At 42.6% G+C, this 144179-nt stretch overlaps 2 protein-coding genes and 1 long non-coding RNA gene across 5 annotated transcripts; 2 read left to right on the top strand and 1 right to left on the bottom strand.

Moving 5' to 3' along the window:
* Nucleotides 1-23937: 23937 nt before the first annotated feature.
* LOC107308814 lies at nt 23938-89855 on the top strand. 3 transcript variants are annotated; one of them, XR_004306326.1, is made up of 4 exons: nt 23938-24294; nt 30450-30593; nt 80529-80634; nt 81239-89855. It is a non-coding gene; the product is annotated as an uncharacterized LOC107308814 (long non-coding RNA). The 3 variants fall into 3 exon arrangements; XR_004306325.1 differs by having other exon boundaries at nt 80529-81354; nt 81841-89855; XR_004306324.1 differs by having other exon boundaries at nt 80529-89855.
* A 1687-nt stretch (nt 89856-91542) lies between these two features.
* On the bottom strand, nt 91543-94712 carry HTR5A (5-hydroxytryptamine receptor 5A). The gene is made up of 2 exons (XM_015852808.2): nt 93860-94712; nt 91543-93332 (listed from the first exon to the last, which is right to left on the bottom strand). Exons 1-2 carry the CDS (start codon nt 94595-94597, stop codon nt 93000-93002), a joined length of 1071 nt encoding a protein of 356 aa, XP_015708294.1. The 5' UTR covers nt 94598-94712; the 3' UTR covers nt 91543-92999.
* A 12698-nt stretch (nt 94713-107410) lies between these two features.
* PAXIP1 (PAX interacting protein 1) lies at nt 107411-137271 on the top strand. Its single transcript, XM_015852840.2, has 21 exons — nt 107411-107613; nt 110575-110709; nt 112364-112407; nt 117140-117203; nt 118026-118139; nt 120878-121522; nt 123523-124237; nt 124938-125032; nt 125973-126068; nt 126605-126742; nt 127430-127551; nt 128074-128258; nt 128381-128424; nt 129163-129230; nt 129615-129717; nt 131805-131973; nt 133172-133272; nt 133944-134078; nt 134162-134237; nt 134751-134811; nt 135261-137271. The coding sequence occupies exons 1-21, from the start codon at nt 107527-107529 to the stop codon at nt 135274-135276; spliced, it is 3213 nt and encodes a 1070-aa protein (XP_015708326.1). The 5' UTR covers nt 107411-107526; the 3' UTR covers nt 135277-137271.
* Nucleotides 137272-144179: the final 6908 nt, after the last annotated feature.

The following is a 144179-nucleotide window of genomic DNA, read 5'->3' as shown; positions in this document are numbered from 1 at the left end:
CTAGAAAACATCTGCGTAGCTGCACGGTTTCTTTTTTAAGATGTCATTTCTCTGGGACACATTGGGACGAGTGTGTTGGTACAGTAAGAATAACCGTGTTTCTTGTTTCTTTAGCTGGGCTCACTGGAGCCAGCAAGGCTTCTTTTTCACACGAGGCATGCCCTGCTTGCAGTTGGAAGGAGCACAGGACCCAGTGCCTTCCTGAGTGATGACACTGAGGATTTAAGAATATCTTCGCAGTTGCTCCATGGTCTGTGTTCAACCTGGTTATATTTCACCAGTGTGTTTAGTGTAACAAATGCCAATAAAACACATGGAAAGAAACAGGTCTTTTGTGTATGGTAAAGTGAAAAAATCAACCTGGGATGTAGTTATTCCTTCTAATCTCGTCAGTTCCTGCTGGTGTGCAAAGAGTTGGGATAGCTGAGCGTACTGCATAGGGCCCCTTTGGACTAGACACTTGGCTCTGTGGTGGATGAAGTCTTAATGCCGCTGTTGGATGGGGCAGAAGAGCCAAATATTTTCCTGTTAATGTTAACGTTAGTGACCAGCTTTGGATGAGCCCAGGTCTGCCTCTTGTAAGTTACTCACACTGCAATTGTGTTTTGCATTGTACCACTCATTTCCTTTTCTTCTTCTTCTTCTTTTTTTTTTTTCTTTTTTTTTTTTTTTTTTTTTCTCCTTTTCCTTTGCAGAAACACTTGATTTGTTCCAGGAGATCACATGCAGATACAACTCTTCCCTTCACAGAAACCAGGTACACCTTTTGAACTGACACAGGCAGTTTATCCCTTTTCCTGGACTGCTAAGTGCTACTTTCAGCAACTCCGAGGGCGAGAATTCATTGCCTGGGAAGTTTTCCTTGCTGATGAATCTTCAGGATTTACCAGCAGGACTGCAGATCTGAGATAAAACAACCCATCTTTGTAAGAAATCTCTTTCTGGAGCTAACCTCAGGGAAACAAACACTAATTCATCCTTGCTTGTGCTACATCTCTCCTTTATTTGGAAATATAACTATATCTTACCTATACCCTCAGTGCCTGTGCAGAGTTCAAATTCCCTTGTGGTGCGTCTGCTGGTTTTCTCTCCTGAAAGAGCCTGTTAAGCATTTTTTTAATGCTGTGTTTTCCTTTCCTTGTGGGTACGTCTCCCTTCCTCCTTCTTACATCAGGCTTCTCTCAGATGGCAGAGACCAACTTGTGATATGGTAAAACCAATGGCAGCAATGTGAATGTGCAAAAAGTGAGAAATTGGCCTGAGCTGTGTTTCCTGAAATCATCTGCTTAGAATAAAGGTTAAATGCCCCATCATATTTATGTTGTTTTACACTCATTATGGTTTGTGTTTCCTTTTAGTATCCTAAAAAGGGTTTGGCCTCAGAAAGCTTTGATTACTGCCTGAAATTTTATGCTGAACGGTTATTTCTGGAAAGAAGTTCTCATGTGTCTCTGTGAGATTAATGACAGTTATTTTTATCTCATTCCTGAGCAAAGAGAGCAGAATCTGCAAGTGCTCAGCATCACTACTCATTACATAAATAATTTCACCTGTTCCTTCCTGCCTTCTGCATTAAACTTTGACATTCTGAAACGTGGCAAAATGAGTTTCGCAAAGGTTGTTTCCTGGGCCTCTTAGGAAGGAAACCTTGAGTGGGATACTGAGGCATTTTGCATTCCTTCCTATTCATACTGAGTCAAAAACTGAGCTGGCTGCTGAGAGAAGGCAGAGAACCACAGAAATGATCATTTTCCTTGCTGCTGGACAAGATCTAACACTGCTCTCCCTCTGCTTCACTAAAGACTTTGGAATTTTATTCACCTTTCAGGCTTTTTCCTATTGATACAGAGAAAAGAGACTTTCCCGGTCATAACCTAAACCTTAATCTCCTGTGTCTCCATAAGAGGATTTAGTGACATGCTTTGTTTGATTCCTGATGCCAACTTTATGCACAATAGTTCAAAAAATCTCTTGTCGTGAGTTGCAATATATCAGACTGAATTGTTTGCTTTTGTGTTCAGTGCAGTGGTGTGAATTCTCTGGAACCTTCACTGAAGCCTGAATGTTGCATGATGCTTCTTCAGAGATCACAGTACCTCCATAGCAAGGTGGATGCAGAATCCTGTAGCCTGATTTGGTGAAGTTGTGTAAGTCTGAGTGCGGGATCTCATTAAAAGCTAAAAGGAGAAGTACAGAGAGTGATTACATGGTAGAATAAGCAGTATGCAAAAAGGACAGGCTCCCAACAAAACAAGACCTAGCCAGAACACTTCAGGCATGTAAAACAAAGGGGTTAAAACAGAGTGTGTTGGTGGTTAGTCTGTAATAATGTGAGTCACCCACAGCGAGCAGAACATAAAAATGTTGCTGCTAGTCTATAATCCGAGGGTGACAAACGGAAGTTGGAGTCTTAGCATGGAAATAAAACCCTAACAAAGCTGTTTCTTTCTGCAGTTAATATCATGCAGGGCATATGACAAATGAAGGGGGGTTTTTTGTTGTTTGGTTACAGACCGTTCTCTAGCTGCTTTCCTACCAAAGCAAAACAGAAAGAACAATTATATGGAGGCTGCAGCCTTCAAGTGTCTATAAATTCATGTAGCAGCTATCATATAATTAGCTAATCAGCATCCCACATACAGCTGTGGGGAGTGACTCACTCTCAATGAACCTCTGTCCTGACACAAAGACAGTGTCTTTGTCTCAGCTGCAACTTCATTCATCGCCGTCGTTCTGTGTAGTTCAGTCAATCCAGACTTCATATTCAAGGCGGTGATTTGATCTAAATTTCACTAGGAAAAAGTACTTTTTGTTGTTGTGTTAGCAACAAAATGCTTCTTAGTGAGGTTGGCCAGCTCTTTATAATAGTAGTCCAAGTCATAATAGTCTAAAATATAGGTGACATAAATAACAGATGTGCTGTTAAAAAACTCAGCAAAAGAAACATCGTCTTTTCTATAGATTATTGTTGATGGAAACATTACTTGCCTGGAGAAGAAATTGCAAAAGTACATTCCTATATCTGATGCTTACAAATCATCCTGAAGGGGCTTCTCTGTACGTGGAAGGGCTCTGACATGCAGCCGTGGCTGGTCATCAGCTCAAATATTCTTCACTTTCTTTCTTGGGACTCAGGCAGTCTCATTGAATGAAATGAGAATGTCCACAAAGATTGTAATGTGAAATAAGTTCCCCTGACAGCCTTATTCTTGTGGTATACAATTCCAGCACTTTTTATCCTCTCAGAATGGAAATCTTCCAACCTTGGTTTGGGAAAGATAATTTGTGAATGCGTATGGTAGCTGGTAGGGTTAACCATGAATCTGCCACGAAGGAGCTACTCCCCCACTACATGCTCAAATCCTTAAATTTCCTCATGGTACAGCAGGGGATACATAAAGTGACACTATTTCCTTTAGTTACACACTAGCAACAAGTAGTTAGAGAGGAGAAGAAGGATCCTTGCAGCATCTTCATTTTCCAAACTCATTTCACTGTGTCAGGTAGAAAGACTGTTCCTGTCTGGGAGAACTAGCTGTAGCACTGATGTCTGATGAGACAGGTAGGATTTAAATCCAATGAGCACTTCTCTGCTCTCTCCTTCCTTGCCTGGCCTTACTGTAGCAATAACTATAAATAGCAGGGCTGTAGCTACCAGGAATAGACTCAGTATCACACACCATGGTTACATCTCTCCATCTTTATTTTCCTTAAGCTCCAGAGCGCAGCGATTGGGAGTTCAAGAGCCACGATGGAAAGCACTTTTGTCCAGAGCTCTCTATGTAGTATGGCTCTGCCCAATTCATACTGCTTAAAAAAACATAAATAAAAAGTACATAGGGACATAGGTAGCTCATCTTGTAGGACTCATTAGAACTACCTGAAAGAGGCCAGAGAACTATTTTGAGAACATAAGTAGAGCTAAGCTCACCTTGAAGCACAAGAGATTAAGTTTGATTTGTTCTCCTATCATATTGTAGACTCATATTCAGAGAACAGTCTCAGCTGTGAACAGAGCATTGGGAAAAGCATTGCAGTATTCACTACAATAAGGGTAGTGAAGCACTGGCACAGGTTGCTCAAAGAGGTGGTGGATGCCCCATCCCTGGAGGCACCCAAGGTCAGGTTGGATGGGGCTCTGAGCACCTGATGGAGCTGTAGGTGTCCACATTCACTGCAGGGGAGCTGGACCAGATGGACTTCAACGGTTCCATCCAACACAAATGATTCTATGATACAGCCATGAAGACCAGTGCAGAGCAAAGACATCAGACAGAGAACTTGTGTACACATTACTGCACGATATGACATGGAAATGTGTTGTCTCTCTGCATCATGATTAGCTGTTTAAACATTGCCCCTTTTCAGGTAGAACCTCAAGATTCCCATTTCACAGTGACATCAGCAGTACTCCTCGGTGTAGTTCACTGTACTGAGGTTGTAGGATTTTCAGATTGCCAAACTGAACTTTAAAGAAGCACCGCACGTGAGAGGCCTAAAACTTTACCTGGGGCGATAGCTTAGAAATTGCTGGAGCCAGAATGTGCTGAAAAATGTATTTATTTAGAGCCAAACCTTTCAGCTTTTACTCGTAAAGAAACACACTTTGACTGTAATAATGAGATCAGGCCACTTGCATGTTAAGTCAGAGACACAATTATGAGCTATGTTGTTGGCTATATGCTAATATAGGTCTTGCTATTGTTCTCTGGGTGATCCTTATACAACTGTTTCAAACACGCCATAGTAAATTTTACTTTTTTCTTTTAACAGGTATTGCTAACAGAGTCATCTTAAATCAAATGCTAGGTTAAGATTCTGCAAATTGCAGCTTGTTAATGATCTGAGCTGCACTTTGCCAGCTTTGCTTACTGTGTTCTTCAGGCTTACTGGATTTGAAAATCCAGGAGAACAGCCTGTGGTGTAGGAACATGCACTGCACTCACTCAGCCTTCTCAGAGCAACCCACTTCATAGGGTTGCCTCTGTTCAAGCCCAGGTTCCAGTTGCCTTTGCAGGCAGCAGAGGGAAATAGTTCTTTGACAGATCTTCATCTGGGCTGGCCTGGGAGGTGCCTGCTTCTCTCCTCTGACTGCAGCAAAAGCTTTTGCTTTCTGTATCCAGATGTAAATTCTAAAGTAGGCTGTGTTGAAGCTTTGAGGTCAGAGGGCAGCTGTATGTTTATACCTTGCTATCACACAGTACAGTCAGAAGGTCCAGCAGCCACCCGGGCTTCAGTCTGGTCAGGTTTGTTTGTGAGTTGACTCACACACAGTGTCAGGGATTGGTGGCGTTAGTAACGATGAGATTGATACCTTCATTGCAGAGGTTCAGAAATTGTGATTGCAAAAAGACCTCCTGACAAACAGGCATTAACCTCTGCGGTGTTACTTGTTTCTTACATCATGCGTAGGGTGAGAGAGAAACAAACAAGGAATTAAGAGTGATGCCTCAATCTGGGGAAACAGGAGACATATACATAACATTTCTGAAGATAAAATGCTTTTATATGTCATCCCAGATGCTAAAATGCTTTTGTGTCCATCCTAGAAGTCTTCTAATCCACCAACCATGGCATCTGTTAAACTTCATTACATATTTACTCTTCCCTGATTCACTAGAGGAATCTCAGTTGGAAAAATGAAGCAGGCATCTGTCTCCTGCTTTTGAATGATCAGCACAAAGATTTGTTGTTACAAAGAGAACTTGCCCCTCTTTTTTTACGATTAAAAATTCTGCTGGCTTTGCTGTTTTGTGGTAAGTTAGTTGCTTGTGTTTGCGTGTGGAAATCTTTGTTCTCGTGCTGTGTTGTTTCTCTGGAATGCTATGAGCAGTTGTTTTTGTTTGCTCATACTTGGGTGGAGCTAACTATCTAATTGGGTAAATATTTGCAATGTTATGCTTGCATGCACAGAAGACAAAGAGGGCCTGATTCCTACTGACACAAGTGACCTATGACATTGGCCTGGCAATGTAAAGGTTTATATAAAACTGATAACTATGAGCCCACTTCTTATGGTCCAACCACATGAAGAAGATTTAGTATAAATAATTGTCCTGCTCGTATTTATTTCACATTTCAGATGGACTGGTATTTGTTGGATGGGAGGCCTTGTGGTTACAACCACAAGGGAGGAAACAGTCCCATGCATTGAATCTTTGTTCAGAAGTGCACAACTTCCCCTACCCTTAGTAGGACTTGGTGCTTGGTGCTGCTGAAAAGCAAGGCATGTATTTACCAGCCTGTCTTCCAAAGTGTGAGTTGTCCACAGATGCTTCCTAAGTGAACATTAAGGCCAGATAAATGAATCCAAATACCTGAAGCTGCTTTGAAAATTGCAAGTTGCTTGTGCTTATCAAAGGTGTATTTATATCAGTGATAAATACGGTGTTTAAGCCTTACCAGGTGTCTGCTGCGTGTGTTATTATTAGCAAATCTACAGAGTGCACTGTAAAGATCTAAGATCTACACACTTATGAAGAGATCACAATGAACACTTAGGAACTGATCTACTGTTAACAGATAATTGAGCCTTTCTTTGTACAAGAGTTAATAAAAATGCTTGTGACATGAGGAATAGTGAAACAGAGGTGCTGTATAAACCTGACCCTCGCTCAGCTTCTGCATAGCTGCAGCTATAAAAGCCTGGAGCTTACTGCAAACTGATATATCCTGCCTAGTCTTGAAAGAATTGCATAGTCTCCAGGTGCCATTGCTTCATACATGCCTTATGGGGACAATACAAAATGTACTTAGTGCCTTTCTTTAGATCTAATAAAAAAACTTTAATATACGAGAGTTTCATTTTATTAAAAATTCTTTTTCGTGTTTGAAATTCTTGCTCACTTATTTGCTTCGAGGTTCAGCTATTTATTCTTGTCTTTAAGAAATAAATAGGAATAATTTAGAGTTTCAACTCCACCGAGCCAAACTGTGATGCTTTTACACTAGATGCTATCTTACTGGGGTTCTTTGTGATTACTCTGCAAAGCCCTTCAGGCTAAGGAAACTTTCCAGGCTGCTTTAAGCCTTTTATCATCACAGTGTAGCTGTTCCCCCTCATCCTCTACTGTAGGTCCTCAATTTTTGCCTGTCTTATAAAAAATGTGTTGAACCTCAGATTGTGTAAGCATTTATTGATGGATAGTTCTCCTTACTGGTATCCCTGTAGACTTATTCCTGTTGCCTGCCCTTACCTTGTGCCCAGTCTCTGTGTTTGCATTCTGTGAAGCAGCATGGGGTCTTAGGGACATGATTGAGTGGGCATGGTGGTGGTAACAGGTTGATAGTTGGATTTCATGATCTTAGTGGCCTTTTCCAACCTTGATGATTCTGTGATTCTATGACTTGATCCAGATAAAATAGATTGATTTGCTGCTTTCACATGTATCCTTTCTCTGATCTAGTTCACTTCTCCATACTGTGACATACTTCATCTCTAATGCTGCTTTGGTTGGGATAGGAGCTGTGGAGGCCCACTGAAGTTTATTGTGCCACAGAAGACTCCTCATGGAGCTAGAGCTGCTTTGTCTTCTGTGTTTGCTAAGAATGTCTCACTGTGTTAACCACCAAGCCATGTCACCAATGTGGTGCTGAGTAGTTTCCTATGAGCTCACATCTTTCTATTGATAGGAAACCACCAACTTTTCTAGCTTTTGGGATCTTTCTAAGCTCCTTTGTAGACACTTGTAAGCACGTGCTGAGTCTTTCCCTCAGTCATACATAAGTGGAATTTATAAAAGGGCACATATGATTCTGTCTTTTTCCATTGCTGCCTTAGTCCTGAAAACATCTAGAACCTTACTGAGTTACCTTCATGCAGTTGTAAAACCAGCTTAAGATTAATCAGAATATTTAAAGATGTGAGTAGGGAAGCAAATATCAGACAAGGCAGATACTCTGGTTTCTCTTCAGATCGTATAAATCTGTGAAGGCAGCAATATTTTTTCATTAAGAAAGGAAGCTAAAAATGATAGCAGTTCTCTTCCCCCACTTGATACTTGTTAAAGTACAAATATATCTAAACCGTCTTCCTCGTGACTTTGAGATTAGTATTACTAATCCTATTTCTCTGAAGTGTTTTTTCCTGCTTCTTGTTAGCAAACAGGCTGTAGATATAGGACAGCAGCACCTAATCCTCATCTTTTGGCAGCCACCCACGGAAATGCGTTCCTCCTTCAGGTCTTGCCTTTTCTCTGGGTGCTGTATTTAATCATGTTGGTGAGGTGTGTGTGAGTGGCCAATGACATTTCTCTCTGCCCTTCAAACCCTTATTCCATCATCATTGTGTTTTCTGAATATTTCTGTCTTTTTTTGCCAGAAGATTTGTGCAAGTCTTTCTAACTCCATTTATGTTTGTTTCATTGACACTACTGTGATCTCTCATCTGAGTTGGGTGAGCAGAATTTGCCTTGTTGTTTGCTCTTGGGGTATTACCAAAGACTCATTTAAGTCACAGAGGCGCTTTCAAGATATTGTGAAAAGAGTGTGTCCCTTTCTGCTTCAGCTCTCCTATCTGCACCTCCCTAAGCTGAGTCTTGCCTATTTCCAAGATAAACTTTATCACGAGCACCTGATATTTGAACTGGCAGCCGTCAGAAATGTCTGACTGCCCCATGACTTTCTCCATGAGCAAAAGTTAAATTTATACTTGAATTTTCTAGCACACGTTTAAAGTCCGCGGCCTAATTTGCTGAGGGAGGTCATTAACTTTGTGTTGTATTAGGAAATAACTCTTTACCAATCCATTTCAACGCTAAAGAAAACAAAAAGGATTTGTTCCAAAAGATTCATTCATGAAAAACTGAGTTGAATGAAAAAGGAAATTTACAGTATTAAAAAATTTACAGTATTAAAAAATAATTAAAAAATTATCGGGTATGATTGCTTCAGTCTAGACTGTGCATTTTACAGATAGCTACTAATTACACTGATCATTGAGACGTGTGATAAACACTGTAAGAGTTATTGGCATATCTGTAATGTTCCCTTCTGCATAATGTGTCTGCACTCTCCATAGAAATAGTGCCTACTGCTGTTTCACGTTCAAGATGAAATATGTCCATCAATATATTTCCCAGGGGAAAAGAGAGAACAAGGGCTGGGAGAAGGTTGCTCTGCAAATACACTCCTTATGAGGAGCAGACTTGCAGGGGAGCTTGTCTGTAGCTCTTCCCAAGCAGTGGAGCGTGTCATTGCTTTTGCAATAAACCTTTCTTCAGGAACAGATAGAAAACAACTGAAAAAACAATTAAAAACATAATTTGATGCAATACCGTCTATAAAACAACTTTACTCAAGACTTTTTGAAAGGCTGCTGTTCAGTGTGAAAAAAAAAAGGACTGCCAGAAGTCCAAGGAGAACAGAGAATATTTCTGACTGGAGAAGTACAATTGCACTTTTACCCTGGAGGAATGGCTTGGTGAGATGTAATGCTTAACCCAAGCATGAGGAAAATAATTTGGACCTAGACTCTAGGTAATGGTGTTCAACAAAACTCTTACAAAGGCTTCTTTACTGCCCAGATGATACCCAACAGAATGAATGGCCCAGGAGCCTGTGGTGACCTACCCCACAGCTCTAGAGTTGGTCAATCCTATCCTTGGAAAAGCTTGGATTGGTACCAAGATATGAAATATTTACTTCTCATTTTTTACACAGATTTGTTTCCTTTAGCAAAAATCCTGTTTGAATTGTCTCGTGGTTTTCTTTACCATATTTAGCAACAACAGGAACAACACTTTATACTGCTCTGGACAGCTGTTTAGAACAGATCCACTGACTCATCTAGTCAAAGGAACAAAAGGCAAAGTTTTGTTCTTTATTCCAATCTAATGCATATAAAAATCACCTTTCTAGGCCCACAGTCGTATATTGTAGGTGTCAACACATGACTACAGAACAAGAGAAAATGCAGCAAACCTTAATACATACACCTGGATTAGCTGTCTAGCAGTGCTGCTAGTGACCTCATCTGCTGTTAGCTGCATACCTGATACTAAGACTCTTGGGAAGACTGAACTGGGGTAGATCCAAAACTGGCTGAAATCCACTTTCCTCACAATGTGTCAAGTTATACTGGAGATACTGTTCTTCTGTAACCACCACATAGCATCTCTTTGCTTTCTAAGCCAGCAAACAATAACTCGTGCCTTAAATAAGCTACTTCATTATCTTTTTGTTGTTTTTCTTAAGAAACTGGTTATCACTGATACTCATTAAAACATTTTCCTTGTAGCTCAAAAATTGAATGGGCACTTTGTAGTCTATTGTCTACAGTTCCACTGTGGAAATCAATTCTCTGTTATCTATGCATGGCTTGCCTGGGTTGTGGATTAACCAGGCTGGGATGCGGTGACCTCTGTTTGCGTACTATGGGAAAAATTGACTTCGGACCAGCAGGCTGTATTGATTGAAGTAGAGCAGTGCAAGAACATCTGTCACATCCATGGCTCTGGGCAGCAGGCTGCCTTCATCACAGAGCTTTGAGCTTCCATGTGTTTCTGGCTGGTGGCCCCAGCAAAATGTCCTTCCTTTTCTCCATCAGCAGCAAACATGAGTTGCCTGAGAGTAACTCGTATTTATTTTAAGTTGGTAGGGGATGGGGAGTTTAGGTTGGATATTAGAAAACATTTCCTCTCAGGAGTGGTAATGCATTGGAGGGAGGTGGTGGAATCACCATCCTTGGGAGCTGTTGAAGAGACATGGAGATGTGGCACTGAGGAACATGGTCAGTGGGCATGGTGGGGATGGGCTGATGGTTGGACTAGATGATCTTAGAGGTCTTTTCCAACCTTAATGATTCTGTGATTCTCTGATCTCTTCCTTTTTCAGGAATATTTGCACTAGCAGCTTTTTGAATTTCAGACTCCTCTAAATTCCTGTGATTCTTTAGGAAGTCAGTGATGTCTGCACCATTTGGGAGTGCTCACTGCCTTGCAGAACCAAGTCCCAGGGGTCCAATCCTGTACACTTTATGTCTTCGGCCATTGACCTCAATGTAGCAATGTGAATCCCGAGGTCACAGAATTATTTCTCCCACTGAATTACTGCTCCTGGCTTTTAGGATATTTCCCCATGCTCTTGCATATCCCAAAACTGTTTATGTGCTTCTGGCAACCCATATTCCTAGATGACTTATTTTAGCAGGAGTCAGATGCATACAACAATGTGAGGTTCATACTGGTTCTTGCTGACTTGGAGTGCTGGCACGGCTGTAATGAGTGTGCTGGCAGCAGCAACAGCTCAAGCCCTGGCTGAGCAGGCTCCTGTCCTGCAGGAACCACTCACCAGCAGTGTGTCCCCACAGGGATGGGGTTCCACAGGTGTGTGTCTATCAGCAGAACTGACCCCAAAGTTGGCCAGCAAGCACAGCCAGTGATGGGAGAGGGGAGCTGCTGTGTTTAGCCTGATGGTGGAGGAACAAGGATGCATCTTAGCCTGGTATTGAATCACATTAAGACATGTTTTCCTCTGTCGTTTCATCTTACTCAGCTAAAAGTTGGAAGGGTGTGACAGATCAGCAGAGGTCAGGTGAGACTGCATGGAGAGGGAGGAGTTGCTCTCATTTAGGTCTGTGTTTTTTCCCCCCCCCCCCAAACCAAATAGGCAGCGCCTCTAATAGACTCACCTGTGCTTTTTTAATAATAGGTTGCTGGAGTGCTCAGCTTGTTCAGTAATTACAGCCAGCGCTGAAGTTGTAACATGGAGCGTGGGGTGAGGTCTTAATGAATATCATTGCTTGCCTCCAAGTACAGCTCTGTGCAGCTTCTGAGCACACGGCTTCCTCTGGGACGGGTTGTCATCAGGTAGCATAGGGTGAGTACGTGGCAGCTGGGGACAGTAATTGTTTAGGTGACTCTGTTAGATCATGGCAGCTGTGCAGGTTAAGGAAAGTAGAACTCAGTCTTTATTAGTTACTTTTAATGTCTGAGAGCTCGATGTGTTTTAATATCGAGGCTGATACATCCAGGAACATGCTGAGGCAGTGATTTTTATCACTCACGGGGTAAAAAGCTGCGTACTGACTTAGCAACATCCAAACCTGCAGAACCTAAGTGATTCTTTTTTTCTTTCATCAGATCTGAAGACGGTCTTGTTTTCATTTGGCACAAAATAGACACAGTCGATGAGACTCTACTTATGTAACACACACAAAAGAACGTCTAGTTCCCTTCTTCTAATTCCCTTCTGACCTCTGCAACCAACAACAGTATGTTGTTTTCAAGGATGGAGAAAGGGATAGATCGAATTACTGGAAGGAAACCTATTGCATGTGAAGACATTTCTGCTCATACTATTGCTAAACCTCGAGTTGCCTGAAGTTAGGAAAACATCTGGGAGGGCAAACTGAGACCTCTGCTTGGTCTGAGCTGGCTGTGTCCTGCAATCTGCATGACGCCCGCCTTCTCTGAACACCGTGAGTAGTGTCATGAGATTAAAATCATAGACAGTGGGTGTCCCAGGCTGTCCCACAGTCAAAAACCAACAACATTTAATAGTCAGGTAAATGTTATTTGAGAATATGAACAACAGGAAGGAGAAAAAGGTGGAAATTCAAAGGGAAAAATGACAAGCAGTAGGAAATATGTATTTTCCAAGATCTACAATAGAGTGAGAATGATCCCTGGAGTTGAATGCTATTTAGTTTTAAAAGTAGTCTGAGTAGGAGGCTGGAAAATGCTGTGCTAGAAAGGATCCCACGTTTTCATCTGTTGACCCACTAACCTTTTCTTTACAACATCTGTTATCAGAAGTGCTTTGCAAAGTTTTTTGTTTGTTTTTCTTTTTTGTTTCATCAGAAATTGTTCGACACAGACGCTGACTTGTCTGTTTTCCCAGCAGAGATACGGCAGAACATCCAGAGTCAGAGGGATTACCCAATGTTTGCCTGTGTTGGCAGTAAATGCTGGCAGAAGGGAACTCCCTTTTTGGCTTTGTAGTTTACTCTTGTCATATCTTCCAGTTTGAGAATTGCAGGAGAGGGAGAGAATAGCTACAGAGATCCAGAAAGAAGGACCCTGAGGCATTAAGTTTAAAATCCAGTTCCACTCTTACACCAGTGCTAATCTGAAGTGGATCTCATTACATGGCTCTAATTTTAAAGAAGTCTCCCCAAAATGGAAGAATTAGAGGCACTACAGATGGGCACGGTGTTCTCTGCTTTGCTAAATGGCTTTATTATGTTAATTCTGATGGAATTTCACTTCAGCAGATAATTTGAATTACTGATAGAAGAGTTCAGAGAAGGTGGGAGAAAGTACAGCAATTAATTACAGTGATGTTAAAAATAGATTATGTGGGAATGAGAACACTTTCCAGTAGATGAAGGTGTGAAAGTCAGAGGATGAAGCACAGCTTTTCACCTCCAAGTTGTAAAAGTCACCAAAGAAATGTCCCATTGATGGCAAGCATTGCCATCAGAGTGGCTGCCTTCCAGCTGATGATTCCTTCAGGAGGCAATCCAGTAAAGCTTTGCCTCTATTTGGTGTGTGCATTATGTAACTGGAAGGCTGTGGTCACAGATACTTAGAATCATAAAATGGTTTGGGTTGGAAGGGACCTCAACGATCATCCAGTTCCAACACCCTGCCATGGGCAGAGTTGTCACTCACTGAATTAGATCAGGCTGCCCAGGGCCCCATCCACCACCCTGCCCTTGAGCACCTCCAGGGATGGGGCATCCACAGCTTCTCTAGGCAGTTTGTACCAGCACCTCTCTCTGTAGATGCTGAATGTCTACCTACACAAAAACAAGGAAGGTGAACTCCTTGAAACAGCCTCCTGGTAATCTTTTAGCTGGAGTAACTACATAGCTTGGAAGAGTTGAGAAAGGCCTTGTGCTTTGTACTTCTGACTGTACTTGCAAAGCAGCCAGAAATAAACAGTGGAACGTGAAGGGTTTGTTTAGCTGCAAAGTCTGAAGGCTTCAGTTATGAGTGAAGCTAACCTGATAGCTCTGGTGCTCCTGTGGTTCATGATGAAAGAATGAAGAACCTCCAGAGCCCTGAAACACTGTTCTGTGCCAGTCTCAGAGCTGCCTACAGCTCCGTGCTTGGTAATCTGTTAGTGATTGAAAAGCTGTTCTGCTTCTCTTACTTAACACTTCAAAGGAGTAAGAATTCAGCATTTTCCCATTCTGGGCTATGGCTGTGGCACAGACATATGTCTTGTACCTTGCTACTAATTGGGCACTGCTACAGGGTGCAAGAATGATAAATGCCCACTGATAACCTTCTTTTTTAAACCTCCTAAGTGCTCTCCTAATACAGTCCCACCTTCCACCTGACTGACTGCGAACCCTCAGTTCCCCATGTCCGTGTGCATTGCCCCACCAGCCAGCAGCTGGTCCGGCCCCAGCTACTTTTTGTCTCTCAGTTTTAAATCTCAGTCTGTTTTTGAGGATGAAAAATTATCCTCTGCTTCAGTTTCCTCTTGCTGGTGCTGGAATTAATTGTTAGCTGCATTCCTTGTGGGGAATGTAATGAAAATATGCCTGCAATATACTTAGAATGTGATTTGTGGTTACCAGTGGAAATATTTAATGATCTTTTTGTACACATGGAGTAATTGCTTCTTCTGTATCACAATAATGGGCTGCGATACAATTACACTCTTGTTCTTCTTCATATAAGAAATGAGCACATGAGTGGAACAGAATCTGAAAAGCAGAATGCCCCTCATATCTCTCCAATATCCATCTGCTCACTGGAGATTCTGCACTCTTTTGAATAACACAGACTCTTATAATCAATGTGAGTGTGCAGCCTTAAGATAAACAATTCATAAGATAGCTAAAGTTCATTTTCATAACAAAACTAGGCATTAAGGAGTCATTCCTGAGGCTTTCCCTAAAGGTAAAGGCTCCAAGGAATGCAACACATTGCAGATAAAACCTCCTCATATAAAGCAATATATCCTCAGTTGCACGGAGATGAGCAACACTCACTTTTCTCTAACAAACTTCTACTGTGAGCCGCCTCTGAACAAGGTGTTCCTGCCTTATGAGAGCTCATTGCTCATATGTTAAACCACAAACTTTTCGTATATCCATTTGGCAGGAGAAGGAAGGGGTTAAAAGGCAGGGAACAATCCTGTGCTGGCTTTAGGAAAAAGTAAGTTGTGCAAAAAGTTGATGGAGAAGTGAAAACTGCTGAGGAAGTGGATCTTTTGAGAGCCTCAAAATACGGCTATGGTGTGTGGGTTAGAGCAGTCCCATGGGTGGACCTGGTAGGGCTGGAGATGTCATTCTGTGCCATAGAGATGGAAAAAGGCTCAGAGAAAGGATCTCAGGTGTGGAAAGGAGGATCAGAGTCTGTGCCCCAGTGTTGGATTCCTTGGCGTAACATTTGCTAGTGCAACCCTACTGAGCTGCTAAGCACCATGACTTGCATGCGTGTCACCGTTCTGGCACAGCTACAGCTTTGTGACTCATTCAAAGGCATCCTCAGAGCAAGGATTATAGAGAACACTTCAGTTTGGGGAATGGCTTAATATCAGCCATGAAGATGGAGCGCAGTTAGTACATCAATTTAAAAGTAGCCAGCAACGCACAGGGCAACAAACAGAGAGTAAGTGAAACTGTCACCTTACGGTAAGATAGTTGGAGCTGGGCAAGCAGGCAGTGCTGTGAACCAGGAGCAGCAGTGCTTTGTTCCCATCCCACACTGGTACAAGTGACTATGTAGGTCAGTGAGCAGGGATGAATCATGTCATGTGGCCTGTTCAAATGCAGAACCATGTTCCTTGTACAGAGGCACATGCGGATTCCTAGGGAGAGCAGCTGGGAGCTGGGGCTCACAGAGTGCTCTCCAGCTAAGTGCATAGTATGAAGAGAGTCACAGAATGGTTTGGCTGGATGGGACCTCAAAGCCCATCCACAGTGCCAACCCCTATCATAAGCAAGGCTACCTGCCACCAGAGGATGCTGCCCAAAACACTTTCTGGCCTGGCCTGGACTAATGTGTGGCCCTATGAGTCCCCTGCCAGGGGCAGATAGAAAGCAGGATCTGCTCCCAAACACTATCAGCACTCTTCTTAAGAGCTTTTTCCCTTTTAATTGCTTTATAACCAGTTATGATTACCCAGTAATGATTCCTGGGTCTAATGATAGGAAGTACTCATTAGCACATGGGCAAGGGAGCAGTTCCCCAGAGCATGTGCATTTAGCAGAGGGGAATATTTGAGACTTTCAAGTTTCCAGAACAGGAAACTGAGATTTTAGGATCTAATACAGCAACCTATTCTCCATTACCATCAGCTGCCACAGTCTAGAGGAAGACACAGAGGGAATCAAGTATGCATAATGCAAACTCACATAATTATAACACTATCAACCTGACTTTAGCCACTTGGCTTGGAAACAATTGCCCCCAAATATTGGCCTTTGACTGTGGAAAAGAAATACTCCAGGGAGAAACTTTCATTTAGATAGCAAATTAGAGGCATAAATTAAAAAAGAAAAGCAAATCACTTAGAAAGTAGCTACCCCTGGTGTAATGCAATGAATATCAGCAAACTCTGCTGCAGGGCTGAGAATGCTGTGTGCTAAATCAGCATCAAAATGGAGCGTGGGGGCTACTGTCATGTTGCGTTGGTGGTTTTCCTAGAATGATCTAAGTCTAAAACCTTTGAAATTCACAGTCAAATAAACAAAAAAGGACAAGAAGGTGCTTCCAATCTGTCCTTAAAGCATAAAATCAAAAAGTCATGCCTTTAAACTTGCCCTTCCTCCTATGTGATGCTGGCCAGGCAGATGGCCTTACATTACACTTCCAGATCAATGCGTCTAAGGAGTCCAAAATCAGGAGTGTTTTATTCCTCTACAACTGAGTGTTGTCCAGCTGTTTGTAGCTCAAGCACCGTGAGCACCTTTTCTAGCCCAAGTAACAGGAGGATGATTTGTGGGACTGAAGACAATAATTCCAGTCTTCAATTTCAAGACATTGTTGACTTTTACCTCCGACATACTGGAAAGATTAAAAGTTTCACAATAGCAGGGCCCCAGGAAAACATTCCTCAGTCAGACTGATGGGGACACCCATTCCAAGAGGAGAAGATTTTCCGTCATGTAAAAGGAAAGAAAATGAGGGAAAAAAGGTATTGTCTGCCATTATTATTAACTGAAGGCCCCGAAGAATTTCTGCAGATGGCAGATAGCATTGCCAGTTTTCAGAACCTAGTGGCTTTTCTTTATATTTGTTTTGTCTTCAGGGAAATATGCAACATTCAGCAATTAGATGTTGATCCAACTATGAAACAAGGTCAAGGGAAGATTTTACATTATTACAGTTATTTTTTCCCCTCACATAGCTGATTTTAGAGAATACGCCTATGTGCCTTGTGCTGTGGCAACAGTGGGGGAAGAAGTTTATCATTGCAAAGTTCACAGCTTAAAATGCAGGAAAAGCCTTTGCCAGACCCCAGAGAAATGAGGGATGTGGATAATGGTAGGGCAGTAGGGGAGAGGTGCTGCTCTTGCTTCATGAATTCCTATTAATCTCAGTGTGGTTCTGCAGATAAACTCCCTGCTTGGGCCCACCCTCCCAAAGACAGAGGGCTGGTAGTGGCGATACTCTGCAATTAAGGGATGTTTTAGTTATGCCTTTACCTGCATGGTTCCATAGATCAGGCAGTACAGCCAGTGATTGAGAGCTTTTCTTTTACATTGCTACTTTATTTCTTATAATCTCACTTAGAATCATAGAATCACGAAGTTGGAAAAGACCACTACGATCACTCAGTCCAACCATTGACCCATCCCCACCATACCGCTAAACCACATCCCTCAGTGCCACATCACCATGGTTCTGGAGTACCTCCACGGCTGGGGACTCCACCACCTCCCTTGGCAGCCTGTGACACTGCATCACCCCTCTTTGAGAGAATAAATTGTTCCAAATATCCAGCCTGGACCCCCTGAAGCAACTTGAGGCCGTTAGCTCTTGTCACACTCAACCACTCTTCTTTCCTTTGCACAATTGCTGCAAAGCTTTTCAGCATAAATACTACTAATAGTAGTATAATGATAGTAATGATAATAATAAATCCCATTTCCCTGCTGTCAAGAAGGATGCAAGAATTAAACATATGTCCACCACACTGTAATAAAAATTGATTTGAAGTGAGCTGAAAGCCAATAAGTAATAAGGATTTGTTGACTTGCATCGGTTTTTGTCTGACAGCAGCAGCAGATAACATCAAGCAGCATGTACTGAAATACACTGTTACAAACTGCATTTGGGGCAAAATTAAGTGGTGGTCAGTGAGGGTGCACCCAGGACCCTGCAGGTTGGGATGGGGTTGGGGATGCCTGAAGGGCAGGGATGGAAAGGAAAGATGGAATTATGTCCGCAGCTCCCAGAAACTGAGAGCTGAGGAGAAAGGTGAGCTTCTGCCTACATCTCCAGCCTCCTGCCCATGCGTTGGGAACCCAGCAGATTCACAAGGCATGTTGGCATGGGCAGAGCCCAAGGATGTGAACTGAGGAATCATATTCTGTTCTCAGCAGCTTTTCTTTGGACTCAGGAACTCCAGCCCTGTGGTGATGTTCTGAGCACAGCAGGTATGAGCTCAGTGCACACCTTCCATTCAACTTGTTTTCTCCCCCTTTGCCCACACCATGCCCAAGGTGAATGACTTGGATGAGGTGGCTGAGAATTCTTCTGTCCCATATGTGTGCTGGATAGAGCCACATATGGTCTGTGCAGCTGGATGAGAGCTGCATGTATGGAATCTTCACCATCCTCTTCCCACAGGAAGCAGGGACAACAGCTGTGGTAAAAGGCGCTGGGTAAAGCCATGCTAATCTTGGGTTTATGGCTGCTTTTTATTTTCTGTTCTCTCTGCACACCAAAGCTCATATAAAAGCTACAGGAGTTCCTGTATTATCTTGGAAATGGAGTGTTGGATCAACCCCTGAATTGTCTTATTGTGTTCAAGACCACGGCCAACAAACCAATGGCTTCCTCACCGCTCAGCTGCTGTCATCCTTGTGATCACAGCCTGCCTCATCCCTGCCCTTGGATTTATCCCATTGCTCCCCAGCTGTGCTGTGTGTTTGGCTGTATCCCATCACGCTTGTTCTTTGAGGAGCAACCTCCTGGGAGCCTTATGTACACCTTGGGGAACAACCAGACTACCTCTGCCCAGAGGCAGGCTTTCTGGTGGGAGGAACACAGTATAGACCCATACAATCACTAGATCATTAAGTCTGAAAAAGATCTCTAAGTTTATTTACTCCAACTATCAACCTATCCCCACCATGCCCGCTACCCATTTCCCTCAGCATTACTATAGCCTTTGGCAGCCATTCTAATACATTACTACTCTTCCAGAGAAGAATTTTTTCCTTATAACCAAATGGAGCCTCTTCAGATGCAACTTCAGGTCATTACCTATTACTTTAGTTTGTTGACCCTAACTGTTTTAAAACACTTCTGTGAAGAGCTGAGTTACCTTCTGTGCTCTGTGTCCCCTGGTTGGAGCCCTCTGCCTTGGTTTTGCTCCTTCCCATGTTTGCAGTAAAATATACATCAGTTTATTAATAAACTCACAAGGGCAACTTAGCATTGAGAAAAGGATGTTCCTGATTCTTTCCTAATTTTTACAAAAATAGCCAACGTGGTTTTGTAATCTTAAGAAGCATCTGTTTCAGATGGCTTGGCTAGCTCAGCTAATACTATATTACAAATATACTTAGTGCTTTTCTGATGTACAGAGACTTGATCAACTGGAGTCATGGGAAAAAATCTCAGCACAGGAATACCTTAAGAGCATATTGTCTTTTAAAGCAAATGTAGTATGGAGTAGTATTGATAAGACTGTTCTGCACTGGCAAAGGTGAAGAGAAAGGTTTTATGCTGGCATAAGGGATGTGCTCAGGAAGAAAAGGAAGCTGTCAGATGAGCTGTGTTCCAGAAAGTGCTGGTTACCAAGCAGAATTTCACTAGCTTGGGCAAGTGTTGTGTTGGGCTCCTCCAGGACACAGCCTTGCAGCGAGGCCCAAGTGTTTTCTTTCTGCCTTTCCAGAGTGAAGTGTTTGTTTTTTTTTCCTGGATGAGTTCCCATTTCAGCTCTTAGCAATTTAAAGTAGCACAAAGCAAAGTGTCAAACAAAATCGGAATGTTTCGCCGTGTCACAATCCAACATTTTGAATAACAAACTCCAGCTCAACATCCTCACCCTGTCTCAGAATCCTTGCCCCAGCTCAACATCCTCACCCCACCTCAGCATCCTCATCCAGGCTCAGTATCCTCACCCCAGTGCTCCCATAGCCGTCGCTGCTCCCGCTGGGAGCTGGAAGCTGCTCTGTGCCTCCTGCTCGTTTGTCCTATTCTCTGGGCTTGGCAGGTGGCATTTTTGCTCAGTGATTCATTCCCTGGCACATGCATTTATCTGGGCTGACATTTTAATCATGCAAATAAGGATCTCCTTAATGAAGAAAAAAATTAATTTCACAACTGTTGCTACAAACACAGTGACAGTCCTGCTAATGTCATTACATTCATAATACAATCAGTGGCTTTTCCATAATTACTATAAACTGGTGCACTTAGCAGCAGAGTAAAGGTTACACAAAGAGCTGCACGACTCCTCTTGTTTGCTCTGGTTTTATTGAGAGTGTTTGGCACTCCTCATATGCCCCCTTTGAAATCTTTTGGTTATCACTGCCTCATTGCTTGTACTGCAGATGGCTTTGCCTTTGTCAGAGGCACAGACAAAATAAGTGGCACAGAGACAACTCCTCCGTGACCTTTATGGCTCCTTGTCTTTCAGATCCCAGCGTGTAGAGTAAACAAGGTGACTCATTCTCTTGTAGTAAATAGCTGCCTCCTGAGGTTTTGCTACTGACAGGATTTTTTGTTTTTTAACTGCACCCAAAGAACAGAAGAATGTGAGCTACGAGCCACAGAGGTAGCCTCTGCCTCTGAACCCTTATAGACTCGGTAGCCGTAAGGAGAAAAAGTGTTTAATAGTAAAAAAGCAGCAAGAAGAAATGGCTTCCTAATAGAGAAGTGCTGCCTTCTATTTTCCCTTTTTCCTTACAGATGCTGTGGGTGAGGTACCTGAGACCCTAATCTAAGAGACTGGAGGGATGGGAACCAGTTTCAAGCAACATCCATCAGCCTCAAGTGTTTTAGGGCTGGGATTTCACCTTGTTATCAAGGGAGGATTTAAGGTTGTGTGAAAACTTATCCCAAAGTCAAGCTATTGCTCTTAAGATCAGGGCCACTTTCCACAGATGTTTGAGGTTGTTCCTTGAAGACACAGAATCTAAAAGGGGGCTATAAGAAAGAAGGGGACAGACTCTTTAGCAGGGTCTGTTGTGGTAGGTCAGGGCTCTTCCTGGACCACCGTGGCCATCCCTACACTTACTGAGGACACGGTATATTTAACTGATGTATCTAAAGTAGAGAAGGACTGGTGCAAATCATAGAATCATAGAATCATTGAGGTTGGAATATACCATTGAGATCATCAGGTCTAACCATTGACCCACCACCATGCCTACTAACCATGTCCCTAAAGTTTATCACTGCAGCTGCATGGGACAGGTGGAACCCGCATCCTCAGCAGCATCCCTTGCCATATCTGACCATAGGGTTTGCATGAGCTTGGTAACAGCTCAGTGGAAGAAATATCCCTATGTGTGTCCATGCTGAGCATGTTCCTGGTAGGTGTCCCCTACTGGGAGAAGGAACTGGGGCTGGTTCACAGGGAGGACAGAAAGGGGCTGCCAAGGATGTTCAGAACAGGAGGGAGAGATGTTGGGCACTGAGAGGTGGCACTGGGTCAGTCAGCCAGGTGAGGACATGCAACCAGCAGGCATCTGCAGCCTGATTAGGAGTGCACGTGGGCCAACAGTTGTGCATTCATTGTTCATCTTGCTTGTAATGGATGCACTTCTTTTTGTAAAAGGGAAAGATCTCTAAGACACTGCTGTTCAGCACAGATGGTCAATTTCACTGCCTCGCTGCCCCGAGAAGATGCACAAACCTGCACTTCAAAAGGATTTTTTCAGTGACACTATCAAGCCTCAGAATCAAAGGTAAGGCCACAGTGCTGCCCTGCAAGATCATTTTGTGCCTATCAAAGTGACACCCAAGGCAGCCGGTGAAGCCTGTGTTAGTTCTCAAGGCATTTTCTTTGCCTTCCTACCCAAGGAGCCTGCAGCCCTGGTGGGCTGTCACACGCCATGTGATAGCCAGATGAGTGCTTCATTTGGCTTCCAAGAAGTTTATTAGAACATAGTCTGTATTCGTTAACCACATTCAGACAATCATTTTCCAGGCACTGAAGGCCAAGTTGGATGGGGCCCTGGGCAGCCTGATCTAGTACCAGATCCGGAGGTTGGTGGCCCTCCCTGTGACAGGGGGTTAAAACTTGGTGGTCCTTGAGGTCCTTTCCAACCCAATCCATTCTATGATTCTATGATTCTATGACTCTATGATTCTATGATTCGAATCATGTTCCAAGTACCTAGTAATTTCCATGACAGCAACATGGTCAGTGTCTGGCACGTTCTGGTATCCAGCCTTTGTGTTAGTGTGTTTCCAAACCTTTACTTGGATTGGTCTGAATAAAAGTAAATGTGCTTCCACAGGGCACATTAAAAACGTACAGAAAATGATTATAGCCAAGCTTGAGCTAATGGTCTCAGTTCCACAAACCCTACGAACCCCTTACAAGCCCGGCTGTATGCACATGGCAGAGCTGGTCATATGTGCAACAAGCAGAGGTGAGTGATGCAGAGTTATTAACAGAACATTTGGCCTTAAGAATCAAAATCAGTGTGTGAGCAGTCAGAACAGGGTCTGCTTCTGCCTCCCTCCCTCAGCTCCCTCTGCCTGCAAGGACAAGACGGCTGTTAGCTGGTGCGCTGCCTGCAGCCAATTTCTCGGGCACATCATGCAGGGGAGGCTGAGATGTTTTGATCCATCTTAGGCAAGGCTGATGGCAATTTAAAGATGTTTCTGTCTGTGCTGAGATGGCTGATGGATGGAAAAACTGCCAGTGAAGAAACAGCCTTGTATAGGAGTTCTGCTGCAAGGGGGGCTTTGGAGGCAGAATCTGATTTTTAGTTAACTCAGCCATCAGAATGGAAAACCCAAATGCTTACTTGCAAGAGTTTATCTTTTTTTAACATACAGGATAATATTCAGAATTGATTTGAAACCTAGAGGACCTTCAATCCATCGTCATTCTGACCCATGAGCTTTAAATCCAGATATTTATCACTCGATAAATACATAAATATTGCTAAGACTAGCATTTGATATAATTCAATATTTGAACACATCGATTAAATAAATGAAAATCAATACATATATTCTAGCTACAGACATTCTTGTGCTGTGTCAAACTGCTCGGAAAGCCCAGCCATCCCAGTGCAGGAGTGTGGGTCAGCAGCTGGCTGCAGCTTTCCATTCCCCATCCTCTCTTCTTGGACTATATCACCCCTACCATCCTCCTCTGTGGATGGGAACCCAGCAGTGTGAACCTTAGAACTGGACAACCTCTCCTTTCTGGAGCCCAGGCTGCCCAGGGCGCATTTTGCTTCATTCAGAAACAGTTCTGTGAGACTGCAGTAGCAAAGAGCCAACACTAGATAGCATTTCACATTTGTTTTGAGGAAGAAAAGCCTTTTGTTCTTCTTCTTAGGTAGATTCAGAAAGAACGGTAGCACATTTTAGATGTGATGAATTGTTAATACTTTCTGGTGATCTGTGCAATATCTCCTATCAATTCAAAACAGCAGGCAACAAATCTCATTTTTTCTGTTGTTTTCTATTGTTGTTGACATCACTGCATCTGTACAGAACTGAGCTGAGTTCATGAAGTGCCTCACGCCATTTTGCCTCGAGGTGCTGATGTAAGAGGCTTAAGTTTGATCTTTGCGTAGGCATGTTCCTGATCCTATTAACATTCCATGTGAAATCTCCACCAGGCTGGGATCGAGCCTGTCCTGTGTGTAGGTACTGTGCAAGGAAGTAAACCCACAAGCAGTAACAGATCAGCAATGGGGGTATAGTTCTTGCGACACACAGGACAACAGAAAACAGGAAGCAGGACGGGTCATCCACCGCCTCTGAGGGCAACATGTTCCAGCTCTTTTGTTGCAAAATACTTCTTATATCCAATCAAAATCTCCTCTCTTTTAGTTTGAAACCATTTCCCCTTGTGCTGTCACAATGGATCCTGCTCAGCAGTCTTTTCCAGCTTCTCGTCCACCAGGACCCCCAAGTTCTTCTCTGCAGGGCTGCTCTTTTGGCTGAGGAAATCTCTCACCTATTGGTAAGAGAAGTTTTGTGCTATTTGTGTGAGCTGCAGTTTGCATGGCAGGCAAAATATGCAACCCTGATGGTCACACAGCGCCCTGGTCTATCTGTAGAGTCTTCCCCTTCTGAATGCAAATACAGCCAGTATTACTTCTTGTGTCAAGCCTATTTTACTAACTCTAACAAAAGCCTTTAAATAAGGAGAAAGTGCAAATGGAAGGTCGCTTGGGCTATTTTGACACGTTGTGTTTTTGCAGGATTTTATTTGCTGTAATTAGCTTTTACAGGCTTCTGACTTACCCCTTCCTTTTGCTTCCTTACCACATTTATCAGACATTTCATAGACTCAAGGTAAAATAAGAAGCTCACTTGGTAGCTTACAGTAAAACTCAGAGCTGTACCCAAAGCTAAAGAAAGTGGGAACATACTGCTGAACTGTAGGGGGTAATGTTGCTACACATACTCTGCCTGCCAGCTGCATGAGGTAGATAAAGCTACTGGCTGTGTTGTTACGTGACAAACTGGATCTCTGTGGAAAGAATAAGAGCACACTATTACTCCTACCAGCCTCCTCCCTCCTTCCTGTCAGTGTCTCATTTGCAAACTGTGGCACTTTGTTTGTTCAGATCTTGCACCAATATTTGTGCATGGAAAGCAATGCAGGACTTCCACGTGTGACCCAGGCAATGCACAGAGTGCACTGAACCCTGGCTCTCTTAAGGAGAGTCTTCTCTAGCGGTCTCACAGCCGTGACTGCATTCTAACTACTGCAAAGCAGAGTGCACTGATGGGTGCTGGAGCTCGGATTCTTCTCAGGAACACAAATACAGAAGGCTGTGCACACAGAGAGCTGTATGGGAAATTAATAGCACTTGGCAATGGCAAAATAGTCACAGTGCAGGCTGTCTGATATGTCCTGGATGTCCAGGAATTGGGTTTTCACTGCTTCTTCATGCAGCATCTGCCATCCTGGGGTTCCTGATGTCTGATCACAGCGCAGCTAATGTGGGCAAAATAAAGCTGCTCTTAAGGCAGAGTGACTGACAGACTTGTCATGATGAGAGTACGCATATTTGAAATATTATGGCTGTGTTCTTGGAAACCCTAACTAGAGTAAGCTATTTCCTTGAATTCATGGGGTAAAAATAGAACCTGCTTTGCAGATAGTGGATTTGACAGCTGTGAGGATATAGTGTAGGCATCTCCAAAAGCATGATGCAGTTTTTTTGCTTTGTACACCAAATAATAATAGGATTTGTTATGGAAAGAAGGGAAGACGAGATGTGAACTCCTAGTTACAAGGGGAAGAGTGTGGTGGGGGATTACAGCTCAGTGGAACTAACAAAAACCATCGGCCATGCTTCTCACTTCAAGCTACATCACTAGTTTCTCATGTTCTGCATGGATCCAGTGACTGTCGCTGAGGCTGCTTGAAATTCATAGAATCATAGAATGGCCTGGATTGAAAAGGACCACAATACTCATCTAGTTTAAACCCTGCTGCTATGTGCAGGGAACCACCAGACCAAGCTGCCCAGAGCCACATCCAGCCTGGCCTTGAATGCCTCCAGGGATGTGAAATGCAGTGCTGTTTTGCTGAACCTGAAGTGTTTTGCCTTTCTTTGTGGAGAAGTGTTTGCACGGAATCATAGAATGGTTTATGTTGGAGGATCATAGAAAGATCATGTAGCTCCAGCCCCTCAATGCAAGCTGCAGAAACAGGTGGAGAAATTGCTTCTCACTCCTCATAAAACCATCCAGAAATGACCCCATCCTTGGGTAGTTTGCCTGAGTGTCCAGTCATCTTCCCCAAGGAAAAGCAGTTACGCAGTTTAGTGGAAATGGAACTGTGGAACTTCCTGTCATCGGTTCTGATTTAGTCTGAGGGCTTCCTTCCTTTAAGGGTATTTGTGCTCTGGGTTCACATCAGTTTTAATCTTTTCAATTAGGGGTTATTAGCTAATTTTCGGGCTTTATACGCCTTTGCCCAAGACTGATGAATATATTTATAATAGAGTCACAGAGCAATCATAAATTGAGAAGAAAATAAAAGTTATTGATGAAACGTATCTAGATAACAGAGTGATTGTTGGCATGGTGATAGCCTAGACATATTATCTATAGAGCATGACCTTAATCGCTCTGTATTTGGAACATAATTGAAAAGGCAGCAAAAGAAATCTGTTATTTTAGTGTTGAAGAATGTACATCATGCTGACAAGACAATGGCCTGGATCCTGGAGACGATGGATTCCTGAAAACTGGAGAGAATTCATGAAGCCATTAGTGGATCAGTAGGTAATACAAGTGTTTCAAGTGATACACAGAAGGAATTCAGGTGTCCAGATCCAATACTATGAGTCTGACTGTCCTCCTCAGTATTTAGGTTGAGCTTTTTGGTATCTTCTAAAGCTGTTTACTGTTTCATTTCAAACCTCACTGTCCTGATGTGAGAACAGGAGGATGACTGCTAAGCAAAGCATCACCCAGCCCTGTATCTTATCTCTAATGCTGGCCAACAGCAAATGCCTGAGAGAGCAGGATAAGTGGTGACATTTCCCAAAATACACTTTGCTATGACTCTGAACCTTCCTAAGCTGAAGGAGTGACTTTATATCAAATGACCTATATGGGACTCTTCTGCCACATTTGTGTCTGCTTGCCCTTGGGAATGTCTGGTACCCACCTTGTCCTGTGGCCAACCACAGCTTAATAACCTGCTGCACAAATAACAACCTTCTCATACCCTTCTGTCTGCTCTTGTAGTTCAACAGCTCACAGCTTTTGCATGGGACGAGCCCTTTTTCTCCACATACCACTGATTCAGACCTCTCTCACCTGAGTGTCTTATGCAGTCTCAGGGAAGAAGTTTCTTCACCAGGAGCTCCCTTGCATCATGCTCCCTGAGCACCTAAAGCCCCTGGGAACTGCAGAATGATGCATATTGAGAGGACCTTAAAGACCATCTAATTCCAGCACCCCTGCTGTGGGTTACCACTCATCACTGACCTCTACCTGGACACGAAGCATTGACCACAGCCTTCTGCCTACAACCACCCAACCAATTCTTTGTCTGCCTAGTAATCCAGCCTTCAAATCCATCTCCCTCCAATTTAGAGATAAGTATGTGGTGCGGGATCATATCAAAGGCCTTGCACAAGTCCAGGTAGACAACATCAGCTGCCCTTCCTCTGTCCACCAATGCCATCACTCCATCATAGAAGGTGTGTCAGAAGTGGGAACATCTATCATCAGCAGGATGGGGCTTTCCACAACATCTCTAACCAATTCCTTCTGCAGTGTGTCTGATAAAGGAAGTAGCAGTTGTGCAACGTCTTGCTGATTGATGAGCAGAGCAGAGTATGGAACATATCACATGGGGTGTTGCCTTTCTGTATATTGTTTTATGATAAGGAGCAATCTGCCTGGTTTTATAGAAAGCCAAACGTGCTTATCTTTGGGGTGATGCTCAGAGATGTGCACCTTGAGTAGGGTCCTGTGTCAGGTTCTGGAGCTTGCTGCACAGGTATCTACGTATTCACACACAAAATGCACAGAGTGCAATTAATTTTCTTTTGTTATTTACACGTATCATTGTCAAAGTACCTCAGAACCTTTGTCAAACACATAGACTTTGTAGTTCTTGCTGCTGCATTTACTGAGTTGATAGAATTTGCCAGCAGCTTGTGGCTTCACATTAAGAAGAACTGATATACAGATGAGCAAATACAAAGAAACAGCTTTAGCAAATGGTTAGGTAAAACAGAGCCAGAGACTGCTTACAAATGCTGCCCTCCTCTCCATGCAGAAGAACCCTCCACACCACTTCATTTGCAGAGCCAGCTGAAGTTGCTAAGTAACAGTGCTCTTACCCAGCATGTGCCTTGCTCAGAGCACCATCAGTGAGGACAAGGTGATGACAGCTTTGACATGCAATATTCGCAGCTGTGGTGCAGAAGGAATGCAGTGTTGTCACCCAGGAGAGCCTGTGGCTCACCATGCCGGGATGAATCCTGGCCTGCCCACAGACCTGAAGCACATGGGAAGATGCTGTGCCCCCTTCTGCTTCCTTATCCCTTGCTGCTGCAATGGCCACATCTCCCACTTGTAATGCTAAGACCTTCCCTCAAGGGCAGCACAAAACAACAGGTTCCTTTACATTCATTTCCATTTCCCTCTTGCCTTTCCATTCCTCTGCTTCTCCAAAGAATACTGCAAGTCTTTGAGACATCAGCCACCATGTGGAAGAGCTACTTCATCACTAGGCTTTGTTTTCAAACCCTGCTGCCTCTAATCCAAGGCTACAAGTTGATGTTAGACACATGGGACTATGGTCAGGCAAGGAGCCTGGAGCTGCAGAACCAAAACCAATGAATTTTATGATGGCATGTGACCACTTAGTGGTGGTCACCTCCAGCAAAATCCTGCATTTTTTCCTTTCCCAGCTGTATTTTGGGTTGGTCCTAATGCTATGCTGAAGCCCAAAACCAATAGGTGTTTGTCCTGGAAATGTCAGTGCTCAATGTCTTTGATCTTCAGGATGACCATGACCTGTGCATGGCTCTGAAGTCAGATCTCCTCCCATGGGATGTAGAGAATGGACACTTACACTGCTTCATCCCTTGACAGGGTGCCTAATAGCGGCTATTATAGAGGCTATTTTAAATATATTTATATTTATAATATATAAATATATTATATTAGAACAAGAGTCTTTCCAGTGCTCTTTGTTCTTTCAGTAGTGCTGTTCAGCACAGGGCATGGCCAAAGAGCAGGGCAGGTGGCTGGACCAGACAGCTGGTGTAACACCGCATCTTTCATGGACTGAGAGTATTTTCCCAGCCTTGCTGAAGCTGGAAGGAGATAGTTTGTCATTTCTGTGAGTTTTTCTGGAGCTGGGGAGATTAACCTGTAACAAAGCTTTGTTTTGGTTGACTAATACTGTGGTTAAATGAATCCATTGCAAGTTGCTTTGGCTGATGAAGTTGTCTTGTGACTAGATTAACTGCTGATTACATTTTGATGGGACCTGGAAAGAGTGTGATTTGTAGGGCGCATTTAAAAAACACTGAGCAAGGAATTAATTCTCTGTCCTCACTCTTCTATTCTGTTCTATTCTGGCTCTTAATTCTCTAGTCTTTGCTTTAAAAACCTGCCCTAATGACTCTGCATGGTGAATTGATTAACAGGCTAAAGCTCATTTTTATTCACATAAAGAGTAGTGTTGTGTTGGTTTTCTCGATGTAGAGGAGACAATTGCACTCATGCAGGGTATGTGTACAAGTCTTAAGGCTCACTCTACCTGCCAGGTGAATCTGGAAGTCTCATCTGATAGATAACATCAGCAGCACCAGTGAAAAGGGACAGAATGGCCAAAGTATGAAGAAGTGGTGGGTTGGATGTGGTGCTCAGAGACATGGTTTAGCAGAGGGTTGTTAGAGTTGGGGTACTGTGGCTGTGGTTGGACTTGATGATCTTTGAGGTCTTTTCCAGCCTGGTTAATTCTATGATTCTATGGTAATACTAAGTGATGGGCACAAATGTTCAGTAGCTCTGTGGTCTTGTGTGGGAGGAAATCCTACAGAGGGCTGAAGCTGTGTGAGTGGCAATATACATGACACAAGCAGCCTTAAAATCAGCTTTTCAAGTCCAGAAGACCAGAGTGGCTGTGTTTACTCTCAGGAGGTGTTGCTGCTCTAGAGAAGTGGTTTGATATAGATGTATGGCAAGATGAACTTTGGGGAACACAGAAGCAGAGGCCAGCTGCAGCACTGAAATTTGATGCAAAAGTTAAAAAAGTGATAACTTTCTTCACTAGTGATTAGCACTGAGATGGAGATAGGGACAAGGCAGAGCTTTCCTAATCCCCAGTCTCTGCTGTTTCCCCTGACTACATCAAGGTGGTTTCTCTCCAGCTCAGCCTGGCTCCATCCCTTGCAGCCTTGGCTGCATCCCAGCAGGATGAGCATCCCACTGGCTGCATAAGAACAAGGGCTGGATGGAAGGCACAGGCTGTTCCCTTTCATCAAATGACGAATGGTGGCTGTCACTGTCTCCATCGATTGCAGCCCTCTGTAGTTGTCAGACATGCACCATTTTGTAAATCTGATTGTGTTTACACTAGCAGTGTTTTATGAGCCTCATCACGTTGCAATGTAAATATTTCTGCAGCAGCTGCTCCCTGAGAAGTGACGTGGTGGGTTGGCCATGAACAAACACCAGCTGCAAACAGACTTCAGTTCATGTACATCCTCCAGGAAGGAGCCAGAAAACACAAGTGCACCAGAAATTAGATGAAGAAGGTTGGAGTTTTTGGTAAGAAATTTCAGCCACCAAAGCATCTCAAATGTTAAAATGGGCAGAGGTTTCAAACTAGCCTGTCTTTTCTCTTATGAAAGCAGCATGTCTCTTAGAAAAGGAGGCTGGATATGTGGCTATGAGATTTTGTCTGAGATCCTTCACTTACATGTTGATCATGAAGCACTGAGCTTGTGTCACCTGCTGTACAGGTATGACTATCCTGCTATGACATATTGGACTTGCACTGCAAGTAGTTTTTGCATGCAACTCTCCTTTGGGTGTGACGGTGGGGTGTGTGATGGGGAGCAGCCCTGACACAGACACTGTCTGGTGTCCTCTCCAGCACAACACTGGAACACCAAGGGAAAAATCAAAATGAACCTTCAGAGCAAATCCTAGCTTGGCCATCACAAGAAACAGAGCAAAACTCCAAGCCTAACATACAACATTTTCATTTTCACTTTGTTTAAAGCATGAAAGCATAGCAACGATAGATTTCTGAGTGGCAAAACCTCAGCTGGTATCTGAAACCTAATAGCTGTAATTCAGATGTAAATATTTCTCCTCAGAGATCAGAAAAAATCCTCTCCTAGCCGTATAATAAAGGGAGATGAATGATAATGCTTGATAAGAGTTTGAACCAGGTCCATGGCATTACACTGGGAGAAGATCATGAGGATGTGATGTACCATCCACAGAGACTATCCTACATGATGGTAGCAAATACATCAAATTATTTCCCCGAACTAGACCCCAAACATAGCTGATTTTTTCTTTCTTTTATTTTTGCAAATAAAGAACAAAATGCTACATTAGATATTATATTTCCTCGATTCCAATGAGAAGTGATGTGAACAGCTGCCAGGCATAGGGTAGGTCTTGGTCTCCCTCTAGTGATGGGCCTATCAACAGGAATGATCAACCCAGCTCCAGCCTCACACCTCCATCCTTTGCCTCCAACACTGGCTTCATGATGTGGTTGGTGGCCAAGGGTGGCTCTAACCCTTCTTAAGACCAGCTAAAGCCTCCTCACAGGAATGCTTCCTGATGTCTTTCCACCATGTATCAGTTTCCATGATGATGGCTGATGGTGCAACCCACAACACAAAACTTCCTCTCAATGCATTCTGGCTTACAACCGTGCTTATATTTTGTATGCTGATTGCTAATCTGTGCAGGACTAGGAGATGTGAGCTTGTACTTCCCATTGATGGCAAATGCTTCTTTACAGAAAGGGTTGTTAAGCACTGGTATAGGTTCTCCAGGGAAATGGTTGAGTAACCATCCCTGGATGTGTTTAAAAACCATTTGGGTGTGGTGCTCAGGGACATGAGATAGCAGAAGGTTGCTGGTTAGGGTGGTATGGGTAGGTTATGGTTGGACGTTATTATCTTTGAGGTCTTTTTCAACCTGAGCGATTCTATGATTCTAAGAAACCCACCACTGCAGCCCCATGGCACATTCTATCTCACAGAAAGGCAAAGGTAACCATGACATGTACAGAGGTGTGTGGCCAATCAGCAAAACAGCGGGGCACAGCTAAACTACCAGTGTTCCTCCTCTCTGGGAATATCTGCCTCTGACACTGACTGCTGGAGGAATTAAAGGTCCTGAAGTTGCCATGGAACCACCTGGGGTAGGAGCCTCTGAGCTGATATGGTGCACCCATGAAGCTTGGAGTACCCAGAGCATCTCTGGTGTTGGGTTATGAAGTATCTCAGCACGCACTTACCCCTGTGAAATCCATAAGGATGCAGTTGGAAACATTGGTCCATGCAATTCCTCATCTCTCAGTTTTTATGTACTAATATTTTGACATGTTCAGATCTTTGTCATGGCTCTAAATAGACCTCCAATGCTACGTTTTAAAATCCATTGGAATTGCTAAAGACACTGACTGTACATATGGATAGAAGTTCAGGGTTAAACCTCTCATTCATACAGCCAAAATTATTCCAAGTAAAGACAACACTCTGGATGTATTTTAGGAGCTCATATTTGCTGAACACTCATCTTTGTCTGATGGTGAACCAGGTGAAATTCCGTTTGCTGTCAATTTCTGCTGAAGAGAAGCAGATCAAAGCAGAGTTCCATACCTCATATTACCTGTTTGGTATCCAGTGGGCTGATATATTGAAAGAGGAAAGGGTGATATGGCCAACAGATGGAGGATGATGCCTTCATTTCAAAGCAAACTGCCTTAGCTGTAGTAATTGCAATAAGTTGCATGCATGTGCTTTTAACTGCTCCTGGTTTTTACAGAGAGAGCTGGAAAAGAAGTATTAGGTTTCACGAAGAGGGTCAAGCAGTTCAGAATCAGAATGAAACCAAGGACTTTCTAAACCCTTCATGATGAGGCACATTAAGTACAGAGCAAGTGAAAAGATGGTGAAGAGCAAAAAAGCTCTGTAGTAGGTAGACATAATACAGCAACCTTGAGGTCACAGCTACGGGGACACTGCTGTTGTACATATTGAGATGAGTGACTGATTTGAACATAGGTCATTTGGGTGATAGGAAAATGCCTGGTGTTCTTGGGATGTGGTTTTAAACCTGAGAAACTCCTTTAGCAACCATCTTGTTGAAACAAAGAGTATTTCTCCATACGCAGCTTTGCTTTTGTACTTAAAGACATTATCCTGAAGAACATCTCAACTTTGTATTGGTCTGTTCTCTGCCCAAATCCCCCTGATACAGCAAAAGGGAGAAGAGAACCTGGCTCACGCCTTCTTCTAGTACATCCTTACCAATTTTCAGACAAATATGGGAATGAAAATAGAGAAAACCCCAAAGACACCTCAGGGGGGTTGATTTGGTGCTGAACTAATGGTGCTGAACATGAGTGCTGATGAAAGAGGTCCTGGATCCAACAAACCATTACTTCACCACTGTTAGTACTATAGTATGGAGGTTTGAGTGAAGGCCCATAGAATTCTACTGAGCTATGAATGAAGTGCTGCTCATAAACAGGAACTCAACCTCCAGGTGTTGCAATTGGGACTTTCTGCCAGGAAGTCAGTGTGACTGTGGATGAGCCACTGAATGAAAGGCAGTTTTGGTGTTTGAGTGCTTGTTCAGGCAATATGAATATATGGCAGTAATTCACTGCCATATATGCTCAGCAGAACTTTGAGTTCTAAAGTGGTATGTGAATCCTTTCCTAGCACATTAATTTATTCACATACTTTTTTTTTTCTGAGTTCATTAGAGGAATTAAAGAGAAAGATGATACCATGACCAGAAGGACCAAACGGGAGGATGAAGCAGCTGATAATCCCATCAGGAGCATATTAGACATATTTCATTAATGGTCAGATAATTAAAGAGGAAGATGAGAGACACAAATTCAGTCCATGTTTGATCAGAAGCTATGAAGTTTGCTCTTTGATCATGATAAAAGGTAAAGAAAAACAGTTTAGGAAAAGAATGGAGGAATATCCCTATGAACATCAAATCTGAGACTCCTGTTTTGGTAAAGAAATGAAGTGCAGGTGACAAGGATCAAAGGTGTAGATCTGTAGGAGCAAATGCTGTGTTACATAAACTTTGCTTTTTCACAGTGGGGATTTCATTTTTGCAGAATCCTTTTGAGAATTTAGAGTTTTTATGGGGGTAGAAACTGGTAGAAATAGAGATTAAAAATGCAAGAAGGTGAAGTGAGATGTGCAGCCCTGCAGCCCCACTGCAGCTGGAACATGGGCAAATGGGCATTTGATGCCAACTGCATCTATGTGCCAGAACCTCCAGAACACAAAATAAATGCTGGCTGTTGGTATGGACACCTTCTGCCTCTTATTCAGGACTCCCACAGTTTTCCATTGGCCTATGCTGTCTTTATGTTATGTAAATGCCAGTTCTGGCAGTTAGTCTTTAGCTCAGAGCTACAGCAAACTCACACTGATCTAATAATGAATGACGAGCTTAATAATGTAAGAAACTAAGGGCTTAAGTCAGTCTCCAGCGTTTAATAAGGCTGCTAAATAAGAAAGTGTTATTTATTTATTACAGTGCTAATAGCTTAAAGTGTTGGTGTGAACTAAACAGCAAGAAATTGAACCTGCAAAGGTTTTTTTTTTCTACTGTTATCAAATTGCTGTGAAATTATTTCCTGTACACAGAGGATGAAAGTGTGGAGTATAGATTTCTCTTACGCTTCTGTAGCTCTATGGACTTCACAACTGTTGCTTTGGACTTTGTCATTCGAGCATGTCTGTTGTTCCAGTTTGGTTGGCTGGGGAAGGTGGGGAAGGCTGGGAGTGCTGGCTGCACTCTTGCTAATGCAGCACAGTGTGCAATGTGCACTATCTGCTATAAGGGAGCATTGCTGACTCATGTTAAACTTGGTGTCTGTCACAACAACTATGTAGTGTTCTGCAAGGTTGCTTTCCAGACTGCTGACACCAATGTTTTGTATGGCAGAGTACTGGCTGGAGAAGTGATGAGTGACTATTTCAGATGATGAAGAACATCTGCTCCCATTTTATTTCAAGGTGAACACCTGACTGCCAAGAAGCTCAGCTTGGGAGCTTGAATACTGGCTTCTTACATGTTGCTTTCTTTCTTCTGTAGCTCTAATATTAGTATTTGAAGGGAGCACATAAACAGGAAGGAGAATGGCTGTTTACAAAGGTGGACAGTGATAGGACAAGGGGGAATGGTTTTAAACTGAGACAGGGGAGGTTTAGGTTAGAGAATAGAAGGAAGTGGTGGTGACCTAGAGAGTGGTGACGCACTAGAACAGGTTGTTCAAGGAGGCTGTGGATGCTCCATCCTTGGAGGCATTCAAGGCCAGGCTGAATGTGACTCTGGGCAGCCTGGTCTGGTGGTTGGCAGCCCTGACCACAGCAGGCGGGTTGAAACTGGGTGATCACTGTGGCCTTTTTCAACCCAGGCCATTCTACGATTTCCTTAACATCTATAATTCTGATCTGTAATTCAGCCTTAGCTACAGTAGTCAAAGCTGCTGCTTTTCACAACAAAACTGATAGACAGGCTTTACATAATGTTTGTTTGAGGTGGGAAGTTATGATGTAATATCTAATTTCAAGAACATCTACCAAATAGTCTGAAGTTGCATTGCAATTGATACAACAGGTAATCAACAGATCCTCCATAAAATGACATTAAGCCTCAGAGACAGAATATGCTGCAATTACAAAGCAGACACGCAGGCATCACTTTTCTCATCTGCATCATTAAAATTAAATTAGAAGCAACACATCAGACATAACAGATCGTATTTTCTTTTGAATTATCTTAGTTCCCTGGGGCTTAATCATCTCCAGAGAGAAAATGTCTCAGATCCACCAAGCTTAATCATAGATTCAGTCATAGAATGGCTTACTTGGAGGGGACCTTCAGGCTGCCCAGGGCCCCATCCAGCCTGGCCTTGAGCCCCCATCCAGGGATGGGGCACCTACAGCTCTCTGTGCAGCAGTGTCAGTCCCTCACCACCCTTTGAGTAAAGCATTTATTCCCAACACCTAACCAAAACTTCACCTCTTTTAGTTTAAAGCCTATCTCCCTTATCTTATCACTATCAGACTGTGTAAAATGTTGGTCCCCTTCCTGTTTGTAAGCGCTCTTCAAGTACCAGAAGGTGGCACTCAGGAGATACTTCTGGTCCAGGTCACAGTCTGCACGTTTAGGGTCATAACCCTGTGCTCTTCTCGTTCTACTGCAAAATCAGATATCTGTGATCTTGTAAAAGTAACAAGAATGGACGCACATATTTCCCTTCGAGAACCATAGGGAAATTAAAACGAAAATGGACCTCCAAGGGGCTAGAATAAATATCTGGGAGACCATTAAAGAGACAAAGGAAGGTAGGAGAGGGCGTTTACAAAAGAATTTGGGGATACTGTTGGACCTGGTTGTTCAATGGGGTGTCAAAGCAGAGCCCCAAAAGCATGAGGATATGTTGCACCTCAGCACCAAGCTGTGGATAAACCCCTGCCCTGGTTTATACCTGCTTTGAGCTGAAGATGCACATCCAGGCATATATCTTAAAAACAAACTGATAAACTGAAAACATCCAAGGGCACAAATCATAAAATCATAGAACCATTTGAGTTGGAAGGCACCTTTGTAGGCTGCCTAGTTTAACTCCCCTGCCCTGAACAGGGACATCTGCAGCTTGATCAGGTGCACAGCTGCTACGCAAAGAGGAAACTGCTCAAGTACCTGCACCCCTGTGACCCTCAGCCCCACCATGCAATTGCAGCCACACTTGGTCTGTCTTTAGGTCCCTTTACCTTGGCCAGCAGGGTGTCCAGCTGGGGAGCAGGATGCAGGACATACGAGCATAGAGAGATGGATGCCTGCCCAGGGAAAGGCTGACATGTTTGCAATAAGCTGTTATGATGTTTGCTTTATTCTTTTAATGGCGAGTCATGAGCCAGTACTTTGCAAGCACTCTTGATAACCACGGTGGTTTGACTGCAGTGAGCCCAACTACTTGTCATACCATATCAATTTGTTTTAAAAAATGCTTTCAAAATATTATTTTTTTTTCTTTCAGATTTGAAATTTATCTTTACTGAAAGGCAACCAAAAATTAGAAGTTAAATATGTATATTTTTCATCATTAGAAACTAAAAGATTATGGAATATGGAGGAAAATGAAAAATGAGTGTATAGACTTGATAACGGTGTAGGGCAATACAGGTTTGTTACAGATAAAGCTTGAAAGAAGTTATTTCATTGATAAAGACTTTTTCTGGCTCCAGGTTGTGTTCTTAATAAGGTGTTGTTTTTCAGGCCCCATTTTATTAGTCCCTCTCTGCTCACTTGTGCCAAATTCATGCTCATGTAGCACTGCATTTCTGCTTTCCTTTCCTGCTTTATATCACTCTGAAATTCTCTCCATCATTTTTATTGTATACAGTAGACATAGGTTCTCCAGTTTTGCCCTCCAGGTTCAAAGCATTACTGAGATCAAAGCAATAAAGTGCCTCTTTCTTGCAACAGGAAAATAAGAATGTTTTAGATTTGGGCTGTGTTAAAGAACTATTTGTTCTCTTGGTCCTTCCTTGGAAACAGATGCATGTGACCTCTTGAACTTGATGCCAAGACATTTCCACTGATGATCATGGAAATATTTATGAGCTGGTTGGAATGTCACCTCCATGCCAGTCATCTCCAGGCAGTGTCCATGCTCGTGTGGATGGTGAAGCACATCCAAGCTGTACATTTTCATATCCCTGGCTTTCATTCTCATTGAATCATAGAATGATTTGGGTTAGAAAGGATCTTTAAGATCATCTAGTTCCAACCCTCCTGCTACAGGCAGGAATGCCTCCTTCCAGACCATATTGCACAAAGCCCCATCCAGCTTGGCTTTGAATGCCTCCAGGAAGGGCACATCCTCTCTGGACAACATTTTCAGTGTCTCACCACCCTCACAGTAAATAATGTCTTCTTAATATCTAGTCTAAATCTACCTTCTTCCAGTTTAAAGCCATTTTCCTTTATCCTCTCACTACATGCCCTTATAAAAAGTCCCTCCCCAGCTCTTCTGTAGCCCCTCTTCAGGTACTGGAAGGCCACTAAGAGGTCCCCCTAGAGTTTTCTCTGAAGACAAAGAGAGCCCCAGCTCTCTCAGCCTTTCCCATAGGGAAGGTACTATAGTGTTCTGATCATCTTTGTGGCCCTTCTCTGGACCTGCTCCAACAGCTCCATGTCCTTCTTGTGTCAGGGGCCTCAGAACTGGACACAGTACTCCAAGTAGGGTTTCATGAGAGCAAAGCCATTGACTACAAACAACTCCGCGTGTGACCATCCAGCCAATATCTGGATGCTCCTAGCTGCTGCTGCTCAGTCATGAAGCAGCTCCTTTGTAGTGATTTGTGCTTTCCATTTTCCCTCTACCCAAAGTTCAACTCACCATGCTTCTGTACTTTGTGCTTCACACCAGTCATCAATCAAGCTAGGTCTAATAGGGTTTTAGCAGAGATATTTATGTCTGCTCCAGCTTTCTTAGAGGACAGTGTTTTTTGTTCTCCTTCAGAGCTTTATGAGACTTTCCTACTGGTCTCTTACCACTCTAGTCATATTATTGCACTGGAAGCTCTTCTCTCCATCCTACTGCATGGAGCAGCTGAGTCAAGAGAATTATTTGCACCAATCTTACCACATAAGTTAACTTCTAATTCCCTTTTTTTACAGTCCATCTGATAAATACTGTAATGTTTAAGTATTAATCTACTATTTGGTCTGAACTATTGTATTAACTGAATTTTATTGCTGGAAGTGAGAAGTTTAGCTCATGCACAAAGGCTATTGTATGCAGGGCAAGCAGTCAGGGACGCTGTCCTTCACAGGACAGTCACTGCATCCCCATAGAGGTGCTCAGATATTTCAGGTGCATTTTTAAGGCTTTGCCTCGTTTCAGTAGCTTCAAGGGTCTGGATTCCCCTGGAACCTATAGCCCCTGTCCATCTGCCCTAGCTTTGACACATCTCCTGTTTCTGCATAGTTGTGTTCCTTCTCCTCCATTAACTTTCTTCAGATGGATAGCTCACATATCATTCATTAGGTTTTCTCTTACCTTTCTCCCATCCCACACTGTTCAGGGAACCATCTGCCTTGCTATTCAACCTACATCAATAAATGCAGCTCTGCTGTTTGACCTTTAAGACAACTCCTTTGCTAGTTACCATCGCCCTTTTGCATCCACGTCCTGCTGCACTGATAACAACCGAAGCACCCGCGGAACACAGTTATGGCACGCTTCAGTTCACTGGTGAGGATTAAGCCATAATTTCTATGACGGTGCAAGATACATAGGAATCAACACCTGCTGGAGTTGATTAACCTCTGGCACAAACGTGAAATCAATCACAGAAGCTGTAAGTGTAGACCATTGCTATCATAGCAAGCCCTGTTACCCAGCCTAGGGGGTCTGCCTTGTCATCTCCTGACTATTTTGGAGTGAATGGTGAAAGAACGGCCATCAATGCCATCTAACTATAAATAGTAGAGTTGGGTTCTGTTGCTATTTTCTGCTTTTTCCATTTAGTTTTCAGCAGTCAGATACACAGAGCAATTACTTTGTACATCACTTATTCTGAAGGATTAGGGGCTCACTTGGCTCTCACTGCATCTATCCTGCCACACAACCCTCTTTGCAGGAGGAAATACCACAGATAACACCCAAGCATCTCCAGGGAGGGGTTATCCTAGGCACGAGGTCACTGTCCTGGAGCAATGGTCAGCTACTGCTTCACAGAACAAGGGACATATCGCGTCAACAAACCTGAAGCTATTCCAGAAATGTCAGCTTCTGGATTGCTCTTTTCTGGTCACTTCCCCTGCTATTTTCCTGCACAGGGTGAGAGATGCTTTCATTAAAAGCACAAGTTTCCCCTAAGCCACTTGAGTTTTGGCTTGCTTGTTTGCCTTCAAGCATGAAAATTAAAGCTAAATTAGAGAAGCAACAGCCAGTGTAAATAGTCTCATGTCTCTAATTAAAGTTGTTTTGATCAATCTTCTGCTGAGCACTTATTTTAAAACACTTCTATCTTATTTTTAAAGATTAGAAAACATGACTTTTACAAGCCATGTGCTGCTGCAGACTGTATTTATGCTGTTTCTCTCCTCATGGTTTTGCCCACACTGGTTTCTTGGGTATAATTAATGGAGCTGACTACCATATAAGTGTAACTTAAACTCAGTATCTCATTTCATGCAAAGAAAAGGAAATAATTATACAACAAGGGATGGCTAGCAGCCACAAATCTCATGCAGAGGTTAGAGGAGAGGTAACGATGACCTGACTGTTCAATAGATGGCATTGGGCTGGAGTCATGTCAGCCTGCTTTCAGCCACACAAATACAAACTTTAACACAAGTTCTTGTGCTTCTGTGTTCAAATGAGCACCCACTGTAGCTGCTGCTGATGTTTTGGACTCCCTTATGGGACACTGAGAGATGCTGTGGCCGTGTTGGCCAGCAGGACTGATTCATATCTCATCCCTGCATCCCCCAGAAAGGCTCCTCAGTGGTAACTGTAGACTGAGGGATGGAAAACATTGTGGAAATATTCCTGATATCCAGAGAAGCCACCACATCTGGTGTCACACTTTGACATCCTCGAATTTCCAGAGCTTCCCATCTTCCATGCTCTTCTCCAACACAACTCCACCTCCTCTTCCCTAGGGAGCTGAGGGACTGGATGCCTCTTTTTGTCACCAAACACAGAGTTTTTCTCATCACGTCTCACTCACAGTGTCCATTTGCCCATGGCAGCTGGGCTGCATGGGCTGCACGAGGGCTGGCACCTCTCTGTCATTGCTGGTGCCAGGCATTGCACTGGCTCTGCCAATGTAATCCAGCATCCCTAAACCAGAGCTGTAGGCCAGTTCATTACCACTTAATGCTCTGCCCAGACCTCTTACAATGAGCAGCATCTCTGCCCAGGGTGGAACTAATGTCATTTTTCATCCCTGTGAACACCGTTAGCAGCTGAGCAAAAAATGTCAGTTTTAATTACACCGCTTTTACACGTATCTCTCCCGTTTTAAATTGTAGACCACCATCACATGGGGCTCACGTGTTTCTGCTAAAGAAACAGCCATAATTCTTGCCACCAGGAGTAAATCTCTCAGGAACACCTGCTTATGCCTCTTCTCAGAGCAAATAACGGTGATCAATAGCATTTAAAAAGCGAGATTATTTTTTTTAATGATTTTAATCTTGCTAAATAGATGTTTTACTAAATCTGGCATTTCCCTCTCATACTGTTCTGGTAATCCCCATTTGCTTTTTATTTCCACATGTATTGGTGGAAATACACTGCAGTCACTTTATGGCCTCAATAAACAAAACTGGCGTGAGACTAACAAACATGTCTCTCTGGAGAACGCACTCTGATAAGCATCATTCAAGTTACATTCCTGCTCCTTAAAAGCCAGCTATGACACAAGAGTCCAACTGCTTGTTTTTCCCTTGATCCTTTAGACAGCCATCCATTTACTTCTCAGCACTTGTTTCCACCTATTAGAATATACAATACTTCTTCCTATCCACCTTTTTTGGTACTCCTTTGGGTGCCATCAATTGGCACCAATGGGCCATGGAGGATCTCACCCTGTGCTTCTTTGCTGTATTACTGGAGATGTGTCGCATGGGATGGCTGGTGGTGACATCTGACACATTGGCTGCCCTGTTCACTTGGTTGACTTTATGCATTATCCAGCTTCTTTCTTTTGGACCTCTGACTATTCTGATGGAGAAAATGTAGTTAGATCCATCCTGACTGCTTTTATAGTGTCAGCTTTAACATGGCCAGTTGTATAGGTTAGTAGAAGATGGAAGTGAGCTGTGATTCACCCCTTCACTTCTCATGGCTGGTGGATGGAGGACAAATATGGGATATCATACTCAAACACAGACATTCCCAGTGCTGGGGATCAGGTTATCTATAAATTCTTATACTATACACTAAAAACATCAACATGAATGAAACATCAGTATCCTGTTACAATTGCTTTTAATATATAACTTGTAAAAATACACCACCTTCTTCCAGATTAACATGATTTCTGAGTGTTTTGAAGCAGAAAGGAGCTGAATTTGTCTGTGTAAAACAAATGCACTATTAGCTGGTGTCCTGAGATACCGAGCAGTGATTGCTTCTTTCATCCATCAGAAAACATATGAGGAAAATCTTTGTTAGCCTGTGAAATGGGAAACATCCCGCTAGATACGCTGGGAGACAAAGCACATTGAACCAGCACAAAATGGAGTCCCATTGGCTCAGTCCTGCTGGAGCCTGAGGGAGTAACGTGGGGAGTACTCTATGAAGAGCTGATGGATGGGTTTCCTTTTAAATCAAATGCTCGTGTAGAGCAGAAAACCTGTTAGAATTTGGACACAGCAGGAGTCTGAGAGAAGTGGTCTTCTCTCTTAGCTAATAGTTGCTGGGTCTGAAAATCTCCACCCTACCTGTCTGTTTCCCTTGGAATAAAGTTCAGCTTTACTGGCAGTTAAAGCCTCAGGAATCAGAAGCATCATTGCAGTAGGCTATGGGGACACAGCCAACCTCTGGCAATGCTTATGGAGCCCCAGGAGCCAGCTCACTGCTGGTGGTGGCCATCCATGTCCGAGAGCAAAGTACTGCTTTCCCATTGAGTGAAAGATCTCACCCTGAAACCAAATACACTGTGATGGGGCCCCGCTAACAACTCACAATCATTCCTTCAAGGCAGAAAGTTCTCTTCCAGCATCATTTTCCCCGTTAATTGGATGACCTCTGCGACTCAGCACTGGGCTGAGATTCAGGAAAAGGTCAGGCCTTTTCCACTGCTGCTCTTCCCAATTAACTTTTTGGTGTACTCAGGCACAGGCTTCCTGCCCTTCAAGTGTGGAAGCTTCTCAGCATGCCATCGAGCTCATAGGAGCGCGAGGGCTAAGTGATCCTCCTGGGAGGCACCTGACCTGACTGCTAACTACAGTTTCACTTGGTAGAACAAGAAACATCCTCTCTTTTCTGCCATAGAGATGGGGAAGTGCTGCAGTGGAGCAGCAATAGGAGTTAATAGGGATATTTTTGTTATCAGCTGCAGCTTCATTTTTCCCCAGTCCCACTATCTGCTTGGCTGCATCCACAATGTAGGAGTCGCTGTGTTCTGTGGGACAGAGCCCTGCCTCCAATAATGACAGAATGTGCCAGCAGAGACATATCCATTTAGACTGACACCCTATAAATAACTGGATGCAACTGGTCTGTATCAGTTTCCTATACTGCACATAGGTGCTGCCTATCCCCGCTCCTCCTGAGCCTTGGCCCTGTTTCAGGAAGCTCTGCAGATGAGAAAGAGTTGCAGATAACCGATTTCTTCTGAATGTGGGAAAAACTGATTGCCAGAGAGGAGAAAAATGCATTGTGGACCTGTGCCAAGGTAAGAGTACAATGTGCGCTGAGATCATATCAAGTGCCTGCAGTCACATGGCAAAAAGCCCTTTAAATGCCAACAAGATGCGAATAAAACCCACTGAAGTGCAAAAAGTTTTGATTTAAGCTCACATTTATCTCTTACACCAACAAATCAACTGTGGCACAAAGCTAAAAGGAGCCAGACTCTGTAAGCTCTGGTGCTCCTACAACTACCTCCTCTATAGCTCTCCTGGAGAAGCTCATCCTTACCTTGAGGGAAGGTAATTCTATGCCATGCTCATGGCCGAGTCACTCCCTGCTTTGAAGGTCTGCACGTTCCAAAGTGTTTAATTGATGCTGTAAACCAGGTGAGGTGGAGCATTATCTACAGAGATAAACTATATGCCGCATCTGTAAGGATCTGCTCCATCTGGTTAAGTGTCCAGACTATGGACCCCCCAAGACCAACACATGGTCACTGAATGAGAGTGGGTTCAGACCTAGTTTTATCTTTTACCAAGTTTGCTGTATTTCCCACTGTCACTCCCTGGCCACCCTGAAGTCTCTTTAGTGTAGAAAAGGTGGATCAAAGTCTTTACGTTGAACAACTGGGCAAGAGCACCCAGGGCTGGAAAACCAAAGTAGACATCCACTGTCCTTCAAGTGCTTGAATTTACAGCCATTGGAGCCCTGTTGAGTGTCTTGGTGATGCACTGTCAGCATCATGCCCAGGTTTTATGTAATTCCCTTACTTTTCCTTAGGACTGTGATAGGGAAACGTACCCCTGTACAGATCAGTTTTCATCTGGAGATAAAAACCCAGCAAGGCTTTTGGCACAACAAAAACATTAAGACATAACGCTCTGCTGATCACCTGCTAAAATTCTGACTTCAGAAGCACCTCCTAACATGTGGGAATGTTGTAACCTTAAAGCCAATGGGGGATCCATAGCTAAAGATTGCTGTTATCAGTAGGGCATCTGTCATTGCTTAATTAAGATGCAAATCATAGCTGTCTCTACAGCAACATATTCTGCTTTTTGTGTCAATGAAACACAAACAAAGCTGGACCTGCTCTATTGAACTAGGTAGGCACTGAAGAGAAAATGTTGGTGCTGGCTACAGATGCTGGCGCAACACCCTATGATTTAAACAAACAACAAACTAACACCCAACCAAATGAAACAAAAAACCCATACCCAGAAGTGCTTAAGATGTTGCAGTTAATCAAAGCAAAATCGTACAAGTGGGCTGGGCACCGTGGCTGGCAGTGGTGGGAACATCCCTGTTCTTTGCCCCAGGCACTGCACATGGCTTACCAAGCTTGTAGGAGCCTAATTAATGGGGGAGGTAAATAATTACTTGAACTACAAAGCTTCTTGTGAGACTTGCCTTTAGGAAGGAGGCAAAACCTGCAGCAGGTCAATCCTCAGTCCTTGGAGCTGGGCTTGTGGTAATAGAAATACCAGCACCTGTGGCTGTGGTGCAGAAACCTGCTGGAAGCCAGGCTCTTCCTCACTACCAGCATTCACAATACCAGAGATACCAGTGTTTTTTCTTTCCCTTCACAGCTACATTTTCCAAATGCAGACAGGATTGAACAGCAGACTCAAAGGCAAAGCTTGGTGAGCTGTGCCATTGGGCAGTGTTAGTTACCTCCTGCATCAGCACAGAATTCAGGGAGCAAAATGCACAGGAGGAACCACGTCCATCTCTAGCACAAAAGCCCTTTCCACAGAGCTTCTGGGTCAAACCTTGTGCTCCCAGCCTGGATAAGAGCAATAGAGGAAAGCTCTGAGTTTAGAAGTGCTCTCCCTGAGCTCCCTGCATGTGCCACGCTGCAGAGAGCACGTCCTATCCCACCCAACTGACTGCTCCTTCCCTGGGCTGGAGTTTGGTGATGGAGGCACCCAGGCTCTTAGCAATGACAGCACTCAAGACACAGTGACTTACAGAGCTGATATGGGCAGGACTGGCTTGAAATCCTGTAGCAGCAGGAATCAATCATCCCATCAGCTGCAGCACACAGTGGCCAGCTCCACGCAGAGGGCTGCAGTTCCTCTTATACCTGCGCCTTTCTCACATCTCTTCTCTGATTCCCTTTGCCACTTCCAGCTGTTCCGTACCATCTGTATGATCTCTGTCCAGACTACTAATGAGCGCCTTGTTAGAGCAATAATTGGCTTCTTATTTAGAAGACTCATAATGATTATAGCGGAAGTACATTATCAGCCATAGGGCATCATCTATTTTAAACTGCAGTACACAGGGACCACGGTTTATGCGCCTTGATGTGATTTCTGTTTCTTTTGTCAAAGCAATTATGTGCATTTGACTGTATACTGCTATTGTTGAAGCCTTTTACGCAAGAGTTAGTTGTACACAGAGCGATTTATAAATGGCAATTCAAAGAACAGGCAGCAGCACAATGGGACCAGCAAGTGGGCTTAACCAGAAAGGGAACAGAATAAAGGAATTCAATGTGCTCCCAGGAAATTATCTGCCTTCACTCTCGTGATGGATTACGTTGTCAAGCAGTTGTATAATATTCAAGGAAATATCAATAACTCGCTGAGATTCCGTACTCCAAATGCCAGCAATGTGGCTTCACAGCGTGCTGGTGAAGTGCACAGCTGGGTGATGCTAAGCTGGGGGTTTGAGCAATGCATGGGGTCAGGAATGATTTTCTGCTGCTCCTTGCATGGATCATTGCTCTCTGCAGTTATTTCAGTAGGTAACAGCAGCTCTGGCTTTGTAAACTCATGCAAAGTGTTTGCGTGAACTCATCTCCACCTGAATAGCCCGGATGGTGAATGCACAAGGGACTGTGCCATCAGCTCCCTTCTCTAAGTAAGGTTAACAAAGCATCAAGAGCATTATAAAACACTGACAATTGTATCAAGGTAGAGCCACATCTACTTCTGAAAAGGAGGTGGGAAGGAGAGGATGGACTTTCTCAGCCATATTTCTTCTTTAACTACAGTATGAGTGGATTCCAAAAGCATTATAAGATTGGTATGACTTAAGTTTTGACTACTAAGACAAAAACTTACAGAAGTTATTTGATGGGAAGTGGCAAACATCATATTTTCTGACAAGTCAGCTGTGTGAGTGTCTAAAGAGGAAATGCCCCAAATATGACAATTGCTCCGAAAGTAATGCCTCCTATTTTATGATGTTGACCCACAATGTAGAAGGTAGATGTTGGTGGTATGGCAGTAGAGTCTGAGCCTTCCCACCAATATTCTATTTCATTTTGTTGCTGTGTGACAGATGGCAGCAGAGGAGCAGTCTGACACAATGCTGTCTGGTGCAGGTGTGCAAAGGAGTGCCACTGAATTCCTCTATGCAGAAAAAATGGAACCCACTGACATCCATTGATACTGAATTTTAGAATTCAGTACAAAAATTGCTCGGGGTTAAAGCTTCTGAGAACAGTATCTTTAGCTATTTTTCTTCCAGTCCGCTTGTCTCATCCATGTATATCTTTAGATCAAAATTTAATGGTATTTATAAAACCTGAAATGATTTCTATTCCTACAGAAGAAAAAACAATGAGCAAGGCTGGCCTTTCAGCTAGGTGATGTTTCTTGGGTTTACTGTTATCTCTCTTGCCATGACTTGCTCCTTGTGTTTTCTCTGCAGGACATGAGCTGTTGGGGCTTATTCCCATCACTCCAGACAATCACAGCTGGGTCAAAACAATTGACTTGGGATTCAGGGTTGGATGAGACCATCAGGTAGGGTACTGCTGTGTGACACTCCAATAAAATTAATGTGGGGGATTAATTACTTTACAAAGCTTTGGCTCACCAGTGAATCTCCCACTTGCAGCCCAAAACAAAAACAAGCTTAAGTTTCCTGTTTTCTTTTGTAAAACCTGTTTTAAGCCCCCAGTTCCCTTCTGATTTCTCAGAACCGTCCAAACTTCATTACGTTCCCTATGGTACTGGGAACTGGGATACTGGGATTTCTCCCTGCTTATGCAAAACCGATTGCCAGCACACACCCCCCTAGAAGTACCAACTGCATTCCCCTGAAAGCACCATTACTAGGAGCTACTCATTTTGAATGAAGAAATGCTATATTAAAGGTAATTAAATTAAAATGGAACTTAATGTATAGAACTAGTCATAGGAGAGATGATGAATGGGAGCCTTAATTATATCTGATGGAGCATGTGGCACCACATCCAAACAGCGTGTATATTTTTTCACTTGCTTAATATACTCCTGCCCAGTTTACAGCATAGGAAACAGAATGTTGATTAGTTTCAGTATATTTCGGCAAGTTTGTGAGTGCAATTTGTACGTGTGGTTTTGGTCTTGTTTTTCCCAAGGAAAGAGATTCTGACATAAGAATTGTTTGTGTCCTTCTCTTGAGAGTTAGGTTTGGCTCCTGAGTTCCACACAGACAAGAAAGTATGAGAGGTTATGGCCTTAAGATGCACCAGGAGAGGCACAGGTTGGATATCAGGAAAGAAATCCTTCTCAGAAAGAGTGGTAATGCATTGGCACAGGCTGCACAGGGAGGTGGTGGAATCATCATCACTGCAGGTGTTCAAGAAGGTGGATGTCGTACAGGGTGACATGGCTTAGTAAGTGCAGGGGAACTGCTATCTCATGAGCTGAACTGATGACTGAGCACCTGGTGGCTGGCCCAGGAAGCACAGGTGCAAGCAATTCTTCCACTTGACTGGAAGGAGGGGACACAGTGTCCTCCCCTTCCTGGGCTCACTCAAGGGTTTGCCTTCAGAGAGACAGACAACTTCTCCTGGGTGAGGATCACTTCCTGAGATGGAGTGTTCTATAGCCAGGGACCCTCATCACCAGTTGGGTAAGTCCTTTTTTTTCCTGTATGTGATTATTGGTAATCCTAATGATGCTTTGCTTTGTATTGCAAAGAACGTAATTAGAAGCAGTCTCGCTGCTTCCAAAGGCCAAAAATGGGTATGGTGGGGATGGGTTTGTAGTTCAACTAGATGATCTTAGTGGTCTTTTCCAGTCTTAATGATTCTATGATTCATACAACTTGGCTCTCTTCTTTCCACATGTGTTAATATTCCCCCAGATATCAATTGTATACCTAGAAGAGATAGTCCTACACTAAGACCTGCCTTGGCTGGGGGAGGACTTTCCTAGTCAGAAGGTAAAAAAACTGCAGATGAAGTTACACAGACTGGACTCCTTTTGAGAACTTCCTTCTTGGTCCAACAGCAGATGAAGCTGCTCACCAAGATCTGGAGGAGGTGAAGCAGAAAGGAGCAGTTCTTACTCAATGGGGACGGGCTCCAGGCAGGACCAGAATGTAGGACTTTGGACTAGAGTGCTCAGTATCCAGCTCCAGGGTATCTGGTGACAGCTAGGATTCTGTCCTTAGTGGATCTTTCCAAAAGCAGCCTGATGAGGAGGTGTTTTTAGACCGGTTCTGGCAAAAGGAGCCATGCACACCCTATGTGCCTTGGCAGCATCCAGCCACAAAAGGGTTCAGGAGTTTCCCAGTATTTGTACTACTTGTAACTACTCATAAATCAAAGGCCTTTTTGTAGGAAACAATGTTCTCACCTTTGGTGAGAAAACCTCACCTTTTTTGACACCTTTCAAGTCAAAAAGGTGTCCCTTTGGTGCTATAATACTCCAAGAATTTTCTCTGCTTCCAGTGCTTAGGGGAAGAGATTTTGACTGTGTTTGTGCTCATTCCTCTTCCACCCAGACCTCATGAAAGCTCAAAGCATACAAGATTCCCCTCTACTTCACTGCAAACAGCTTTAAAGCCTCGTGCACATCCCACCCCAGCCAGTCACACAATGGCCAATGCATTTCTGCTGTCTTTGCACACTCCTCAGAGCAGTTTTCTTGCTGAATGTAGTTACAGGGTGCTGCTGTGTAATGAGGTGAAACGCGTTTGGTCACCCATCTCCTTGTTTCTATGCTTTTGGGAAGATGAGGACACAGTCGTTGGACCACAATCACATAATATCCATGTGGGAAAGCATTGATGGTGAAGATAGATACCTTGCAGACCTCTTCATCTGCACGTAGTGCCCACCACCTACCTGAGATTGAGGTGTGTGTGTGTTGTTAATGAGTGCATTTAATTCTTCATTTACTCCATTTACTTGTATTAGAAGACAGAAGAAGTGACCTTTTTGCACCAGCTGTGAAAATTGTTGTGTTACTATCCAGTGACTTAGCAAATAAGACCACTAAGAATGACTTGTCCTCCTGGCATGAATAGTTATCAACTTACTATAAAACACCATTACTGTTGCTGTCTCCTGGGGATGCCCCAGCCTCTGTAGGCATGATAATGACATGTTCCCTTTGCTTGCCTCTGGCACAGCATTGCATCCTCTGAACACCCTATTACTTCAGTGTTCCCTCAGGGAAGGAGGCAGCAGCTGCTCATCTCAGCATGCCTGGGGAGCCTTCGTACTCTCAGGTGAGCTACCAAGGCCTAATAAATAAGATAGCAGCCCCCAGGGTCCTTATTTCCTTTCCTTCCTCTGCTCTATTCTGACTTGGTTCCTTTTTTCTTCTCCAGCCCTTGTAAAATTGTAGAATATCCCAAGTTGGAAGAGATTCATAAGGATTATAAAGTCCTGCTCTTTGCTCTCCACCATCCAAAAATCAGACTACATGATCGGAGAGTTGTCCAAACTCTTTGAACTCTGGCAGCTCAGAGCTGTGCCCTCTGCCCTGGGCAGCCTGTTCTGCACTCACCTGACCTTCTCCTAGGGAGTGAGATGACAGGATTGTAAACTCCTATTCATGGCACAGACTGGTCCCATAGGTGTTGCAGGGTTCCATTTTCTGTAGCAGAGTTCCAGAGAGGACCTCCTAATGTCTTGATGCTCACTTATTTTGGTCATGAGGTAAGGCATGTTGTGCTTTCCCTAAGTGTGATGAGATCCCTCATGGAAGGCGGTAGGCTTCTGCTTACTGATACTCTTCATAAATATAAACTTTTGTACTCCAAATAATAATTCGTGACGGTTTGTGCCTGTTCATTCTCCAGCCAACATGCCCTGGCCAGTTACTCACCTTTCCTCTTTCACATCTGTTTTACACTTGTGCACATACAGGTAGCTATACCAGCAGCCCCTGCTTTTCCAGGCCGATCAAGCCAATCTCCTTCCGTTTCCTTATGATGAATGCCTCCCAGCTTCTCCAGTTATCCTAGTTAGCTTCAGTGATCCCCTCTGGCTGAGCTGGCCTTTTACTTGACCATTTGCCATTACAGCTGGGGCAACTTGGAGATGAAGAATACTAATGACTATGTTTACTACCTGTGCCACAGAGACCTTTCCCAATCCAAGGAATTGCCTCATCCTGGCACTAAAACCATGTCTGTAATTTTCCCATCTGCATTACACTGATCATTGTCCCATCACCTGGAATTTCTCAGTCATTTCCAGGTGATAAGCCATATGTTTATATCACAAGGCTGTGTGGATATTTAGTTCCTGAATAAATTATGCTGCATTTTGTACCAGTGAATTTCTTGTCTTTCCTCATGTAACAGCCCTCAGAATCATGTGCTACTTCTGCTGTTATCTCACTCCGCCTCCATACTGACGCTGCCTCTAAATTATGCCATTAGCAGATTTTGTCAGACACTTTCTGCGCCCAAGTAATTAATAAAAATGTTGGTCTCAAGTCTGATTACTGAGGAAATCTATTAGTAATTTCCCTCCAGCCTGATCCTCACCCTTGCAGTACTATGTGTTTCCATTTCCACACCCCCTCTGCAGTTCATCCGGCTTCTGCTCTCCTCATTTGAGCTGATAGTGTTTAATCAAATACTTTTTTGAAGCCAATATGGATGAGCTCCACTGCACACCTATAAAGCCAATTATGCCTCTTGAAATTTTCATAATGGTTATTTTATCATTTATCACCATTATACTCTTGTTCCAAATCTGATCTGAAATCTCACCTGTTTTTAAGGTCAAGCATAAGAGTGCTGTTTCAATCCTCTATTCCTCTTCCTTTTGCATTTCCTGTTCTCCCATTAAATGCAGGTTTTCAGGGTAAGGGTAGATGTGGTACTGGGGGATGTGGTTAACAGTGGGTCAGTAGTTGGACATGATGATCTCAGTAGTCTTTTCCAACCTTTATTATTCCTGGATGGGCATGTGGAACTCAGGGTAGTGGGTCCTTCCAGCTGTGTGATGTGAAAATGATGCTTTCATTTGAGGAGAACATACAAAATCCAGCCATAAGGAGTTATTTCTTAAAGTCTGACATTTTCAACATTGATTTCCAGTAACCCTATGTAACCACAACAAATTTAGAGATACTCCTATGTCTCTGGATCTTCTTCCTTGGAAGAAGCAAGAAAGAAACGGGTGTTGATTCTTTACATTTTGTTTTGCCTCTTTCTCTTTTAGCATGCTGAGGTATTTGAACAGTACTCCAAATAAATGATACCTCTCTGAGAAAGGAGTGAACTCAGGTCTGTTTCTATTTATCAGGTGGATCCTGTTGCCCATCCAAGCATTGCACTGCTCCAACAGAAACCGTCCTGGTTGCACCTTAGTAGTAATTTACAGTGGTCATCCAGAACTGCCTCCAGCTTTTCCTTTATGATTCCTTAACTCCAGTTTAATGTAGGATTATCCCACTGATGTCATTTTCCTTAGCAGAGGAATTTGAGGAGATAGTGGATTGTATTGGTGCAGTGACTGTTTGTTCAGGAAAATAGTGGTTGTTCAGTCACTGCAAGATGAGATGGGTCTTGGGTCACTAATTAAGACGCCGATATTCAAGTGTCTACGTGTCAGCACTTTGTGAGCACAGTGGCTGAACTCCCATCATAGTCAACAAAGACTGAATCAACAAACCCTGGAAAGTTCTTTGTCTCACATCCAGGTGGGATTCAGGACCCTATCAGAGATGTCTAGAGGTTTTGGCAGTGACAAAGTCCAAGTGGATCTTTCATGTGAATCTGCACCAGTTGAATTTCACAAAAGATGGCACCAGGTGCTTGTATAGAATGGCTGAAATCCTTCTGTACATTTATTCAGCTGAATATCCCCTGAAAACCTCCCAGAAGGTTTTTGATTTGCACTATGAGTGGACCAGCAGCACGTTGCATCTGGAACTTAGTGTGAAGTTTCTGGTGGCACATGTTGATTTTGATGTGCTCTGGCTGAAGCACAGGTGGGAAAGCAACAGCAGTTACTCTGCAGGTGTCCTGGAGATTTCTGGCCTTCCAGCTCTCCACTGCAGGCAATGTTGGCAGGAGAACAAATGGGTATAAAATGACCACAAATGCATTTAACCTGGAAATGAATAGGAAGTTTATAATTATCAAACTGTAATGTTCCCACAACGTTCCCGCAGGACCAGTGCCAAATGCTTTTGAGATAGATTAGTTTATTAAAGCGATCTGAAAGCAAGGTTGCTATGATACTGAGGTAGGATCCTCACGGTGTGGGAAGGCTCTTTCATGTCTCTGCAAAGTGGGATATGCAGGGTTTGCAGGGCACTTTGGGTCAAAGATGTATCTTTGCTTTGTTTCAGAAGGGCAAAAATGGTTCTTGGTTTATTTGGTGAGATTAATTTTGTTTGGTAATTTCTCCTTGGAATTTTGAGAATTTGTCTGCTCTATGAATTAAAAAATAGGACAAAAGACCTTATCATAGAATCATAGAATTATCCAGGTTGGAAAAGATCTTGAAGATCATCAAGTCCAACCACAAGAGGATCTCTTATCTGAGATGACAGCCATTCTATGCCACAGAAATTCAAATAATCAATTCATTTCTAGGTATCACCTCAAAGTAAGAAAAAATGTAGAATCATGGAGTGGCTTGGGTTGGAACAGACCTCTAAGATCATCTGATTCCAGCCATCCTGCTACAGGCAGGGACACTTCCCACTGGACCAGGTTGCTCACAGCTCCATCCAGCCTGGTCTTGAATGCTTCCAGGGAGGGGACATTTACAGCCTCTCTGGGCAACCTGTGTCAGTGTATCATCACCCTCACAGTAAAATTTCTCCCTAATATCTAGTCTAAATCTACCCTCTTCCAGTTTAAAGCCATTTCCCCTCATCCAGTCACTACCTGCCATTATAAAAGGTCCCTCCCCTGCTTTCTGGTATGGAAATGGTGATATTGCAGTTCTTTCTCTGCACAAAGTGTATCTTGCTGAGAAAGCAGTAATTTGACTTATATATGAATTGATACTTCTCTGCTCCACCAAGCAAAGCATGCTGCTATATATTAAGAATGCATAAATTAGGATCAGTTCTTTTTGCTGCTCACAGAACTTGCAAATGTTTCACGATCTCTCAGCAAAACTTGAGAACGCTTTGTTTCAAGTGGCTGCAGTGAAAAGGGCATTTTGAAGGATGCCATCATTGATGCCGCCTTTTATTTTACTGTCTGAAAGTACATCTCATTCAGATGAGAATGGAATTAAAGCTAAAAAGAATGAACGGATATTCTTGAAAAGATCCTAGGGAAATATGAATTTTTCTGCTAACGTAAAGATGTCAATAGAAAATGCTTCACTTGTCTTCACTAGTCTTGTCCTTAAATGGATTTAACTGCAGATTTCAATACTTCTTTCACATCTTGTTCATTGTATAGCTCTGAGAGCCCATTCTTTCCTGGTTTCTGTAGTATCAAAGCCCACATCATCACAACATCAGAGGAACTCACAGATGTAAAAAGCATTAACTTTTGGTAGCCTCTTCTCCTTGCAGAGTTCTTAAGATGTAGCTGGGAATATCCTACCTGATGCTTTTGCAGTACAGTGTACTTGGCATTTCTTTAAAAGTCAGTATCAAAAATGTGGAGTTGGTGCATTCATTATGAGTCCAGATAAACAATAATCCTGCAGTTAGCACAGAAATGGGCTAAATACTTTCTGTTATGGAGATACTGGCCAAAAATGAAAGTGTTTATATTCTGTGTTTATGAAGGAACTCTCAAAAATCAACTAAAAGTTATCAACATCTCAGAAAAGCAAAACCTGGCATCTCCAGCTTTTTGTGTCCGAATCTCCTATTTCTATAGTCTTAGTGGCTCAGTTCTGACATTCCTTGAGACTTAGGACCCCTTTAGAAATTACAGCAGATGTGTTTTCAGAGACAACTTATGTTGGGCATCCCAAAGACTTTGTCCAGCATCCTTTATGTGGTGGCACATATTATGGACCCTACCTTGGCCATCAGGGATCCATCCAGGGTAGCACCTTTAGAAAGATTCAGATGTGAATGGCTACTCTGGATGTAGTGGCTGAATCTACTGGAAGCAAGGAGGCATCACAGAAGGAGCTCAAATTACAGAAGAATGGGAAAGAAAATATAAAGATATACATGAAAATGTGCTAGTTGGAAAGTGAAAGAGAGCAGGGTAAAAAGTGATTGAAGGGCTTGTGAAAGGCATCAAAATTAATGATAAATCCTTTCTGAAAAACGTGAGGACAGAAGGGTCTATCAAAGAATTGTATGAATGTGGAATGAAAGGAGCACTCAGTCAAGGCCAGTGCAGAAAAGCTATATTATTTTTTTTTTCATCTGTGTTCACTTTCTAGTATCTCTTTTATGTGGATCTCATCAGGAACTTCATCCCGATCTGAAATGCTGGTAGAAGAGTATTCTGAAGAAATCTGCAAAATGATGAGTGGCAAGCACTCAGGACTCAAATTATGTTTGCCCAGAGAGGTGGTGGATGCCCCGTCCCTATAGACACCCAAGGTCAGGCTGGATGGGGCTCTGAGCACCTGATGGAGCTGAAAGTGTCCCTGCTCACTGCAGGGAATTGGACTAGGTGACATTAAGGAATCTTTCCAATTCAGACAACTCTATGATTCTATGATATTAAAACAGGACCTAGGCAGGATGCCAAGGATAAAATAGATGAACAGCCACCAGAATTGTAGTCTCCTCCTGAAGCATATCTCATTATTAGGAAAGCGAGAGCTGATTGATTTAGTACCAATCGTTTCAAAGACGGCTGTGGAGGGCAATGCATGATGAAGCATGCATGATGAAGCTTAATAGAAATGCAATTTCTCAAAGCCCCATGCCGGACGTGCCCTGAAGGGTAAGTACGTCACCTGCGTGTCCCCCTTGGTGCCACCTGCAGACCACAGTCCTCATTCTAGTTGAAAAGAGCTCAGATCTCTCAATGGTCTCGATATCAGGGGCTCCATGAAGCCTCTACCTGCCCGGCTCGCCGTCTGCTTCCCTGTGCTCCATGCTGTGCCAGCATCCGCCTGGCACCATCCCTCCTCCTGCTGCTCCTTGCCTCACACGTTGATGCTTTCCACCTTGGTGCCAGGGAAGCACTGAGCCAGGAGAAGGTCACTTCATTTCGGGGGCTGCAGCCAGCAGGTATACTTCTGTGAGATGTGTTTTAATTGGGAAGGGTAAATAAGCAACAGGGGGTGCAACCAGCATTAATATTTCCAGTTCAGTATTTTGGGGGCTGAAAAATCATGTATTATATGCTGCAACAGAGATCCTTTAGAAAAATGCTGATTAGCTTCAGAGTATTAGTGAAGCAGAAAATTGGCTTGGAACATGATTGTTAGCAGCTACCTTGAGAGCTTTATCCATTTATATCACTATTTTCTTTACAAATGAGCCGAGGGATTAGCTTGCACTGACAGACCGAGGACACATCAAATTCCATTTACAAAGGAGCAGAGGAATTTTTTTTGGTGTCTTAAAAATGGCCTTTCTTATTAACTTGGCTGTTCCCAATGCACAGTTTCCTAGAACTTCGTGTACCTGGCTGTACCACCACCCCCTTTTTCCCCTCAGGAAAACATTATTTCTGTTTTACTGGAATGCTGTATTTAAGTGGTAGGATATGCATGTCCCTGCCATGAGTTGGACAGGTCATCTTTCACTCTATATCCAGGGAAGGTCATGTGTGATAGGAAGGCTAAGAGCTCTTTCTTGCTGCACCATTCATTCTCCGTGTAAGCTTTGACTCTCTTTGCTCCATGCCTAGTTTCTTTGAGAGATTGACATAAGCAGCGCTTGCCTGTTTTAAAGGGAAACGTGAAGTCTATGACTTGATTTTTGGATATAAATGCCTTGGCCAACCCAACCTTTCTCATAAAGACCAATGGCTCCACAGTGTGGCAGATACAACACAGTTCCTATGGGATTCCCTTCCAGCACGAGGAAATCCCCAGTGGTGCATGTGTTGAGGCAATTGGGATGACTGTGTTCTGGGAATTATGCTTGAGAGATTTTCTAGTGTGAATCCCGCTACGAAATCATCAGCCTACCTATAACTGTATCGCGTAGTCTTCACCAGCTGATAATTTGAGATGCATAGACCTGTTGGAGCGCATCCAGAGGAGGGCTGTGAAAATGACCCTAAGGATGGAACACCTCTCTTACAAGGACAGGCTGAGAGAGCTGGGCTGTGCAGCCTGGAGGTGGGAAGGCTCTGGGGAGACCCGAGAGCAACCTTTCAGTATCTAAGGGGGAGCTGTAAGAAAGAAGGAGGCAGACTTTGATCAGGGTCTGCAGTGAGGGGAAATGGTTTTAAACTAGAGAGGGGAGATTTAGATTGAATGTAAGAAAATAGTTTTTTATGTTAATTGCAGTGAAACACTGGAACAGGTTGCCCAGGTGGATGCCCCATCCCTGGAGATGCTCAAGGTCAGGCTGGACAGGGCTCTGAGCATCTGATAGAGCTGTAGTGTCCCTGTTCATTGCAGAGGAGCTGGACTAGATGGTCTTTCAAGGTCTCTTCCAACTCAAACAATGCTATGATTCAATTATACAGTCCTAATCAAGGAACTGCTTAAGCTGATTGTGTCTTGGATGGCCATAAATACAAAACTGTATTCATCTCAAATGCTTTGCTGTCATTTTCCTCTCTGAATCTTCATTCCTGCTCAGGACCTGCCAAATTCCTCTATTCTTCATCTGTAGGATGCATAGTTAAAATTCATTTGTTGACTCATTGACATTTTCCCCATTGACCTAGAGGTTTTAACAGCCAAGAGATGACAATATCTGCATGCATGTGAAAAAGGCTGATCAGTAATCAGAGCAGTGCATAGAATATGCAAGTAGCTACTGAAAGTAGCGGGGGAGACTTACTGCCTTTTCATGTGGGCTGAATTGTAAACTTCACGTGCCTTGGTTTTTGGGATGCAAACAAAAAATTGCCTTCTGCAAGCAGAGTAGCACTTGTTATTGTAGTCTCTGGCTTAAACAAGACCCGTGTTGAGCTGTACAGGTCTAGCAAGCCTTTCTGTACCATTGCATGTATGTGTATATGTGTACGTTACAGAATTGGCTGTGCCTTGTCAGTGTTACGCAGTGTGAAGGAACCTCCTTCAGCGAGTTGAGTGGTGACAAATGACAAAGAAAAGCTAAGTTGCAATAGTTCCAGTTGCAGTTCTATTTGCAGTAACCTAATATTTTCATATAACCATCTATGATGAACAGAAGCTTTTGTACCCAACTGGTAATATCTAACAGCCCATCTCGAAGCAAAATTAGAATTATTTTCCTACTTTTCTTTATGCTTATTTATACAGAATTTCATCTGCCATTCTATTGCTCAGACACCTAGTGGGACAAAATGCTTTGGCAGTTCTTCACAGTTAATTCACAGCTGCTAGCCTGAATTTCTCATCCTAATTATTGACCTAGGCTGCTGTTCTGAGGTTTTATTCCATATATGCGAAGCAGTCTGGATGTGGTAGATCTGAAGAAGCAGAACAGGGATGGGTCCATTCATCACTCAGAGGTAAAACAAAGCATCTCAGCCATAAAGTCCTGTAGTCTATATGATGGGTGATGCAGCCTCAGCCTTGGGTCACCGCTTGCTTTCCTGACTGGTGGATTGCTGGAGCTACCTGAAAGCCCACTTGTAAGAGGAACAGTGTTTTCCATGTCAAGTCACTGGATGGGGATTGTGAAGAATTCATTAACAGCCCTGCATTTACTTCCAGTTTTGATTTTTGGACTGCAGTTCCTACCTGCAAACTGGGAATTTGCCTTTGTGACGTGCATGTCAGGGTCAGCTTCTGCATTGAATCTACAAGGAAACACGCCTGGAAACAGCTGCAGGTGGCTTGGTCAGTCTGGATTGCTGATTTTTCTCATGGTCACCTCACCAGAACTGGATCCAATCCTGATAAAAGCAGAAATGTTACAGTCAGGCTGCTCCTTTTCCTCTTTTCTCTGGATATATTGCAACACACATTTTTATTCATGAACAAGCACATATCTTCCTTCTGTTTCCCCAGATGTGTTCATTTCCTACCCACAAATCTGTAGATTTCCTTTTGGAGAAAAATTGTGTTCAGTAGGATTTTTCCTTGCAAATCCATCCCAATCTCTAGCTGCCTACAACATGAACTATTCCTGCTGTACTCCCCAGCACTCTTAGATTGAATTCTGCAATTTAATCGTGGCTGCCCCAGTTCAATTGCTGTCTGTTACTCTGGGTGCATTTCTTGATTATTGCTGTGCTGAGATCGCGTACAATGTTTTTGCTTTTTCACCTAATGGTTGGGGAAAGCATTGTTTTCTCTCCTGTCAGGACTTATATCCTGCTTAGCATTTGCCCATCACTCCTCTGTTCTAGGAAATGTAATATGAATCTTCCTCTCCTGTGTAGTTACTTCTGCCTGAGCACCAGAGATGTCTGAGTCACAACAGATCTATGATAAAATTTCTGGTTTCTCTGCTCTTCTCCTTTGTGGGACGTGTATTACTGCAGCTGATAAATGCACGCTCTCCTCTCCAGATGCGAGCAGTTTGACATTTGAACAATGAAGTGTGTTCCCTTGGCCATTTCCTAAACAATTTCCACCATGAAACTGTCAGTTCTTAGCCTCTGCTACCCCCAAGCCAATGGCAACCTCGTGTAATTTCTGCAAGTTATTATTTTGCTTCTTTTGAAATGCTTTCCTTTACTTTCCACCATTCAACCTTTTGCTCTGAATGGAGAGCTGATATTATAATTTCTCGTCTGCTGTCCTTTCATAAATAATGGCAGTTATTGCCAGGCCCTATTCCACCCTACTCACTCCAGCATCTCATGGCTCTGAGTTGGGACTGCTTCCTTCTACTGCATGGTCAGGGCACACTGTATCTCTGAAGTCTGTCCCATGCCAGTGACTGATCTTAACTATGTACAGACACAGGATGTTGCACAACTTGGACAATACATCTAGAAGGAGTGTAATCTCTATAATCTCTATAAAGAGCAAAACCAGCCCAAGAGTTGTGGATCTCCACTGTCATCCATGCTGCACTATCAGTATTTCTCCACCAAGTAGTGGCCCAGTCCTTTGAAAATGGTCTTAATTTTGTGTCCTCAAAGACCTTCTGCTATGGGGAGGAGTGATTCCTCTCTGGAAAGAACACAGGCACAGAGATATTTAATGTAGGGGCTGCGTGTGCCATATACAGATGTGGATCATGGGGCTTGAAGGAATTTTAAGGGAATACACGATCTTTTGTGCTGCAGTGAAAATGGTTCATTGGCATATGAACTTCTGGCATCCATGCCCAAAGTCATCTAAAGGCAAAGGTTCCCCTTCAGTGTGCATTGCCCTGTAGCATTGCTTTTGCCAGCTTTTTGCTCTGCCAGAGTCAAGGAGAGCTGATTGTTGTTCCTCTGGCATTCCAAGTTGCACTTGAAAATTGTTGCTGGTTTTGGACAGCCCTACATTTTGGAACAGTTTTGTGTGGTTTTCCTGCTAGTGCTTTACCAGTTCCTCTCCATAAAGTGTTGGGCACAGCTGGTGTGCACACTGCTCTGTTTACCCATCACTGAGGTATTTCAAGCCACTTCATGGCACACGAATATTGAAGGCAGCACCCAACGCTCCAGGGGATGTTTGCATCTTTGCACAGCTCCTGCTCAGTAAGCTGCTGCCTGTCCTGCACGGTTCAGCAGCTCAGCCTCAAAATAAAAGAGAAAGCTTTATTTTCTCCTTCATCCCTTTTATGCACTTTCAAATCTGTCTCTGGAAACTCATTGGAGAAATGGGCAAAATCTGTGATCCTTCAAGTGTTGACAAAAGGTAGGCTGCTGGGAGGATATTAGAGATTGTGTAACAATCCAAAACCTACGAGGATCATGGAATCATAGAACCACTGAGGTTGGAAAAGACCACTAAGATAATCTAGTCCAACTCTGACCCATCACCAGCCATGTCCCCAAGTGCTAAGTAGGAGAGCTTTGGCAGCTGTCTGTATGTATCTTCAAGGGGTGAAAGATGCTAAACTGTGTGGAATTGTCTTCAGAAAACCCAGTGACTGGCCGAGAAGATGAGTTGTGCTGTCATTTCAGTGGGGGCATCAACTGCATTGCTATAGAGATAATGAATGCATCACAAGCTGCAGGACCGAAGCAGAGAAGTGTGCTCCTCTGCCATTTGAAAGTACCACTTCTTTCTGGTTTTCTCTCCCTGTCTGTTGCTTATTTAGTTTAATATTGTTGGACAGAGAGAGAGCACAGGGTGAGATAATAGAACTTCCTCACTGAGGAACTCTGTGTGATTCTCCCTAAAATTGCTTTTTCTTCCTAAGTGCCTGTGAGGAACGCATGAAGGTGATTTACCTCCTAATACTTCACTTTGGCTTGGTGCTGCAGGCACTGATAAGACCAGGAGGCAGATATATGATAGCAGTGCTTTTTCATTGGGGGATGTGCTGTGCTAATCAAAGTGCCTTTCCTGCAAGTAAATTTTGGCATCTGTGATGCCACCAGTCTGCAAAGTGGTCAGCCATGCCAGGTGGAAAGCAAAGTGGGCACAGGAAGGATTCACCACTGCGAATATGGAACTTTTCTTCCCTTTCTTTAAATAAAGGATCCAGTCATCCACAATGTGCTGCATCTGTGGGCTGAAAGGTGCAGGCTGAGCAACTGCAACAAAAAGCAGAGCTCAGGAAAAGTGTCTTAGTTTCATCTGGGACAGAATTGTTTTCTTATGAGTACGATGCTAGGTTTTGATTCTAGGAGAAAAACAATGTGAATAACGTCCAGTCAGGCTGTAGGTGTCCCTGTTCATTGCAGAGAAATTGGACTAGATGACCTTTAAAGGTCCCTTTCAACTCAAAGAATTCTATGATTCTATGATAATCATTTATCAAAACTGACTTATTCAGATTTGTTCTACATTTGAGTTATATAGAATTATAGAACCATAGAACGTCCTGAGTTGAAAAGGACTACAATGATCATCCAGTTCCAACTGCAGGGTCACCAACCACCAGCCCAGGCTGCCCAGAGCCACATCCAGCCTGGCCTTGAATGCCTGCAGGGATGGGGCATCCACAGCCTCCTTGGGCAACCTGTTCCAGTGCATCACCACCTTCTGTGTGGAAAAACTTCCTCCTAATCTCTAAGCTAAACCTCCCCTGTCTCAGTTTAAAACCATTCCCCCTTGTCCTATCACATGGCAGATGATTTTCAAAAACAACAACAGAAAAAAAAACCAAAACAATTCAATGCACTGAAGTTCATTTCTGTGTAGGAGATCTCAGGTTTATCTGCAGTAAGTTCCAACTCCAGGGATGCTTTGCTTGCCTTATCTTAGCCTGTCTGCTGCAGAGCTGAGTGAAGGTCTGAACTTAACATAGATGTTTGTTTTCCCGTTGGAAAGTAGCCATCCTTGTGGTTGAAGGATAACTGGCTGTCTGGATCATATTGGGACTATTTTAGACAGAATTGACTTTACACTGAGTGCAAAACTGATTGAGGGCTCAACTGAAAGAGGAAGAGAAGAAGAGAGAGGAAGAAAAAGAAACAGAAAGAGAAAAGAAGTAGAAGGGAAAAAAAAAAAAAAGAAGAAGAAAAAGGAAAGGAAGAAGGAAATGAAAAAAGGAGAGAAAAAAATAAAAACTTTAGAGGGCTCAAAATTGCATGAGTCACTGATGAGGATGTCTGCTTGACCTATGAGAGGCCAAGCAGAAGGCCTCCTCTCTCCCACCTTCACATAGTCCATTTCACCATTCCTTTTTATGCTGCCTGACTTCACAACCTCAGGGCATTATTTTTAACCAACACTTGTGAGGCTCCAGTTTCTCAGGTTCCTGGTGTATAATTAGGAGGTCTGGCATCCTCATCTTCACGTTCTCCAGTGTCATGGCCCTGTGGAGGCACAGAGTGCAGCACCGCTCCCACTACTCAGCAGGAACCCCACAGCCCTCCTGGAACAGTGGATGTGTCAGCCTCTGTCAGCCCCATCGTAATTAGCACCAGCGTTAACTGCTTTCTGCCTCCCAGAGAGGCCATCACCTTGGTGCTGGAAAATCAGAAAGTGCTTGAAAGGTATCGCCAGCCAAGAAATGTGCAAATTCACAGGAAAGGGGATGTCTCCCTTTATTATCCACTGCTCTGGCGCCACGAGGTTTCATTGCAGAAGATCACTAAGCCATGCAGCAGTGCCAAAGGGCGATCCATGTGGGTAAATTTGGACACAAAGTCAAGGCGTTTTTATAATTCATATCTTTCATTTTTCTCCTCGCAGAAGGAATTACCAGAATGGCGAGCAGCTGTGAATAAGATGAGAAATAATTGGGGAGTGGGTGGAAATCTCACAAAACAAACGGAGGCAAATTTTGAAGCAGAAGTGAGCTACGGGCATTGCAGGGCTCTGCTCTGGAGCCCTCGTTTTCTGATTTCTCCCCTTCTTTGGGGACTGGAATGCATCCAAGTGGCAGAACAGCAAAGCAGAATGTCATTACTCGGTCCTGTATTTATTTTCCTCCTGCCACCAACTGCAGGAAACTGTAAACAGTCATTATATTTTTCAGACATCTACAAGACTCACACAGCAAGATTTCAGCTCTTGGTTTTACCATCTGTGAGAGGAACTGTTTACAGAAGTCACCATGACCCAACACAGCTCCCACCAGAGCTGGATGGAAAGTTTAGCATTGACTTCAGGGCAGCAGAACTGAGCCAAGAAGCACAAGTTTGGGGTACAACACTTACCAATGAATAAAGTTCCACTGATTTTGAAGTGCCCTGGGTTAGAATATAGGATGTTCTACTCAAGATCTAAACCATGCCTACTCAATGGATACATTTCTTTTTTGCTGTTCTTATCGGTTGCTTTTGTTACTCATCTATTTATTTATTTAATTGAAATGATGTTTCTTTCCCTCTTTCCTCTTTGTGGGCGTAAAACGCTTGGTATGATGTTCCCTGGTGCAGATGATAGTGCAGTTTGAAGGGAACATGTGAAGTCCAAAGTTCCAAGAAAACCATGTTTGGGATGCAAAGCTTGGGGATGCTCCTCAAGTGATGTGACAGTAAGAGCTGCCTGCTCTAGGTATGGCTGGGCTTCATGGGGAGCCCTTTCTGTCCTGGATGGGTTGCAGCATCACAGGGTTATGGGTTTACCTTGCTCTTAGATCCTAAGAAAGTGGAAATGAGGAAGAATCTGAAAGCAAACAAACAAACATAAAAAGACAGCAAAGTTTGACTATACTCAACACATATTTTTGTGAGCCTGGAGCCTTATGTGCACTGAGATTTCACTCTGTCTGCATGGAAAGAACTGTCATGTCACATCTACAGCACCTTCAAAGAAGTCTCCTTTGCTTTATTTGAACTGAAGAAAGCTTTGTGCATGTTGTTTATGAGTATTAGGTTTTAGATTGTGTTTGCACTCTGCTTGGTAGCCTGTTTTCTGCATTTACCCATCACATGCTGATTGATGAGTGGGACTGCATTTGTGTGTGTGTCCATGTGAAAGAGGGACACATAATTTTACTAGGTTGGGAAGCTTGATCTGGGGGAGACTTGTGGACACGCAGTCAGGAGTGTCGCTGTGTTCAGTGTCCATTTCTCTATTTAAGTAAAACCTAAATAGCAGTGGGCTATTTAGTGGTAATTCATTACCAATTGCCCTGTTTTTCTAAGGCTGGCTTGTACTTGCACACTCTTCCTTTCCTATATCTTGTATATCTTGTAGAAATATCCCTAATACAGCAGTGTTGTTGGGAGCTTTGATAAGATCTTTGCAGAAGAGCACTGGTTCTTTGAGCACAACAGCAGCCTGGCTTTATGCCTTGAAATAGCTCCTCTTCTATTTCTACATATTTCTGGCAAACTGCAATCAAACTTTCATGGGATTTTAGGGATAGTTACTGCTATTACTAGAAAACACATCTGTCCTAGTGAAGGATTTGCCAGTGCTTGGTTAGATTCTTGGGAACACTCCATGTTTTTAGAGGAATCGGGTTGAGTTCACCAAGAGTGAAGGAGCACAGGGCTGAGGGCAGAGTGGTTTAGGGTCAATGTCTGGATTTCAGGAAGATTTTATTAGGAAGTTTCCCTGCAATTTTGAAGAAAAGTGGACTATTGGAAAGGGAACATGCTCTGGGAAGGGCTGTCAGATGAACCTGGTGGATCTGGTGCCGCAGGGTTATGATTTTATGGGCAAGTACAGTGAAAACACTCTACAAGCTCTCTCTGGTCATCTGCACTACCCTGGGCCTTGTCAGTATGTCCTCAGACAGTGTTATCTTTAGCACTGGTAAAGAGTAAATGCTCAGCTTTCTGAGTGGATGACAATTTTCACGCCACTCATGGGACCTCCTGCTTGGAATCTGTGGGATCTGGTGTTCAAAACAGCAGAAATGGTCTGGAAAAAAAGGAGCATAGGATAAAGTGACAGTGATGGCTGATGCCAAACCACTGGTAGTATGGGGTGTGTCTCACCACTGAGTGCCCGGGCTGGTAAACTCAGCATCACTTAGCAATTCATGCAGCAGGAAAGAGCATAAAAATATGCACAGAGGGATGAGTAAAGAACACTGTTAAATTAAACAGAAGAGTCATATAGGGAGGAGAGAGCCGACCCTTCTCCCCACACCTACTGGGAGAGGATTTTGGCCCATGGGGAGTGGAAAAAGGCATTCTCGGGCCCAGGTTTCTTTGCTATGCCTGGATAGGCTTTCATCTCTTTCTTATTTATACTCAGCTCAAGATTTTCCCCTAAGCATAGCAGGATTATATTTCAGCCTTCATATGATCTTCCAAATCAACATTCAGTCCCACCCGGAGTAGCTGTAGCTGTAGGAAGGGTAGTGTGAGAGGCTGTCTCCATTTTTCAAAAGAAAGAAGGTAATTTTGGATACTAAATTCCATCCTGCATTCCGTATCTTTTTCCACTGCAACTTGCAGTGCCAATGATCACAGATAAGTAACAAAATCAATATTCTTTACCTTGCTACTCAGCAAACTCATACACTATGAATTTTGGAATGAGAGCTTAGTGGCCAGTATGCCTTTGCTCACAATAAAGGTACTGAAAAATTCTGTATTATCTTGAAGTTTTGCCTTTCACCTTTGTGATTCCATTGATCCCAAGGCTGCTAAGGTGTGAGAGGAAAAAAATCCATCCAATTAATTCTTAAAAGGGCGCTGAATATTCCCAGGCAGGAGCCAGTTCAACAAAGCCATGCCTGCAGTGCCATCAATACTGAAAAATTGTTTTGAGAGTGGATTTCTTTCCCGTATTAAAATATCAAGACATAGCATACATGTAGGAAATTAAAAGCGTTGATGAGCCAAAGGTTTTGTTATGCACCTTTGATAGGACCCTGGCCTTTATTTCACTGCAATTTGGATATTCCAAACAATGATCCCTTATGAAGGATGGCACGCGAATGATGATACGTTCCTCAATATACATCGCGTAGTTTTAAAATCACGGTCCATTGTAGGTGATGAAGCCAATGAAAAAATTAATAAGTGCAACTTTATTTTGCTTTCTGATTTCTTCCCAAAGGAGCAAAGGATCAGCTCTTCTTGCTGAGGGACCAGAAATCAGAGTACCCTGAATTTGGAGACGGATTTCCTTTTCCTATTTCTATTGATCTTGTTCCCTTTCCATGCTAATTCTAAAGCTATGAAAATGCCACAGAGGCAATGAGATGAACATATGTGCATGGTTATAAAGTGGGTGATGTTACTGCCTTTTTCTCAACAGCTTTGCATGGATATTTTTTGGTATTCAAAATACAGTGACTTAATTCACAGGAATGTTCATAGGCACAGAGCATTCCAGAATAACGATATAAATATTTAGGAATTGTTGGTTTAAATGAGTAAATGTAAGCATTTCAATGGGAAACCCAGTTTCTGTGAGGTCATGACTTGATAGATTTTTCTTCCACTCAAGGATGAGGATTAGGAGGATGAGGGCATCTTCCTGCAAGGCAGAGAGGGCAGGAGGAGGAGGGGGACTGACTCTAGGCTTGATCTTTCCAGGCAGTGTCCTGCAAAATTCCTCTGCAGATACAGAACAGAAAGACTACATTGGTGCTTCACAGATTGCCCTCTCCATGAGCAATGTATCTGGGTTTAAAAACCAGGGTCGTTTTCTATAGCATAACCAATGTCCTGAAAACACTTTCTTCAAAGGACAGAGTGTTCATAAGGCTTCTTCCCACACAATGAGAGAACCTGTTCTTCATTGACCTCAGTTCTCTGTACTGCTCCTATGGCACTGCACTGACCTTCTCCTGGGTGAAACCCAACAGTCCTACAGAGCTGAGGCCATCTGTAACCACCCAAGACCATTCCAGCTGCACTGTGGCTATTGAGCACTGGTAAAAAGCTGTCAGTGCAGTGGAATGAGTTGCAACTTTGGGTAAGAAGTAACTGAAAAGTAATGTGATTGAGAACAAGCCTATTTTCTCCTTTCTTATGATGTTTCTACACAGTTACATTCCTAAGACGTCAGCACCCGTTGATAGATCTGCAGTGACCTGTTCGCTAACATTAGCTTAACCTCCAGGGATGTGCCAGCACAGTCCAATTAAGCATGAAAGTGAGAGAAGAGGTTTCTCATTCCTACCTTTCTGCAAGTCCTAAGTTATTCCTTGTGCTTAGGCTCTGCATTCAGGATCACCTTGAGCTCTTATTTTGCAAGAAGTCTACCTGTATTCTTCCCCATCATAGCAACCACGCACCACTTCATCATTTGCAGTGTTATTCATGTCCCACAGAGAACATTCCAGAGCTTACCGGAGAGCAGAATAGTTCACAGCTGCTCCAGTTGGAATTATTTTCTGCTTTTCATTAGAGGCCAAACAAGCCATCTCATTTACCCCAACTCATGTAGCACTTTTGATATGATGAATTACCTAAAACATCCCTAATGTGGCTTAGCTCTAAGGTTATGCCTGCTCCCTATTGGGTTGGACTCATGGAGTATCACACCTGCAAAGCGTGTTGACTGTCAGCATTTCTACAGGGATGTATTTTATGCAGGCTTAGGAAAACCACATCCATGGGAGAGCCACTTTGCCTCTGCTGCCCACAGGCAGAGTGCTGCTGATGGGGCTGCAGGGGGTGCAATCGTGGGCTGCCAGCTTCCAGCAGGGACTGCCATGAAGGCATGGCCAGGCTTTATTTTTGGTATTGTACCTGGCATCATCACAGCAGCTGCAGCAGCACAGGCCTGCAGGCATCTTCTGCCTTCTCAGCCTCCTCTTCACTGCAGCCCAGAGGCATGCTGTGATCCTGCTCTTTACCTGGGAATTAGTGTGAGTATTGCAGCTATTTGTGACAACACAGCTTTAGCTGGAGATCCTCAGAGATGTCCTGACTGTGCCCAGACTTTACAGGTCTGACTCATTTTTGGGTCAATTAAGGGTGATGGGAAGCTAACAGGCTCTCCTGAGCACAGCTGCTGCTCACTGGGAAGCTCATGAAGGAAGGTCAGTGGAGGATGGCAGTCTGTGGCATTACTGATTTGTTTGAATGGGGGCACTGGAACAGCCTCCCTAGGGCACTGGTCATGGAACCAGGCTTGTTTGAATTCATGAAGCATCTGAATGCTCTCAGAAACATGATCTGGTTTTTGGGAGATCCCATCTGGAGCCAGGAGTTGGACTCCACAATCCTTATGGGTTTCTTCCAATTCGGAATATTGTGATTCTGTGATTCTATGATTCTAGAGCTACTGAGACTGTTTTACGAGCTCCAGATTGCACAAAGGCAAACTAAAACTGAAAGCAGCTGTCAGGAAGGGCTGGCTGGACATGGAGGCTGAAGCACAGAGGTGTGCCTTCATAATTGTAACCCTATTACTGACAGATTGGCAGTGAATCAGTTCAGTGCAGTCGGTGCCTATGAGCTGTGGCCTGAGAGCTGCCAGCATAGCCCACGGGCCTAAGGCAAAAACAGAGCTTAGAGTCTGGCTTGGACATTGTCTTAGTGCCACTGCAAAAACCACGAGGAATATATGTTGGAGCTTTGCCACAGCTTGGTAGAGGTTTTCCATCTCCCTTGGTGCCAGAAGCACCACTGCTCACAGTCTGCACAACTCTCATTTGTAGTTGCAGTGAAGTGAAATCTTTGTTATAGAGCCATAAAGAGCCTTGCTTAGGGGTAACAGATGGAGTTAGCTTCTCTGCTTTCTTTCACTAGAACAAATCAATGGTTACTATATTAAAGTTGGTGAATTCACACCATACTAAACCAGTGCAAAGCTGAAAGCAATCAGGTTCTTGTATTCAAGTAACAGGTTACATTTTGCCTTTCCTCTTGTTGCAGACACCATCCCACATCAAAGGTACGTTTTCCCCTGCTTCTAAGCTCACTCAGGCATTTGTGATTTGCTTCTCACAACCAAAAACCTATTAACTTCTTAGATTTTCACATGTAGCATTTCAAGCTGTTCCTCAAAATATGAATTAAAGATCTTACAAAATATCTTGTATTTCTACTTTTTTTGTTGTTGCTTACTGTGCCAAATAAAATAGCAAAGCAAGATGTGATTCTCCACAGTAAACAGAGGAAAAAAGTCATTGTTTAGCACATGATGTGCTCATAGCAACGAAGACACAGCCTCCCTTTATTGCTCTTAAACATTCATAGAAGAAATTAACTTTCATGCAGCTTTCTCTTATCTGGAAACTAGATGAAAAGGAAAGGGGAGACAGATCATTAAGTGCAGCAGTCAAAATAGTGGGGAAAAGCATTAAATCACAGAGTGGCTTGTGTTGGAAGGAATCTCAAATATCATCTGCTTCCAACTCCATGCCATAGGCATATTTTGGATGTGCCCTTGGCAGAAAGCCTCCTGGGGTCTACATCTCGAGGCCCACAGCATCAGAGGTGAATGTTGGAGGTAGAGCAGTAGTGGCTGAACCTTCCTTTCAATATTCCATTATATTTTGTTGCTGTGAGACAGATGGCAGCAGAGGGGCTGGATGACACCATGTTTCCAAGCAAACAAATAGGAGGCATTACTTTTAGAGCAATCTGTGTTTATCTGATGTTGCAGCTTGAAAGATTTGGATGCTGAGGTGAGGTAATAAGTCAAATATATGGGTAGGACTGAGCCTCTCAGCTGTCCAGTTTGCCTTTCCTTCCAGTGAAGCAGGTTTGGTCATTATCCATGAAAGAACAAAACCCACTGATGCAGCAGAACTGAGTTGCTCCAGGGATCTGCTGCCAGGGACTTCAAACACCCGGCAAACAAGCTGAAAACAAGTATTAGAGAGTAGAGATATCGAAAAGGATGATGCTGGTTTCTGACTCATCTTTCTGAAGAGTTACTGGTGCAGACCCACAGCGCAGCACCTCACTCTTCCTATGTGGTTTAGAAGGGCCAGCAGCAATAAGGATCCCATAAGGATGTCTGCAGGGCACAGGGAAGTGCTCAGTGGACTCAGGAAGTGTGGATGCTGCTCTCTGCTTAAGCTCTTAAGGGGATAAGTCCTGGGTAATTCATATCCCTCTTGCACTTCAGTCATGCTTAGTTTTCAAAGGTATTGCAGGTCTTTTATCTTCATATTTTTAATAAAGAGTAAATGAAAAAAAAGAAACCCAAACATAACCAATCCTTTCAGTCTCAGTCATTTTTATCCCCATTAGATGCATTACCTGATTACTTAACCCACATTCTCAGATTCATTTACCGTTATTTTCCCCCTGTTAGTCTAAAATCACTCAGAGACAAGCCAGAAGATGAGCCTTAATCTCCTCTCACAGTCCAGGCAGCTTAGTGATCTGGAGTTCAGATGAAATGGAATGAAATGGAATGAAATGGAATGAAATGGCCTTTTCACCTCCAGGTTTGCATGAGCAACATGCTCCTGCATGCTGGAATGGTGATCTTCCACTACCATGATGGTCTGTAGCATCTCCATTCCCACTTTCCAGCTGCTCTTGGGCTTAGAGACCAGAGACAGGTGGTGCAGAGCTGCCATGGTCCAGGTATATCTATGTGAGTTTCTCCCATCTCAAACACTGCAAAGCTGTCTTGGGGTTCACTGCACCATGGGCAGAACCAGCACTCTTGGCTGGAAGCTGTTAGAAATTGCAATTTAAAGTCTGATATTCACCAGCAGAATGATCCTTTCGCTCAGCTCCAGCCCTATGACCATGGGCTTTATACCTCATCCAAAGTGCTTTTGAGCCATTCAAGCGGTGGGTGGAGAGGGACCAATGCAAAGGCAATCTCCAGCCCTGGATTTGTGGCTGGGCATCAGCTGCATGAGCGGCTGTGGTAACTGAGCATACTGATTGCATGTCTGTAGGGGAAAATTCAAAGCTGTGAAGCTCGTGCTTTTCATTTTGTTTCTTGTTCTACAAATGAAAAAGCCACAAGGTGGGAGAGGAACTAATCTGACTGCAAAAGTTGTTTCCCCTGATGGAAATATTGTGCAATAAAACATGCCTACCCTCTTTCCACAAACTTACCTAAACCATAACTCTTTCCCCCCGTCCTCTCGACGTGTTTATTTCTTATTCCTCATTTCTCCAGAATCTCTTCTCTGTTTGCTTGTCAGTCCTTCCACCCACCTTTACATCGCCTGTCCTGCCTGTGATGAATTCCCTTTCATCCTTTTCTTTTTAGACTGAGCCTAATGAGACGTGGGACGGAGAAAACCTTCTGCTTCCCAATGAGAAACTCCTCTTCCTCTCAGCCTTGGGGTGCTGGAGTTACAAAAACCCAGCTTGAAATGTATACGCATGCAGGATTTCCTTGAAGATATTTAATGATACACTGAAGCATTCACTGAGCCCATCCCATTAACTGCTCTGTTATTATTTTCTCGCAATTAAACACTTAGAAAAATACAGAAAAAAAACTCCAAACAACAGGTAATCAGTAAAAATAAATGCATTTCTGGGAAGGGCTGAATGCTCCCACATAAGGAGTGGAGGTACTATGTCAGGCGTATTTCTGCTTCTGCAGTTTCTTTGTTCTTTGAATTCTTAGTTAGAATATTTGCAGTCACAAAATGCAGCCATGAGTGAAAGGTTGTTTCCCATCTGTTCCTGGCTTCATGGTTTCTGCCTCAAGAGATCGTTTCCAGAAGAGCATTAGTTATACATTCCTACATAGCGGTGCCAGTACTGTCTGCTAAAGCACGTACTGTACAGCCACCAAGCATTCACATCCATGATGCCTCTTCTGTTTTCTTCACACAGTGAAGACACTGACCAAATATGATTCCTGGTGTTTCTGGGCAATAGTTGTCAGGCCTAAACATCAGTTAAGGAATGAGACAGTCTTAGGAATGACTGATAACAATTGTAACTCAAACCCTAACCCTGCATCCAAAGCCAGGTGGGTGCTAGAAGGTATAATTATTTACAGCAGCCATTAGATGTCAGTGCAAATTAGTGACAGGAGCTGCTTTTTAAGCAGAGATCTACTCTTCCATACTTGGAGCAAGACGTGGGCTGGGATTAACAGAATGATGCACAGATGATTAGGGCTTTTTTCTTCTCACTTTTTATCTTTTCTTTAGGAGCTGTGTCATGGCATAGATCTGGGACCATCTGCATCATTAAGAAGTTAAATTCAGAAGGGGACAAAACGATTTGCTCTGCAGTGAGATTCCTCATTTCTTCCAGTTTAGAGCTATAAGGGTTTTCACAGCCTTTTCCTTGCGCAGAGTTGGCTGCTGGATAAATGTAATTCAGCTTGGATGTTAGGAAATGTTTCTTCTCAGAAAGAGTGGTGATGCAGTGGCACAGCTGCCCAGGGAGGTCATGGAGTCCCTGTTTCTGGAGGTATTCAAGAATGTTTGGCAGGGCTGTCAAACACCAAATCAGGCTGCCTAAGGCCCCATCCGACCTGGCTTTGAGTACCTCTGGGGATGGGGCATCCACACCTCTCTGGGCAGCCTGTGCTTGGGTCTCACTGCCCTCTCAGTAATGAATTTCTTCCTAACATATAACCTAGATCTCCCCTCTTTTAGTTTAAAGCCATTTCTCCTTGTCATGTCACTATTAGGCCATGTAAAAAGTTAGTTCCCCTTTTGATTATGAGTTCCACGATAAAGCCATACTTCTAATATTAAATCACATCTTATGCTCTGGAATCATAAAAACTTGAGGGTTTCTCACTTCCTTCTCATAATGAAAAAAGAGAAGGCTCTTTCTAAAAAAATAAAGATATTTATTTAAAGATATATATATATATATATATATATGTCTTCTGATAGACTTTCACAAGGTGCTTGGGTCAGGAAGTGACTCAGTGCCATTCAGAAGGATGGAGGACCAAGGCAGGTGATGCTCTGAAGACACTGACAGTCTGCAAGGCCTTGTGCTACTGAGCAATGTTGTTCTCTGCTTACAGCTGTACGGAGTATGGCACACAATGGCATCATTGCAATATGCTTTTAATTTTATTAAAACATATTGTAAGGAATTTTAGTGGTTGAAAAATACTCATCCTGATGAAATTTGTATGAAGAGCTGCATGTATTTCAGCTGAATGCATTTCCTGCACAACTGAACACATTGTGTGCTCTCTGATGGAGCTACAAAATGTTTGGCTCTCAGTAAACACCTCTCTAAATAAGATGCAGAATTCACTGTTTGTTTAAGGAGGCCACAGCCAGCATCCAGATCTGCCCTTTCTATGCATAACACTCAGAGTCTTTAAAGCCCCAGAGCTTTAGAATCTGCTAAACGCAGATTGAAGTTTAAAAAGATGAACTGGCTGCAATCAATAATGATATAAATTCCTTGTTGTGCGCTTGTTGTAGCTTTATGAACTGCTGTACTTGCGTACAGTGTGACACTGGGAGAAGCGGCCCATCATGAACCATCTGCTGAATGAACTGATGGTCTTAATTCAAAAAACTTAATTCAGAGTCTTTATGTGCCGCTGCTTTTGCTTTTAAATCTCATTATTTTTAAGTCACTGCTATTTGATTACTCAGGGTAGTCGTGAATGGTGATAACTGTATCTGAAGGTTGCTGCCAGAATTCAAGAAGCGCTTGGCCAACTCTCTCATAAGGTTTGAGTTTTGGGTGGTACTGTATGGAGCCAGGAGTTGGACTCAGTGATCTTTGTGGGTCCCTTCCAACTTGGGGTATTCTATGGTTCTATAAGTATATAAACACCCTAAATCTGCAAAAAATACATTAGCCATGCATAACCTGTATTCTTGTAGATGCTATTGAGAACTGAGTTGTAGGCATGAAACCAAGCCCTGACTGTTACCTGTGCAATGATGGCAGAGTGTGGCAAATATTGCCTCTTTTGTAGCAGGTACTTGTTGAGAGGAATTGCTGCATATTCATTTGGGAACTTTACTCACGTATTCATGATTTTTCTCACAAGAAAAGCAGTCAGAACTAAGCTTAAGTGTTATTATTTTTTAATCAGATATTTTCTTGCGGGACTGTCTAATATCCAAAGAATTGCCATGGGAAGTCAGTGTTTCTACAGCTATTATTTAAGCTGCGCAAGAAAATAATGCAGCTTCACCCTAAATATGTCCCTTTCCCATTTCTGCTCATGCAGTTGTTATTTTTCCCTTGTCTCAGAGTAGCTGAAGTGGCTCAGTGCAGGAGGGCTGCCAAGTACAGCGATAAGCCCAGGGAGGTTGTGATGGGGATGGTGGAAGGCTGGCTTCCCACTGGAGGAACATTGAGGTCTCTGGCTGTGGCAGTGGTTCCCACTTGCTTGAGAAGGACTTTTTATGAGATGGAATAAACTGTATCGGGAGTTAGAGGTTTAATCAGCACCTTTAATGTGAGGCAATGTTACAGACAATTAAGCAGGAGCTTGTACTCATAAAAACAAATGTGAGATTACTCAGGAATGCCAGCAGTCTGGGAGGAGATTTGCAGAGCATGGTATTGGAAGGAACATGAGTGGGTGACAATAAGCAGTGTAGGTAGCAAAGAAAGCCTTAATGTGCACTCCAACCCCATGGGCATCGAGACCAGGGTTTGAGGCCAAGGGTTGGCTGAACAGGATGCAATGAAAATCTTCATGGTTGCTGGTTTGCTTTGGTTACCAGCAAAAAAGTGCTCTTGATATTCCTCTGCACAACCACAGCGGCAGCAGGGATGGATGGCTGTGCCTTTCCTTTTGCTGTGCAGCTGGAATTCCTTGAAGGACCTCTTAATTCATATATTGCTAAAACAAAAAGAGGTTATGGGAAAGACAGCAGAGTCAGCTGGCTTTTTTTGTTGAGGAGAATTGTGAGCTAGTCAAGGCAGAGCACAAAATGGAAAGGGTCACAGACCTGAATGTGGCAAGAAGATTTAAAGCTCAGAAACTGTGCCAAAGGAGATAAAACCAGATCTCTGTCAAGAGGTGTCAGTTTCCCTGCAGACACTGAACAGTCAGACAGCACATCTGCATGCAGAGGAGCCCATCTGCAAATCTCTCATCTTGGAACAGGGAAGCAGCTCAGAAAAATGGCCCACAGCCTCCTATAGGAAATTTCCCATGACACAAGGGAATGCAGTGAGATATTGGCTGACCTGAAAGTTGATGACAGATGTGAAAGGCAGCACAAAATTTGAAAATTCATCATCAGAAAGCTCTTGGTGTGAGCCAGAGGCTTGGCAATGCAGTGGGATTGATGGGTAAGTGATACAGACATGGCATTTACAGCAGTTCCAAGGAGCTGAAGAAGACCTTAAGTATGAAAGAGCCCAACTTTGAGTGAGAAAGGACCTCTGGCAAGCAGAAATTAGGTCAGGTTTCCTGCAGCCTCTCCCCATTCCTATTCAGTCAACATATGGCCTCACAGACTTTGATGGAAACGCAGCAAGATGAGCTTCTTTCCACTTTCTTTGACTTTCTCAACAAAGCAATGGGTAGGGAGATCCCATACAGCTGGGTTTAATATGCATGAGGACAAAAGCAATCCTCAGCTGGCTCGTGATATTACTGAGTCTTAGAAAAAGTCATAAATTCCATCTGCAATGACAGGGAAATTAGTGATTATGGGGGAAAAAAATAAGGGAGGCTGTTCAGTTAACTGCAGAAACAGTGTAAAAATTGGCAAGCAAAAAAGGCTACTGTAAACAGGAGACTACCAAGGATAAATTAATTAAAATGAGTCCTTCAGTCTGAGAAACAAGGACAGTAAGCGGAAGAAACTAATGTAGGACGTTGAAACACCACCTCTCCATGTCTGGTTTCCATCTGGGCAGCTTAGCCAGAGTTTGGCAGAACAATCTTATAATTTGTTATCAGATGTTTTGATGGCAACGTTGTGCCTCAATCTTATATCACTGCTGAGCTCAGCCGCAGATGGAACCGAGGCGCCACCACCACAAACAAGGTGACCAGTTGGCAAGATAGTGAATCAAGGATCTTCAGTGGGTGGCTCAAGAGATATTTCCTTCTGGAACTGGGAGATGCTCCCATAACCAACACAAATACCACTTTGTTCAATACAAGTTCTACCCCAGCGGTTCAGCCAAGAAAAATGGCACTGAGGAGAAACAGATGGCAGCAAACAAAGGAAAAGTCTCTTTTTACGATTCTTATCCTCTGACACAAACATACGGCTCCCTGGAGGCTTTAACAGGTTCATTTTTGGTTTTCTGCGCTAGGACTTAAGCATTGCAAATGGAAATGAATCTGGAGGACGAGGGGAATCTGCCTTTGGAGCAGAACAAAGCCTGTGGCACTCGGAGATGATGGCTCTCAGTCTGTGCATTGTTCCTGGCACATTTGGGGAGCTCACAGAGAAAGCATTACATGGCATGCCTATTGAATTTCAAATAAATATAAAGCATCTCGATCCCTCTCAATTTATTCATTGAAAATGTCTTCTACCTTTTCTGGTAATATCAGCACTAGCTGGAAGTAACTATATTTGCCTGTTGGGTGCTTTGATGTGTAGGATTTGAATGCTTTGGAGAGGATTGAATAAGNACTACAAATTCTGGTAATATCAGCACTAGCTGGAAGTAACTATATTTGCCTGTTGGGTGCTTTGATGTGTAGGATTTGAATGCTTTGGAGAGGATTGAATAAGTGTTTCAACATGAAAAAGCGGCACAGATACACCTGACAGAATCAACTGAGAAGAATGCAAATAGAAGTTCTGATAGAGAGATAACAGTGACACCTGGAGAGTCATAGATACAGTGGGTAAAATCCTCAAGTGGGGACCTGAGCATGAGAAACCAACCTTCTTGTTTTAACTAATGAGACTGTTTCTGCTTTGATTGATTTCAGCTGTAATGAGTATTTTCAACCCTTTTCAGTTCATATGTATTTCTGTCCATTTTGAAGGACTACATATACCTGCTTGTCTCCCTTGGACTTGTTTCTTGCAACCAGACACACACATTCACAGCTGAAAACACCATCTACCTCTTAATTGACTATAAGCTTGAAATTTGGCTTGCTTTCCATGATTAATTTTTGCTCCTTGTAATGAATCCTTCATTCTCCTGAGATCGTTTCAGTTTGGAATCCCATGGTTCAGGCAGAGATCCATCTGCAGAGCACTAGACACGAATACCTGTAGCTTCCTTTTATTATTCATACATGTCACTAACATGGGAGCTCATTCTATTTGCCGTGACGATCTTCTACTTCAACTGGTGAATGCTGTATAGAAGCAGTAATGGGCATTACTTTATATCTTGTTCTGAGGCTTATGTACTTTCCATGGTTATCAAGGCAGCCCTCCTGTTAAAAAAAGGATTTAGCAAATATCTATGTGCTAAAAGAGCAATTTAGAAGAGATGAGTTTCTGAACTGGCAGGATTATTTGCAGGCTTAAAAAAGTGTTATTTAAAATGCACTTGGTTTAAATGATGGATATTCAGTACTATGAAACACCCCCCAGCAAACGTGATCCAAAGGAGTTTTCTTTTGTAAAAGCCTTTCACAATAGGCACATCCTGCCTCGGTATCTTCAGTTGCTTATTTCAGATTGCCTGCAGACTGTGAACAAAGTGGCTACAGCATGTGAAAACCCACACACTCCTTACTACAGAGGATTACAATCCTTTTCTGTGGTGAGACAGCTGCTGCTATGAACAGTGCTGGACAAGAAATTACAGCCCTCAAGAAAGGAGTGGGATTTGAGGACAAGCTGGGTGAAACATGCAGGGTGATATCACTTTGACATACTTATCCAACTTCTCCAGACTGCACTGTGAGAACTGATGGCATTTGCCTGAGGGGCTGCTGCAAGTGCTGTGGGCAATTCTGCACCCCAGGGAGATGGTCTCAAGCAGAGCATCCTATAGTGCCATGGCTCCTTCTCATGCAACAGGCAGGAAGGGTGTGAGCAGTACTGGCCCTTTCTACTCTGTACATTGGAACTTGAGTACCAAAAAACCCACAACACTTAATGAAAATGGTACTGTCGTAGAATCATAGAATGGTTTGAGTTGGAAGGGACCCTTAAGGTTCCCCTAGTCCAACACCCTGCAATGAACAGGGATGTCTACAAGGATGTCACCCAAGTAAACATCCATATGTTCCACCAGACCAAGACTTGCGTGCAAAGAACTGAAGATACACGAGCAAGCCAGGATAAAAAGTCATAGCTTGCTGAAGAATGGAGATTTCCCAACCAGTGGAGCCAGGAAACCAAGCACGAAAGAGCACAACCTTTGTGAGACTGTTCCCAGTCAAACTGGCCATTCTTTTGCCCTCCTGCTGTGCAGAGCTGCTCATCCTAGTGTTCCCTGTAGGGAATCAGCTTGCAGAGAAAGGCTGCCCATTCTGTTCTCTAGGCAAACAGGATCTGAATGCTGCCAGTTTCAGTATGTTCTTAAGATACAGTGTGTGTTGTGTGGCCTCATGTGAAAGCATCCCATGCAGGAGATGTTTTCCTCCTGGAAGGGGTGCACGGGGACATGCTGGAGCCTTGTTCTGGGAGCAGATCTGCACTCTGCCAATTGCTTTGTGCTGTTGTACTACACACATTTCTCATTGCAAAAGGAGGCATAATAAACTTATCTTTAAACAGACAAACCTTTAGGATAATGAGAAGGGAGAACTGCTTCTCTCCCTGCTCAGATAACAAATTTGACTGCTGATGTGAAAAAGTCTGTTATGTAAAAGCAGAGTGCAGCTGAGAAATACCAGACATCTTAAAGGCAGCAGATTTCTCTGAAGGGCCTCTTCTGCCTCTGCCTACACTGGGGTTTGGACTGGAGACCCCAGCACTCTGCTCTGGTTTGTATTGTTTGGACATATGTTAAAATTGACTTGTTTACTCATTTTATATTTTATATTTTCACATAAATCTGATAAAATCTCAGTAACTTTTATGCTCCTGGAATTGCCGATGTGAGATGGCAATAATGGACACATGCTGGATTTTATCACATCTCAACCACTGGTCACATCCTGAGCAGACTGGTCCATGAACACAGGTGAGGTGGGCAAGTTGGGTCAAAAGATGCAGAGGAGCCTGGAGGAGAAGAAGGGAGGAGAGCTAGAGCAAGATGTGACATTTATCCTGCTGGTTTCTCTGCCACCATGCCTGTCCTAAAGGCAATACCAAGGTCACAGGGTGCATATTCCCTGCTGTATATCTGTGGTCAAACTGAGATGCATGAATTCCTTCAAGGCACTGTGCTTCGTATCAACAGCAAACTTATGTTCCGGGGGAGAGTAATTTGGAAGCCAATTTCCCCTCTTTCATATTTGCAGTCAGTTCCTTTCTGTCCTCTGCAGAACTTTCCCTCTGAGGACAGCCAGCCCTAATTAATGCACTTCTGGCTTCTTCAAAGGGCCTTGCCATTTACCTAGAGAACTTCAGTGGTAGTCAGAAAGGTAAGATAAAAAAAGGAAAAAATGAGGTTTGCACCAGTATTGATGAGAACTGTTAGTGAGCCTGGTTGTGTGCTCAGGAGCCTCTCTCTCTACACGGTGTCAACTCAGCTGCCCATCTTTGGGTGATCCAGGCTAGCAGTCTACCGCTAGCTGGCTTACATGAGTAGTCTTGGTGTTACATAAATATCTTGGTGTTATAATTCTAGTCCAACTAGCAACATTCTACATCTTACATTGTCACCTATTGCTGTTAGTTTTTGACTGTGCTATTTGAGAAAGAAGAAATGTTTTTCATTAATAACTATTACTTCAAGGAAAAGACAACTAAACAATACTCAGGAATATCATTCGGCCTATGGTTTTTCTGAGATGGGTTTTGAAATCCAAATGGATTCCAAAAAGCAAATGGATTTGGAAGAAAAGCACAGCTCACCTGTTGAACTCAGAGGGATAGCACAGGCAGGGCTCAAGTTGATGGATCTCCTAATGGGAAAGCTCCTTTCTTGCTAATACCAGTTCACACTGGTACAGGAAAAGTCATAGAAATATTGTTGAAAAAATAACTCATTGCTTAACTGAAGTAAGTGATCCTTTTGCAGAGATAAAGTGAAAATGCGAGACTTTTCAATATGCGATGTGTCAGTTTTCATCAGTGCTTCTTAGGTGCAAGCTAAGAGCTGCAAGATCATTTCAGGCCTTAAAAATAGGGAAAAATGCAACTGAAAATGCCATGAAATAATTTTCTAGGCACTTAATTATTTTTAAAGGTAATTAAAGGTCTCCACCTGGACCAATTTTCTGTATGATAATGATGTGGTTACTGCTGGATGTTTCCAGGTAGCCCTGTGTATCTGTAAAGTTCATGCTTCTTCAAGGAAGCTTTGGGAATATAGCACACATTCATCTTAACTTTATTTCTCCTTTAAACAAAATGAGTTATTTCAGATCAATTACTTTCTTGCTCCCATATAAAATTTCAAGCTTGGCTTATGTTTTCTTTCAAAAGCATTTGTAATTTATCTAATAAGCAATGAATGGGGGATACTTACCATCTTCATCTCTCCTCTGACAGAGCAACAACTTCTACCAGCCTTCCGGACTCTCCCTGCATAGACCAGCACTATGGAGCTCCAGGAGCTTCTCTGGTACATTCATAGATTCCATCCAAGTATCAGGAGGTAATTACAGGGGAAAAATAGTGGTCCCTGTTACACTCGTGGATGGTTTCTATTTTTCTAAGTCAACTATTGAGCTAACATGCCAGTTTCCATCTGTAATCTAGACAGTGGCTGACTGTCGCAGAGGTGCAACTTAATGCAGCCCGACAGGCATCCTTTGGGGTGATTTATGGGAAGAGTAGCCAAGGCACAGTGATTAATTGGTCTAAGTGGAGAGAGAGCTGTAAACAAATCTCCTTGGCTCCTACTCAGCAAGAAGCTCTCTCAGACTTTTTAGGGTTTTAATTTTAATTATTTTTAGATCATTTTCTTAATCAGATCCAAATGGTATCAGCAATCTAAATTCTGACATTTGAGGTTTAGGTTAGGACTGATCACCTCTGTAACATTTGCACTAAGATAATGAACAGTTTGTGGATCACTGAGGGTCTGCTCTGTGCCCTGGCATTACATTTCTGGGGTAGGTAAGACCCTGTGAGCCCTTTTGCACCCTGTGATGTCTCATTGTGGTATCAAGCAAGTGTTTTATTGCAGGTTTATTTTGATTAGCAGGCTAGGAGTCCAAGGCTGCGTTAATGTTAATGTGAGCATCTCATTGATTCAGTCTTCAGGGCTGCAAATTTTAAGCATGAGGAAGAGCAAGCATTAAAGCCACTGGTATTTAAGGGAGCTCAAATCCAAACTCAATCTGAAGCTGGAGAAACAATCTTTGGTCTCTAAGTGAGTACTGAGATCAATTCACAAGTTCCCCTCTTACTATAATTTCTAGAGGATTCAACCTTTCCCCTCCTTCACTGTCCTCAGCCCTTATACCTGTCATGATCTGAATCTTAGAAAAAACAAATACTTGCTTCATGTAAGGGTAAAGTGCTTGGTTATCTCTTTCCACCATTAACTATCCTAGCAAGCCTTGGATTTTTCTTACATGATACTACTTTATTATGGTTCCTATTGAGAAGGATCCCTATCATCAGACTGTTCACAGGAGAACATCTATAGAAGTTTAGAGATTTTGCAGAAATTCAAGAAATTTATCTAAGTAAGTGCTTCCCCTTTAGGATGCTTAGCAAATAGAAGCATAACTGTTCAAATCCATCCAAATTCTGTATTTACTTTGTTGTTATTTGAAAATCTAATAAGTGGGCTCACAGCAATTTCCTAGTGTTCCCGCTACCACTGCTTACATTTTTGTTTCTATTCATTTAGCCTCAGAAACCAGTGAACCGTTCCGACAGCTCTGACTACAATTTCTCATCTTCTTGTGTAGGAGCCTTTTGGGGTTTGCAGCCAGGAGCTGATTTCAAGGAAGACCAGTACAGCACCGCATCAAGGATCTCACTGGTTTTCTACCATGTGCTGTGATCATATGGCAGGGCCACCTGTCTGTGAGTGGGTGGGTGAGTGAGTGACCACGCCAGGCCATCCGCCCATGGAGATCTTCATCCCATAAACTGGCATTTGCCCACTGTCCCTGAGTCTGCTTGGATGGACACAGACCAACTCCCACGTGTTCTCATTGAATCATGCCTCCAGAACGAGTCCTTGGCAACCTTCACAGATCCCTTTTCTATTCCAGCTCACTCTTCTTTTTCTACTTTTGAAGGCATTTCAGATAAGTAGGTTCAAAAAGAATACACAGAACAACATGCAGAGCAATGACCCCAGAACAGCCTGTGGAGTAGGAGAAAAAAAAAAAAACAACAAAAAAGGTAAAGAAGTGTCTGAGCACAACAGATTTCCACCCTCCAACTCTCTTCTCAGCTTGTACCTCCTGTAAATCCTTTTGTACCTGCATCATAGAAGCACCAAGATGCCCCAGCTGGCATCACAGCCCTTTTGCAGAAAGGATCGTACAACAAGTAGTGAAAGAGTAAATGAGACGGTGAATGTACTCAGATTAAAGGCAAGATCCACGCTGTCTTCTGTCTTCTTCGGGGCTCACTGCAACAGAAATGACAGGTCTTTGAGAAGGATGAGGGATGGAACAGAAAAAAAGGGTTCATGTGAGCCTTGGTGTCAATAGAAGAATTGACAGGAAATCAACGTTTCATGTGAGCCTTATTTGCTTGTCTATGGAGGGCAGAAAGGAGTAAGCTCTTGGGTATTTTCAGGATGAACACTTTTGACTTCAGGTTCTTGGAACTTCAGCCAGCTCCGTTGCATCCAAACTCAACAATGTGTGTAAGACCTGCAGTTGCCAATCTTGTATTTACTCTGCGGCAAACGAATGATTTCCTGTTGAAACCACAGGAGCCATCACTTGAAAAAGCATCAGCGTTTTTGCCTTTGGACATTTAAGTTCTCACTTACAAAGAATGGCCAGTAGCCAAAGACCTGTTGTGTCACCTGTTAAAAAACAGTTGCTTTCCCTTCCCATTGTTCAGTTATAGAGTTCTACTAAACCTTCCATTCCACGCAGCCTTAGCAAACTTGCTCCAGGAAAGCATTTGACCACCAGGATCTTTGGCTAAATGAGAAAGTCCTTCTGTACTCCCACTCAGCCAAAACATAACCAAACAAAACCAACCCAAACATCATTAGTGCTCTAACAGTTTTTAAACAAATGTTTCATATTGCCTAAATCTCACCTTACAGAGTGCTTTCTCATGCCCAGGATGTGCTTGGTGTTCTTCCTGGCTATCAGAGTTATCACTCCTTTCCAGCAGCCAGCACTGAGGTGCCACAAGACCCAAGAAACGTGAAGCTTGGCTTTTACAAAGAGTGCCAATCAAATGACCAACTGGAAGAGATGTTTAAGTTGTTGGCAGAATTCCTCTCTCTTCATTAGCTTCCCTGTGGCGAGTTTGACATCCACATAATGCACCCGCACACCACCAAACGGCTTCCACGTAACTTGTGCAATTTTTTTTTCCTGAAGAAATGAAAAGAAAGGGAAAAAGAGGCTTTTGTATCTTTTTCTCCTTTAAGTACTTGTGAGACATGTAGCTGCAGGAATTCTCCAGATGATCCCCGAAGGCAGTAACAAAAAGGAGACAATAAACATTTTTCCTTTATTAAAAAAAAGTAATAGTTTTCATTAATTCCAAGAATACTGGAAGTCAGAGTACAAGAACTATCCCTTGTTCCCACACGCAATCAGACACTGGAACAATAGATTTAATTGCAGTAGAGGGTATGAATGTGAATAAATAAAGTTATCTGTCATTTTGCAGTCAGAATGACTTGCTTGTCCCTAGAAGATTTTCAGTCCTGTTAGTCTAACACTGAAGACTTAAAAAAAAACAAACAAACACAACCACAAACAAAACCTTCATTCGGGTATTTTTAACAGGATTAGATTAAAACAAACCAATTTTAGTAGTGATGAGCCAAATGAGAGTGAATTCTGCAGGTTACAGTACGGGTCCATTCTGACCCAGACCATTCAGTGATTCTACAATTTTCTAAATTAAATTAAATTAAATTTTCTAAATTCTAAAATATTTGAGAGTATATGGACTACTACAAAGAACAGTGAATCTGCAGATAGTAAACAGGGACCTTTACTGTATTGTCCCATTGAAGGAGGATCAATGGAAGTCTTGTCCAGAATCCCTCTGAATTGTGAAAGCTAAGGTGGAACAGAGAGGATAGAGTATATATGTATACACATATAATTCACTCCTTAAAAAACAGCTCAGGCCTCAGCTTCAGTGGATTGAGCAGTGAGAAATGCTGCATCCACATTTTAAAGAGGTTGAGTGTAATGCCAGAAATCATGGTCTGCTGGGGTTTATACCTTGACTGTGCAAGATGATTGATGTTATAATAAGAAGTTAATTACCAAAACAACTGGAAGGTCACGAGCTCCAAATTTCAGCTCTGTAACATTGCTGCAGAAGTGAGAATCTGAATTTTGTTAACATCACTGAACATTCCAGTAGTGGCTGCTGTCCTATTACGTCCATAACACAACTGTGGTGACAGATGTTGCCAGCTGCATGAATTGGAGACGTGGCCCATTGGAGGAGGACGAGTTTCTTTGGAAGTCTGAGTGGCCTCAGAGAAAAAAAAGCCAAAACTGACATTCTACATCTCTCCTTTTTCAATGTGTGAGAAAAGAACCGAAAGATAGAAGAGAGTAGGGGAGAAACTCTACCAGACTCCTAGATTTGTCTGGTCATCAAAGAGAAAGAAAAAGTAAATTCATTTTCTGTTCTTCTCTGGTTTTTAAATTAATTTGTACCCCGTGAAATAGGGAGGTGAAATTAATCTCACCTCCCTATAGAAGTCTTCATATTTAATGTTTAAATGTGAGCTGGTGTCTGGAGGCTTCTTTCATATTCATGGCAGAAACTTCTATTTTTAGCAGTGCCCGACTCCTTTTGAATGGAGAGTTGGGCAACAAGATGCTCCAGAAAATACCTCTCGGTGATGGCTGTGGTCTTCACCTTCTGCTCTTGTTTCTGAGCTGTGTATAGTGGCCTATCTACGGCATCAGCCCTTTGTGCATCATGAAGAGCATTTTGTTCTAAGTGATCACAGCAGTTGCCAAAACTTTTTGCTAATCACCTCTGGAATAAGTTCATGAAATGTTTTATCTTTTTAAAATCACATCAGTTTATGCAACAGATAAATGCAACAAGCTAACAGAATCTTCCTGAGTGAAAATCAGCTTCTCTTTAGCTTGCCTTTCCTTTTATCCTTGATCAGAGAGAGGCTTTTTATACTGAGAGGGATTTTTTGTCCTTCATATGTTTGCACAAAGAGTCTTCCTAGACAGGAGAAAGCAAAACAGAATAAAACAAAGTGTGTGTCAGTGTGTGCAGCGTATGGTTTGTAGGAAAATAATGCACTTGGGGTGATATTTTCCAGTGCTCATGGGCTGATCAGTGTGCCCAGAAAGGATGCTTTTCCTGGGTGTATTCAGGCATGCAGTGCTATTTGCTTGGTCGGAGGAGGCCAGTGGGTCTGACTTGGTTCAGAGAGCTGCTTTAGGAGTTATAGAGATGAAAGTATTTGCACAAAGCCAAGCATCCAAGTGCTAAACACCTTGTACACACTGCTCATTTCTCAGCATCCCACACAGCTACAGCATACTTGCTAAAGGGCAGAGTGCACTTTGCTTCCACTCTCAGTGCTGAGGCGTGGGTCATCGGGTTATTGGGGTGCTTCATTACCCTTCAGATAAAAGAAGCCTGAATATCTTGTCGTCTCCAAGGATCACGTCTGGGAACAACAAAAGGGATATTGCTCCTTGGGAGGAAATTAAAACTAATCAGTCTCTCCTTGCCCTGCGCTGCCACCTCCAGCAGATCTGAGAGCACTCAGCTCCTGACCTCACTGAGCTGAGCTGGGTGCAGAGGAACTGCTCTGCTCCAATATAGGGCTGTACTATGGGGCCCATCCTGCCCAAACTGCTCTGTGGGTCTCCATGGGTGGCAGCTCCCCCAGCTGCTGCACTATGGGCTCCTCTATGGCTGCACATAGAGATCTGCTTTGTGTGATGCCCCTGGGTGCAGGGGGACAGCCTGCCCCTCCATGGCTCAGTCCTGCCCAGCACTGGGTCCCTTTTGGAGCATCTGGAGTTGTCTCTGATCTGGGGCAGTCCCCCACTCCCAAAATCTTGCCATGTCATCCCTATACACTGCCAAGTGGGGTGTGAACCTCTCTCTGAGGATGCCCCAAAAGAACCAATTGCCACAGCAGTGCTAGGTAAGGTGTGGATGAGACATTTCACTTTGTTCCTGGAAGAAGCAGGCTCCCTGCAGGTGGGTAACTGCTGCCTTGGAGACAGGTGGAAATACAGTGACAGCACAGAGGGTGAGAGCTCGTCTGAGGAGCAGCGGTGGATCTGCTGTCAAATAGGTTTTGTTCAAGACTTATTTGCTGTGTTCTGCATTCAAATACCAACCATGCTGGGGTCTCCAAAGGAATTTCAAGGGTTTATGCTGTTTATAACCTTGTCTGGAGGCATAAATGTTCACTTCAATGAGAAATAGCGCTGACTTTCCTTTTGGTTGGCCACTGTTAACGCCACATGAAGTAGCCCAAAGGATTCAGCCACGGTAACATGCTATGAATTCCCCTTAAGGCCAAGGTCTGTGCTGCCAAACTGTGGGAAGCAGAGCAGTGTGGCTGTGTGCTGCCTCTGCCTCCTCTTAAAAACCCTCCAAAAACCTGAATCATTTTACACCACAAAACTTGCAGTTTCCTTCTCCACTCCCATTCTAGATATCCAGCAATCCCCTGTGCCAGCGCTGCCTTGCACTTCACATCTGCTGCTCTCCTCCTGTCTGTTTAATATTCACCCCAAGCACTGAGCACCCTTCCTTAATGCACCTGCAGTCATTGGCAGTGGGTGAGCAGCTGAGGAGAGAGAAAAATCACAGCCCTGCACCTCCTGACACCGTGTGAGGGGCTCCATATGCTCTGTGCTCACTGGAAGATATGAAACTGGCATTGCATCAAAACTGTCCTCCCCACCTTTGAAAGCAGGTCTGCATCTAAAGCGTGGCACGACGTGACCATCAGCTTGGTGTAGGGCTCTGCTTTTCCCCTTTAAGACTGGCTGGCAGGAGCACTGGGAATCTATAGGGCAGGGTAGAAGGCTCTATGAGGGCATCATGGGGTGATCACATTCATTTTCATGAAAGTCTATGTGCTGCAAGCTCTTCTGGGGTGGAAATGGCTGTTTGTTCTAGACGGTCCATGTGTGAAGGGCACGCTGATGTTCAGAGCTTCCCTTCTTCTTTCCCTTCCCATCCCTCTGACCAGCAGGTTACTTTGATAACAAAGAGATTTCCACCTTTCACAGCCAGCTCAGGGACTGGGCAGGACGTAATACCCAAACGAAGTAGTAAATATTCCATTTCCAACAAAGAGGCTGGGGCACTGTTATCCTGTAGTCAAGGGTACAGCAGGTGGAGGAATGTTTCCCTTCATTTCCAGAGCAAACCTCTTGGAGCTGCTCCCAGCCTCACGTGGGCATTGCAGAGGTGCTTCTCCACTGATGGAGGTGCTGGTTAGGCTGAGGAACTACAGTGGTGCCAGGGGGATGTGGAGAAAGGCCCCATCTGTTTTGCTTTTGAGGTGGTTAGGGGAAACCTTGGACTTGCCCAGCATGGGAAGTTGCATTGAGGCTGCATGGCTGATTCTGGTTGCATGCAGGAGAAGCAGTGAGATCCAATGAACTGAAATTGCAGCTCTTGGATGCAGGCCATGAACAGGCAGTAAATACACCAACATATTCTGAATGGACCAACCTGTTCAGCTCCTTCCGTACTGCCCCGACCTACTTGCACCCTCATTTTCCTGTACAAGTGAGGTCATATTTACACCTTCTTCCAATCTATGAGCAATTAGCAAATATTGGGCTGTTTGAACCACACATTGATTTCTTCTTCTCTTTTTCATGGAAATATTGAGTGTCACCAAGCCAGGTTCATTACCAAGGGATGAATACTTAATATCACCATTTGCAGTGAACCACATGTTGCAGTCAAAAAAGACATCGATGTGATTTATTTTAATTATATTTATTTCCTTGTAATTTCTTATTCATCGAGTCCTTTATCAGCTATTCCAAGGATCAATTTCCAGCTGTAAATCAGTAACAGTATTAGCCTTAGGAACACTTGGCTCCATGCGCCCTTTTAAAGCACTAGCACAGCTTCAGCTCTCATCCAGTCCTCTGTGCTCAGGTGTTAGAGAAACTAGCAGCAATTTAAACAGCTCTTTGGCCACCTCCCTTAAAGTCAAGGCCCATTCTGGCAGGTTGGTGATGTTCAGCATATTGCAATGGGGACATGGATTTTGCCAGGAGTGTTTTACCACATGGAGCATTCATGGCACCCACGTTACGATCCCTGTGTGTTTGCTGTCTGCTCTGTGGGTACAGTAATGGATACAAGGGGAAGAAGGTTGACATGCCCCTCATGCACAAAGCAGCCTAAATCACTACTTTACAACAATCCCTTTGACACTTTGTCAGTTGCACCTCACCGCAGCTACTGCAGGAACTAACAGTCATTAATTACCTTTGTCAGCTGACATTGCCTTAATTGTCTGCAGCTTTACTTCCACGAACCCACCAGTTTGAGCTGTCAGAGCCAGTTTAAAGGCTGCAGCTCTCAGAGGTAATCTATGGGAAAAATCCAGGTGAGTTAATGGAAAGTGAAGTCACCTGGCTGTGTGGGATCCGTGCACATCCCAACATCACCTGAGTGCCCTGCTTTCATTGGGGAGCACAGCAGGAAGATGCTCAGCCAACCACCATGTAATTTGAGGGAGTTCTTTTATGTCCTTTCCCTAAAATACCCAGAAGTGGGGCAGCGTGCTGCCTGGAGAGCCATTGCTCCCTGGACCTTGACCAGCATCACATTGAGCAGGCAGCACACAGCACTGCATGGCCGCTGCATCCAGCAGCTCCATGCAGATGTTTGTCAAGCTGTCAGGGCACTGAGAAGGAAATGAATTAATCGGAGGTGTAGTAGGTGAGTTCAATCTTTTCTGCAAGTATTATACAGCTATTAAAATTGCATAGGAAAGTCAATAGCGATGGGTAATAAAGTTCTTCTGAGAAATTCAATAGGAGCCCAATTTTTAATGCAGCTTGGTATTCAAAGCAGAGCGTTCCACATCCAGCTACGTGATAAACATTTACTAATTAATCCTCACAAACCCTCAGCAAGGTGGATCTCTTCACATCGCTGACTCTGTTTAATAAACGGGAACAAGAAGGTACAAGACACATCCTTTGAAGCTGGGGTTATAGATGTCTTTAAACAAGGGCTGGGTCTCTGGGAGCCTGTTCAGTACATGTATCTGAATTGCTTTCTGTGAAAAGCCTCAGAGCTGGGATCAGAAGTCAAGGTTTCTTTATGCTCCTTCACATGCTCTGATCACAGCCACATTTTTTGATGTAAATCTTCAGCACAGTCTCTGAAATACTGATATTTTTTTTCCTGTGTTATCACATTACATTGTGGGGATGGTATTTAGAAGAAAAGCCAATGGTCTTAAGCCTCAAGCTGTAGGAATTGGCCCATAATGGAGCCTCTAATTACATACAGAATCAGAGGAATGAGACTCAGGAAGCTGAGTTGGAAGCTGCTATTTGCAGAAGATCAGTAAGGATTATATGGGCTGTGGGTTGTCACATAGATGCGGATGCAGTTTGTGCCAGGACAATGGACTACCTGCAACTATGGACAACTTAGAAACATTTAGTGTCATCTTATAATTCTCTTCAGTCTCCTCATTGCCCCTTATAGCATGAATAAACACAGGATATAACAAAGGAGAGCTTCATCCCAGACACCAAGCTGGAACAGAGGTAAGAGTCTTTCCTATTGATCTCAGTGTTGTCTACTTACATGGGGTACAAAGCTGAATGTGCAAGAATCCCACTGCAAGAATGACAAAGATTACTCATCCAGTAGCAAATTAAAATGGGGACAGACACAGCCCAGACATGAGGTGCTATAAACATGATGGTTTTTTGTTAAAACAGTGGGATAACGTCCAACTTCCCAAACAGTTTGTCCTTCTGTGCTGAAATCATTGCCATGGTGGCCAAACAATTAAAGAAGTGACATAAGCAGGAACATACCAGTGACACAGACATCTGATCATTTAACATCATGTATTTGGAGACATTTTTACCCAACAGTATTTAGCTCAAAAGCTATTTCTTGTGTTTCAGACCTAAGGAAGAATTGACATGCTTCACTTGGAGTACTGTGTCCAGATATGGAGTCCTCAGCACAGGAGAGACATGGACCTGTTGGGATGTATCCACAGGTGGGCCACAAAAATGGCCTAAGGGATGGAACACCTCACCTACAGGGACAGGCTGAGTGAGCTGGGGCTGTGCAGCATGGAGAAGGCTCAGGGGGGACCTGAGAGTGGCCTGTCAGTGTCTAAAGGGGGGCTATAAGAAAGAAAGGGACAGACTCTTTAGCAGGGTCTGCTGTGATAGGATGATGGGAAATGGTTTCAAACAAATAGAGAAGAGGTTTAGATTGGATATAAGGAAGAAGTTTTTTTTACAGTAAGGGTGGTGAAGCACTGGCACAGGTTGCACACAGAAGCAGAGGATGCCCCATCCCTGGAGGCATTCAATGTCAGGCTGGATTGAGCACCTGATGGAGCTGTAGGTATCTCTGCTTACTGCAGGGAGTTGGATTAAATGGCCTTTAAGGGTCACTTCCAACTCAATTCTATGTGATAGTTTTAGAAGTGTGTGGATTGTATTTCAGAGGAGTGTTGTTCAGACAAAGCAAATAGTCCATCTTATGCTTACAGGCTTCGCTGAAAATGACTGTGTAGCTCCCACTACCTCAGTTGAATATGGCTGGATAAGGAGGTATTTTTCCAGCTCATTTCTGGATGAACAGCCCTTCACACAACAAAAGCACTTAAGTTCCCCAAAAGTACAACTCTGTGCTGGTGATGAGCTGTCCAGAGAAAGCAGTGGAACTTTAATACCTTCACAACAAAAGCAGCTCAAGAGTTTATCACAATTTTCTGATACACCAGAGAGATCACTGCCTCATGTAATAAAGAAATGAAATAGCCTTTTACTAGCTGTGGGGAGGTTGGTCCCTCTGCTTAGTGAGGAGCAGAGACTGTTTCAGGGAATTAGAAGATTGTTCCCATTCTGCCCATCTTCTTGATTTAATTAACATTAAAGCTATGGTTTTACAAGTCCGAGAAGTCGTCCGCTGCCTTCAATGAGGGTAAGGCTTTACCTAATATTTTGAACAGACTATTATAAAGTAGTGTTGAAAAAGATCTCAGGGGCCACCTTATCTCTTCTCTTGCCTGGAGGCGGATCAGCTGCATCTGTGTCATTCCTGATGGATATTTAGCCCTGCAAGGGCTACAAGGCTTGGAAGCACCTTGAGCTCTGCTTCCATTTGTACCTGTCTCAAGACTTGAAAAGAAAAAGGGCTTTTTTTTTTGTCTTTAAAAACATTTCTAACAGGATTTTTGACTGGTTTAAGGGACCAGTGACAATTTTCACTTCTGATGTCTCGTGATCCACTGAGGATAAGAACTAATCCTGTCCATCACCAGGAGACTCTCCCATGATTTATGGACATTTTTCCCTTTTATCTCTTCTTCTTGAAAGATCTGATACCGAATCATGTCATTCCAGTTCCAATCTGATTTCAGTGGCTGCCCCTAAAGAAGTGATGGTTAAAAACAATGCTGAGGCCTGTCAGTCTTTCAGCAGCACAGTACAAAGTGCATAATTCTATCTCTAGGAGTAAAATGTCAACAACGATGTGGGCAACAAGGGACGGCGGGGGAACCACAGAGCAACAGCCACCAGGCAGAATATCTGTAGAGGGGCAAAAGAATAAGTTTGGGCCTCACAGCAGAGCACATCTATGGGTTGGTTCTGCTTCCAGAATGAAACGGTGCCCATCATTAACTTCCTTGTGTCTGCAGTCCAGTGCCCTTGGAAATTCAATGGGATCTTTGCTTTGACTCAAGTCATACTTGAGTCACACTCATAAATACCAATACACAGCTCCACGTTGATGGGAAATCTGAAATGCCCTCCCTGTATCCCCTGCAATGACAGGAAACCTGCCCCACATCTGCTCAAAATCACATCTGTGATTTAGAATGGCAAACACGGACACAAAGTTTAAACATTCACAGCCCAGGAATGCCTGGGGTTTTGGAAAGTAAAAGTCTGAAGCAGATGCTTATCAGTTAAGCAATGAGACAGGTGGATTTCCCATGCATTATTTCTCATTCCAGTGTGTACCATGCATTAAGCTTTCACAGTAAATATATATTTTTTAAAAACCTGCTACATGGAACAGAATAGCAAATAGCACAATCTGTTGTTGATGTGAAAAAGGGCTTTGTACTTGGGACTCTGCTTTTAACCCTTTAACGAGGAGATTCTCTCTCAAATACAAACACTAAACAATCTCTACCAGTGAAAGCTATGACAGTCTGTTCAACCAACCCAGGAACATCGAGTTTCATCCATAGTCACCAACTGCCCTGACACTGAGGGCTCCCAGCTTTGCAAGTGGGACAAAGCTGATTAATGCTCCAGGAGACCAGCAGTGGGCCACACCAGAGTTTCAAATAGGAACCTTTCCCAGAAGCCATCACTGCACCATTACTGTCACCCCAGTGTCCCAAGAGCATCACTGTGAAGGGAGGAGGAAAGCAGTGGGGCACCAGAGGCAGAATTCTTTGCTGCTTGACAGAGAAACCCTTGCATGCTGCTTCATGAATAATAGCGACTGCATAGGAACAGGGACCATTGCTGGGATGTACCCATGGGGACACATCCTTGGCATCACCACCGTGTTTGTGGTTGTCAGCTTCCTCAGGAGTTTATCAGGTTCCACTGAGAGCTGAGAATAACCTCCTGGGGCAGAGAAAGCTTGTCAGTGCTGTCTAAAGAATAGGTTCCGGAAAGCATTGTTGTAGTTTTTGTTGAAAGCAGTGTAAATAAGGGGATTAAAAAAGGAATTGGAATAGCCTAGCCATAGAAATATACTCTTCCAAATGGGTGGGATGTTGCAGGAGCAGAGTGGGCTGATGAGCTCCGTGATGAAGAAAGGGATCCAGCAGAGCACGAAGACTCCAATGAGGATGCCCACCATGAGGGCAGCTCTCCTCTCCTTCTGCTCTCTCCACGTGTCTCCGTCTGTCTGGAACGTAACCGTGGCGTGCCGGACAGTGAAGACCATCTGTGGATGCTGGGCAGCTTCCTTTATCTGCCAAAGACAAACACAAGTCAACACTGTATGCGTCTCGGCCGGCTAATCCTGCACAGTGGGTATGCAGCCAAGGCACAGGGAAATGCAAGCCATCTACGTCACGCTCAGGTTGGAGTGAGGCTGGGGCTGTGACCCTTTTGTGGATGACCTGAGACAATAGGGACATATGTGTGCGTAGAACTGCTCACGTATCACAAGATTATTTCCCAGTTTACGATCAGATCAGTAAAAGAGGCACACAACCACATGCCATACACACAAGTCTTGTATTCTCCAATGCAAGACTTCCCCTCAAGAGACCTTTACAGTGCACAGTCACCATTCTCAGGATCAACTGACACAACCCAGGAAGGATTTGCAAACATGTTTTGCATGGGTAAACCCAGACCCTCCTCAAATCCCATTTGCTCACCAGCTGATCCTCCCAGCTGGGTTGGGATCCCAATTCTTTCACACCCTGGGTGCAGCTCAGCCCTGTTACTCCCAAGAGTTCCCTAGAGCAAAAGACAAGGCAGGTGACCTACCTCCAGGGCTTCTGGTGAGACGGGGGTGATGGAGTTGCTCTTCCGAGAACCAATGCGAAACTTGGCCGCCTTGTAGATCTTCCAGTAGACAAACAGCACCACACACAGGGGCAGGTAGAAGGCCCCGAAGGTGGAGAAGATGGTGTAGGAAGGCTCATGGCTTACCTGGCACTCCTCACTGTCCTCTGAGTAAGTCTCTCCCCAGCCAAAGAGCAGCGGGGCCAGGGAGATGAAGGCAGAGAGCATCCAGGTGAGCGCGATCATGATGTTGGAGATTCGGCGTCGGGTGCGCAGTGTGTACTCCAGGTGCCGGGTGATGGACCAGTAGCGGTCGAGGGCGATGGCAGTGACGTTCCAGATGCTGGCAGTGCAGCACAGGACATCGAAAGAGATCCACACCTGACACAGAGATCGACCCAGCCGCCACCGCCGCCCTGACAACTCGTGCACCAAACTCAGGGGCATGACGAGGGCCGCCACCATCACGTCAGAGATGGCCATGGACGCCACCAAGTTGTGGGGCACCCGATGAAACGTGCGCACGCGGAAGATGGTGGCCAGGACCAAGCCGTTCCATAGGAAAGTGGCCACCACCAGCATGGCCAGGAGGGTGAGGACGAGCACGCTGAAGACGGAGAGCTGTGCCCTGCCACCCTCCAGCCCGCCAGATGACCCACTCCGGTTACTGGTATCCAGCGTCGCGCCGCTGAGGCAGCTGATGTTGAGCTGGCGGTCCATGCCACCGCGCTGGGCACCGGGACTCCTCGGTGCTCGGTGCTACCGCGAGCGCGCAGAGCCCCCGGCCGCCCCTCGCCGCTCCGCGCTGCCCTTCGCCGGGGTCTTCATCCCCGGGAGGAACAGCCGTACGTCAGCAGCCGCAGGCTGACGGCAGCCCCCCGGCCCCACGCCCGCCCCGGTGGCGGCAGCGGCGGCTCCGCGGGCGCGGCGGCTCCGCGGCTCCCCCCGGCGGAGCGGATCGGGGCGGCGCGGAGCAGCGCGGAGAGGATCGGGGCGGCGGCGGAGGAGCCGGCGGCGGGCAGGTGAGTGCCCCGGGCCGGGTGCTTAGTCATGGCACGGCGCCGGTATCGCCTCGCCGCCACCGGAGCCGGGCGGTGCGGGTAGCCGAGCAGGGATGCGCGATGCGGGATGCGGCTTTGTCCCCGCCGGGGCCGCTGGGGGTGGGTTATTCCCCGCGGTGGGGCGTAGGGTGGATAGCAAAAGGAGAAAGTTAGCGTGCGTGTTGCACTGAACCCGGGTCCTTCTGCAAATCTGCTGGGGAATGTCATGGCAATGTTACGGCTTCTATGTAATCTGTACGAAACAAACCGGCTGGTGGTTCTGCTTGTCTGTGTCGAGGGATTATTTCTTTGAGAACTTCTGCTCTGGCGTTTCCTAACTTGTTAGCAATCGGCGAGCCCTTTCTTAGCGGTAATCTCTCTCTTTGCTATTGTTATTGACTACTGCATGGGCATTTCACCTGCTTGAGATGAGAAATGGGATTCTGGGCCTTGGAACAGAAAGCAGAATAGAGATGCATCGAGCAGGTTTCCTGCGCACCGGCTCCATGCAGGCTCCAGCCTGGGCAGCTCTCGGCAGGGCTGTGCCTGTGTGGGCACGGTGCCGCTCCGGACTGCCCCACTGAGGGCTTCGAAGGGCTTCCAGGTAGGAGCTGCTGTCACCGGGCATGGGCACGTGGCTGGGACAAGAGCATATGCCAACACAAAGCACCTGCTGCTTGCAGTGGCAGGACAGCTCTATGGGAAGAGGGAATTGCACCCGTGTCAGGAAATGGGGGCGATGGCACTTGCTGGTGAACTGCACTTTCAGAGAGTCGGGAGAGAAAACACAAATGGAGGTGATGCTGTGAGGAGTACCCGGTGCGTGCTGTGCTGTGTGTTTAGGGGCAGCCTCACAGACAGCCCCTTAATGGGGTTGGGAACACAGTGTGGGGAAGCCCTGAGCCCAGTGAGCGATCTGAAGACGGTCACCTTGTGTTAGTGGAAAGGGCATCTGCCCGTACAGGTTCATGCTGTGCTGTGACATTTGTCCTCAGAGCCAAGAAACAGGAGCTGGTCTGGTTTAGTTGTTAGAAGGGATTTAGCCTTAGGGATTGAAAGATGATTTCAGAAGTATACTGCCATCTTCTTGGGGGAGAGGTGGTTATTTTGTCTTTTGTACTCATGAATGCTGCCAATTTGGAAGGGCTAGTTTCTGTATTTAATGATTCAAAGGCCAGATGAGGTTCGTATGCTTTCATAAAAGCCTCTTGATTTCAGAATCTGGGTTTGCAAGGTGCCAGATGTCCTTGACTATCATTCAACTGATCAGAACACTCAGCAACTGCTGGCACTGAGAGGTTTTTGTAGTGTTGGTCCTCCCTGGAGAATCACGTATACATACATATATAAAGCCCATAATTCACAGATTCTGGAGTTTAATGGGTTGGTTGAGTATTGACTGCAAACAGAAACTGGAGATAAATGCACACGCATTTATATGTCTGTATAGAATTTCTATGGAAGTGAAGAATTCCTCACCTGGGATGGAAGAACCCTGTAGAGCTGTTCATGCTGGGGATTAACCTGGTAGCAAGCAGGGCTTGGGTAGCCTCCTACTTGGGCAAAAGTGCTATGGAGAAGAGTACAGCCCACAGGTCAGGGGATGTAATTATTTCTGCTGTTCAGCATTTCTTGGAATATCGTGTTCAGTTTGGGTTTCCTCTGTAAACAGTGTTGACATAATGGAAGAAATCCAGTGGTAAGTCATCATGATGGTGAGTGGACTGGTATCTGGTATATAAGGAGGGGGATAGCAGAGTTTTTCCACTCTAAAAAGAGGAGGTAAAGGGAAGAATCTTAGTGCTGTCTCCAGCTGCCTCATGTGAGGGTATAGAGAAGGGGGAGACAGACGCTTCTTGGAGATACATAGAGATGGGTCAGGATGCACTGGATGTGAGCTGAAATATTAGGTATCCCAATGAGAAATTAGGACATAAATGTTCTCCTGGACAGCAGTCAAGATTTGAAATGAGTCCAGAGAGGCTGCGAGATCCCCATCCTTGGTTATATTCAAAATCCATCTGGACAAGACTGTGAGTACCTGTTTGAACTCTGAATAGGGCCTTTCTTTAATGGGAGTTGGACTGAGTGCTCTCCAGTGGTTCTTTGGGCAACCCATGCCAGTTCACTCACTGGCACAGTGCTAACCTAAATTTCCCCTCTTTCAGTTTAAGTCCATTCCCCTTGACCTTATGCTATCTACTTGCACAAAATTTGGTCCCCCTCTTGCTTGTAAGCTCCTTTCAAGTACTGGAAGGTTGCAGTGAGGTCTTTCTTGAACCTTTCTTGAACCCCAAGCAAAACAATTCCAACACTCCCAAACTTTGATCATAGAAATGGTGTTCCAGCCCTGCAATCATCTTTGTAACCCTCCTCTGGACCCACTACACATCCTTCTTGCACTGGGGGCCCCAGGGCTGTATGCAGTACTCCAGATGGTGCCTTATAAGGGCAGAGTAAAGGGGGACAATCCCCCCACTGCTGGCTACCCCTCTATTGATGCAGCCCTTTTGGCCTGCAAAAGCACATTGCTGGCTCATGTCCTCTTGCCCTCCAGTCCTTGTCTGCAGAGCTGCTCTCCAGGAGTTCATTTCCCAGTCTGTACTCATATCTAGGATTGCCCTGATCCAAGTGCAGCACCTTGTACCACCTGCTGGGTACCTTCCAATTCATAAAATCCCAATGTGCTGATAGTTGTAGGCTGAGTGGGAACCCCAGGCATATTCACTGCAGAGCCCATTCCTATGTGAATGTCCAACTAACTCCCTCCTGTAGGGATGGGATGAATAGACTTTTACCGTCAGTCTGTATACAGATCCCTTGAACCTCTGCACTTAAAACAGGCAGAAAAATGAATTTCTGAGCAAACCTGATGAATAAAGGAGAACTTAAGGCTATAGGGGAGGTGATGCTGCTGGGCTGAGCTTTAAAGGAATACATGTACTCACTTCATGTATACACCAGCACTGAAAGCTTTGCTCAGTTCCCAGCCAGGCTGCTCAGTAAGTATGCAGTCTGTCAGCACAATTTGTAAACCTCAGGTAGTTACCAATTAAATTCCATTCAATGTTCCTCAGTTCCAGCTTGCTCATTTTACATCCAGACATGCTTTCTGAACACACTTGCACACCGCCCACTCCTTTTCCTGTAAAGGCATAACTTTCCAAATGTAATATACCCCAAACGCGAGGCTGTTCTCGCACCCTCGCAGCCCATCCACACTTCTGATTATCACTCTAGTCTTTCCAAAACTAAGATCTTCAGGCATGTGTTGTGTTAGACTTGTGATGCCCCACTTCTGGCTTGGTTTGGATTTCAGTGCCCTGTAGTTGTAGGAAGGCAGTTTTGGGGAGCAAGAGGAGGATGTATTACTATTTTAATTGCCGAGAGGCTGGTTGTTCTGGGTAGCTCTCTCTGCTGTAGTTAGGAGTGTTTACTGACCTTCTAACTAATGTGACTTAACTCCTGTTGGAATTCATAGAATCATGGAATCATAGAACGCCCTGGGCCATAAGGGACCTCAAGGATCACCAATCCCCCTGCCACATGCAGGGCCACAAGCTTCTATATCTAATACCAGACCAGGCTGCCCAGGGCCCCATCCAGCCTGGCCTTAAATACCTCCAGGGCCGGGGCATCCACAGCCTCTCTGGGCAGCCTGTGCCAGCACCTCACCACTCTCTCTATAAAGAACTTCCCCTTATTTTAATATATATAATTAATATAATTGATCCTTAGTTTTTGGCTTAGGGAAATAAAATAATCTGTATTCACAGTGAAAGATGGAGCAGAACTTCAGAAAGTCTTATGGGCAGCTCCGGCATCATTCACTGCCACCGTTAGGGTTGTACTTTGTGTAAATAAATGAAATGTAAATATTTTATCCCTCCTTTCGTACCTTCAGGGACAACATTAATCATATGTGTAATATCAGGGGAATCCGCAGAGTTGCTCGGTGTCAGGTTGGCTTTAAGTCAAAGGTACTTTGCAGTGAGCAGTTGTGACAGCGATGCAATAACTCGGGGCCTGCCTCAGGGGGTGCTGCCCTCATAAGGCATCCACAGCCCTCATGCGTTTCTCTGTTGCTTGCAAATACTTAACACGTATATATACCTGCATCTGTAATATCCCTTACCTGTGGTCAGTCCCTGGGAGCTGTGCCTCTCTCCTGTCTCTGATGGAGTTAGTCTCTGCAGGTTGCAGATTACTGTCAAAAATTATCCTTATTTCTGATGATATTTTTAAGTTTAAAAATGTCAAAGCATATTTTGCTTCTAGGAGAGCACAGTATCCTGTGGGTCTATCAATCTTCTAGAATAGCAGGTCTATAGGAGAATAATAAGAAATCGTGTGTGAAGTCTAGGTGACTCCAAGTTATTACATGAGCTCTGGCAATCAAAGCTGCCAATGCAAACTCTCAGGGCTCTGCCAGGCTGACAGATGGTATGATGACAGGGAATAGATGGGTCTCTAGAACTCAATTATCATTGCAGTTCAGGCTTTTTTCCTTATGCCAAGTTCTGGAAGAGATTTGTTTATCCTGAGCGTTATGCATTTTGGCAGATAATTTGCATAGGTGTGAAGCTATAGAAAGGCTGTGACAGTGTTAGCCTGAATCATGGCTTTTCCTGACGTGTGCTGTTTTCCAGGTTACCTTTCTGCTTCCTACAGGAGGGGAGTCAACTTTTTACAAGGGTAGATAATGGCAGGACAAGGGGAAACGGTTTTTAGCTGAAGGAGGGAAGATTTAGGTTGGATATCAGGATGAAGTTCTTTACAGAGAGAGTGGTGAGGTGATGGCACAGGTGGCCCAGAGGATGCCCCGTCACTGGAGGTGTTCAAGGCCAGGTTGGATGGGACCCTGGGCAGCCTGGTCTGGTATTAAATGTAGAGGCTGGTGGCCCTGCATGCAGCAGGGGGTTTGGAGCTTGATGATCTTTGAGGTCCTCTCAATCCCAAGCCACTCTATGATTCTGTGATTCAGGACTGATTCTGTTACCGTAACAAATTGGATGTGTGTGCAAAAATGAAACCACAAAAGTCAGCCATCAAATAATATATTCAGTGGGTGATCCTTTTCTCTTTTTCCACCCTGATAGCCTGATTTATTTATTTGCCATTGATTTTTGCCCTCTCCCCTTCTCCTCTGAGCAGCCACAGCCACATCCCTCTCACTTACATGGCATGGAAAGCATTGGTGGTTCACATTTCTCAGCCTGGGTACTGCTGATGGATGTCTCAGGTTCATATTCACGTGCCGCTTCCTTCCCATTGTGGAATACTTTCCTCCTCCTGATTTTTCACCACAACTATCACAGGCAAATGGCAGCAAACCTTTCCAGCTATTTGAGCAGACCACTGTTTTTAGAGGACCCCAAGTGGTTCCTTCTACTTCAGCAGTGTCTTACTGTTACAGCTGTAAAATTCTCATGAACTCACACGATGGAAGCAATTGTATAGATGTGTTTGTATATATTTTTTCCTTTGCTAGGATTTTTAACAGCAACACGGTTACTTTTAACAGCCAGTATTGACTGCTTTGACAGCAAAATGCTGTCAGATCTTTCCTAATTGTTTGGCAATGTGTTTTATTACAAAATAGCTGGTACTTTTGTTGCGGATGTCTGCTGGTCTGAGTCAGCAGGTTTCAACAGTGGGTCTGATCTCAGCTACTAAAGGAGCCAAAGATGTGACTTCCCTATAGAATTTCAAAGCAAATTGAGTCCAAATCTTCCATTCTGATGTCACTAAGTGCTTTCAGAGTCTTGTACAATCACGTTTCATGGGTGTCTTCGTTAATGAAGGTGTTATCCATCTTCACAAAAGATGGTTCACAGATTATTTAAGAAGATGAACCTTATTTCGAAAACAAATAAGTCTTACTGTGTAAAGACTTTACTTACTTATAAAGGGACTCCTCATCTGCCCTGATACCTCCTCAGAGCCAGTGTCCTTCTTCCTCCACAAACTTCTCTGTCTTCGCTTCACCATATTCTTATGCTTCTCCTTTATTTAGCAACATATTGAGCATGAGAATAGTTAACATGGTCAGCTTTTAAACATCACTACTAGCAACTGACTTGGCATGTAGGTTATAAATGACATTTTGTAATCACAACCACTAATTGGATAGGAAAAAAAATATGAAAACAATTAAGATGTTGATGTTTTAAAGCCCTCTACCCAACACTCACATGTGACAGCTCCCATCGTTCAGCCTTGGCTTCCAGCTCTGCTTCAGCCTTGCAGAGCTGCCCACACACACGTGTACTCCCCATCCCTCCTGCCTGGGCTGACCTCCAGCCACCATAGCTCTGTCCTTTTGCCACTGTCCCTTCTGCAGCACAGCCAGTCTTGGTGGCAGTCTGTAGTGGAGTCATGGCTTGGTACACAGTAGGGAAGAGTCACAGAGACAAATGGTCTCTGCCATGGGTCACGTTCTCCGTCTCCATAGGGCTTTTTTGTTGCTTTCCTGCTTTTATGATAGCTGAGATTCTAAGGATCCATAAATCCCAGTGTCCTTGCCTTAGAGTATCCCTGCTGCCCAGTGAGAGGCATGCCCCATTAAACACTGCATTACAGCATCAAATTAATACAAAGTGGTACAAAAGATCATCATGGGTTGTGAAGAACCACAAGGAATTAATTAAGATGCTTCTTGCAAACAATGATTGATAAATATCAGCTGGACAGGCGAGGGTTAGTGCAAAGCTTTGGCTTGCATGGATAGAGTTAGCAATGAAGGTGCCTAGCATTCATTCTCCAAATTTCTGGCAGCTGTTTTCTGTGAGCATTGGTGAGATAGGTGAAGAAATAATTGCCTTAAGTGACCCATGGATCTGGCAGTACCTCCTCCATTGATTTCAGGAAGAATTATTATTTTAAAATGAGTTAATAAAGCTAAAATGTATAAATCCCAGCTATCTAAATCCTCTGTACCACATAGAAAATCTCAAAACCCCTGTCCTTCACCCTTTCAGAATCAGGAGAGACGTGGGTGAGTTTGTGCTGTACCAAATGCAAGACCAAACAGTCTCTGAGGCACATCCCATAGGCAATTAAGTTGGCCTATTAGGAGAAATCACCCTGTGCAAATTGAGATGCAGCAAGTAATTACATGTATACTTCTACTCTTGTCAGCTTAGCGTAAAGCGAGTTACATTCACTTTCCTATATTGCAGTCTTCCTTTCTTTGCACTGAAGCAGAACAGAAAAATGCACACAAAACCAATGAGGGGAATGTAACCCACTGATATTTCCCAACTGGGTTGTTTGTGAGCATGACTCCACACCCAAAGCAAGGGAGAGCTCTTCTGGGGAGGGTGTACCTTGTGATGGAGCTCAGCAAGAACTGAAATATGGGTGTGCGATCTAAATTGGTCTCATCCTAAATCTAAAACACAGCACCACACCAGCTACTACTCCTAGCCAAAACTAGTCTGTCCTATCCAGAACCAGGACAAGTGTTAGCCGTTGTAACATGTCCATTGTCCCTCTTTATATGGCCATATCTCACAACACGCGCTCAACGAAGATGGTGTTTAATTTCATATGAGAGCTTTATTCGCACAAAAATAAGCAGGATTTAAGAATATACTTCTTGACTCTGAGACAAAGCTCAGGAAAATTGTCACAAAGAACAGGAGGCAAAAAGATTACACTGCAGAGAAATGGAACTATGGAAAAATCCCTTCCCGTTTAGGTGAAAAAGAACAGAAATCTATCCAAATTCCTCAATAGGATCATAAGCAGTGCTAAGGAAAAGACTATACTACACATTCAGGATAAGTGAAATCAACTGACAGCTTTCCATCCACAGAGAAAAATAATCTGTGAGCAGCAAAATGGTTCAGTCTAATAGTTAAACATCAGTAAGCGCCAGTAGTGTGTCTAATAAAATGCAGATCTCATTAACTGTTTGTTATGTGCATCATGAGATAAGTGTTGGAGTTGAAAAGTATAAAAATTTGATTTAATTTACTGACATTTTGGATACAACAGGGTCAAGTCGGTCTTGTAACAAAGAAGAGCTTGGGGCGTATGGAAAGGAGTGTAATTGAAGATAAGGCTTTAGCAAGATGAGTGGAAAATGTAATAGAGTTCAAGGATACATTAAACAAACGTATCCTGGCCTTCACACTGTAATCACCTACATGTACCGTAAGGCAAACAGCAAATGTAATTGACACCCCGAGGAAGATCATTACAGCTTTGGTGCCTTCTGCCTCATGTCACAGTTTCTGCCATTTGCAAGACTGAGAATTCAGACTTGGCAAGTTTTGGGTCCCTGAGGCTTCTCTAATTTATACAGGGAACTCAGAAAGCTCTAAATAAACCCTGAGAAGTTTGCGGTGGCTTCTTTAAACATTAAACCCGTGTCTGCTGCAGTGTCATAGACTTAAACTGACCAACACTGATGAGAATATGTCAGGATCAGCTAAGAACAGCAATGGATTCTTCATCTCAGTGTCTTTGTATCAAGATTCTCGTGATTCTCTTTTGGGAAGTTCCACTTTAACTACTTCAGGATACTCAGTTCACACAAAGGCTATTTTGGATAAAAATTAAGGATAAAATTTAATTAAATTTAATTAATGAGAAGATCTGCCGGTCTCTTCTTCCAACCTCAGGGCTATATGAATGCATGGTTTTATTCCATCTTTAAATGCCAGCAGAAGGCCATCAGAACATATTCTTCAGAAATGTTCATTTCTTTTGAAAATAAGTAATGAAAATCAGGTTCCTTCCACAGAAAATATCATACAGTCATAGAATCATTAAGGCTGTAAAAGGCCTCTAAGATCATCTAGACCAACCCATCAACCCATCCCCGCCATGCCCACTGACTGTGTCAGAAGAAGAGCAGAGGCATAAATAGGAAGTATTACTTCTTAGGGTGGTCAGGCACTGGAATGAACTGCCCAGGGAGGTGGTGGAGTCACCGACCCTGGGGTTGTTCAAGGAACGACTGGATGTTGTGTTGAGGGACATGGTTTAGTGGGAGCTATTGGTAATAGGTGAATGGTTGGACTGGATGATCTTTTAAGTCTTTTCCAACCTTGGTGATACTGTGATTCTATGAAATAAGTGACTGGGCCTGGGGACATTCTGAAGCAGTTCAATTCAACTGAAGCGATATTGCAGGCCTCAAGCACGCCCTGTGTTGTGTGATGCTGTGTTACGGTGGGAGGGGGAGATGAAAATTCCCACAGATCATTTTGATCTGAGAACAGCGACTTTAGACAAGTGTAACCGGTGCAATTACACTGCATCCCACCCTGCCAGCAGTGCAATGCTTTGATAAAGGCACACTCAGCTGCAGCTTAGGGCTATTTTTTTTTCCCCTTTATCTTTGCAATGTGACATGCTACATCTCATTCACCTTTCCCCATGGACTAATATGCCAGATAGTTTCCTTGCCAGGCAATAGAAAGGCATGTATCTCTTTTAATACCATCTCACTTCTGACTGAACAAATGCCCTTATGTTGCATGTGTTAACTAGAGCACTCTCCTCCCCTACCCATTCATGCAGTGCTATAGTAAAGGTATAAACCAGCTGGTACCGAGTGAGTATGTATTATTAACACAGGGCTGGGAAAAACTTCTGCTCACTGGAGTAAAACAAATATACAATTTAATCTGAGCTCCAAATGTAATTAACTGCGAGGGAAAAAAATTCATAATGTAGCTTTTTTCACAAGTAATTACGCTTAAATATGATACTGTAGGTGCATATAAATTTTCTCCTATCATTGTTTGTGCACACAAATAAGGCGCTTATGAAAGCAAAGACTAATTGTCAGCACACACCTTGTTCTATTGGTAGGCTTTCCCTATGTGCAAACAACACTTGTTGCAAAAGAATCATCGTTCTACAGCTCTTATGATGGCATTATTGGTCCCCATGCGTGGTTACTCCAATGGAATTATAATCTAATAATCTAATATTCTAATAATCTAATTTCTAATAATCACTAATATTTTCTAATAATCTCTAAGGCATTACAGCCTTCCAGTACTTAAAGGAGGCCTGAAAGAAAGTTGGAGAAAGACTCTTTACTTGGGAATATAGTGATAGGACAAGGGGTTTAAGCATAAAGAGGGGAGATACAGGTTAGATGTTAGGAAGAAATTCTTTACATAGAGGGTGGGGAGGCCCTGGTATAGCTGCCCAGAGAAGCTGTGGATGTTTCTACTTAGATTCACATCACTGCTGATAATATTATAATATTCTGTGTACTATGAGACCAGAAGTCCAATGCTGAGATTTCTTGAACTACTTCTTATCAGCCCCTAAAACTTTTAGGTATCTAAAATAGAACATACAGAGGATGCAGGCATCCAATGTCCATACCTATCTATGCCTCAGAGGAAAAGTTCCTTTTAACTCATTCAGGAAGAAAAGGAAAGACCTGAATGTCTTTCTTTTACATAGTTTGTTCAACTAATCAAACAGAAGATCTAAAGTGACACAACCTGATGCTTCAATAGCACAGTTGGAGCTGAAGTTTTAGGAAAGGATTTTATTCTTTAAAAACATTCAGAATACTGTTTGTTTGCCTTATGCTTCTTTGCTGGTATTGGTGCAGTGCCTGATTGGAAATGTTTGCAATCTGATCATATGAAGAGCTAAAAATAATGTGGATATGGTGAATCCAGAGGATAGGAACACCAGGGGAACTCATTATAGTAACAAAGAAAATAGGCTGTGGAGAGAAATCAAGAGGAGGAATCACTTTGGTTTGCATTGTGCAGAATGGGAAAGATGCAGTGGCATATAAAATTAGATATAAAGAAAGCAGTCGTGTGAAAAGGGGCAATTTAGCAATCACACTGAGAAGGAAAATGAAGCCAAGTAATGAATGACATCATGAAGAGAAAATAATTCAGAGAAAAACATGAAACAAAAAGCTAAAACCAGCGATATTTACGCAAGGAAAGAAGATGCGGATGATTAGGGAGGCACTGAAATCCAAATGGAAAGAAAATTCAAGAAGCAATGGTTTTAATGATAGATGATAGATCAAAAAGAACAAGAAAAGATATTTCTCTCTAGGTGAAGGGATTATTTGGTCAAAGTAATTCTAATTTAGTGGGAAGAAGTCAAAATGGATCAAAAATGGAGTTAGAAAGAGTGAAAATTACATGACAAAGATGACAAGGGCCGGATTTGGGGGGCCTGGATGGTATCTTTATTTAAAGGCAGAAAGCAGGAAGGTGTTCTTCAAAGAAATACTTGGGGCATAAGAAAATGAGAATAACAGGAGTCCGTTACTAAGGAAGATAAAAAGGGAGATGAGAATAGGAATTATTGCATGGAGGAGACAGACTGAGATGTAAGACCAGATAGTTATTTCTACATTTTTTTTTCTGTACTACAAAAGAAGCATATTGTATAGAAGCATAACGATTTTGCACCTTAGTTTGCACGGAGATATGAAATTGTAGTCAGGGAGCTAATAGAATAAAACCCACAAGCAAAGGGTAAGATCTTCTTGAATGGGAAACCTCATTGACCTCATTGCAGCCTTTCAATACCTGAAGGGAACTTACTCCCAGGAGGGGAGTAAGCTCTTGGAAAGGGCTGACAATAGCAGGACACGGGGAAATGGTTTTAAGTTAAAAGAGGGAAGATTTAGGTTGGATGTTAGGGGGAAGTTCTTTACTAGGAGAGTGGTTAGGGCCTGGAACAGGCTGCCCAGGGAGGTTGTGGATGCCCCGTCCTTGGAGGTGTTCAAGGCCAGGTTGGACGGGGCCCTGGGCAACCTGATCTATGGGGTCTCTATGGAGATCTATGGGGTCTATGGGGATCTATGGGGTCTCTATTGGGTCTCTATGGGGATCTATGGGGATCTATGAGGTCTCTTGGGCAACCTGATCTAGTAAAGGTGTATGTTTGGTGGCCCTGCCAGGCAGGGGGGTTGGAACTACATGATCCTTGAGGTCCCTTCCAACCTGGCTCATTCTGTGTGTGATTCTGTGTGATTCTAGCAAAGCGAGCACTGGACAACATCCGAACCTCCTCTCATCTCACATCTGATCTCTCCACATCAGCCTCTGAGGTGAGCGGGAGCTTCCCGCCTACCGGGGCGGGGCTGAGGTGTCCGGGCGGGCTCCGCGCTGTGGAAGGGGCGGTGCCGTTGAGCGCCCCGCTCCCGTCCCTTCCCCCTTCGCCGCGCCTGCTCGCTAATGGGCGGCTCCGGGTATCCCCGCTGCCCGCCTCTGTCGTTTCGGGAGGAACCATTGCATTCCGCGTGTGTGGGGGGAGCCGGGCTCGGCTGCTTCTCCTTAATTCCGATCGGAGACAAGGCGAGGAGCGGAGTTAGCGGCCGCTGAGCAGCAGAAAGAGTTTTTAGGGTACAGTGAAGGTGGTAGATTGGTGTGGGGAGCCGCTTGGTACCGACGGCTCTACCTACACCTCTCGTATCACCCCCGCGTCCCGCAGTGGGATGGTGCGTCCCGCAGCGCGCGCCTTGCTCGCGCGGTTCGGCGGCACGGCGGGGGAGGGGACGGGACAACCCGGGCCCCGCGGTTCTGCTGGGCGGGCGGCGGGGGGGGGAAGCGAGGCCGGTAAATAAGGAAACACCGGTAAAAAGGAGCCGGCATCATGTCGGCGGACGAAGAAGAGCTGAAAGTCCCGGAGGAGATGTTTAAAGACGTCAAGTTCTTCACGGTGGGAGACATCGAGCCCAAGGTATCCGCCTACTGCCGCCGCCACTTGGGCTCCTTCCCGCCGCGCTCGTCCCCACACCTCCCCGCTGTGTGGTGATGGTTGGGGGGGGCAGGGTGGGATCATGGGGAGCAAACGCTGCCCCGACAGCGTAGAAAGGCGGAGGGGTGGGAAGGGGGGGAGCGGGGCCGTGTCCTCACAGGGGCTGCTCGTGGTAACCAGCGCTGCTTCACCGCCCGCCCGCCATGGGAGCCGGTGGTTGCGGCGCGCAGGCCCCGTGCAGCCTGAGAGCGGAGGAGGGGCTGGAGAAGGGATTTCCTGTGAGAAATAGGGCTGGAGGGTGACCCTGGTTGTGGGGAGCGGGCCCGGTGATCGACCTCTGTGTTCAGGAGAGGCTGAGGGCAGCGGGGCCTGGGAATGAGGACGCCTGGCCCAACCCCACGCCTATATGTGTGTGTGTGTGTGTGTGTGTGTGTATTGGGCTCCTGGCGCGGTTCGCGTTGAAATGAAAGTCTTGGTTCCTTTGCCAGGTGCTGGAGTTGAGTCTTTGTTCCGTACAGGTTGCTGTAGGCTGTGCGCTGAACCTTGTGGGCATAGGGAGCACCGCTGACCTGTGTGATGGGCTCTGTAGGTTACGTGTGAACTGCAGCCTTGAAGTCAGAACCCCCAGAGGGAACATTAGCCCCCAAATCCTTTAAACTGTTTGTTAACAGTCTGGGGATAACAAGTGCGCTGTTTCAAATCCTATAGTCGCAATAGCATGAGTGCAGAACACAGCAAGATGCCTGTTATTGTATAAATAACACCCCCAAAATCACACCGTTAGGTCTGTGTTGACATTTGTGTTGATCAGCCAAAGAGGGAATAAACCAGCAACCACTTGGGCAAGTTTTATTTTCACATAAAGTTTTATCCTTCGTAGCAGAATCACAGAATTATCAAGGTTGGAAAAGACCTAGAAGATCATCTAGTCCAACTATTCCCAATACTTCCTGGCTAAATCATATTCCTCAGTGTCATTCTTACAAGGCTCTGGATCAAGTATACAAAGTGCTCATCTATTTGTGCTTGGATTTCCTGAGTTTCGGATACTCTTCTTCTAAAACTTCATAAAGCTTCACGTAGATGCTTTATGTACCAATGGATGCTCGGTTGAATTTGAAAACCAGTTTATTTCTTCATCCTTTGGGCATGAGCACACTTAGATTAGCTTATTTCCAAGTGTTTTCACTGCAAGCCAATTACTTTAATAAATACTGAAACAAGCCTATAGGTTGCTCACTCATGCTAATCAAAACAAACCCAAGACTTAGAATGGAAACATCGTATAGTCAGGTGGTAGCTGCGTACCCACTACCTGTTAAAACATATGCAGCGTAAAGTAGAAGGGAAACAAAAGTCTGGAATCGTGCCTGACTGTTCTCTGGCAAATGAGGGAGAATTAGGCTGCTGGCACTCAATTTGAATTCATTCCATTGGGATGTGCACTTGGCTGTTCTCACCTTGGGGGAGGTGATGTCTGGATGTCAGCTATTATTATTTGTATTTTAGATGCTTTTATTGCATTCCTAAATGTTAAACCTAAACTGTCGAGCTTCTTACTTTATGAGTTGTAACTTTTTTCTTCATGCTGTCAGGTTTGGATGTTTGGCTTTGATTAAAGTTTCTCCTTTCTTTAGCCTTCCTGTAAATAAGCAGTTGGAAGTTAGGCAGTGGAATGAAGAATTTCTTGCCAGCAGGAGCAGAGAGGTGATTGTTCCCCTGTACTCAGCACTGGTGAGGCTGCACCTCGAGTACTGCGTCCAGTTTTGGGCCCCTCACTGCAAGAAAGACATTGAGGCCCTGGAACGTGTTCAGAGGAGGGTAACAAAGCTGGTGAGGGGTCTGGAGCACAGGACTTATGAGGAGAGGCTGAAGGAGCTGGGAATGTTCAGCCTGGAGAAGAAGAGGCTCAGGGGAGACCTTATTGCTCTCTATAACTACCTGAAGGGAGGTTGTAGTGAGCTGGGGGTTGGCCTCTTCTCTCATATCATTAGTGGTAGGACCAGAGGGAATGGTTTCAAGCTACGGCAGGGGAGATTCAAGCTGGACATTAGGAAGTATTACTTATCAGAAAGGGTGGTCAGGCACTGGAATGGGCTGCCCAGGGAGGTGGTGGAGTCACTGACCCTGGGGGTGTTAAAGGAAAGACTGGATGTTGTGTTGAGGGACATGGTTTAGTGGGAGCTATTGGTAATAGGTGAATGGTTGGACTGGATGATCTTTTATGTCTTTTCCAACCTTGGTGATTCAATGATTCTATGATTCTGCATCACCTCTTTAAAGGAGTAACTTAGAGGGCATGTATCCTTCTGCTTTTTATTTTATGTTTTTCCCTTGTTTTATCAAAATCACTTTTAGTCCTCCATCAATTCTCAGTACAGCAGCTCTTCATTAGAACCTCTGCTTCTCAAGACAGTGGTTGCGACTTCCTTTGCTTGTAGGGCCTTCCCATATCCAAATGTTTTTTGTGTTTCCTTTTTTCCACCTTCTTTTCTGTAGCTTTCAAAGCTACACGCTGAGTTAGGTTGCTTTTCTTTGCGCTAAGTGTATCCAAAGGCTTCTGAAGCTAACGTATGGAAAATGAAATGCTGAGGAGAGAGAGTTTCTTAGTCTGCCTGAGAAAAAAACAGTTATTGAGGACTGTACGTCTTGGAAAAACATTGAAACATTCAGAATTTTTGCCCCAGCCTGAAATATTCTGGAAGTAAAACTTCAACTTGAATCATCAAAATGCAGCAGAGTTGCAAACCTTGGGAAATCAGGATTTAAATGGGTTGTGCTTGCCAAAAAAACAACACCAGAGTACTATCCATTTATACAGGGCAACCAAGAGAGAAGGTTGAACTCATTCCCTTGATGTGCTGCAGTTCTTTTCTTACTGTTCTTTTCCATTGAAAGGTAATAATAATTTTTCACTTCTTCCCCCTTCTCTTTTGGGTTTAGGTTATTCAACTTCTGAAAGCTGGGAAAGCAAAGGAAGTCTCTTACAATGCCCTGGCCTCACATATTATTTCAGAAGACGGAGACCATCCAGAGGTTGGAGAATCTCGTGAAGTTTTTGATCTCCCTGTGGTAAAGGTGGGTGACTCCTCCACTATATTGTTTGACACAGTTACTGGGTTATGGTGACAGAAAATACCAGTGTTTAGATGGTGTCTGAATGAAACACACCTTTGCATTTCTTTTATTCTCATTTCATGATCTTTGTTTCCCCCCTGAACTGTAGACTTTTACAGTTCTGTTTTCTCCTTTCCTACTGTTATTCTGTATCTGGTGATCTGTTAATGAGTTTTCTTTTGTGTGTGTGTGTGTCCCTTTCTGAAATTCCTCATTCATCTGTGGGATGCTGCGTTCTTTAAGTAACTTTGTTACTCTCTTGCAGTTTGGGTTCATTTTTCCTGCTAAAGCTTCCAGGCTTCATGTTTAAAAATATGAGTCTGTTGTTCTGCAATTCATGAGCAATGAGGAAAGAAAACCCATTATTATTTCTCTGCCAGTACTTTCAGGTGCATAAGTTTGGTTTATTCTTTCTATGTGGCTGCAGGCAACAGTACTTAGTTTTGATGACTTAAAGCATGAGAGTTCACCTGGCAGTGGAGAAGTATGAATTCACAGACTCAAAAAATTGAGGGTGCTTAGCATGAGGCCTTATGGTTCTAGATGGGAGCTTAGTTCTTGTTTTTAATTTATCTCATTCATGAAGTGTTTTGTGACATCATTTCAGTCTTGAGATACAAGAAGGCTGCAACCATTCTTATGGGATGGAATGGCATTTTCTTCACTAGGAGAGTGGTTAGGCCCTGGAACAGGCTGCCCAGGGAGGTTGTGGATGCCCCGTCCTTGGAGGTGTTCAAGACCAGGTTGGACGGGGCCCTGGGCAACCTGATCTAGTAAAGGTGTATGTTTGGTGGCCCTGCCAGGCAGGGGTGTTGGAACTACATGATCCTTGAGGTCCCTTCCAACCCGAGTCATTCTGTGATCATTGTCCTAGCAGTGCTTCTTGCTATTGGCTGCCTTTCACTTAAATAATTCAGTGTTCTTTTTAAGCACTACTGACTAAACTTTCTGCCGTTTGCAGCAGGCCTTTCAGTGATGTTGCGATGCTTCTAGGTCCAACTAAGCAACATGTTCTGTAGTTGAGAAGATTAGACTTAGTGTTAAGGGAATGAGGCTTGGAGGCAAAGGTAGAAAAGGGATGGAGAATGAGGAAGGGAAAAAAATTAAGAGAAAACTCCCAATTTTTATTTATTTTTTTGCAAACAGTGGAATTAAAAAAGTACAAAACTTCTGCCTTTTGCTAAATGAGAGATAATAGCATGAATAAGGCATAAAAAGTTACTGTGTGTGTGTGTGTGTGTGTATACTGGGGCAGAGGAAAGTGTGGGGAGGTAAAAAAGTCATGTTAAATAGGATGGTACTCCTTCCTTCTTCTCCCCTATAGATTGTATCAGGACCACTGTCCTACACAGCCTCTATTCTCTATTTCCTTCTCTCTCTTTGAGCCATTCTGTTGCTGCATACCAATGGTTAGGGTCTGTCACCTGTGTGCTTAGCAGCCTGTATTACTATGTGTATATAAACCCCTTTCTGTGTAAGGATCTGTGAAACACTCAGACTTTAAAGCTGAGAGATGGATATTGAAACCAGATACGCTGTGAAGTTGGTCACTAACTTGCATTTTACTCACACAGTATGAGTTTGGTTTTTTTATCTCATGGTTTTTGTCTTTCAGCCTTCCTGGGTGATCCTGTCTGTTCGCTGTGGAGCTCTCCTTCCGTATCCTTTAAGTTAAAATTGGATGGAATATTATAGGAAACATCTTAAAATAGATTGCACTGCATGAATGAAGATTGTTACATGTATGTATGTCTTACATTTTTGTAATAATAGGATATATTTTGCTTGTTAAGATCGTAGTGTGTTTAGAGCTTCTTTGTCTTGCTTTACTTTCCCTCTCCCTTTGGCTATTTTGGATAAGCACTTAATAATCAATTGTAGGAAGTTTGTTATCAAATAGCTCAAACGTTTTAGCTTGATGTTGGTCATTAACTGAGGATCTGGGAGAGATGCTGGAATGCCGTAAGGGGCCAGTTGTTGGGTCTGTGGAATGGCCTATTTTTATGGCCTTTTCAAGAGCCAAAGTTAAGTAAGAAATAAACATGCAGTACATCCATACTCTTAGAAATAGTGCTTTGTTAACTCATAATGGTAACACTGCTGTTATTGTGTAGCTTGACTGTGTCATTTGCAGACTGCTGTGGTTTATGTGGGCTGGATTTATTTTTCTCAACTCATTTGGAGCACGTATTCTTGCACGTGGATGGTGTATTCTGTTTTATTATTTATTACTGTTTCATTATTTGTTTCCCTCAGTTTTTCTTTGGATCCTAGGAATGACGGCAATGGCTGCTTATGCATGAATATCATCCTGTAATATGTTTTTTTTCACAGCCCATTCATAACAGGCATTATATTTATGCAAAAGCTGAAGCAGGGCAGCGCATTTCAGTGCAGATACCAGCAGATGATTGCGGTGAACAGCAGGACTAGGGAGGAAGGCTGTCAGGCATGAGATCTCATTTTGGAAGGATAGCAGGTGGTAGTGTTGATAATGGAAAACAAGAGGTGGTAGAAGCCGGAGTCCAGGTGTTCATATTAGGAATTTCAGGTCTTAATGTGATACAGAATTCAGTGATACAGAATTCAAATGTTATATCTCGTATTTCAAAACAGATGCCCTTGCATCTATCTGTGTGTCTGAGATGTTTGCGTATTCTCAATCAGGAGAATTCAACTCAGGGAGTGAGCTGTAGAAAGAAAAGAGAATTAAAGAAATGATATATTGAGGTACTTAATGCTGCTTTGATCATCATAATGAACATGTCAAATAGAATTCGTGAGTTATCATTAAACATATGCTGTAGTCCTGGACTATCTTCTGACCTAGGGAGAGTTTTCCTTTAATGACTTCATTTCGAAAGGTAAACGATGCACCAAACATGACATGGCAAAACCCCAAATACTTTTATATTCAAACTATAAATCACTTGCTGTTATGTGATCTAGGCTGATATGTTGGGTTTTGTTTTGTTATTTTTGTACCAGAAATATTTTGTTTTTCAGCCTATTGTTATCAGGAAGGGAGTTTATGTCACACCAATGTAATATGTAGGGCTGGCTGGAAGAAAGAAAGTATGAAATAAGTTGGAATTAGTTTTACTTTAAAGATTGCGTAATCAGGCATTATAGTGCTGGTGTTCTCTCTCATAGAGAAGCTGCACTATTAGACAATAGGTTTTCTATCTGAAACCGTATGTTTTCAAAAGGATGCTTTTAAGTGCTGATTTTATTACCAACCCAGAAGAGAAATCAACAGATAAAATGAAGTAGTGCAGTCTATAACTAAATTGTACCAAAAAGTGTGGGAATGTAGACCTGAATGGCAATTGCTTAGGAAGTCTTTATTGTAGTTGTATAAGAGCGGCCAAATGAAACTGCAGGTCTCAGGAGGATCGTATTCTTGAGTGGCGTGGAAGAAAGCTTTGTACACCTGTCTGCAATAAACGTATACTTGGACATTTATGTTTATTCTTTCTAGCCCTTAGAACCTGGTGTTTTTGGATTCTATTCAGAGCTCACTAAAATGGGTTGTTAAGTCTTAACATTGTTCTGTTTCAGTCTCTTTATGACTTCTACTGCTATGGCATCCGGCCTTTCATTAGGGCTTTAGGTACTAGGAAAAAAATGTTGTAGTTAATAGGAAACTTTTCCCCCCAAGTTGATTGGTTTGGAGTTGTTTTTAGTCAAGGCTTTGAGATTCAACTTTTTTTTCCCCTTTATTTATTTATATTTGTGTTGAAATATTCAATATACTGAATTTACTAGAGAAGCAAGTCCTAAAAGCGTCTTTTGACTGTTAAGTGGATCTAGGAAGAGCCTTAAGTATTTTATGTTTACATTGCAGTTTTGGTAGATAGGCATTGACTGTATAAAAAAAATTAATGCAGAGTATACACAGTAATTTTCCCCCTTTCCTTATGAATACATTTTAACATTCTGCTCTGAAAGTTGTTTCCACCAGAGGGGACTTGAGGAAACAAAGTGTTCTGTTCACTGCTGACTAATGGCAACAAAATCTGACTATCCTGCAGTTAAAGGGAAGGAACAGAAAAAGGAAAATGGAAGCAGCCTTCCTGAAGGTTGAAAGAGAAGCTGAAGAAGATGAGAGTTCTGTGTGTGAAAAGCCACAGTAATAATACGATAGAAAGAGGGCTGGTGGTTTCTTTCTTCTCCTGTAACAGCAAATGCAGTAGTGATGTGGAAGGTTTTTGCTTTGGTTTGGTTTTTCTGTGGTCTTGATGGTATGATGAAAGGGAGTCAGAGCATTTCTGAATGTTTGTTGCTGAGGAAAAGAGATGTGGGCTTTGTCACAATCACTCTCTTGTTTTATCCAGGCCCGCTTAGAATGTTGTTCTGCTGCTGTAAACTTTTAAGACAGTGTAATTTCACTCCTGTTCTTTAGAGAGTGCAAGTTGGGGTCAAACTGATGGACACTTAGAAGTTTCGTATTGAACTGCTGCTGCTCTGTGTGACAGGAGCAGATGGCAAAGCAAAGGGAAGCAGTGCTGAATCTCTGCCTTAGATGAAGTACTGAGCAATGCTGTGAAATTTAGGATGCTCTTTGTACTTGTATTTCTTGGAGTAGTCTGGATAATGGCAAGAAATCTGCTCTTAAGTTTTAATGTATCCTAGGCTTTGTTGTTAGTTTTCTGTGTGTTGTCTCTTTTCCGTCTCAGATCTCTATCACTATTGCTGTGCCTCTTGTCAGCAGCATGAGGAAAATCATTTTGTTTGATGACAAAAGTCTTGGTATTTACTTGCTCTGTAAAGCACTGTACATTTGGTTTTGTACCCTGTTTTTCCAAAGAATTATGTATGTACTTTAAAACCATATAAAAGTGTAGAAGAGGCAAGGAGGTCGTAAAATCAGCTGGCCCATCTAGTTTTTCCATGTCGCTTCTGTCAAGCCATTATCTCTCCTATTTCACAAATCCTGCCCCCAGTGGAGTCTTCATTCGTGGTCTCCCCCATTCACCTTACAGCAGTGATGCAGTGTACTGCTGGAGTTTAACTTTATTACCTGCTGCTTCGTAACCCCATGTTGATTTTATTTGAGCCGCTCTGACCAGGGAGAACAAATGACTTGTCTCTTCATTTGGCAGCATTTTATGGACTTGAAGATGTTGCCTTAACTTCTTAAGCCCATCAGTTCTGCTTCTTTCAGTTTCCTCTCATAAGTCATACTTACTTGCTCTGTAAGAAGTTTTTGCATACTGTTACATTTATCCATCTCTTTGATGCATCCGAAAACAAACACGCATTGCTGTCAGAGATCTTGTTGAGTGTTGAAAGTATGGTGGAAAACTTCACATTAATTCCAGTCTGTGTTTCTGTTTTTACATCCTAGTGTGATGTTTTCTTTGTCGTTCACAGTAGTGCCTAGATATTTTTTTCCCTCAATCTGTTGCCTGGATAACTTTCCATCCTATTTTGTACCTTGGTATGGAAAAAATAGCTGAAGAAAGTCTGATGCGTGCTTATACCAACCTGTCTGCTTCTGTTTTTAGATCCTCTCTGTAGTACTTAGTTTGATTTATTTTTCTCAATATATGAGTTTATAAGCTTGTTGCTCAACACCTGTTGTGTACTTGCGAATTTGAAAGGGCAGGATAGGTTCCAAAAGGTGCCTTCAGCCAAAAAAACCCCATTTTATGGTATTTATTACATACCGTATTCATCCTGTTTTGTCTGTTGCTGACTCTAACAAAACTTTCCTTGGATTCTCACTTCTAAGTATGGAAGATGAGCAGTCAATGGTAATGGAAGAAAGCTCTGATAAAGACTCAGCTCCTATGTGCTTTACTTCTTGTGCTTAGCATCTTAGCATAGAATTGAGGGAGATGTTCTGGGAATGTTTGTAGTATTACCATAATTGGTCATAATGTTAAAGATGTCCCTATCCAGTTCATGCCTTTCTTCCTATTTTTCTTCTTTATGCTACTTTCTGCAACTTGAATTGAACATGAATCACATGCTTTAACAAACAAAGCATGAGAGTACTATGCACATTGTTTTATTTCACAGAATGACCTGGGTTGGAAGGGACCTCAAGGATCATGTAGTTCCAACCCCCCTGCCTGGCAGGGCCACCAAACATACACATTTACTAGATCAGGTTGCCCAGGGCCCCGTCCATCCTGGTCTTGAACACCTCCAAGGACGGGGCATCCACAACCTCCCTGGGCAGCCTGTTCCAGGGCCTAACCACTCTCCTAGTGAAGAACTTCCCCCTAACATCCAACCTAAATCTTCCCTTTTTTTAACTTAAAACCATTTCCCCGTGTCCTGCTATTGTCAGCCCTTTCCAAGAGTTTACTCCCCTCGAGTATTTCCTTTTAGTGTCTCTCAGAAAACTCATTTATTTACATCCTTGACACCTGCTGTCCAGCGTGAATGGCTTCTCTCCAGAATCGTGTCAGACGTTTTTTGGAGTTACTGCCTGTCTCTCTCAGGTAAGAGGTGAACCATGTTTCAGTGTACAGAGTGCGTGTGATGCTTCACTTTTCAATGGAGATGCAGTTTTCCAGTTGTAACTTGACTTCTTTTGTGCGTGTGCTTTAGATGAATTAAGATCTTAAAAAGGTTTTTCACCTGGAAATAGTTTTCCACTGAAAATGAAGGCATGAGCACTCAAAACTGAATGTTCAGTCATTAATATATCTTGTATTCAGCAGTGTGGTGACTCTAAAACGAACAGTACAGTATAAAATCTTTGTTCCTATTTTTCTGCTTAGGCATTAGCGCAAAATATTCAGACAACTTGATATACATGCTTTGCACTGGAAGCTTAATAAGGATGCCAGTGAGTAAATTGATGCAGAAGTGGCTTCAGTAGGTTGTGTTCATACCCAGGTAAATGGCTCAAACACACAGAGCTGGACATCAGCATTAGAAATGAACCTTTATTTATGTAGGCTGTTAGTTTGATCTACTTGTTAATAAGCTTAAAAAATTCACTGAATATAATAAATAAATCCTGTTTGCTTGATCTCTGATGTTTACCTACTGTGAAAGGAGATATACTAGTGTTCTGTGTTAAAGAAGTAAAGAACTTCCTCCCCTGTATGGGCTAAAATGATTGTTAATGACTTTTCCTATTGTGTCTTTCTCCATCACCTCCTTTCCTCTGTAATTTTCTTGCTACTTTTGTATTTAAAGGTAATAGGTGATACATTTGCCATCCTCATTTAAAAATCTGGCTAGAACTGCACTGACATTCCTCACAAAGAGGGCAGCTGGTTGCACAGAGCTAAAAGGCTTCTTTACCTCCTTAGGTTTCATCTGAAGACCGAAATACGCTGTGGGCTTTGATTACTTTTTATGGTGGGAATTGCCAGCTGAACCTGAATAAGAAGTGTACTCACTTGATTGTGCCTGAGCCAAAGGGGGTAAGAGTTTATTGCATGTACAGTTCTTCCTCTTGTTGCTCTTGTTTGCTTCTGAATAATGACAGATTTCACTTCTCCCTGAAGTTAAGATCCTTCAGCTTGTTTGTTACACTTAAGCAGCTAAATTCAACGGTTATGCACTGCAGTTAATCTGTTGGTCTTTATTTTCTGCATGGTTTTAAGCCTCATTAATTCAAAATATGTCCAATTTCATACTGTCATTTGTGTCTCTGGTTGAATAAATCGTATTATTCTTTATTTTGTTTGTCCTAATCTAATTTGACATATAATCATTAGTGATGATGATTTGTATATCTGTAGCTAGAATCAGTGGAGGGGAAAAAAAAAAAAAAAAAGGATACAAGTTAGAAAAATTAAGGAAAATACCCTTAGATGTTATGCCCTGAAAGGAGAACAGTATGGAAGGAGGAAAAGATTTCTTATTTTCTATTAAATACAACTCTAAGAGACTTCAACACTTTCCTTTTAAAGAGGACTAAGCTGTGTGCAGCATTTCTGATTGACAAAGTAGTTATGCTTTAAATCACTCCCATGTAGGACATGAAATGTTGTCTTTATGCAGCTGGAGAAACTGAATCAGAAAGATTAGGTAACTCAAAGCAGCACTGAGCCCATCAGAATAGCCTTCTGTACCTTGATGGCTTTGGTTCTAATAGTTCCCCTGAAGTGTTCAGATAATCATCTTTCTGAAGAAGTAACACTTGTAATTGACGTAGTGCATTTGTTCAGAGATGAAAAATACTTAGAAGAAATTGAGGCTCGCTTAACAAAAATGGGTGTGTAGATTTTTCTGGTTAATGCAGTGAATGAAAGAAGCTTTTACTGTAATTTTCTGCATTATATTTTATCCTTTAATAACGTGAGAACATTTTCATCGTCACTTTTTAAACTCAGATCAGTGAAAGAGGCTATGTGGTGTAGTTATTTGTAAGTAACTCTAAAGATCTATATAATATCTCCTTACATTAATATATAAAGCTTTGTCAAGTTAAATTTTATACAAATTTAATGTTTTATTGGTCCACCAACAACCCTTTTAGTATTTCAAAGTTAATATAAACTAACTGAGGAGGAGCAACATGCAGCTATTGAGATGACTTTAAAACCTTAACATGCAATGTGTAGGAAAGTGCTTTAGAATTAATCAAGGGGAGATGCTGGGAGAAGGGAAAATTGCTTATACAGTGTGGGTAATGCTTGTTTTTTTTTTCCTCTATTTCACTTAAAGCTTTTAGAAGAGCCATATTTTCTTAGTATCGCAGAGTGCCCAGGGTTGAAAAGGACCACAATGATCATCAGTTTCAACCCCCTGCTATGTGCAGGGTCGCCAACCACCAGCCCAGGCTGCCCAGAGCCACATCCAGCCTGGCATTGAATGCCTGCAGGGATGGGGCATCCACAACCTCTTTGGGCAAAACCTGTTCCAGTGCATCACCACCCTCTGTGTGAAAAACTTCCTTCTAATATCTATTCTAAACCTTTGCTGTGTCAGTTTAAAATCATTCCCCCTTGTCCTATAACTGTCCATGCATGTAAACAGTCACTTCTGTTATTTTGTTGAAGTCTGATTTATTTATTTGTTTTTCTTCTGTGGGTACTAAAAGGCTGTACTGTATGCCATCTTAGTTGTCTTTTCCATCACAGCAATTTGGAATGCTTGTTTGAAGGGCATTAGTAACTAAAATTGAATTTGTAATGGACAGTGGTATGCATTTAAGTGTTACCTGAAGTCATAGGCAATTTTAGAATAAGGGCACTGCCTTCAACTTACCACCTGAACAGAAGAAAGCACGCTGGCATTTCATATCTTTGCTTTGGGGGTATTCAAGGAATGACTGGATGTTGTGTTGAGGGACGTGGTTTAGTGGAAGCTATTGGTAATAGGTGAACAGTTGGACTGGATGATCTTTTAGGTCTTTTCCAATCTTGGTGATTCTATAATTTGCTTCTGCTATGAATGGAAGCAAAGGTATTATGATTATTTCAAACCCATCTAGGCCTGCTGCTGTGACATCCCACTACAAGGGAGACTGCAGCACTTTGTAATGAATAGTTTTGACGCTCATGAAAGCTTGAATGACTGCTTTGTTTAGACATGAGATGATAAAGAAGGGTTCTTAATAATGTTCACCACACAAAAAAACAAAACCTTCTATCTGCAAATAAACTATTTCATCTGTAATCTCTTTATTGGGTATGAATGACAGTTTCATTGTAGGAAATAAGTCTAGAGAATCATTAGATGGATTTAATTTCCTCTGTATGCACTGATTGTTAATTTACGTTGTCTGACATATGAAGAAAATCCCAGTTTAATCATTTTAAAATATTAGATTCTGAAATTAATTTCTAATCTCATACTAAAAGCTTTTTTCACTGTTTGGATATTTGTGAGGAGTTCCTATCAGAGAGGACATTTGAACACACAGAAAATACATTCTATGTGCACATCTGCTTAGTTAGGAAAGTTAAGTGGTGAAATCATAGGGAGGAATAAAACATTCTACTTTGTCAGTATTGTAAGCTTTCATTGAAATATATTTAGTTAATACATGGACAGAAAAGTTACTGTAAAGATAAGGGACAATCTCTTGTGATCTGCCTTTCTGTACCCTATCCCATCCCCACCATAAGTAACTGTTCGGTTTTTTTTTTTTGGTTGTGGGGTTTTTATTTGTCTTTCAATGAAATGTTTTTGTCCTTTTATTTTTTCCTAGGAGAAATATGAGTGTGCTTGTAAGCATGACAGCATTAAAATTGTGACACCGGAGTGGGTATTGGATTCTATAGCTGATAAGGCTAAAAAGGAAGAGACTCCATATCATCCTCGTTTAATTATATACGAGGAAGAAGAGGAGGAGGAGGAAGAAGAAGAGGAAGAAGCTGAAAATGAAGAGCAAGATTCTCAAAATGAAGCTAGTACTGATGAAAAGTTATCAAGCCCGGCATCTTCTCGAGAAGGATCACCTTTGGGTGACCAAGGTTTTTCACCAAAATCTACTACTGCTGATAAGGCAAAAGGGGAACTGATGTTTGATGATTCTTCAGATTCTTCTCCAGAAAAGCAGGAGAGGAATTTGAATTGGACACCAGCTGAAGTTCCACAAGCATCCACAGCAAAGCGTAGGTTGCCTCAAGGAAAAGACTCTGGGTTAATTAATTTGTGTGCCAATGTCCCACCTGTGCCAGGTAATATCTTGCCTCCAGATATGAGAGGTAATTTAATGTCTTCGGTACAAGGTGCCCAAAGTTCTGACCGACAGGAGATGATGTCTGCGTGGAGTCCAGCAGTGCGGACGTTGAGGAATATTACTAATAGTGCTGATATTCAGCAGATTAATAGACCATCAAATGTAGCGCATGTAAGTGTTGGATTTTTTGTTTATAAGATATTGGACCTGTTATTAGGAACTAATATTTCCAAGAACCTAAGTTTCCTTTTATTCTCCAGTAGTACAAGAAATTAAATGTGCCACTTAGAAGTTGTTGCCACATTAGTAACTTCCCTATAATATAATAATTATCTTCATTCCTAGCAGGTTCATGGAAGTAAGAATGCATGGGGAAAAAGAGTTGAGTAAAGCTGTGTTTAACTATGGCTTGGTTTAGAGTTTCCCAGTATATCAGCATTGGGGAAAATAAAAGGTTAATTAATTTGAAGCTTCTTCAAGCTTCTTATTCAGTGCAAGGAATTATTAGTGGTATAAACATGTAAAAGTGTAAAATTGATTGTTCTTATAATAGGTCCAGTTCTATTCTGTTCTGTTCTGCTGGGCATCATTAAGTTGTTAGGCAGCATAGTCAGGATTATGATAAAGTCCTAATTTACGACTTCTTTTGACACTCGTAGTTGAAATAAATTCGACACAAAAGCTGCGATTATTTTTAGAGGAGAATAAAAATTGTGTGAGCATGCACTGAAATAACCTGCAGCGTCGAAATCCTGTTTATGGAAAGAGAATGTGGGAAAAGCAGGTGCTGCTAAATGATAGGCATAACTTTAATTATTCTGCTGAATTAATATTGAGATGTTGGTCTGAAAGTCAAAATTTCAAAGGCCCTGGATAATGTACAACATTATAGGTGGTACTCAAAGGAAACACAGGAGGGGGAGGCACTCAGAAACATTGGTTCTTTGTTGCCTGTATGAGAAGGAAGTGCTGGCTTCCTTGTAAAACTCAAATTCCTCCTTTTAGTGCCTTGAACTGCTGAAGGAGTGAGATTTCTGGGTAAGTAATGAGCAGAGTAGCCAAAATTTTGATAGGGTGGTCAGTTCTTTCATGTCTAATTACAATGTTGTCTACAGCAGGGTCATTGTACTATATAAAATACTCTTTAGTGGCCTCACATCAGTGTTTTTGCACAACTAATGCTTATGCAGACACAAGGCAGTTGGTGATGTGATTCAGTTGTTCTGTGCAAGGACTGTGATGTACAAGAGCTGTTTTCAGGTACCATGCTTGGCTGCTGTATGAGTTAAGGTGCTAGCTCCAGTACTTGGAGGAAATCTTTGCTTTTGAGAGTTGTGAAACTGCCTCATGGAAGGCAGATCCCTCTGGTATCTACCTATCTCTCTTAATCTGACCCTCTGGCATAGAACTTCCCTTTGGCTTGGTTAAATTATCCTCCATCTAGGTTAAGTCTCCCTCCAGGATTTCTTTACTGTAGGGGTGGCAGAATGCAGGAACAAGCTTCCTCCTTCTCTGGCGATACTCAGAACCTGCCTTCTGGTTTTTAATAGCTGACTTTAGTAGGAATTTGCCCAGATTTCTCATTGCTAACGTTTCCTCTTGCTAACTTGTTTCTGCTCTGTTAATTATAGATCTAAAAATGAAATTCCAAATTACTTCAGTACTTTGTATCAACTGAGTATCTTTTTTCTCTCAAGAACTATTAGTGCTGAGAAAATCCATGTTTTTCTTTCTTATTTTGGGACACATCTTTTAAAATGTAGCTGAATATATTTGAGAACAAAGGCTTGCATTAAACTCCCATGTTTCAAACAGCACTAATTAATGGCAGCTTTATTAATGATTTTGAAGTAAAAGAAAATCTATGGAGCTCAACTTTGAACTTAATGGGCCAAAGGGGTTGTAAATCGAGTATTACAGTTGGTCGAGCTGATGAGTATAATTACTGATACCTAATTAACCGTCATAATGCATATTATCAAGAATATCCATTTCTCTGCGTGTAAGTCTTTTTACTTTGGGAAAACTATTAGCACTTAAGGTTATTTCTTGAGCTTAGTATGTATTTAAGTATAAGATTCTGTTAAGAGAGCTTTTTCCCAGTAGTTGTTTATATACTTTAAAAACTGAATGACAACAAAAAGATCACAAAACTAATCTTTGTTTTCTAGATATTACAATCACTTTCAGCACCTACAAAAAGTTTAGAACAGCAAGTAAATCATAGTCAACAGGGACATCCAAACGCGGTGCTGTTTAGTCAAGTGAAACTAACACCAGAGACACATTTATTGCAGCAGACACATCAAGCACAGCAGCAACAGCACCATCCTCTTTTACATCTTCAACCTCAGCAACTTATGCAGTTGCAGCAGCAGCAGCAACCCCAGATATCCCAGCAGTCTTTCCAGCAGCAACAGACTCATCAATTTTCGCAACAGCAACAAGTTCATCAGCAGCACCAGTTTGCACAGCAGCAGCTTCAGTTTCCTCAGCAGCAGTTACATGCTCAACAGCAGCTCCACCGTCCTCAGCAGCAGCTTCAGTTCCAACAGCAGCATGCTTTGCAACAGCAACTTCATCAGTTGCAGCAGCAGCAGCTACAGCAGCAACAGTTGCAGCAGCTCCAGCAACAGAACCTCCAGCAACAGCAGCTACAGCATCAGCAGCAACAAATTCAGCAGCAACAGTTACAACAGCAGCACTTACAGAGATTACACCAACAGCATCAGCAACAGCAAATGCAGAATCAGGCAACGCAGCACTTAACTCAGACATCTCAAGCACTACAGCATCAAGCTGTAGCCCAGCAGCAGCAGCACCATCAGCAGCAGCAGACACAACTGCAGCAGCAGCCACTCTTTGGACATGATCCGTCAGTAGAGAGTTAGTAACATTACCTTCTGGTTCTGGAAAGAAATGGTTAATGGCATGATGGTATTTGGGTTAGAATATTGAAACAACAACTAAAAACAGCTCTGTGTTTGCAATATGGCAATGTAATACTTAAACTCTGTTCATGGCTCAGGACCTGTTTTAATAATTGTCATGCTGACATTTAAATTATAACAATGTCCAGAAACCTGAAAAGCATGAGAGTCCTGAAAACTTCTTATTTTCAAATCTATGCAATGAAGTATAGAAGTATCTGTGGCATGAAGTATATAAATTATGCTGTGAGAGCAACATTGGCCTGTGCATATTGTAATGTCCTTCAGTTGAAAGAGGGGAATGGAGAAGCTTTCAAAGAGGGTAACAACTGGAAAGGTAGCTTAAATTTTGGAAATGCTGGCTCCAAACTAATGGGGAGTCAGCATCATATAAAAAATTGTTACATCTGGCTTTGAATTCTGTTCATGCCAATGGAACTGAAAGCTCTTTAATTGTTTTGATCATAGATGATCTGTATATTCCTCTCAGCATTCATTTTTGCATCCTGCTTTTTCTACAAGACTTTACTTCAGAGTTGAATTCAGTTTCTAACTTGGTAATAGTGAAGATTAATGTAGTGAATGTGTTCTGAGATGAACTCTGCAGACTTCTAAGTATTTAATTGTCTCTTCTTTTATGTGCCAAACTATTCCAGTTCCAGAAGATTATTTCCTGCTGGGTTGTGTCTTTGCAATTGCTGATTACCCAGAACAGATGTCTGATAAACAGCTGTTAGCAACCTGGAAACGGGTAAGATTCTACTGTATTTCCAAAGAACTGTCATAACCTTGCTCTCATAGTAACTGAATCCTTAAAGGAATAACTGGAAATATTTTGGCTCTGTGCACTTTTATTTAGATATCATTTTGTTTAATGTTTATGTTCTAACTTAAATGAATATCATTCTACTACAGCAGACCAAAAAAAGTAATAAATGCTTTACATGTGGAGTTTGACTGAATTGGGTTTTTACTCACAGCGTTAGCTAATTTAGAGCATTAACTGTTTCCCAGCTGTTTATGCTTTTAATTAGACAACTGTAGTGCAGTTAATGTAATATAGTGCAAATGTAATATAGTATTGCACTCTGACTTAATTGAATAATTTTTTTTGCATATAATTTTGGCACTTAGTAGGCTATGAGGTATCCACCTGGGTGAATAAGATAAAGGAATAGTGTTTCTATTTTTTGCCAACTTCTATTTTTCAGAAAAATCTGATTGTATCCTTTCCTAAATGAGAGGACTTTGATGTTCTTCAGAAACTTCTGATGGATTTTATAATTGAATTTTCCCAACAATTTTGCATAATCAAGTAAGCTGTTGACGTTTTTAACAGCACTTGTGTTTATTGCTGAGATAGAATTGAATAGTTCGTGAAAAAATTGCTTAATAGTTATATTGCAAAAATAAAAAATGAGATTATTTTTGTTTACATATATATTTTTTTCATCTTATAAAGTTAAACTTTTTAAAGTTCATTGAAAAGGTACATATTTAATTTTGTTTTTTCCTTTTTTTTTTCCCCCCTGGAAGCTCTGAAACTAGATAACAAGCCTTTTGGGGGGAGGAGGGATAACTCTTCAGTGAAATATTTCAATCTCCTAAACACTAGACCTCATTTCAGACTGTTTGTTTCTTAGCATAACTTTAAAACTGTTTGGTAACTTCTTGTTTTGTTGTTTCCCCAGATCATTCAAACGCATGGTGGGACTGTGGACCCTACGCTTACAAGCAGATGTACACATCTTCTGTGTGAAAGTCAAGTCAGTAACATGTATGCTCAGGTAAGCAAATTAGTAACCTGTATTACTAAGTCATTGCTAGGTGTGGGTTGCAAGGGACTTTAAATATCATCAGATTCCAGCCCTTGTGCTGTGGGCAGGGTTGCCACCCACTAGATCAGGCTGCCCAGAATCCTATCTAACCTGGCCCTGAATGCCTCTGGGGATGGAGCATCCACAGCCTCTCTGGACAGCCTGAAATGCCTGCTTTTATTCCCTTAATGAAAAGGTGGGGCGTTTTCAGTATGTACTTAATGCTTTAAGTGTAAAATAAAAGTCTCCCTTGCCATGATACACTCTTTTATTTAATTCCACGCCCCCCCTCCCACCTCTCTAAATCATTTCTTATTTGTAACATGACAGGCTTTAATAATGTGTGTGGTAGTTTATTTCAGATAGCACTAAGTAAGGTTCTGTGAGAAACAGGGTCATGAAAATGCTCAGAAAAACAGTCACTGAAATAGAAGATTTATATTGTAGAAAAAGTCTGAAATGAAATGAAGATGTATTTCAACTTTTGTTTATGCATATCTTCATAGGCACTTAGAGAAAGGAAGAGGTGTATTACTGCACACTGGCTGAACTCAATCTTGAAGAAGAAGAAGATGGTGCCACCTCATCGAGCCCTTCATTTTCCAGTGGCGTTTCCACCAGGAGGAAAGCCATGCTCTCAGCATGTAAGAAGGAAAAGCTTACCTCTAAAGAATGCTCGCTTCATTACACGAGCTTTATTAAATTGTAGCTAGAAAGTGCTTAGTCAAAGCAAAATGCACGTTTCTTTTGTCGTATCAGTAAAAACTTATCATAATCTTAGTCTTATGTTGATAGGGGGTATACTACCATATGATCCAGAGTGCTCTGCACATCTTGCTGAACTCTGAGAGCTAAATATTTAACACCGATGTTTGAGGCTTCTCTTAGAAGGAGGAAAGGTACAAAGGTAATGTGAGTTATTCATAGCGACATGACAGGAATCCAAACCTCTTACGTCTTCAGAGACAGTGCATCTAACATTTTATGCTGCTTTTAAAACAAAATTGGCAATTTCTTAAGTATAAAGAAAGAATGGCAAAAAATGAAAACTTGATACGACTAAGTGTAAGGAAAGTGGGTAAAAAGTTATATTTGGTTATTATCTAATGATAACAAAGGTAAGAAGCCTGTAATTTATATGTATAAACAGATTGGTTTTTAATTGTATGTTATGTATGCAACAAGCCATATTTAAGTGCCTGCATACCATAGTTAAGATGTATGTTTCATTAATACGTTTAAAAAGTTATTAAAATAGAAATACTTTCAACAGGGATGTTTCATAAGTACCTTCTACTTTCATTTATTTCTGTCTTTCTGTCTGTATGTAGATAATCTCTGTGACAGGATTTGTTGATAGTGACAGAGATGACCTCAAACTGATGGCGTACCTAGCAGGTGCCAAATACACAGGCTATCTATGTCGCAGCAACACAGTTCTCATCTGTAAAGAGTAAGTGGTTTATCTCCAAAGTGCTCACATCCTCAGTTGCTTCTTACCACTTAATGTGTTTCTAATTGTGAAGTACTGATCACATCTAAGAATGTTTAATTATTTTCGTGATTGGAAAGCATTAAACTTATTGATGGTGCTTCTTGAAGATAATTGCTGTGTGCTTCTATTTTAAATTTGGCTTAAAAACTGGCAAAAGGAAAGTCATTTCTTGTGTGCTGTTTTCGATTATTTTGCAAGTGATCTTAACTGTTGTCAGTAAGTAAATTACGTTGGGGTTGGGAGGGGAGGGTGGAATAATTGTTTTTAAGTGCTGGAGGAGGGAAAACTGTGTTTGGGAGGCAGAAGTTCTCTGCTAATTGATATTGCTTGTTTTAACATGTAGAGCAAAAGTATTTTTGCCTGCTTTATTATTAAAATAGATAACTGGCCAACAAAGAAATACTGATATTTAAGTCTATAAGTATAAATGCTATGTATCTGTTTTATTAAAACCTTTTTTCTTCATCTCTGAATGATAAGACCCAGTGGCTTGAAGTATGAGAAAGCCAAAGAATGGAGAATACCATGTGTAAATGCACAGTGGCTTTGTGACATACTGCTGGGAAATTTTGAAGCTTTACGGCAGATACAGCACAGTCGATATACAGTGTTCAGTCTTCAAGATCCACTTTCTCCTAGTCAACATCTAGTTCTAAACCTGCTGGGTAAGTGTCCCAGAATTCTATGATCTGTAGCATTTGTTTATATAAACCTGTTTAATCAAGAGAAGCATCTTTATCCTTACCATAAATAATTGTGCACTTCTGTGGTGTTCTTCGTTTTGTAGATGCTTGGAGAGTCCCATTAAAGGTATCACCAGAACTTCTAATGGTATGTTTAGTTATACAGCTGTTTGTGTTAGATTGCTGCATAGTGTTTTTCACATCTGAGCACGTGTGCATTTAGTGTGAGGAGACCTGCCTGAAGAACCCACACAAACTGTCTTGGTGGCACTTGCTTTTAGTTGTCTGTTAGCATAAATCTTAAAAATAATCTTTTGTGGAACTAAGAAACTGCAGCGTATTATACAAAATTACTTTGGAAATATCGTGGCCTAGTTCTTAACTCTTTGCTTTTACATAAGACCTTTAGAAGAGGCTTTGTATTTTGGAGTCAATATCTAACACAATAACATTTTATATTACACAAAAATGCTTCGATCTAGCCTTTTGCATACCTCAGTCCATCTGTATACTTTCCTAAAGACAGGTGCTTAATAATTGTAATAACTTAATTAGTACCCAGATCCAATTTAAAGTATTAGTATAATTTGTTGACTTACTACATTTCAGCTTTAAAAGTAGCCACTATTTCTGTGTCTCTTACTGTGACTTTAGCTTCAAAACAGTCTTACACTTGCAGTCCCCTGTGAATTGGTATTATAGTCCATTAGGAATCTTAATTTTCTTTTAAGGAGTTTGTGTGTTTAATGCCTTCTCTAGCATGTCTTTATCATTTCTGTGTTTGAAGTATGATCTCAGAATGCTGCTGTACAGTTCTCCTGTTTCAGAATAGAAGTTGGGCTCCCTGCTCAGTTCAGGTGTAAACATACAGATGGTCTTTTTTCAGGGTGTGAGGTTGCCTTTGAAACCAAAGCAAAATGAATCCAGTCTTCAGCCATCTTCCAAAAGAGCCAGGTAAGAACAATCAGTGCCGATAGTCCCTCACTACTGTACCTTGTAACTGTGAACTGCTCAGCATTCTGGTTCCATGCCATGCCCTGCTAATTGAAATAACTAGTAGCATTTTTTTTTTTGCATATTGCCAGCTATTCAACAGGCTGAAATAGAATAGTAACTAAAGAGCAGAATAGGAAGAGAACTGGGAGAGAGCAGAATCAGGAGAAAATGCTCTGTTCTCAGCATAACAATTTTTTTTTATCTAGAAGATTGATCCTGCCTGATTCTCATTCATCTTTGTATTTTCATTCCTAAAATTTGCAGGAGTGTGCTTGTCTGTTTTTAAAGTAAGACAGTGTTTCACTCGGACTTACATTGTGCTGTATTTCATGCGTTTTGTAGGATTGAAGACCTACCACCGCCTACTAAAAAGCTTACACCAGAGTTGACGCCAATGGTGCTCTTCACAGGATTTGAACCTATGCAAGTTCAACAGTACATTAAGGTGACTTTTGCATTTACCTCTTGTAAACTATGTGGAAGCACTTGTGTTCTTGTTTTCTAAGACTTGATTAGCCTGCTTTTTTTTGAATAAAAACTGATACTGCAAGTGAAATCAGAATGTAGATTTATGTGAAATCAGTTTTGTTTGATAATTTTCCTGCTTTAGTTTACTTCATGCTTTTCTGCTACCTTCTTCTTCACTATGGTTGTTTTAAAAGACGAGGCCCTTTCATGTTTTGTGATGTTTTGTTGTTGTTTTTCTGTTGTTTGTTTTAATCAGCAAACTTCACAACCAAACTTTGGTGAGGAAGGTAGTGATTACTGTACTAGATAGGACCCAGACTACTTCTCATATAATCTCACATGCTTCAGAGGAAGCTGATAGGAGAACTAATGGCACACTTGAGATCATATGTTCCAAAGTTTTGTTCAGATCTTTCTTAAATAGCTCCCAAAACTGAATGATGTAAAAATCCAATCATTCCTTGAACTTTAACAATCACTAAGTATTAGTTCAAAAATAGTTTTTCATTTGTGATTTGTCACACGTTGGCTGAAATTTGAGACACAGAGGTGGTGATTTGTTTTTTTTTTTTAACTGCTGACCCCAGTAGGGCGTGAAACATCTTGTTGCTTTCACCTGCTCCAGATAAGCCAAAGCAAATGAAGACTAGTTTGATTCTCTGTTTCTTAGAAGTACATGTCACTTAAGCATACCCCAAATAACCTATTTTCTTCTTGAAAAATACTTTAGGTATGATCATGTAGTTGGAATTTTGAGTTTTTTTTCCATTATGGTATTTTTATTTGAAGCTTGATAGAACTTTGAAACATAAATAATTTTTCAGTTTATCTAGCTCAAGTTCCATTGTCTTCTCCCCATTCTGTCATGCTGATACCAAGTTGACTGTATGAAGAATGTTCATTAGAGCTATGGCTCACAAATACATCAAATAAATTTTTGGCCTCAAGGCTTGTAATGTTGAAACCAAATGTTGCAGGGATAATACCATTAAAAGTGTCAGTGTTTGAATACCTTCCTGAGGCAAGATACCTCCCATCTTCTTGAACTGGAGATTGTCTTTTTTTTCCTATACGCCCAAACGGATCCTTGAAATCAGAATGCAAATCTTGTAAGGTACTCACAGGTATACAGTGTTTGAGGTGAATATATATTATGGATGAAAACAACAGCTTGTACATTTCAGTGTGTACAACTTTAGTATTCACAGTGTGTTTTTGCATATCTCAGAGGAGTTTAGCAGTAGAGAGATGCAGTGTATTGGATAATACTTTTTTGTATCATCTTGATGTAAGCTGTCAAAACAAGCCAGCACAGTAAGGAAAAGCTTAAAACATTGTCCCTGTCTAACTTGTTTGTTACTATCAGAGCAGTACAGAGGGATGCCAGACATATTTCAGGGCTTCTAATGCATGCAGTGAGCCTTCTTGCTTTGTTAACATCTGATGTCTGATGTAATAAAATCACCCTCTTATGTTCAATTTTAATGCTTAAAAATCATGTGCATCTTAGCTGAGATGTCAACTCTGATGAGGTAGTTTGGGTTTGGTAATTCAGACTTAGTAAAAAAAGTGGTAGTTATTCAGTATCATCTAAAATATATAAGAAACAGATGCATGTAAAATATATGTGGCTTTCATGCAAGGAAATTTTGTCCTCTATGAATAAGAGTAGCAAAGTTAGGTTTACCAAAACTGCAGTGAATGTCATACATTTTGTAGAGGAAAAGAGCAAAATCATTACATTTTCAGCCCATAAAAACCCCCACAAAATTAACTTGTATCTGTTGATTATTTATCTTGTATAAAAAGTAAAGCAGTACCACATAGCTCTCATTTTAGATAGATGTAATTAATATCTGAGAATAGCTGGATCTTCCATAGCTGTAAATTCTGTTCATTAATCACCCTTAGTAAATGAATTCCTACAATACAGAAACCTCTTACATTTTCTGTTTCATGAAGAACTTAGTTTTGTTTGATGGCAACGTTATGATTCCATATTCTGTTCTTTCCAATTGGTAACAACTGTTCCATTCTGATTTGTATTTCTTTTACAACTTTCAGAAACTGTATATTCTTGGGGGTGAAGTAGCAGAATCTGCCCAGAAATGCACCCACCTAATTGCCAGTAAAGTGACCCGCACTGTCAAGTTCCTGACTGCAATATCTGTAGTCAAGCACATCGTAACTCCAGACTGGTTAGAAGAGTGTTTCAAATGCCAGAAGTTTGTTGGTAAGCTAAGCTGCGATCAGTTCGTATTATAAACCTAAGGTTGTTTGATTTTAGTGTGTGAAGATGGCCTTCATGCTTTAAAAACCCTTTCTTTGTGAGATTTTGAGTTTTAATGTCTCTTGAAGATTCTCTGTAGGTTTCCATTTTGAATGCTGAGGTTTTTAAGTTTATAGCAAGTCTGACCATCGTAGTTCAGAACTCACAGAGGATTACGTGCTAAGTTTAAATCTGTTAGACTAGTAAATTGTTTGTATTTCGATTAAGGTAGAAGGTTATGTTGGTATGATTAAAGCTGTCACAGGACTGACATCTGTAAATAACAAAACAGTTTATTTGAAAAGGATGCTGGATCTGAAGATTTAAAAGGCTGGTTATTTGCTTTATTATTGTTTAATGCTTTTCATGTAATTTGGTTGGAAGGAGCAAGCATGTAACATTGCTACCTCGATCACAAAGATTTAAATCTGTGAATAACTAACCAGTAAATTAGCAAACATTTGTATTAATCTGAAGACAGCAACTTTCTGGATTCAGTGTCAGAGAACTGAGAAATCAGTCCATTTGAAAGCTATTAGAGGATAAATAAGGTCTGGGGATTTAAAAGGATGACTGTTTTGATGTAGTACTTGTTTACTGAAATGTAGTTCATTTGTGGGTTGCCTTTACTTCTGTACATAACATAATGATGGAGAATGTGGCAAAGAATTGCAGGTTGTCAAAGCTGTCCCTGGGAAGACCAGTTTTTTCTTAATATTCAATTGTTTTTGCTCTTTGAACTCGATTGTGTTGAATTAAATCTGATTTTGAAATACGCTTAACATGGCTTTGTAGAGTGGTGAAGGTAAGATTGAAATACCATCCCAAACTTAAGAAAGACAATTAAAAACAATCAGCTGAATAACAGGATAAAGAGGGGAAGTAGATGGAAAGGTTTTTCTTTTAGGGCTGTATGAGAGCTTGAAGACAGTTTTTGGGCAAGTGGAGGAGTCTGTGTAACAGTGTATGTTGCTAGATAAGGAAGTGTGGAGCTGTTTTATTCTCCAAATAATTGTGTGTCATCCTAATAAAGGGGTACTATAATCACATTAAAATTACTGTTTTAGCATTTAGAGTCACTCAGCCACTAATGTTTTCTCATTGGGTTAGATTTTAAGTTATGATGGTGTTGCAGTCTTTCCTGTATTTGTTACTCTTTCAGACGAGCAGAACTTCGTGCTGAGGGATGCTGAAGCTGAGGTGCTTTTCTGCTTCAGTTTGGAGGAGTCCCTGAAGAGAGCACAAGTAGCTCCGCTGTTCAAGGTAGGCAGTTTTGAGAACAACATTTAAAACACTTGGAGCTTTTCAAAGAGACAAACTACCTAAAAAGTGTATTTTTACAACCTGTACCGAGTAAGCATTATTAAATCTGAATAGTACATTTCAATCAGTTTTTCAGTCCTAGCTGATAAACAAACTTGATCTACTTGGTGATCTGTTCATCTGTATCAGACCCAATCAAGTTGCTGGATGATTTTTACCGGGAAGTAATATATGTAATTAATGTATAGTTATATTTATTTAAAAAACGAAAGCTTTAATTAAAAGTTACTCAGGTTTTAGGAACCCCCTGGGCATGCTTGTACTTGACGAAGCAAGCAGTGTTGTTCTAAACAAATTGCAGTTATTTGGGTTTTTTCCTTCAAGAAGTGGTAATATAAGGTTTTCTGGTTGTTATTTGGAAGGTGTTGGAAGAGGAATATTTAAGCTATTAAAATTTAAAAAAAATTACAGGTTTGCCCCTCTAGGGAAAGCAAATGAGCAGTAATTAAAGACAACTCATTAGCTGTTGGATTTGTTGCTTTAGGCCACTGTAAGCTGTTTACGGGCAGCCAATGATTGCATTAAAGTTCATCCATAAAGAAGCACGAATATATTGCAAACATAAGTTAACAAAATAACATTTCTTGTTGCTCCTTTTTTTCTCTTTGTAGGGAAAGTATTTTTACATTACACCTGGAATTTGTCCCAGTCTTTCTACCATGAAAGCTATTGTGGAATGCGCAGGAGGAAAAGTGTTATCTAAACAACCTTCGTTTCGAAAACTCATGGAGCATAAACAGAATAAAGTGTGTACAGTGTTGCCTTCTAAAATTTACTGGTAATATCTTATCATGTTGTTCTGAGCTTACAATTGCTTTCTTTCCTTTAGAGTTTGCCGGAGATAATCTTGATTTCCTGTGAAAATGACCTTCACCTGTGTAGAGAATATTTTGCTAGAGGCATAGGTATGTATAAACGTATCATTGTGATTTGAACAATAAAGATGTAAAATAATAACAGTAAAAATTAATGCAAGTACAGATACCTGTTGAAGATGTCAGATGGTAGTAGAGGGGTATGTGGTCAGTCCCACAGGTCATGGAGAAGTCTGAGCCAGCTGATTCCTAGGTATTTCTAATATGCATATTTTCTAGCCAGGTCACCACAAATCTCTGCTAGAGTAATATTGAACGTGGGGTTGCAGTCCTGTGTGATGCATGATTGTCAAGTTAAAGATTGGAGGTTTTCAGTTTAGAGCTTAAAGACATGCCATGTTTATCAGTAAACCATACGTTCTGAAGGTAGTATCTGTAGTATAAAGTGTGTGGCTAAAAGTAGGGTGCTGGTAGTGATGGGGCCATATTCCCTTTTGCCTTTGCATGAAGAGCAGAAAGGTACTGAATGGCTCCTCCTGATGAGCCTGCGGAAGAAGCGTCTTTGTAAGAGTTTAACTGTATGCATGTTTCTGATATTTCCAGATGTCCACAATGCTGAATTTGTCCTGACTGGAGTACTTACTCAAACACTGGATTATGAATCATATCCTTTTTTGTGTGCGGGCTATCAGCTGCCTAAGGAAAACAAAAGTTTTTCTTAATTAGGGACTAACTAAGTTCTAAGTTTTTATAGGCTGTGCAGTGTTTACTTGATAAGAGCACAGCTTAACACCCGGAAACCTAGTTTAAACTCCAACTGGGGTTACTTTTTAATAGAAAATACCTTAGTGGAGATGGGGTGCAGGGTTCTCAGAAAGCATCAATAGTAGAATATTAAGCAACCATGGAAAATAAGTGTCAGTAAGGAAAGTATCTGCATGGGTAATTTGTAGTTGACAATTAGGTTTTAGTAAGGAAGATTATAATCTTTGTTTGATAAGTGCATTATAGGACCAGGTAAAGGGTACTGTATCTTTATGGGTGTGTTTTATACTTGTCAAAGTTCTGTTTTACAGTCATTTCTTAAAAGTTGTTCTTTCTTAACACACGTACATATAAATTTACTTGAAGGAATAGTAAACTGCCTTAGTGCTTCGGAGCCCATGGAGCATTAAATCTAACTATTCAGCCATTGTACAAAGTAACTAAAACTTCCTGTGGATGCTGTTTTCCAGCTGTTTGCCTAGGGATGAAGAGCAGTTTAAAGCAGGGAAGCAAAAATAAACTGCATCATTTTTAGGATGTGTAATTTTATTATGAGGAAACATAATTTACTATGTTTTGTATTATACTCCCGTTTTAAAAGATCCCCCTTTAGGTATCACAGTTAGCCAGTTTTTAAACATTTTAACGTTAATGATGGTACTTCAGCCAAAAGTGTAATTTGGGTGTAAAAATAAAAGGGCTTGCTGTCTATTAAATTATGGATGTTGAAGATGAAAATGTTTTGTACTTTATTTTTATTTCTTATACTCTATTTTCTTTTATATTGATATTTTGCCCACATTTTAAATAAATGTACTTTTAAATGTTTTACTCTATATTTTAGTGGTGGTTCATTTTTTTGAATACTGTGCAACAGTGGCACTCTGGTAAGAGTAAATTACTCAAATCTTTTTCCAAGCAATGTAAACTTATTTTGAACTTATTTTTATCAGGTATGTTTTAATATATAAAAAACCCAATGCTTTAAAGGGGAAATTGTTAAAAATTTATAGATGAGTTTTTACTGAAAAAGAAAAGCTTGAAGGAAGGAGAAACTATAACCCCACATAGTGTGCTGTTGTGATAAGCTTTGTTTGTATAGTGAGTTTTACTAAATAAATATTAAAAATGTATATTCAGTTGTTCTTCCTGACTCACACACAGTTCTAAATAAATCTGATGTTTTTTAGTTCTGATTCTGGTAGAAGGAAATTGTCCTAAAAACATTTATTTGATCAGCAAGCCCATTAAACTCTAGTGGGATAGTGCAGATATTCACTTGTCTGCATAGTGCTGGGTGTGTCATAGCAGCTTGTGAGCCATTCTAAGAACAATCCAAGACTTAGGAGATAAAGCTTACTTAAAACAATTGCTTATCACGCTGTTTCTTCTAACACTTTGTATTTCTATGCAGAACTGTAATACAGGGAAGGTTTTTCACTGTTGCCTTAAAGGGAGGTAAGCAGCTATTTTTAGCTTCTGCAAAGCTGACTGCAGAGAAGTTATTAATTTCAAATCTCGTTTGTGCTATGGCTTAGAATTTAAATCCACCTGATATTTGACCACTATTTCTGTTGCCTTTTTTTCCCCCTATGCCTCAGTTCAACAAGATGCTTAAGCAAATGACAAATTCAAGCTGTAAGAACACAGAGTAAATTTCAAGATGAGTGAAGTCCCATAGAGGTCAGTACTGTGCTTCTTGCCTGTTAGTGCTGGCTCTGGGTTCCTCAGCTACTGTGATTTATCCTTGTATTCACCATTTGTTTTCTAAGTAGTAAGGAGTTACATGGTGATAAGAGCAATTTCTGCCAGCCTGACCTTTGGTTAGGCTGACAAAATTCAGCCACCTCCTCTCTGGGCTGAACAAAATAAGTGACTTCAGAGACTAAAAGTATGATATGGGATGGGAGAAAATAGCACTTTTCCCCAAATGCCATTTATTGCTTAGAAGCAATAGTAAAAAATAATAATAGTAAAAGGAGTTATTTTTTGGTTAATGGGTTTTCTTAATGGCTTTAAGTTGTTCAGGCAGACAGACCTACCTGGTATGTCCTCCCTTCCCTGTCAGTGGAGGGGGAGCATAGCTCTAAAACCTGATGTAAAGACCTGTGAAAAGAGCACATCTCTTAATGGAGAAAATGGTATGTTGTTTTTTTTTTTTTAATTCAGATACGTTTCTGAATGTGAAATAGTGAACCAAAGCAAATCTGTGCTACTCTCTGTATGGCTTAAGGCTTTATTCATTATACTAGTTACCAGCATGCAGAACGTTTCTTGGTGCCTTTTCCTTTAGAAAACAGCTGTTGTAGCTTTTGAACTTTTAAAAATGCTGTGATACGCAAACGCTTCTTACCTCAAATAAATACTTCCTACTTATCAAGGATTCAGTATATCTTGTGTATATCTTGCAGATGATGGATTGCCTTACGAAGTGTAGGGCCTTATTTCAAACAGCGGCACGTGTAGAGTAGGTGTCACCATTTAACCGTGCATGGAATCAAACACAAGACAGGATTTCATACCACCAAGGTCTGGAAGATAGCAAGACCTACTAAGGCAGCCCTTGGAGAAGGAAGCTTTTTATGGAGGGGAGGAGAGGTAGAAAGAAACCAGATTTGAATGTGTTAGAGGTTTCTGTCTTGGCTGTTAGACTCAGTTATTCCTTTAGCTCCTGGTAATGGTTCTCACCTTTGTTAGGATTAGCCTCCACATTTTCCATAACCAAGCAGTGCTGAGGGTACATAACACCTTTGCCAAAGACTATTCTAGTTAAGAGATGTGTGAATGCAATAGCATCTGAAAGGTAAATTTCCTTTGTATGAGAACTATCCAAAATGCTGTCAGATACTGCATTGCTTGAAGAAAAGCAAATGCAATCATGGAACAAATGAACCCTGTGGGAAACATGAGTGGTAACGCATCTGTTTCATCATCAGTGGAGACAGTGTGTTTATTTAGCCAACATACAAGTATGACTGATTTGATTAACCTTTCAATTAGAGTAGAAAACAGAACCTGCCAAGAAATAGTCTTTCAAGAACCACAGGAGCTGTCCAGAGCCAACTGGCTTGCACAGATGTTACTGTGTGTGTGTGATTAGTGGTAGGGAAAGGGTTTGATGAAGTTTTCTGATACTGGATTGCTGTTATGAGCCTGCTTTGCTTTAGTGGAAGGTCATGGTACTTTAGTGTCCTATTTGATCCAGATTCTTGTATTTCTCAGGGGAAAATAAGAAAAAAAGCTTTGACTTTGTTAATCAGTTTTCTAAAGAAACATTACATTCACATATAAATTTTGTGGTAGAAATCCTGTCCTGGTGTTTTAGTTATTTGGAGAAAAATAAATTTGAAATGTCATTATGATAGCAGAGATATTCCACAGTAAAAGACTTAGCAGATGTTAGGAAGACTTGTTTCCACTCATAACCTTGCAACTTTTATTGCCATTAGTTGTAAAGAAGAACTGTAGAACAGAGTAGTGAAATTGTGGTTGGGAGCCACCTCTGCAGTCAGGGTTCCAGTACCTCAAAGGATGGAGATTCCATGATTTCTGTGGGCACCCTATTTCTATGTTTTGCCACCATCCATTTGATAAACAGTTGTCTGTATTGGCCTTAAGGTTGATCCCTGGGAAGGATGCTCATTGCTGGCTGCTGCTTCCTATTGCTCCATTGCAGCACTTTGAGTCCAGTGGTCCAACGAGTTTTCCACTTACTTTATCTGCCTACTTCTCACACTTTGTCTATGCTGATAGTATGGGAGACAGTATTGTGCTCATTTGGTGTCTGTGCAGATTCAGTTGAGTAAAAGGGTTCTGGGTACCTTGTCCTTCTTTGTGTCTTTCATCTCTAAGTCCTTTGCCATGTTGAGCTGCACACTTTCTTTTTCCTTTCCCTTTTACCACTGATATTTTTACAGAAGCACTTCATGCCACCTATCACATCTCTTGATAGTTTCAACCCAGGATGAGCTGCTCTTGAATAAAATATTAGTTGGCGCAGCTCAAGATGTGTAAAACATCTGAGTGGAGCAGATGAGCATCAAGATGGATGTGTTTAGCAAGGTTGTGGAACTTTAATCTTTATGCAGCCACACTATTAAAAATGCATCAAATATCTTCTAAGAGCAATTTAGTTAGTTATCCTACCTCAAGGCAGAAGAGCAGATAAGAGGATGGGTCTGTTGATGTTTACTTATTTTATGTTCAGAAATCATGTTGCTTTATAGGGTGCTAGGAGGTGAAACTAATGTATGTTTGGTAAGAGTTACCCTTATTGTGGATGTGAGTTCAGAGAGAAGTGTGCCGTGGGTGTGGTGACGCAGGAACTAAAACACGGGTTAGCTAAATTCAAAGTTCATGTCTTGACAGCTAGTCAAAGCCCATTCCCTTTGGCTTTCTTCTTCCTGTCCTGTGCTGCCTGCAGGAGGAGTTAAGTAAACATCAGAGCAACAGAGCTGAGGAATGGCTGTAAAAGAAACAAGGATAGTGATAACTTAAAGGTTGACTGCACAGAGAACAAACTTCTACACGTGACTTTAGTGCTTAAGAGGAGCATATCTTTGTAAAATTGAATGCAGATGTGTGAATAATGATGTTGTACATGCTGTCTCTATCTGCAGGGTTGCGAGATCAAGTGAGACTATTTCCAAATTGATTGTACTGGCTACGTTTCATCTTGCAGGAGCAATGTAGGATATAGGCACTTCTTTTTTTTCTTAGTCTTTAGAATCTGATTTCAATGAGGAAAAAATACTTTCCAGTTGTCTGAGCCTAATGATACTGTGATGACATTTACAGATCATGGATTAACAGTTCAGACACAAAAAGCATCTACCCAATCCATTGTGTTCTGATGGTCGTCATGCACCTGATGCCAGCATCCTTAGCTTGCTGTCTATGCAGTCTCTTGGAAGTCACATCTTCGGAATGTGATCTCTGTCCCTGTGGTTTGATGAGGAGCAGGTTATGCCATCTCTAAGCAAACAGATTAAGGGAAAGTTCCATTCCCTATTCCTTATGAGACTGTTTCAGTATCTCTTGGAAATGCAGTGGACTTATCTCTAGGGAAAGGCACGCTTGAGGAGCTTCTCAGTGGGATGTAGAAGCTTTCCCTGGAGAAAGCCTGGGAGAGAGAGATTGTTTCAGCCCTTGGGAAACACTCAGCTCTGCCAAGGGAATTCTAACTTACAGAGAATGTACTCAGACAGTAGCTTTCCATGTGTCTGCAAAGGATATTTCCTCAGACTTAAGGAGCTGGTGGAGTGAATCTGGAGGAGGCCATGAAGATGGCTGGAGCACCTCTTCTATGAACAGAGGTTGAGGGAGTTGGGCTTCTTCAGCCTGGAGGAGAGAAGGCTCCAGGGAGACTTCATTATAACTAGTATAGTGCTTAGAGCTTACAGGCATGAGGGAGAACGACTTCTTACTTGGTCTGATAGGACAAGGGAGAATGGTTTTAAACTAAAAGAGAAGAGATTTAGGTTTGATATTAGGATGAAGTAGTTTACATAAAGAGTAGTGAGGCAACTGTGCCCATAGCAGGGAGTTGGAACTGGATGATCCTTAAGGTCTCTTCCAACCTAAGCCATTCCATGAATAAATATTGTGCCTGCTGCCTCTGATCAGTAACTCTTGCATGTGGTGTTTGCATCATGAACAACAGCTGTCATTTCTGCCTGTGGTTTTCAGTTTTTCCATGCCTCAGGTGAGTGCATGGTCGTATCATGGCTTCAGATAGGAAATAAAGCACTTTGCTCCCAAGCAAGTCACACGGAGTTTCTGTGCAGCCTGTTGGGGCATCTCACAGTGAGTCCCAGTGTGTCTGCAGCACAGAGCACCTCAATCAGCAGCAGCTGGTATGACTTCATCTCCTGATCAGCCATGATGAGAGGTTTCTATTGCAAGCTCTATTTCTCCTTCCCTGGAGTAGACAATAAAATAAAGTTTACTTATTAAAAAGTAGTATATCTGTCAGTCTTGGAGGCAGAAGTTAAATAGAAGAAAACAGCACAACACAACAAGACTTTATAAGAGCTCAAGTATATTAGGGCTAAATGAAACACCAAGCTCTGTTGGTTGGCAGATGAGGATGAGTTAATGCAGCAAACGTCCCAGCATGTTTTGTGATGACGATGAGGACTGAGTCCATTGTCAGCCCAATGATGGAAAAGCCCAGCAATACAGCAGTCTCAACAATGGAGTAACCCAATGATGAAGACGACCAGTGATGGAAAAGCTCAATAATGGAGCATTTGAATGCCCGGTGGAGGCATAGGGCTGCTGTTCTTGTTCCAGTGCTAATCACAAGATGCCAGGATAACCCCAAGCAAGAGGTTTCATGCTCATTCTTCCAGGCAGTGAATGAAAATATGCCCTCTCTCCAAAGATGATGTGGGGATTTGGAAAGGCTAGGAGCTTCTGGGAGCTGACAGATTATTAAATTATTCCATTTAAATTGAAGCATTTTGCAAGAAACTGTCAATGTTGTTGAAACTAGATCAGGGCTTTATGAGTAGGAAGGCAAAATGAATTATTAACATACCAAATAGTGAACTAATTGGAATGAAACTAATTGGGGAAACAAAGTTGGAGCAAAACATTTTATACCACTGTGTTTAGTCATGGGGTGTGGGGGTGAAATGGAAAGGGAATTCGAGTTCCCAGCTCAACAGCAGCATTGCTGGGTTACTGCAGAAGTGTTGCAGGATACTTGCAGCTTACCCAAACCCCGAATATCCTAGGCTGATCTTTTTGTCAAATTCAGAAGCAGTAAAGCCATAGATTTCAGGAACTGCTGTGCTTGGTACTGCTTTGCTTTACCTCTCTGTGTTGAATATGGTGATAAATTACCAGGTAGCTCATGTTCCAGGGGCTTTGGTGTTATTTATTGCTTGCAGCAATTTGATATGCATCTCCTCCTGCACCAGTCACTGCCAGACCCTTGTGAAAGCAGGGGGTGATGACAGAATGGGGCAGAGAGCCTCACAGAGGAGGCTTCACACACCATGGTGCTAATTCAGGATCCTGGGACTCATCACATGAGGGTGAGCATTGTTAGTTCCATGGACATGCAAGAAGAGAGATGCTCCTGCAGAAGTGTGGTCCCCAACTATAAAGGCAACATGGAATCACAGGTTGGAAAGGCCAATAAGAACATCTAGTCCGACAATCAACCCATGTCTGTGACTGCTCAAGACCATGTCATCAATGGATACAAAAGGACTTTCCTTTAAGACGATATGAAACAAAGCTCTTGGTGGGACCAGACCAAGCAGCAGAGCCTTGCTTTGGAGCAGCTGCTCATGCCACATTGTTTTGTTTGCTGATGTCTTTGGGCCTTGCAGCCTGGCAGAATGCTGCGTTCCTGGTGCTCGCTTCCTGCTTTGCATTGGGATCAAACTGAAAGCTGGTGAGATGCAAGCTGGTTACAAACACGCTCATTAACAGAGATTTATTGCTTCCACATATACCGTCACAACATTAGATATGCCAGATGCTTGTTGGACACAAGTGTTCCTGCTCTAGGAATGCAGTTATTTATATTTAATGCTAACAAGCATTAAATATTGATATATCACTGTGTATTTAACAAGCTACTCAGACAATCATATGCCAAGTCTTTGAAAGACACAACCTTGTCTCCCGTGTTGTGTTCACCAGTTGTATGGTGGAACTGGCCATGGTCCTGACGCCTTGAAATGGGTGGCCCTGGTGAAACAGAGGAACCCACAGGTTCAGCCAACCCCAACTAGCCTGGATTCTACTCCTACAACTCTATTTGAAGCCATAAGGTCCCTTCCAGCACAAGTCATTCTGTGTTTCTATGACTATGAACTCTGTGTAATTCCTACAAGGTGAGAGACTGGCACTGCAGGTAAGAATATGAATGCTGCTATGCTTTCTAGGTATCTGGTGCCAAGAGAAAGGAGAGCTTTGGGTTTTTGACCCTGAGCATGGAGCTGTCACTGTTGGGCTGTGAGCTCTTCATAGCATGGAGAAAGCACGATTCACTGCTGTAATTGAGTTCTTCAGGAAAAAAAAAACAACCTGTTGTATCCCGGGTATGAAATGCCTAATCAAATCATGTTTACTGCTCAGCACTACCCTGCTAATTTGCTTTGATTTAGAATTTAAAAAGATAATTGCAGATGTGTGTGTCTGCGTAGGTTTCTGTGAACAGGCTTTCCTCTGTTTAATAAGCAGCCTATTAATATGAACTGCAGTAATTTGACTTTCCTCTTCCAGTGTGATTGATTCAAATTCCTGTGTCAGAGGGGGAGATGGAGATGAGGAGCTGCAGTGTGCTCAGCTCCAAAGCTTGAGGTTCCTTGTAGGGGAGCAGTGAGAATGTTCAGAAATCAACACTGAAGACCACAGTGCATGATCAGGTTCTGAGGCAGCAAGTCAGAACATGATACAAGAAGGGAGCAAGGGGAAATTGCCCATGGTATCCCAAGGTTTTGTTCTTATCTTGATCCTCCTCTACCAGAGTGAACTGAATGAGTAACAAATCTATTCTAGAATATGGCAGCATCCAATATGCCATGGAAGTTGTTGAGAAAGTTAAGGCACTGCTTCCATCTTCTAGTATCAGCTTAATAAAGTGTGAGGAAGAACGCACTGAAATTCATAGAATCATAGAAAGGTTTGGGTTGGAAGGGACTTTAAATCCCATCCAGACCCAACCCCCACACCATGGGCCGAGTTGCTGCTCATTAGATCAGGTTGCTCAGGATCACATCCAACCCATCCTCAAACACTTTGAACACAGTTAATTTATAATTTTCTCCCTCTGATCTTGCTTGCAAAAAGACAGGAATTGGCTCATGTGGTCTTTAGAAATGGGGGTGTTGTCTAGAGATGATATAGTCCTTGTAATCATTAGGTAGTCATTAATCATCACACTGAAGTGGCTTACAGTGACAAGCTGTTCTGAGTGATGTCTCCAGGGCTACTAACCATGGGCATGCAAGAGGGTGCTGAGCTCCAGGTCCTCTATACAAACAACAGGAGGGCTGCAACCCACCTCACTGACCCACACCGAGCTCTTCCCAAGCCCAGTTTCGCAGCAGCAAACTTTGGTATTTGGTATATCTAAATGGAGATATAGCAACTTGGGCTGTGCGATGCTGCAGCCAGCAAGGGCTATTGCCTAATCTTGAAACAGCTCTTCTGCAACTGTCAAAGTGCTGATATCTGCAAGGAATGGGGTACAACCATAAAGAAATGCAAAAGCACGTTGTGTTGATGCACCCTGCGGGTTAAACT

Source organism: Coturnix japonica, chromosome 2, assembly GCF_001577835.2.
Source record: "Coturnix japonica isolate 7356 chromosome 2, Coturnix japonica 2.1, whole genome shotgun sequence".
Taxonomy (NCBI): domain Eukaryota; kingdom Metazoa; phylum Chordata; class Aves; order Galliformes; family Phasianidae; genus Coturnix; species Coturnix japonica.
This window is presented reverse-complemented; position numbering and strand designations above follow the sequence as displayed.

Coding starts and splice junctions, on each gene's coding strand:
- HTR5A (XM_015852808.2), bottom strand. CDS start 94,597: ATGGACCGCCAGCTCAACATCAGCTGCCTCAGCGGCGCGACGCTGGAT. Junction 93,333..93,859: donor TCTCACCAGAAGCCCTGGAG/GTAGGTCACCTG, acceptor TGTCTTTGGCAG/ATAAAGGAAGCTGCCCAGCA.
- PAXIP1 (XM_015852840.2), top strand. CDS start 107,527: ATGTCGGCGGACGAAGAAGAGCTGAAAGTCCCGGAGGAGATGTTTAAA. Junction 124,238..124,937: donor ACATGATCCGTCAGTAGAGA/GTTAGTAACATT, acceptor AAACTATTCCAG/TTCCAGAAGATTATTTCCTG. Junction 126,743..127,429: donor GAAAGCCATGCTCTCAGCAT/GTAAGAAGGAAA, acceptor GTCTGTATGTAG/ATAATCTCTGTGACAGGATT.